The 144,179-nt window shown below is 41.4% G+C and overlaps 1 protein-coding gene and 1 long non-coding RNA gene across 3 annotated transcripts in view; one reads left to right on the forward strand and one right to left on the reverse strand.

Moving 5' to 3' along the window:
- Window positions 1-3,202: 3,202 nt before the first annotated feature.
- SLC22A23 (solute carrier family 22 member 23) lies at window positions 3,203-120,978 on the reverse strand. Of its 2 annotated transcripts, XM_020789843.3 has the most exons (10): window positions 119,842-120,978; window positions 79,310-79,413; window positions 75,087-75,241; window positions 27,321-27,489; window positions 23,876-24,003; window positions 18,360-18,462; window positions 16,734-16,966; window positions 14,159-14,191; window positions 12,826-12,949; window positions 3,203-6,554 (listed from the first exon to the last, which is right to left on the reverse strand). In XM_020789843.3, the coding sequence occupies exons 1-10, from the start codon at window positions 120,490-120,492 to the stop codon at window positions 6,194-6,196; spliced, it is 2,061 nt and encodes a 686-aa protein (XP_020645502.3). In that variant the 5' UTR covers window positions 120,493-120,978; the 3' UTR covers window positions 3,203-6,193. The 2 variants fall into 2 exon arrangements, with proteins under 2 accessions (XP_020645502.3, XP_072854672.2); XM_072998571.2 differs by lacking the exons at window positions 3,203-6,554; window positions 12,826-12,949; window positions 14,159-14,191; window positions 16,734-16,966; window positions 18,360-18,462 and adding an exon at window positions 21,262-21,880 and having other exon boundaries at window positions 119,842-120,640.
- Window positions 120,979-137,926: 16,948 nt separating this feature from the next.
- Window positions 137,927-144,179, forward strand: part of LOC144589202 (uncharacterized) — a 7,450-nt gene continuing 1,197 nt past the window's right edge. The window contains exons 1-2 of the long non-coding RNA XR_013545169.1: window positions 137,927-138,022; window positions 144,042-144,179. The exon at window positions 144,042-144,179 is cut by the window's right edge and continues 1,197 nt beyond it. This is a non-coding gene — a long non-coding RNA (uncharacterized LOC144589202). The remainder of the gene's footprint in view (window positions 138,023-144,041) is intronic.

The raw sequence follows: 144,179 nt of genomic DNA on the forward strand, positions 1-144,179 counted from the left end.
CACACAGTACATTGAAAAATGAGGTTTGTTTGACTCTTCTTTTAAAAAATCAAGTGTGAAAGATCTGCCACACTTCTTTCTGTCCCAGCTACAGATGTAACTTGAGATGACATTCAGAGTTCATTTTTTTTAATGGCACTTTTGAGTTTGGTGATTTTTCGTCTCGCTTTTGTTTGGCTTACAGAAGCTGGCAACATAAACAAAAAATACTTCATGTTAAGTCACGAAACAAATACCTCCAATTATTTAGAACACACAAAGAGGAACCCACTCCTGGAAGTACAAAAAAGTATCAGTCCCATCTTTATAGTGTTTTGGTGACATGATTTGATACAGAAAAACCTTGCTTCCTCTTTTGAAGTTGTCCTGATTTTTAACTCTCATGCTGTTACAGAAGTTTCTAAGGAAACATTTTCTACACTAAATGATTAATAATGCCAGAGAAACAGGTTGATCTTGGCTTACAGAAAACAAAGTTAGCAAAAATTTTTTTAAAAAAAATAGAAATTTGTGATCCTCCACATGATGTTGCAACTAGAACTGCCATGATCCTTCACTACTGACCATACTGGCAAGAATTCCAGTTGAGCAATATTTGGAGGGCCAGGTGTTCCACATCCCATGTCTGGGCAAATCGTAAATCACTGAATTCTTTCCCTACTGGGATGAACTTCAAGGGGGCGTGTATTTCCTTCTCTTAGAATAATGGTCTGGCTTGGTTCTACACCAGGGGTCTCAAACTGTGGCCCTCCAGATGTTCTTAGCCTACAGCTCCCAGAAGCCTTCAGCACCACCTCTGCTGGCCAGGATTTCTGGGAGTTGAAGTCCAAGAACATCTGGAGGGCCACAGTTTGAGACCCCTGTTCTACACCCATGTTTCCTACATTGTTTCCAAATAGTATATGCCATCTAGCAACATATCTAGCAATGAGCAAGAACTCAACTCATCCCCAATCTATTGTAGCCAGCGTTTTCAGTTGGTCCTCTAGTTGCACATTTAGAGGCTGAATTGGCATTTCATGGTTTTGGATGGTTTCTTGTGCAATACCAGGGGCTGACAGGAGTATATGATGAAGAGCTTGTAAAAGCTGCTTTCCTGGATTGCAATTCCCAGAATCCCTCAGCCCACAGGGTCACAGGCCAGGAGAGTTTGGAAGTTATCATCCAGAAAAAAATTGTTCCCAATTCCCAACACAACCACAAGGATGCAGATCCTTCCCTGTAGCTTTTCATATCAAGATACCCATGGCTGCAGCTTGGGATGAAGTGTCGTAACTGGTCTGTACTTTCCTCTAGTACTGAAGACTTGTTTATTGTTTAGTGCCAGTAACAAAAAAGGCACTACATTTCTGGTCAAAGCCAATTAACAGCCTGCCCTCAAGCAACCAACACTTTGTACCTGCAAGCCATGGCCACCTCTGCCAATATGGCTTTGGGTGTTATTGGGACCCTGATAAATACAAGAGGGGCTACTTACAAATACATACTGGCAGACCTGCCCCCCCTGAAGAGAGTGACCAATAGACGTTAATTCCTCAATGGGTAAAGGTTTTCTTTTGAGTAGCCCCTTTTTAGGTTAAAAAAAAAGTACCATCAAATAATTGAGGTAGGATTGATGAACTTTTGGCCATCAGGTTGTTTTGGGTTTCCTCAGTACCCAGAAGCTCTGGCCACCAAGATCAGTGATAATGAGATTTATAGTCCCAAACATCCAGAGGGCCAAAATTCCCCGTCCTTTATTACTTACAGTTTTTTTTTCAAAGTCAGCTAAAAGTATGGCTAAAAGGGATTGTTGCCTATGATTACACGTCTGTCTCCTTTTGCCATAAAGAGGCAAACAACACAACAAAAGAACAGCAGATCTTGGTTATCAAAGACAGTAACAAAATTAATAAGCACACATTAACTGTGCCTCTATTGCAGACCTGTGACGTACCCAAAGTTCTGAAGTTACTTTTGTTGGCCTACAATTCCTAGCTTCCCCAGACAGCTTTCCAAAGCTCAGAACATTCTGCATACTAGCAAAAACAAATAAACCTTAACACCCCCATCTTTGCCTCTTGTTTTTCTTGTTCAATGTTGCAAATGCACAATAAAAAACTCACTGCAAAGTGGGCTGCAAACAGGTCCTCTGTGATTCCTTGAGTGTGGGTTGGTCACATTTGATGCCCTTTGGCTAAGTGCCCAAACCATTTGTGTATCCAGGCAGAGGAGATGCCAGCTACACATACAGACTGCATGAGAGAGGTTAGACAGAAGATCCAATTCAGAAGTGGGCAACTATGGCCATCCATATGTTCAGCGATGGCTCCTAGCATCCTTCATCCCTGACCATGTTGGCCAGGGCTGATGAGAACTGCAGTCCAATGACATCTAGAATCTGGTCACAGATGCCAATCTAACCAAAGTAATTGACAGGCAAGGACCCATAGCAGATGCACCATGAAGCACCCAGGCCAACAAGCAAGCCTAGCAGGAAATGAAAATCTAAAAATGTCATAGCACTCTCCCTGTTCATGCAACAGAAGTGGCCATGGGAGACCCTACATCAAGATTATAACAACTCAAAACCCATTAATTTGAACACAGCCGAAAAGGCAGAGCTTGTGGCCTGTTGGCTATTCAAGAAACCTGGTTTTTCCCTCTGTCTGTGTGGGACTTCAGAACCAGGAATACTGGCAAATAAAGCTTTTATGGTGCATTTATCCTGCCTCAAAGGGGGTCCAGACGTTATTGCCCATTTGTAACTTTGTTCTGTCTTTTCCTTTTTTTTTCTTTACAAAGAAGGAAAAGATAACCTATCTGCAGAATGCCTTTTACTTGGTAGTACCAGGAGGGATTCTATCTGGAACAACTTGGAAAAGTTATTGTTTGGGATTGTGAAAGGTTTTCCAAGCTCTGATCTGGAAAGCGGTCAGGTATCTGGCAGACTATGAGACACAACTAGTCTTCAGAAGAGCAGCCAAGGACAGTTAGGCTTGATAATTTAGTCTTTGTCTTGTCTCATCACCAAAAGCTGCCTTGATCAGTTATGCAACCCACATTATTAGACACATTCTGAATATTTTGGCCTTTTAATCGCTTCAGCCAAAATACTGAGGGAATAGCTTCTGAAACCAGAGACCATCAGATGACCTGGGAACAAACTGTAAAATACCAATTCAAAAGCTGAGATTTCAGACCAAAATAAAACCAAAAGAACTGATTTCATAAAAATTGTATTTTTTAAAATAATCACCAAGTGCTCCTGTCACATTCTTTTTTAAACAGATTAATACAGTTCTCTCCCTATTGCATTTCATAGTTGTAAAGCTAAGGAGCATCACAATGGAACAGAAAATGAGAAAAGCAGAGCCGATGATCAAAATGAGCACAACAGGGTCTTTAAAAAGTGTTAAAAGGCAATAAACTTCATACGCTTCTGGGGGCAGGGATCAATATGACTGGAGCTATAAGAATATATGCACAGAGGTGGGAAATTAAAAAGCTTTTCCATAAACGGACTGCAAAAGTGCTGTGTGTTAACTCAGAGCATTTGCTTGTCAACAACCAATTCTCCCTCCCTCCCTCTTTAATGCTGTTCAAGGCCTCGCTCCATTTAGACAACAAGTCCATTTTACCCTTCATTTATTTTACCAAAAAACCTGTCATTCCTGCTAAGTCGCTTGTAACAAGCATATGCCTTTATATAAAAGGCAAAAGGTATCACACAATTTGGCACATGAATACTGCACAATTCAAAAGGCCTCCCCTAACCTCAATGCAAGTGTAAATAGTCCGGATGTTAAAGAAGAAAGGAGGCGAGGTGGCCATTTTGCTTGCTAGAGCCAGTTTCCTAGAGAGCATTAAGAAAGATGGGGCTCGCACTTTTTCACCCGGTCCCACTGAGGCACACCCAGCAGTGCCACTGTGGGGAGAAGACAACACAAGAATTTACCATGGAACAATCCGGTGTTTCTTTTTTTTTTCTGTCACAGAGCTTGAGAAACATTTCCCCCAATGTCTCATCCTCTGCATGAAGGTTAGCAGCTTTAAAACAACATATTCTTCTTCTCAAGTACATCAACTCTCTCGCCTCTTCCGCAGGCTCCTTTTGCGCCCTCTCCTCTCCCACAATTAGCTAGCCAGTACTGGTGGCTGAGCCTTTTTTTGCAACATGACAAGCTGCCATGGTTTTTAGGCTCAGGGCAGCCTGGCCAAGGAAGGGAAGAGAAACACAGATCTAGTCAACAGACAATATTCAGAGCAAAGAAGGAACGTGGCCGGAAGGGAAAGTGAAGGAACAATCTTTTCCCCCTTTGCCCATGAATGCAGGAGGGACACCAAACAAAGTGACTGTCAAATGGATGGCTCGACACATCACTGCACATTAGGCTGCGGCATTCACTTCTAACAATGGATGGACCACTGGGCAATCAATCACAAATGCATGATTTGAGCAGAATGGAGAAGGAAGGAGACAGTAAACGCTACGCAAAATTGCCACCAGTCCAGAACTTCCTTGCATGAAGCTGGCTCTGCATGGCTCTTGCCTAAGAAACCGTTATCCTTACATTTATTATGTATCCTTATGTTTGCGTAAGAATGAATTGCTGGCACCATTTATCACCAGCTCATAGAGGAAGAGAAAAGAAGAGATGTCCCATTTAATACAGAAGTAAGCCCTGTTGAATTTCAATGGATCGTACTTCCAGATGCATTTTGGATCAGGGTGGATCTTGTTTTCAACCGGGTCATCCTATGGGACTGGCTGATTTCATTTATGGGGGTGGGGTAAGCGAATGAGAAACCCTACAAGAGCACTTAGGATTTTATTTTGGTGCACTTATGGTGGCCATTTCTTCTTACATTTTCATGTTGAAGATAGCAGCCAGCTGATAATATGGCAACCTTGGCTGGCTTTTATTTATTTTTTTTTGTCTCGCATGGAGAGAACATCAGCCATTACTTATACATCCAAAGAACCCTTTTGATGGCTTACTCCTGTTTTCCCTCACTCCTCTTCCTCTAATCTGAAGCAGTAACCAATTAAGATGGCTTATTTACAAAGTTTATTTCTATTCTCCCATTAGACTCAAACAGCCTTGGGGAGTGTGAGTGCACTCCTGAACCACTGCTGGGATAGACAGAAATTCAACCTGGCTGCTTCGGAAATAAGCATTTAAGGAGTCCTAGACTCTTCTAGCTGTCATTTTCCACTCCCAACCTGGAGATGTTCTCTTGAAAAAAACCTAGCTAATCATTTCAAAGCTTCCTGATAGATTAAAACCCACTAATAGTAGAGCCTTATTATCTGGCCATATTTCTTTTGAAATTACTTATTATTATTAATAAACATTCTCAAGACATTCTCTAGAATTCATCCCCAACATTCTCTAAAGAGACATATTTCTCATTCAAATCTATATTCCTGATCTCCATTAAAAAACAATTAGTCTGCTTATGTAGTGGTTTGTTTTCACCTTTAAACAGCAAGTCATATATGGATTCCTCTACTTTTAAAATTTAGAAAAGTGTTTTTTGTTTGTTAAAAATACACCTAGGCTCACAAGCCAAACTCTACTTCTGCTACCTAGAATCCTGCTGGACTTTTAAGTCAGATCAAATGTATACAAACTAATACAGTAGATAAATCTTGGGGTGGGGTGGGAGCAGGAAAGATCAAGAGTCAGATGATCTGGAAAGATTGGGGGGGGGGGAAGAGACTGGATCTAAAAATTAGTAGTCAATGAATTCATTGTCACAGCAAGAGATACTTCATCCCTTCAACAAAAACATAAGAGACGAGAAAAAACAAAACAATAAACAAAGTGAAACCCCAGGATTTTCTATCTTGGAATGGCTGCTCTTCTGGAAAACAACATAATTTCATGTTCATGGTCAACCAGAGGAAAAAGAGAATAAAGTGCTTAATGGAAACAAAGACCAAAAAAAAAATCATCAAAATAAATAGAAACATTTCATGGCTGGAAGAAAATGTTCTGATGGGTGTTTATCTCTAGCCAGTTTGCTCTGAAGATGCATCTTCCCCCAATAATCATTTCCAAAGCAATTGGTACCCCAATCAATGATTCCTACAAGAAGTGGCTTTAGCAGCAGAGTCCAATTCCCCATGGGCCACCACCTCTTCTTGCACAGGTCTGTAAACTTCCTGCAGAAAGTGCTCCTGCACCTCAGTGCCCCTTCCTGCGGGTTACATTGCCTTCATCCCATTGGCAGTCACACTCTCTGTCGCCCCATCATTCACGGCAGCTGCTGAGTCATGGAGGCCAGAGTAATCCTTGAGTTCGGAATTCGTCAGCAGCAGGGGTTGCTCCCCCTTCTTGTGGGGCAGGAGGGGCTGCCGGGTGTAATGTTCCCCATCTGGAATGTTCTCAGGCAGGTTCTGGTTTTTGCTCTCCGGCAAGAGAAGGATGCAGATGATACAAATGAGGGTGCAACAGGCAAAGATCACGTGATGGAGGAAGTAGCCTTTCTGGTTGTGGAGCTCCATGATGGGTGCTGTTAGCATCCCAAAGCCGGCGCTCGCCTGGACAAGGCCAAGCCCTCCGCCCCTGAGAGGAAATAAGCACATCCTTAATAACCATCAAAATCAATTCATTCTGCGTGTAATCAGTAATATAATGGTACAATGTACAGAACAGAGTCAAAGGGGCAGCGGCAGGCAGGATACTGTCCTCCACAATGACATCCTCCTCTGATATGTATTACTTATATGCTATTCTTCTAATGCAAAGAAGTATGACAATGGAACCAATTACCTCACAAAGTGATGAATGGTTCAGTGCAGGAGGCATTTAAGAGAAAATTAGACAGCCATCCGTCAGATCTGCTTTGATTTGGATTCCTGCGCTAAGCAGGGAGTTGGACTCCATGGCCTTCCAATTCCATCATTCTATGATTCTAAGAAAAGCAGATTTCAGAAGGAGTCCATTTTAGTGGAAAAGTTAATTTTGGGGGCCACAATTCCCAGAACATCACAACTGTGTGAGGGATCTGAAAACTGTACTCCCAAAAATAACTTTTCCATGCTCCAGTTTAGATTATTTAGACCTTAATTTGTCTTGTCTTTTTTATCCTTTTGTCAATATCTAAAGACCTGCTTCCTAGACCAGGCTTTTAAAAACTGAAGTTGAGTTTTTGCTTTTTTAGTCTCTTTTTAAAGTTTTAAAATGCTTTTTGATTACTATTATACAATTAATTACTTGCTTTTTAACTATTATCATATGTTTGATTGTTTTTTAACCTTGTAATTTATGGTGCTTTTTAGTATTGACTTATTTTAATCATTGTGGGCTGTCTTGAATACCCTTACTAGGAGAAAGGCAGCCTAGAAATGAAATGAACAAAGAAATAAATATCCTATTCAGAGTTATAACCTGCTCATCAAAATGGACCAAATGATATCCATATTTTATACACAAATGGAAAGAAATCAGAAGAATAAAGCACCCACAGAAATCCAAATAGTTGTATATTATGAACAGATGAAAATTACTTATATACCCCAGTCCCAGCTAGTATAGTAAGCAGAGAGAAGTTTCTTGACTCAGAGTGTTATGCTTAAGAGTCTGCTTCAAGAAGCACTCATTCACAGAATATTATTCATTCATTCATTCAAAACATTTTTACTCTGCCTTTCTCCTTAAAAGGAACTCAAGGATGCTATTGCATGATAGTGTCTATTGCATGATAGTGTCAGTCATTTAAAAGAGGAAAACATTTGCTAGAATAGCTCATGCAAGTACTGAGCACAAGTAACTGCTAATCTATAAAAATACAACAACAGCTCTGATGATAATGATATGGCCTACCTGTCTCTTTCAATAGTAAATCTTTGTGGATTTACTAATACTGATTAGAGACGTTAACTTGTGAAATAATTTTGTGTTGCCACTAAGGGGCAGGCTTCCCTCAGATTTATTTAGTGGACACAGTCAAGCTACATAACCATTTAACAATAGTACAGGACTACAAATGTTGGGGTGGTGGGAAATCTAAAGTAATGGTTTATATACCATCATTTGTCCTTTCTATCATTTTGGATTTTGCTTCTTTTAACAAATCCTGAGCAAGCATCCAATTAAAAACATCATTAGCTGATCATCTGTACAGCAGTTTCAGTTCGTTAACTAAAATTCTGCAGATACACAATGGAAGAGGTATTTCAAGAAAACCACCATTGGAGCTCAGATGAGATCTACTTAGGTTGCAAAAGGCCATGATGTAAAAGAGGCAGATTGTGAGAGAAGCAAAGCTTCAGGACGGCACTCTTTGGTTATTACTCTGGGACTGTCTTTTTGCTATATTTAATATTTCTTATTCACTCCCTCGCCCACATAACAAGCCAGCAGTTTAAGTGAAATTTGTTACCCAAAGCAACTAACTGATCATGTGACAACTCCCCCCCCCCCAAAAAAGCACAGGACAGTTTTTGTTCATTGCTGTTACTCTTCTGCAGGTTTACAAAGTGGGTTTACAAGCCATTGCCAACAAAAGTCCGAATAGTCAAAGCTATGGTTTTTCCTGTCGTGATGTATGGAAGTGAGAGCTGGACCATAAAGAAAGCAGACCGCCGAAGAATTGATGCCTTTGAATTGTGGTGCTGGAGGAGGCTCTTGAGAATCCCCTGGACTGCAAGGAGAACAAACCTATCCATTCTGAACGAAATCAATCCTGAGTGCTCACTGGAAGGACAGATCCTGAAGCTGAGGCTCCAGTACTTTGGCCATCTAATGAGAAGAAAAGACTCCCTGGAAAAGACCCTGATGTTGGGAAAGTGTGATGGCAAGAGGAGAAGGGGACGACCGAGGATGAGATGGCTGGACAGTGTCTGCGAAGCAACCAACATGAACCTGACACAACTCCGGGAGGCAGTAGAAGACAGGAGGGCCTGGCGTGCTCTGGTCCATGGGGTCACGAAGAGTCGGACACGACTAAACGACTAAACACACACACGGCTTGCAAATGGTTCAGAAATGCACAAGGCCAACTTCTTAGCCAGTTGGTGAATGTCCCTCAACTCTACTCTTTCTTCAACTCTTCCACAGCTACCTCGATGTGGAAAAAAAAAGAATCCCTTTCTGTTCTTCAGAGGTGAACACACTCATTTGCTCACTTGTTCCGTCAATTACTGCAGGAGGATTAGGAGTTTCAGTTTGTTGAAGTGTATGGAAACAGCTTGATAATGAACTCCTTGGCATAAGGCATTAGAATTCACTGATGCCTAGGCACTTGGCAGCATGAGATCAGAGGAGGTGGCCAGAACGAAGAGATCAGCATGCTAAAGATCCCAACAAGCTGTTTTATATCAAAAGCTTCCTCTCAACAGCTCCCATACATGTTGCTGTCTGAGCACTGAATCTGTATCAATCTGGACTCGTTATCAATCAGACTTTGCCTTGTGTCAAAGTGCATGTAAATACCAAATAATACTCCTGATTGCTTTTTATATTTTTTTGTACTTATTTGCTGTTGCTTTGATTCCATCGTCATACTGCTCTAACAATTAGGGCATTTTTCCTGATATTCAGCCCAAATCTTGCTTGCTGTTAATTGAGAATATTATTACATGTCTTACTCTTTGAGATGATCAAGGATCCTGCCCCTCCTTTGTATGACTATCTTTCAAGTATTTGAAAACTGCCATTGCATCTTCTCTCAGTTTCCTTTTCTCAAGACTAAGCATGCCAAGTTTTTCCAGTCTTTCCTCACATAGCTCAGTTTCCAGTCCCCGACCATCCTTGTTGTCCTCCTCTGAATTTGTTCCAGTATGGCTGCATCCTTCTTAAAGTGTGACGTCCAGAACTAACCAGTGCCAAATAGAAGAACTAGTACTTCACGGGATTTGAAGACTATATACCTCTGTAGCCTAAAATAGCATTTTTCTTTTTTTGCAGCCACATCCCCACTGCTGGCTCATTTTCAGCTTACGATCTACAACAATTTCATGATCCTTCTTGCATGTAGTATTGCTAAGTATCTGTTGAGATTTTGATATGAAAATGTATTAAATATTAATGTTGTATAGTTAAATGTAAAATGACTGATTTTACCTGAGTCACTGTACTGATTCTATTCAGGTGTGGGCATCAAGGATTAAGACTTAATGTTGTACAGCTGTGGTACATGATGAAACTTTGTGTAACAGAAAATGAAGTTATGTGTTTTCTGATTGGTCACAGAACTGTATATAAGTCATGTGTAAAATGAACGTCTTTATCTGCTGTAAGTCAGATCACTGTTTCTTATGGTGTGTGTTGCTTCATGTCATGTTATGCTGCCAGAGGAATGTCCGTTCTCTATCTATATATGTAAATAGACTACGTTGTTGGTTTTACTCTCTCAGTGTTATAGTGTCATAAGCATCTCTGCTAACCAATATCTCCTTACTCTGTTGATATTACGAGAATACACGTTATAATCAAAATTCTCAACAATATCCTCCATCTTATAACGGACTTTGTTTTGAAAGACTGAATGCTGGTAGGTTTTAAAATAATTTCACCTCAGCTTCTGACATTCTTAAATGTATGACTAATTTTATGCCTCAACCTTAACCTTATCACTTTGGAACATCTTCCTAAAGAAAACTGATATAGACTGTATGTGATTTTCAAAGCATGTTTCTGTTTAGACATTTTGTGGATGAATTTGCCATAATAAATTGAATTCAAAGGAAACTAATTTTAGATTTTAATATCTTTTGTTTGCTGACTTTATGGTTTTTATACATCCATTTAGCTTTACTGTTCCTATTTTATTTTTATAGTTTTCATAATATGCTGGCCAGATAGTATCTGATTATAAAGGAGTAATGTGGAAAAATCTATAAATAAATAAATGTTGGCCCGATTCTACTGTTTATATATACTAACTTAAGTTCAATGGCACAAATCACAAGAGTGAATTGCTGCTGGTTAAGGAGTCACCATTTGTATTCTGCATTGTGTGCCAAGACACAGCAATTTACTGCTACGGTTTATGCTGCTGCAATTATGCTGGGATACATAAGCATCAGGATTCTGGCCAACAATAAGTAAAGACAATGAAGTATTAGCTTAGCTCCCTACCTTTTGAAACAGCAACAGCAACCAATTAGCAGCTCCATGTAGCTGCTGCGAGGAGGACACTGAACACTTTCTGTCTCTCCACAGAGTACAGTATTTAACTCATTTTTCTGCAACCTGATGCTCCCTCAAATGCTGATTTAAATTGACTTCTAGTCAGGGCACTTAATAGGGAAGAAGAATTAAAACAGTTTTTCCACAGGACATCATTCTCTGATGTTCAAAGCAGTTGCATGGAACTGTTACAGGGGGTGAAAGACTTGAAGGGTTGAAGCTCTGGAACCTTTGGGTCAGCAAGGATTATTACAGCCTCTGCCATCTCCTTCCTCACCTAAACTTCCCTGTTCCCTCTCCATTTTGCCACAATCATAGTTGCTTGAGGAGAGCTACTTCAGTGGGCAAGGAACAAGGCCTGAGGCAAAAGATGAGATAGTGGCCCCTTTGCCATTCTATGTCTAGACCAGTGGTTCCCAATCTTAGGTCCCCATATGTTCGTGGACTACAGCTCCCAGAAATCATGTCAACATAGCTAGTGGTGAAGGTTTCTGGGAATTTTAGTCCAAGAACATCTAAGGAACCCAAGGTTGGGAACCACTGGTGTAGACAATGATTGTACTAGCCACGGAACCCTTTCATTTAACATTCCTGATACAACGATGTCTTCCACCAAACCTGGGGGTAGCAGGCCAGCTGAGGACAGACATGAAAAGTTGGGCCAGGAGGGAAAGGTTGGAATTCTCTGGAGAAACTGCTAGAACGTTGCCACAGCCTCTACTGCTACAGGCAGTTGCTTTACTCTGCCTAGCTGGACCAGCTCTGACCATGAAAGCCCAGTGAGCTTTATGAAAAAGCTGTTCACGATGGAAATCAAAACTGCTGGAACTAGTTTGTTGACTCTGAGATGGACCCTTTGTCCCCTGTGCTGCGAAGAAGAAAAAATCTTGAACGGGTAGCTCTATGCTGTCTCTCTGTTTCTCCTTTTCATGTACTCCCAGCTCTCTTTAACCAAAGTCTTAACATGCATACAAACAAACTTTTCCAAACTCTGTTAAACATTGATGTAGAGATCTCCTTAAGAAAGGACGCATAGTTACGACTCCTCAAAAATAGCCAACTGGATTGGATAAGAAGAACTTATCCAGATGAGGTTTAAATCTTCACTCAAATGCTGAGTCCACCTGACTGACTTTGGGCTGTCAACACTACTCAGAGTAACACAGTCCTCCAGCAGTGCTGAGGTAAATCTGGAAGTGCAGGCACTCCTCGTAACAGGTCCCACAGCTACACCTAGAAGGAAAGTCCAAAAAAGGCCAGCAGCTATGGTGACTCATAGCTATATATATTTTCTGAAGCAAAGAGATCTTGATTACCTATTCATGACCAAGCCAACCTTTTGCATTACAACTGGAACAGCTTGCAATAGCACAACCCCATTGGGATGTAGTGCCGGGGGCGGGGGCTACCCACCTCCATACAAACAAAAGGAGAGGGGTAGTGGGAGAGATACACATTTTCCTCCCATGTTGTAAGTCCTGATAAAAATCATGTCTATTCATCCAAGCATTATTGCCCCCCCCCCGATGGAAGCAACCTTTGGTGCCAATCACTTGATCAACATATTATCTAATTTGGCCCAAAGTGGCCATCCCCAAAACTAGTTGATGACCAGAGTTTTCTAGTACCATTGGATCGCTTTGCATGGAAATATGAGACTTCAGAACGCTTTGCTCCCCAGGGTGGGCGTTCATTGCCATACCTTATTACTGTTGGTGTGATTTCTGCACAGAAGAAAACACTCAGGCTTCCAACTGCGTGTGATGAAAACATACCCACGATGGAGAATGCAGTGGAGAATTTGTCCTTTACGGTCTCACTCATACCTATTAATGACATACAAAGAAATTGTTCATTTCCACTGTACTACTAACTTTTTATACAACTATGACCCAAATTCTATCAGTTATGCTTGTAGGCATAACACAATTTATAGAAATTTCAATCGATGAACTGCTGACTTGGTGAACTGCTGCAAGTTAAGGAATCAGCAGAAGCATCTGCTGTTGCATGACTTACACCTATGCTAACTTGTTAACTTCTCTTACACTGACCTTTTGTACTATAAATATGGAATAGTGAAAAAGAAGAAAAAAGGCAAAACTACTTGTATGACTCAATGCATAGAGGTAGGTATAGTACAAGTCATGTTTTTGTTAATTGCAGTAGCACATATGCCTAGAACTAAATACTAGGCATACTGAGGAAAAGCACCATCTAGAAAATGTTGTTTTTGTTGGAAGGCTCCCAGTTGATCTTACTTCATTTTACAGTTTTCATTGAAAGAGGGCTAGGGGAATGAAGCTTCCCCTTCTAGTGCAGAGCACCACACACACATGCAACAGTAGCTAAACTACTAGAAAACCAAGATTTATGTCATACTATTTGGTCAGTGTGACATTTTCATTTTTTACTGACAGAATGGCTCTTTCCAGACCATTTGAAAGCAAGCTCAGGTGTGAGTGTGAAATTAGATATATTGTTTAAAATAAAAGTCAGCTGTAAACATTCTGTCACACTCTACTGTGATCAAAAAAAAATTGGAATCCCTGGCATGATGTTGCAGATGAAGGGGGAGGGGCTATGCAGCTAGAATCAGGATTGATTCTCAATGCTGGGATTATCAGGAGCCAGAGAAATGTTGCCTTCCCATTCCAGGGGCAAACTCAGTTCATCCATCGACTTCCGTTCCATCCAGTAAACAGAAGCTATCCATTTCTTTGTGGTAAAGAGAAAAGCTGCCCTTGGGAAGAGTGTTACACGGAGGTCAAAACCTGTCTCCTACTCTTCATTCTGGGTGGTCCTTCCTTCACTGGTGGAATCTTTGACGGCAGAGGCCATCAGTCATAGAGAGATCTGACAATGGGATAAGGGTTACGGGTGAACATTCTTCCTTAAGAGAATCACTGTACTTAAGAGTGGACAGCTCTCACACTGCACTGAAAACAAAGTCAAACAAATCATGTGGGTCATTAAGAACAAACCAAACCAATAAATATGTTTAACATTTTTAAAAAAGGATCTGAACACCATACCTGAGTCTGTAAGTTGACTGTATTTTCCTATCACTGGATGTATCACCGTTAAGTGGATTAAACCATTTTTTTAAAAAGAGGGGGGGAGACAATAAAGCAATAGATGAGAAAACACAAACATGACAATTAAATGGCAATATAAACAAGTTAATATTATGTCACTTTCCTCAATCTGATGCCCTGCACATATGCCAGATTACAAGCCACCTAGCAAGGTCATTGGTCACTGACGGGACTGGTGGGGTTGTAGATACCGCCCACCGGAGCTTATCGGTTTAGAAGATAATGTAGTTCCTTTACTGAAGCAACACATTTCCTCTTAAAATACAGCAACAGAGTAAAAAAAAAACATTTTCTTTCCACCCAACTGCCTGACAGGATATGCAATTGTGCGTCCGATTCCCAATGGAAGGACTTTTTTTTTAAAAGAAAAGATCAGTTGCACACTAGCAAAGGATTCCAGACCTACGTAGAATCAGGGCAGGAGCTAGACAAAGGCCTTCATATTCATAATGACCCTTTTAAAAAGTGCTTCACCATTAGCTGAAAAAATAGGAGAAAGTTTATTTGAAAGCAAGATCTTGAGACCTAAAAAACCCCTCTTGCACTGCTCAGCTTTCTTTGCCAAACCTCCAAATGGAGAGTGACTGAAAGATTTTTTCACAAATCAGAAACTCTTAACTTTTTTTTCCTTGAAAGAATCTTTAATGTTCCCACTTAAATGCTTGCTTGACCCAAGTCTCAAGACTCACAACCTTCTGACTGCCATAAAGAGAATCACCTCCATGTCTCTCTTTCTATTTTTGAAGACCTGATTCATTTCTGTATAATTTCGATGCAGTCAACAGCCCACCTCATCAGCAGACAGAATACTTTTACAGAACTCTTAAGATTCTACAGAATTTAGCTCGCACCTTCTCCTAGCTATCATCAGCCTCACTTAGCCTGGGCAGTTAGGAGGAATGATGTGAACTGTTCCTCAGCAACATCTGGAAGGCCAGAGGTTACTCACTCCTGTGCTACATGGAGTTCATATTAAGTTACATCTTCATGAAGCAGGAAACTACCCTAGAAGGTTCTAATGTAAGGAGGAACAATAAATCAGGATTGATTGATCATGGTCTGCTGATAGGTTGCTGCTGCTGGATTTTCTTTTAGCTTTGGTAAAGATATTGGGTCTGTCCTTGCTCTCTGGGGACTGAATTCCAATTATCATGAATGCTTTAACAGTTCAATCTGTGCCAGAATGTGCAAAACGTAAGTTTTTGGGCTCCTCTCTTTTTGCAGTCTAAAAAAACTCTGATTTTGATATGCTTTTCTCTGTATAATTTCCATCAGAAGTGATGGGATCTCTCTTCAGGAGAGTTCTACCTGCAAGGGTGGAAGAAAGTTTTATCGGGCAAAATAATTTCTTCTGTGCAAAAGCTACCATACTCAACCAAAGAGCACTTCCCCATTATCTCAGCTGTCTGTCTGCAGGGATTCCAATGTGTTCAAGATTTCCTCAACCTTGCCCTCTCTAGAAGGCCAAGATATTTAAAGAGTACTAGGTGGGGGACAGCTTCTTGAAAGCATTGGAATTCTGCCCCACTTTTGCAGTTTTAAAAAAAATCAGTTTTAGGGAGATTCAAGTTCTCATGCTATTTTATGGATTCCAAGTTGCACAGTTCAGACTCGGAAACAGACGGCCTTGAATCAAAGGGGGGGGGGGGAGTTCTAATAAGCAGTGTGCAATATAGCTAATCAAAACTGACACACAGCAGGACTGTCTGATTGCAATTTGCTCTTTTGCTCAGAAAGCCTGGCCCTCACCAGATGTTGCCATTAAAGATGTGATCAGAGGAAGCAGCTACAGAGATTGGGAGCATTTGAAGTGAAACATTCATTTTGCCCTAACAAGGTCCAGTCTGTACAGTCTCCAGCAATACAGAGTCCTGAATTTTTTTTAACCCCTTTCTTATAAATTTAGTGGCAAAAGTCTCTCCAAGACTGTCTAATTCTGATCCTGTGGCTACTTTTCCTCAGCAGTACTGTTAGTGAATAATCAGAGCTTCAAAGTTGACAAGGATACTCCATACAATTGGTAGGAAGTATGTGACAAATGGTTGCTTCATATTAAGGCAGAGAGGTACACAATCAGCCACCATGAAGTGGGCAGGGATAGGTTTAAAATCTATACTGTGCAGAAGAGCAAATCATGACCTTTCCAATGTTGCTGGCCTGTAACTCACGCCAGCCCTAGTCATCACAGCCAGTCACAAGAGAGAATGAGATCTTCAGCTGAATAACACCTGGAGGACTAGATATTGTCCACTCCTAGTGCACACCAAATGTAAGGAAGAAAAGAACCAAGGGCCTACATCTACTTAAGATTTGCCTTCTCCCTACCCTGTATGCCCCTCCTTTTAGACTGTCCAGACTCCACAGCAGTGGGCCAACGCTATTAGTATCTCATGGCTCCATAAGACCATCAGCAGCTATGACCAGCTGTGGACCTGAAACTGTGCAAATCAATTTATTGATGTTCAATAAATAGTATGTACACACAAGGCAGTGGTTTAATTTACACACTCACAGTTGAGAAGGCCTAGTTGCAAAAGCGAAGCCAAAGCTGTGAGGATCATGAAGAGCAGCAATCCCCCTCTTCGCCCGAGGAACCCAACCACTGGGCACATGGCCAGGCAGGAGGCCAGAGTAATCCCGGCCATGGTATAGTAATCCGCATAGAAATTGTTTGTGAGTGACATCTTGTCTTCATGGCCCATCATGCTCTTGGCAAAGCAGTGGTGGATCCCAAAGCCAGTGAGCCTGAGGGAGGCAGAACATGAAGAAGTAATGCAGGAGCAAAAGTGTCGGACTAGTCTCCCCGCGGCTTACCCTTACAACTAGAAGAGAAGCAAAGGCACGAACTGCACAATGGTGTCTTTTGCCCACTGGCTCTGGGTACGAGGAGCAGATCTGGGGTGGAAGAGGTGGGTGCAGTCTACCCATTATCAGAGCCAGCACTATATTAAATGCAACTAAGGTTATAAAATCTTCTGTGATGAACATCTAAGCTATTATGTGGCCTCTACATTTCATGCCTATTAAGTGATCTCTCACACACAATTGCTTAATTTGCATAATTTATTCTACTCCTGTGAAGTTTGAGGAAAAGCAGGGAACTAAGTAGGAAACTGAAAGCATGCTCCAGACCGTAAGATATCCTAATGAGCATTCTTATCATCATTATTTTACTGGATAGCATCTTCATCTTTTAAAGACAATCTTCTAAGGTATACTGTAGGTTTTTAACCTGTGGTCTGTGGATCCCTGGGGGGGGGCATGAGGTCCTCACAGGAGGTCTGTGAGGGAAAATATTCACAGAAACCACGCTGCAAATCTTCCAAATGTTGTGCGGTAAGTGATGTGTCCTCCTCGGACAACTTGATGACCGCAGCACCAAGAGCCAGCTGGGCACAGAATGGTCCATTCTGTGTGTGAAATTTCTCTCTGTCTGATGATAACCTCTCGAGCAAGCAGAGTCCCTCACTGTTTTTAATGGGTCAATCTTTGTCTTGTGTAACTGCAAGCTCCAGATCCCCAAGCAGCTGCAAATTTCTCATGCTCCACATTTACCAACAGGATTCTTCTGTATATCATTTATTATTGATTTTACATAGTGCTTTTATGGTTTTGCTCGCATAGCTTTTTAAAGGTTACTTCAGAGTGCTTGATAAGGGCTGACAACATTCATTATCAGATTAACATAACACTACATGTTACGCAGAGGCAGCGGCAGGCAGGTGAATGATTTGCCTAACTCTTGCCTCCAAAACCATTTTCCCCAGCTGGGGTTTCTCACCCATGTTTCCACCACAAACATTGGCTGGAAAATTAGAGAAAGCTTTGGGGAATGGGATGGCAAAAGTGAGTGACAGAGGAAAGGTTAAAGTACCCTGTCTTTTTAATCCACTGTGAATCACACCTTTACAATGGAGGAGCAGCAGGAGGCGGTATCTCGATTTATCTTGTGAGGGGAGTCTTTTGATCCATTTTGAGTTCAAGTCTGATTCAGATTCATTTCCTACTATTCACTTAAGATCCTATCAAAGACACTGGCTTCCAGCTGCTGAAATAAAATATAAATCATTCCCCATGTTCTCACTGTCTTTAGACAGATATGAATAATATACCAGGGCTGGAGCATGGTAGTACTTACGAATTGACACAGAGCACAACAATGTTTTTCCACAGGTTCCTGGTTCCCACCACTTTCACAATGCAAACCTTCTTCGGCCTCCTGGCAAGTTCTTTCTCCAGCTCTGAAACAAAAGCCACATTTTATTTCTTCAAAAGACATTAATTTTAGAATGACACCAAGCAAACCAGCAGCAATATAGATGCTTGGATCAGAGTTCTCTAACCTTTTCCTTCAAGGTTCCATAAAACACTGAACTCTGCATGAATTGTGAGTTTGCCTCGTGGCGCAGTGGTTAAACCGCTGTACTGCAGCCAAAACTGTGCTCACGACCCGGGGTTCAATCCCAGGTAGCCGGTTCAAGGTTGACTCAGCCTTCTGTCCTTTTGAAGTTGGTAAAATGAGTACCCAGCTGGCTTGCGGGGGGGGGGGGCAATGTGTAGCCTGCATAATTAACTTGTAAACCGTCCAGAGAGTGCTTGAAGTGCTATGGGGTGGTATATAAGCAGCATGCTTTGCTTTTGCTATTACAGATGCCTGTGGTGCGGGGTACAAAGAGGAGTGTGATACCTCTCTCTGAATTTTAATCCCACATATGCACTCTTACTTGACTTGAATCCTGTGCCTGCTTTCCCTGTCCAACTCCTCATACATTCACACATAGCTTGACATAACAGTTTCTTTTATCTCAGAGAGCTACACAGCCTTAAAAATTTCTGCATAGTAATTTGCTTGGTTGCTTTCAGTGAATAGGAATTGTGTTCAGGAACCCATGTGCATTAGACAGATGGTATTTTTTCTTAATTTTATGATACAGGTGAGAAAGCTCCAGTAGCCAATATTTTGAATCCAAGACCACCCACTGAATCCACCAGGTCCCCCGTGAAGCCACTCACTTCCAGTTTCCCCTTGTTTGGAATGCCGGGGGCAAAACAAGGAACAGGGAGTCTGCACCTTTTTTTTTTTAATGGCGGTTCCAGAGCAGACACTCAAAATGTTTGCCCCTGGCAAAATAAAAATTAAAATTAAAAAAAGATCATCTTGGCAGCTGGGGCCAACTGTTTTCAAAAATGTTGCTGGAGGCTACATGTGGCCTGAGACCGAAAAATTCCCATCCTATCTTTAAGGCGTTCAGAATGGGAGAGGAAGCAGTCTAGTGACATTTCTGATGACACTGTTTAGTGCTTAGGACTAATGAGACTTGCAATACAAGTGTATCCAGAGGCTTGCAAGTTTCCCACCTTTGAGGAAAGATTTTGTTGCTTTGCTCCACATAGCAACCTTTCTTCCTAAGGATGTGACAATTAATTTTTCCCCCAGTGATTTTTACACTATCACCTCACACACATTCTGTGTGGTCACAGGGACACTTTTAGCACGTTTGAACACTTTAAACCTACCTATCGCTCCTTGTTGTCATTAAGGAAGGCATTAGCCCCAAAGGACAACCACCTTGAAATGCCAAATATTTTGGGGCTGCCCCTTCTACTCAGCCCCCAGACACAGCCTCCTTGACCCAAGGTGGTATCTTTTATTATTCAAGTGTATAGTGAAAGGGTATTTTCTGTTTTAATAAATCACTTTGTTCCTACTGGTAACATCTAGTTTTTTGTGACATGGGTGTATTCTTACCTGCACTTTGTTTTACTTCTCCTTAGTTACACACACAACAAATACTAAGAGTTTGCTTTAAACAAACAAAAATGATTTTACGAGGCTGCACAGATAACTGGCACACAGAGACAGGTAGGATCTAAGATAGTAAAATGTGAATATGTTCTTTCTGTAATTCAAGATCAAAACAGCTCCTTCACAGCCTCTCTAGCTTTTTAATACATACCCTCTAGGCTCTCTAGACAGATGTTTCCCAATAAACTCTAGTACAAACAACTTCTCCTGACTGACTCTAAAACAGACTGCCCCCCTTTCTGCTCTAACCAACTTTACTCTTAAAAAAAGGTTCACACAATAGACTCCTCCCCACTACTTTCCAATCACATGCACCCCAGCATAATATACAGGCATTCCGAACTGTTCACTTACAAATCTGGTATACTTATAGGTACATGTGTACACGGAGGCTTAAGAAAAGGCAGAGCCACCACACATCCATCCATCCATCCATCCATCCATCCATCCATCCATCCATCCATCCATCCATCCATCCATCCATCCATCCATCCATCCATCCATCCATCCATCCATCTTTTTGTCCTGCCTTTCTCCTTGGAAGTAAGGCTGGAGACATGTTGGTGGGGAAAATGACGTGACTGTTTCAAAGCCCCCTACCCAAGCTTGGGAAAGCCTTCTTCTGGATTACAGTTTTCAGAATCTCGTCGCCACTGTGGCCTGAGAGGTAGTGTCTGAAAAAGTAAGGTTTTCAACCACCTCTCCTTTACCAATTTAAAAAAAGGGTGAAAAGAAATACAGAAAGGGATACCATTTTATTCCAAGAGATGTTTTGTGCAGAGACTGTAAGTAATCACCCCATGAACTGTGCTAACATACTTCTGCATAATCTCATGCCTTTTACATAATTCTAAACTAATTCGTGTGCAAGAATTTCCCCCACTAGCCTCCTTTGACTGAAACAAATTGCAGAGGGGCTTGAACACTCCTCCCAAAAACATGGTTTTCTCTTTAAGCTTTAAAATTCCCGTGAAGAGCTCTGTGCATCTTGAAGGCTCTTATATTGCATCATGAATACTGGATGGTCCTTCCCCCCCCTTTTTTTTTAAAGACTGTGTTGTCATGTCACAGTGAATATAACTAATACTTGATCTTTGGCAAAATGTGGAAACATGAGCTATTCTTAAATGCAAAACTAGTTAACTTCAACCCCAAAGACCCCACAAACACAGGAAATGCCATTGACATTTTCCCTCAGAGTGATATGAAGAAAAGTCCAGAAAGGAAAAAGATGTTATACTCATCATCTCACAAACTTTATTATAGGCTTTCCTTTACACCACAGGGACTAATGTTTGTAGCCATTCCAATTCAATGACACAGCAGGAAAAACTTTCAAACAGATAAACCATAACATTCAAAGGGAGAGAACAAGCCTCAAATTACACAGTATCTTACAAGCAACTTAGGCAGCACAAGCCACATATGCAGCATATCTGGTCCCCCCCCCCCAATATTACCATAAAATTACAGGGAAAAGAGAGGTAATGTTAATTGTGACTAGTAAACTTTCCTGTATCCTTCAAAATTCTCCTTAGATTCTGTAGGGAGAATTAATATAAAAACTTGCCTGCAGGGGAGGGAAGATATGGTGACAAATATATCAAGCTACAGCATATACTCAAACCTAGCTCTATGAAACAATGGCAGACTTCAGGGCATAATAGTATCACTAGGATCCTCTTTTGCGCTGTCTATCTGTTCTACTATCTGTGCTGCTGTTCTGATGACACTGACATCCATTCCTTTGTGATGGAACTCAAGGCAGAGCATATGGCTTCCCAAGTAGTCTCTGGCCCATCATGCAGAGTCAAGACTATTTAGCATCACCAAGACTGCTTCCTCCTGAGAGACTAAATATAGAGTTGTGTATTACTGTATCATCAACATGGGCCAGCAAAATGGAAACACAGGATTGTTGTTTTATCACCCATATTTGTAAATTTACAGTGTTTTATATGCTCAAGCTTTTACAGTATTAGTATTATTCACCTTATATAGAGCACTTTTAATATGTTATGTGCTTCAGTGTGTCTGTACTGTATATTAAAAGGCCAATTGGACATTATTCCATTTTTAAGACACTAAGAATTGATTATATTCTAGCTACACCCATCAAATGTTCTTCGGGAGGTATTCCTATAAAACCCCAGGCTTAAAATAGCTTTTGTGTATACCCACTTCACAAAGATGCACCGATCTTAGTGTGGCTTATTCTTTAAAATAGTACATCAAAGTAACTAACAGAAAGCTTAGATCCTCGTTTTTAATGTAGCATTTTCTGTCCTCTTATGCTGCTTAGATCGTGGAGGGGAAACACAGCTAAAGACTATACCTCTGAACAACTCCAACTCAGCTTGGCTACTGGTAATGCTGCCTTCATAATTTTGGGAAACGTAGTCCTTTAAAGTAATTTCCCCAAGCACAGGGAAAAAATATTTGTTTGTTTTTTCTGTGTTGAATTGTGTATTTTTTTAGACTTTTTTTTTTTTAACCTAAGGGCCATATCTTGTTGACTGCTCATTCTATTCCACTTGCAGTGTTTCAGCACCCAATAAATACATGCTTCGTAAAAGTTGTTTTTACACTGCTATCATTTTCTCAGTATTTCCAGCCTACCCTCACAAACCTGTGGATGGTCTGCTTTTTGGGGGTGGGGGCGGAGGGAGTTAGGAACAACCTAGCTTTGTAAAATCCAGCAGGCAAAGGATTTCTGTAGTCCTTATGTTGCTATAAACAAGTACACCATGCACAAGTTAAGCTGAAGTGGATGCCAGAATCAGATAACTACAATACTGTACAACAGATACGGAGGGAGAACAGATGGTGAAGAGGAGAATCCCTGCAAATGTTACAGAAATATAGCTGGAAAGCCAGCTTGTTTAAAAGGGGTGTCTCCTCTGAGCCCTCCCCTGGGCATTCCTCTCTGTGTACAGAAGGTATCAGTGAAGTTAAAAAATTCCCCACAGACATTCCACCCTTCTCACCAATTAGCGTTGGAGGGCCAAGCCACACAAGTCCCAGCAGTCCCACATGATACATTTACTGCACCTCTCCAGATTACAGATGGGCGTTTTAAAGAACCTTCCAGGTGCAAAATTGGCATACCAGAGAGAAGGCTCCCATCCATCATTTACCCGGACACAGGGTTTTCATATAAAATTGTATTTGCCATTGGGGTGTGCCGTTAGCTTTTTTAGACTCCAACTCCCAGAACTTTCCAGGAATTCTCCAGGCAGAATTCTAGGTATTCCTGCTTACAAACTCATACCTGCAGACACCTTCATGTCAGTCACCTGCACAAAACCTGAGGCCTTTTTCTCTAGGCCTTATTTCCTGCTGCAATCCCTCCTGAGAGACAGCCGCTGCAATGTTGGTTCTTGGGCATGATGGTTCTTCTCAAGATGGCCTCTATTGAGCACAAAGAGTGAAGAGACTACCACCTTCCTTATGGCAGCTTCCTCTCAGGAAGCAATGCAGTAGGAAAAGAAGGCCCAGAAGAAAGCCTAGAAGCATATTTTAGCAGAATCAGATGAAGTGTGAGGCAGTACGGATGAGTGTTCAGTCTTGCAGGTGGAAGTAAACATATATAGCTTTCTTAAATCAACTATTATTCACTTCTACATTCCAAGGAAACTCAGAAGCACAATTCCCTTCCTATATTTGTTGTGTGGATATCCTAAACATAAATGGCAGACTAGCCTACATGTCCAACGAAATTATGAGTGAAGAAACTGTCATCTTCAAAGAAACAGCAACCGACGGAATTGATCTGAAAAATTATGCAGTACTTCTGTTATTTTTAATAGTCTGGATATCTCATCTCATCTACAGTTATGAACACTCACCGGGCATTACTCCTTTGATATCACATTCTGTGTTTGCTCTGTTCCTGCGGGTTAAGTGAAGAATGAGTTTTTTTGCAGCTTTAAACTGTTGGGTGGCCATCAGCCACCGAAGGGATTCTGGAAAAAAACTTTGAAGAGAAAGGAAGCATTAGTGGAGGTTTGGTTCCAAAGAGTCTATTTATTAAAGTTTCAGCTACCACAAGAACAATGCTGAGGTGTATGTTTTCTTCAGCAATGTACTCCATGGAGTTTGCTACACTTTGTTTTAAGCCAAGGGTGGACAACATGTGACCGTCCAGATGCCAGTGGACTAAAACACCCATCAAGCTTAGCCAGCACGGCCAATGATGAAAGATGATGGGAGTTGTAGTCTAACAAAATCTGGAGGGCCACAGGTTAACCACCCTTGCTTTCAGTGAAGGAGCCAGTTTTACTTCATGGACCAATCACATTCCTGTTTTGAGCCACATGCCAGATATCAAGACAGCAGGCAGAAAGCACCTTAAGGAAGCACACTGAGGTTGCTACTCACTTCTGGCAGAGCTTACACAAGCTACATTTTAAATTAGAACTCCCAGAATCCCCCAGCCAGCAGGCTGGCTTGACTCTGACTTGACTTGACTCTGATTGAGGATCTTGAGCTGCAGTCCCTAGAAGTGGCCAAGGGCAGTTTGGCTTGCTGCCCCTTCAAGCTGTTCACTATTTGGAAAGGATTACTTTGCTGCTGCTTGTTTCCTGTGACAGACTTAGATTGATTTAGCCTTCTTTTGCCAGGCCTTAGTATAAATAATGCTGTGCATGACTTCAACCTCCTACTCCCCTGATTAATTGCTGATGGTTTGGGAGATGTCAAAGGGCTGGAAGAGAGGTCAAACTTTAACCACAGAGTAAATCTCACATCCCTAGGTTAGGTCAGTTTCAGGTACAGTGGTGCCTCGCATAACGTTTGCTTCGTTTAACGTTTTTTTCGCTTAACGTTTATTTTTTCAGAGTCAGATTGTGCTTCGTATAACGTTTTTCCCTATGGGCGATTTTCACATAGCGATTTTGGGACCATGCTTCGCTTAACGTTTTTTTTTTAGGTCCCCTGCTTCACTTAACGATGTTCATTTTTTCAATTACAAAAGTGTCTTAACATGTTGAAAAACGGTTTTAAATGCTTGGAATAGTTAGTGCACCTTCTAAAATGTGTGCATACTTAATTTGGCGTTGATCTGACTTTTCGTTAATTTTTTGTGAATTTTTTTCTCCCCCATAGGAAACAATGGAGCTGTCAGATTTTGACAGCTGTCAAAAGTTGGGGGGGAAAAATTCAGCATAAATTAACGAAAAGTCAGATCAAAGCCAAATTAACTTTTGCATCCGTTTTAGAGGGTGCAGAAGCTAATCCAAGCATTTAAAACCATTTTTGACCCTTTTATGACACACTTAAATTTGCAAAAATTGACTTCGCAAAGCCATTGAAATGTATTGAGTCAGCTTCAATACATTCCAATGGAGGAAACATTGTATCGTTTAACAATGTTTCCTATGGGTTTTTTCGCTTAAGGATGCCAATCCGTGCCTACTGGAATGGATTAACCGGTTTCCAATGCATTCCTATGGGAAATGGTGTTTCGCATAAAGTTTTTTTCGCATAAGGTTTTTTTTTTTGAACCAATTAAAAACGTTATGCGAGGCACCACTGTACATAGACAGATACATGTTCATTTCTAGAACAAATAAGGTTGGGCAAATTTGCTTCCATCACAGGTAGCGGCTTATCTGCAAAACATGACTGGCGTGCCTTTTGTGAATTGGAGAAAACAGAGATGGAAGTATTCCAGAGAAACTTCCTTTAATGGAAACTCATGAAACTTGATTTCAGTTTGAGTGGGTAGATCCATGCTACAAACAAAATTGTTGAGTATGCATTCTATTAAAACAGTTGTATATGTTTGAGGAATGCGCCTGAATCGGGGATGCTTTTGAACATAAACCATGTAAATTAATTCTAACCCTTTCTTCGCCTCCCAGTTATTTGCTGATAATTGACATGGAAAGTCAAGAAAGCAATGTGTTCTTTCAACGTTGTTATCAGCAACAGCTTCAAGGCATGGCAACATACCAAGTAAATAGAGAAGAAGGGAGCACCAACCTGACAGAAACAATAGACAGAAACAGAACACGCAGCAATGCAGCGCTGTGTGTGTGTGTGTATGTGTGTGTGTGTGTGCGTGCGTGCGTGCGTGCGTGCGTGCGTGCGCTCGCTCGCGGGGAGTACTGGCTAGGGACAGAACTGTGTTTGCATTTGCAGGTTTGTAACTATGGATGGCTGTGGGTTTACTGTTTTTTTTCTTATGAGAACATTTAGCATGAGCTAGCCTAAAAAATCTTCATTTTGTTTCTAGGGTACACTTTTATTTTCTGAGAAGCTCAACATAGACAGTTGCACAGACCTCGTAACTATCACCAGCAGAAGCAGATTTTATTGACTTACACCAGAAATAAGAGAACACTGATGGGGTGGTAGTGAGTGTGGTGGAGAATGAAGAGAAATTTGTACATATATATTGAACGAAAAGACTTGGTAATGGTGGGGAATAAGTGCAACGGGCCCAGCAGCAGATACTGCATTGCTAAAATGTCCAGCCACTTTTGTATCCACACACCCCACAAATTTAAGACAACAGCAATTATGTAATGCAGGCCTGCTGTCTCTTTCTGACCAAAAAAGGTTAATCACTGACTGATTAGTTGCAGATATGAGTATATCTAATTATACAAACATGCACTCATTTGTAAAACCAGCCAAGTGGCAAACTAAAGCCACCAACATGCTTGGCATAGCTTATTTTTCACCAGTTCAATTGTTATGAATCTTGGGAACTGTAGATGTGGAGCTGCTGAGATCCCTAGATTCCCTCATACCTAGGAGAAAGAATGATCAAAAAAATAGTGTGCAGATATGCCTGGGCTTTGTTTAAGAAAACGTTTGTAAACTTTATCACACGGGTCCTCTGGAGTTTATGTCAACCTTTCGTTGTTATAATTTTATTTAACTAAAAGAGTGGTGGGGAGAATATAAAGTTTACAATTCAGGTAGAATCTCAGAGGACTTCAGGAGCCAAACTACATGTTAGGTTGGCAAAGCACTGGGATAAGCCCCGCTTTTTTTGAGATAACTAGAACTGCAAGGAATAGGGGAGCCACTGACAGGAGGAGGATGCTTAACTCTTCCTGTGCCTGCCAATTCCTCTCCACACTCCAAGTATGTCCCCCTCCCCAGTTCAGGTAGGGGAAGGATTTAGCCTCCCCTCCTGTCCACACTAAAAATAGAAGTGAGGGAGAAATTAGGTTGACCTAACTGAGGGAACTCCATGTCTCCTTTGTAATGTAGCATGGCTCTCGCCCTCCGTCCCTGTTAGTAAACAGTTCTAAGAATAGAAAACATGCAGATACTTACAACCAGTACAGTAACATCAGCAGGAAAGGGCAGATGATGACAGCCTGGAGAATTTGCCAGTCCCGGCAGAGAGCAGCTAAACCCGGCATGAGGAATTGTCCTGCCATTGCCACAAAGCTGGCCACCATTGTTATCATAAAACGGTGACTTGGAGGGCACAGCTCAATACCTGAAATATTAAAGAGAGGCCATATAAAATGATGAAAGATAAAGGAGAGGAAGTGTCACTCCCTTTGGAACTACTGCTGCTCACAGTCACAGATGTTAGGATTCAGCAGGAAGTATTCCAAACTAGAATTGCAATTTTTAGAAGAAATCTTCCATTCTTTCTCTTACTGAAGGTCTTCTAAAGCAGAAGTGCATGAATGGTGCCCCTTCAGCTTCTCCTTGTGTGGCTATAAGTTGTTAAGTTCCCATCTATTTTGCTCATCACCCAGAGAAACTGGTTTTCTCTGCATTGCTCCTGCACTGGAAAGGCAACCGCAGATCTTGCATGGCAGCTGTGTATAGTTCAAAACCTTGTTTGCTTACAATGAGCACCACTGCAACTCAGCCTTAGCTGCATTTGAACCTGGAGGTGTTCAGACAAAATATTTGTTTGTCTGTTTATTTGTTTATTTAACTTATATGCTGCCCACACTACCCAAAGGTCTCTGGACGGCTTACAACAATTAAAATACAATAAAAAGATAAGATAATTAAAATACAGTACAATTAAAATATATACCCTAAAAATATATGATTGCATGGTCAGCTCTGCTGCCAGCAAGGGCCAAAGAGGAAACACCATATTGTCCATTCTGTTTATTACAGTCACACAAATAAACATGCCTATGGAAAAAGATTACTCACACATGCCAAAATGCACAACCCCCATGTTTGTCTAAAACAAAGAAATACAAGACAGAGGGAAGAAATCACATATCATTAATCAAGGAATTTGCCCCTTAGGAACTGCATCTACTGCAAACATTATTGAGCAAGTGACAAAATTTGGTTTAGCTTTTAATGGCAGGCAACAGTACAACTGTGGTTGACAAAAGCAGTCATATATGTGATAAGGTTTGTTGAGGGACTACTGCTATTTACAGTGGGAGCATGCTTATATAATTGTACATTTCTGATGTCTACCAAAATTGGTATTGATTGCTATGGATCACTCCTGCCAGTGTGGTGCAATGGTTGGGTTTTGGACTGCAATGTGAAACAACCGGGTTCAAGTCTTCAATGAAATTCACTGGCTGAAATCCTGTTGCTTAGCACAGTAAGTGGCACTAGAGCAGGTCCACTAAATTAATGGGGATTTGTGAGTCCACTCCTCCATAAGTCCCATTGATTAAATAGACCTCTTCTAATGTCAGTGTTGATGCTGACATACAAAGCCCTAAATGGTTTGGTACCCTGATACCTATTGGAGCATCTCTCCCAAAGAACTGCTGCCTGTGTTACCCATTCCTCTCAAGTCTTGCTGCTATTGATATCTACACCAAAGGAGGCCTGGAAGGGGTTAACTAGTAATCAGTGGTGGCTCCATCTTTGTGGAACTCACTCTCATCAAAGGTTCGCCATATGCGCTCCTTTGTCATATCTGAGAAATTGCCCAGAAGTGAGAAGAAAAACTGATCTAGCTGGAAGGACCAGAAAAAGTTCCGTCTTTGAGCAGATGTCCCTGTCATCACTACCCTGAAGTGGTGACACTGTATTCTGAAAGGTATACTAGGGTATTCCAAGTGAATTATCACAACATTCCATGGGTTGAAAGACAAATTCTTCTGTCTGGTCCCACCCTCTGATATTGCCTATGGTACAGGGTGGATGAACAGGGGAAGGTCAACTTTGGGAATCCAGCTGTATCCTTACCCCATGCAAAGAAACTGCTGCCTCTGACATCCTGTCTAGGCAAGTCTGCATAAAAATATCCTGTAGCACACCCATTTGGGGTTAGTTCCTCACAATGAGCATGGGCTATAACAGTGGCACAGATAGCAAGTCATTTATAACACAGGTAGGAAATCTCTTCCAGCCCAGAAGGCAAAACTGAATTTCAGAAAACCAGGGTGGGTGGTGGGCTTACATTTCTGCATTGGGTCATGCCGAAAACAAAACCACAGGGCCAAAACCAGCATAGTTTAGCTTAAAGCTCTTACTGCCAGGAACCAAGTCTTTAGAGAGAAATTTCTGGCTTTTAAAATGATTTTTTTAAAAATGAGGAAACCAGTAAATGATGGCATCAAGGCGATTGGGGAACCTCAGAGGGGCACAACATGATCCCGGGAGGGCCAGATTCAGCCCCAGGAGTAAAGTTCTGATTTGTACAGTGTGTTTTCAAGAGTTCAAAGAGCTTCAGAGTATATTATCTAAAAAACACCCTTAAACCATCTTTGCAAGGTAGTCCAGTATTATTTTCCATTACGGGAGTGGCCGAGGTTGATAAGAGAATGGTTTGAGAAAGGGCACTTGCTTTTTTTCATGAAAGAGCTGAGATCTGAAAGAGAGGCTTCCCATCTCACACTTTGAACTGCTACTGAACGCTGCCCTCCCCAACAGGAGCAGCCACAGAGCCTGACACCAAAAAGGAGAGCAATATGGGTGGGCTTACTTTTAAGAAAAATTAGTGGGATCAACTATGCCTTCTGTGAATGCCACCATTTTGCACCAAGCAGTGACAACACACTAGGCACAGAACTGGAAAACAGAGAAACCTTTGTTAATTATTTATTTTGTGAAGGATAGGGCACCTGATCAAAATCTTGTAGGGCATCTCTTCTGCTTCATTATGACTCCTTACACCACTCAGCCTAAGCTAAGTTACATGAAGTTCCCAGTTTACTTACTGAGGAAAAGAAGGAATGCCCGCTAAGCTGCTGGTTTGCTCTGGTCAAGCACAGACCAGTCTCCCACTCTTATCCCCTGCTCATGTAAAGGCTCTAGCACAATACAGAAGTATAATACTTGAGCCCAGGTTTCAGATTAATTCAGCTGAGGAGCATGTGCATACGTGTGTGTATGTGTGTGTGTACGTTTGTGTGTGCATGCGCACGCACACACACTTTAAGAGGGAATAGGAGAAAAGCAGCAGGTATGAAATGAAAGAATCTTACTATTTATTTATTTATTTATTTATTTGATTTCTACCCCACCCCCCAGACAGCGTCTACTCAGGGCGGCTTACAAATATCATAAAATATCATAAAAACCATAAAAACATCATAACATTAAACAATTGAATCAATAATATGGTATATTCAAGATGGGGAATGATAGAAAACAAGAAGATAGGATTCAAGAATTGAGAAATGAATTTACAAACTTGCCTAAAAATTGGGCAGTGCAATGTACGAAGCACACTTATACAGACAGCCAAGATGCAGTCCCTGCAGTCATTAAGTTGGACATTAAGACATGACTGACTAACAGGCAGCCTTGAACCTGGAAAATTTATCTTTTGGGGCTACAGCTTGCACACACATATGCTCTCACACATGGCATGGTTGCTGGTTATGCTGCAAGCATTTTGGAAAGCATAGTAAAAAGAAAAAGAAAAAAAGGAATGTTTTCCAGCTCTGCATTCATCAGCGCTAAAAATGAGTGGGAGCCTCCTACAAGAACATCATCAGTACAAGGAATCGCCTCAAGGTGAGAAGAAGCCCTGTCTGACAACAGTGAAGGGGCCTGTTATCATGTGACAAGGAGGACATCATTAAATTGTTGATGCATTCTTCAGGGCAACGGGAGGGAAATCTTAAAATAAGAGGCCTTCTGGTTCAGAAATGAGACTACGATTCCCCTTCCTTCAGGACTGCATTTTATTTATATGACTTAAACCAACAACTCACTGCAGATCACTTTCATCTGTGGAACATGTTGCAACAGCAACTGAAAATCTGTTTCTCTAACAACCCGTGTCAAGGACAAAGTATAATAGTGGCTTCTAGGATGCTGGGAGCAGGCAGGTCTGCTAGGATTGCTGTTACATGCAAAGCAAAATAATAATAACAATAATGAATTGCAAAAGGCGTGAAAAAGAAATCAATTTTGCACTAAGAATGGCCAGGCAGCAACCATGCTAGATCCTGAGAAGTAATTGTAAGATAATTACAGTAAAAACCCTCCCAGAATTGATCAGTATGTCATCATAGGCCAGTATCATATTGAGCGCTGGCTAAATGGAAAGTCCCACCAGCTCAGTAACACAGTTTTCTGTCACTTGCTTTAATTGTTGCTGCAACACTAGTGGTGACCTCCATGAAAAAAAAACTGCCCTTTTCTTGTGCAATGAACACACTTGCACAAGTGACTTGATTCCACACCAGTACAGTGGCGGAACTTTCCACTCAGTGGATGCTCAGCAAGATACTGGCCACAGGGATGTTAATGTCTCATTGCAATTTCCCCTTCTGTATTCCATTTCTAACTACTCTTTCCGTTTTGCAATAGTACCTGTTATTTTTAGCAGTGCACACACGCCTCATAAATTATTCAATGCTCCTTAATCGGATCCTCCTGGAATTGGTCCATTGTAAGGCAAAATAACCTCAGAGCTCTCAGTTAAGCAGGCCTTTGGCACAACTCAAAAGATGGTACTATCATTCCTACTTACGCCAGCAAAAGAAAACTTGTGTGGATATATAGGAGCTTCTGAAGACACGTTTAAGAAACCCTAAAGGCAGCATTATAAATGAGAGATTTTTGAATTTTGAACCAAAAAGGCCAGCTCTTTGAACAGAACCTTTGCAGCTTGAATGCTCAGCAATGAAATGAAAAACTTTGTACGAGCCAGTGAGTCCTGACAGTTCATCTCCCAGTCTAATTCTTTCTATAAAAATTCTAAGTTTCTCACCAAATTACAAAGCCCAGAATTTTGTAGGATTGACTATGACACTTAAGCTGGCACCAGACTGCTATAATTATGTAACATAGTCTGCCAATCTGTTCACACCCTAACTTCAACACTGATCACTTGACTTCTACTGCCCCTGCACACATAGATTAGCTGGCATGTAAACACTCTCATTTCTCCTTCTCTTAGCCAAAGAGGCATACCAGACATGCAAAAATTGGGGTGGGGGTGGTGGGGAGTGCAGCGTAACAATCTGACTTTCCTCTTATCTGTTCCTGCTTTCATTCCACTGCACACCATCACAACATGAAGTTACAAAATTAAAAATAGAAACATTCCAATGTAAGACCATCACAATATTCACAAGCAGCTCAAAGAAAACAAGTTAAAACAAAAGGCTGTCAGCTACTCCGGTTGTACCAAAGTCTTGGCCACCTTCCTGAACTTACAAGGGCAGAGCTAATCTGTCTTCCCAAAGTGGCCATTTGGTGTAACTCACACCATTCTAAGCAGGGCTGTGGAGAGATTTTATTCAGGAGAATGTATGTACAAGGCTCCCTGCTCCTCTCTCCAGGTAGACCTCAATCATCTGCTGATTCTATCCCTTGCTTGGTCACTGAGAGCGTATCTACACTACACAGTTACAGCAGTCGATACCACTGTCAACTGTCATGGCTCCCTCCTATAGAATCCTGGGTCTGGTAGATTGCTGAGATGACTTCAGATTCTCTGCTGTAGCTCTGGAGATCGCACTACAGCCTTCCAGCTGTACCTTGGCAATTCCAAGAACCTCAGCAAACGACAAATCCCAAGATTCGTGGGATGCATCCAGAGAACCCGCATTTGCTGGTTGTGCAGTGCAGATGGCCGCATAAAAAAGAAAGGTGCTGCACCGTTTAAGTCCCTGGTGTGCCTCTGCATGAAATATTCATGTTGGAGGGACATGATTGTGTATTCATTTAGATATACATAAAAACTCATGGATATATTTTAAAAATGCATATCTGAAATTGTTCTACCTATGAAATATCTTTGCAAGGAATTCTACACAAATTACTAGTCCTTAGCATTTAAAAAAACCTGTCCATCTGCCCACTGTATCTGGAAAAGCTGTGTCACAACTTCTGCAATGTTTGCTTGACTGGCTGCAAGAAGATAATTACATACCTATTCCTGAAAACACACAAGCACACAAACAGAAATCCTTTTCCAGAAATTATCAACATGCAGTTTTGCTTTTTGGTTTAGTTATAAGGGTGTGTGTGTGTGTGAACAGCATTACGGCATCAAATTCAACAAATTAAATTTAGTAATCAAAATCACTGAAGAAGCAGAAGACAACTAGTTGAGGAATCTGTGTGGCAGTTTTATTTCCTCAGCAATAAATGCCATTGCCTATTAATCTTCTGCATACTTCAATTACTGCTCCACAGAAATGCGCACAACAATAAAAGCAAAATGGACAGCTAGCTAGCTATGAAATCAGAATGTGGTGTGCTGGCAGTGTCATGCCCGGTAGCAGTGGGGGTGAAGCAGAAGCCACTTCCTCAGAAAGCAAGGCAATACACTTCTCCCTTGAATTGCACAGGTTGGAGCAGCATGATTTTGGTTATACACTGAGTTTTTTTTCAATCAATCAATCAATCACACAAACAAACATTCAGCAAATAAATATTCAAAAAATACTGTCCCACTATTTGTCTCATTGACTATGCAAAAGCCTTTGACAGTGTGGACCACAGCAAACTTCAAGTCCCATGCTATGGTGGGTGCCATACCTCTGCAGCACCTCTGCTGTAGGCTATCATATATATATGTGAATAGCAGTAAACGTAATATTACAAATAACGTCCCTTCTTTAACTGATTAGTAATAAATGAGAAATTTTTTTTGAAAGTGTTCAATGGCATGTTTCCAAAAGGGAAAACAAAGCCATTTCTGATAGCCTGATGGTAAGGTTTCAAGTGCCAACTAAGAACCTCTGATTAAGGCACTTGTAAACTTCTACTTCAGCATTACTCTATTTATTAAGACATTATGTCTCAGCTGCAAAAGTTAATACATGCCAGGATAACTGAATGTGGTCAGCTGCTTAGAGGAACTACTAAATATGCAAAGTGATGAAATGAGACCACACATTTGATTGCCTTTTGGGTGCAATGATTTCTTGGGAAGATCTCAGAATGATGTTAGAACAGACACGTTACTGTAAGGCAAGAAAACCTGAACATTGAGATCCTGACAACGTAGCTACTGTCTGCCATTTTCCATGTGCACATATCTTTGCTTGCCACAGTGAAATTGTGTCAAGAGGGAACAATATGGTGAAGGCTAAAATGGCACAACAACACATAGCTATGGTGAGCGATTTGCGCACTAAGAGCCTTAGTAAGGAGATTGGAGCAGAAGGATTGAGGCAAGCAACATCCCAGGTCTTGGTGGACAAAAGGTTGATCATGCAAGCTCCCAGCCCACCCAGGAAGCTTTGTTTCCAGTAGGCCCATGAACCAGATTGGGTGTGTAGGGTCAAAGCCTGTGAATATTTTACTTCTAAGAGGAAGAGCCAAACTACAGGTCTGGTGGCTTGCCACATTGGTAGCTATATGGCATGCCAAGGGCTCCTGCCTGTAGTTCCAGAGACTCCAGACAGCCTACTGATGAGCCGCAGGAAGGCTGAACAGTGGAGTACGTGCTACTTTTTTTCTTAAATAACTAGGGTATAGATTTCCCCTCCCCCTCAAAGGGCCGTGCTAGCTGGAGGAATGATTGGTGTTGTCATGCAAAAAAAGGGAAAAGAAATAAAAAGAGAAAGAGGAATCTTCCGATCTCTGAAATATGTAAAAACACTGGTTACCTGTTTGCTTCCGTACCAGCTTCAAGGTGATGGTGCTAACCTATAAGGACCTAGATAGCTGGCAGAGTGCCTCCTTCCAATTAGATCTGCCCATCTGGTAAGATTGTTGGAGGCAGGGCAGCTGAGAGGTCCGACCCCAAGAGAGGCCCGAAAAATGACTACCAGAAGCCGGGCCTTCTTGGTGGCCACCCCACAACTATGGAACCGTCTTGCATCCGAAATCTGTCTGGCCTCCTCGTTGGGAACCTTTAAAAAGCTATTAAAAACCTGGCTATTCAGACAGGCCATCTCGGATTTTATAACAAGCTACAATAGTACCTTAATACTTAAACATCCAACTTAACGACATATTTTTATTTTATTTTTTTACTCTATTTTATCTTCATTTTATGATGCTTCACAGTGTTCCTTCTTGTTATTCATTGTGCATTTCTTATATTTTGTTTGGTAGCTGTTCTATATCTTGTTATTCTGTCATTGTTGTTGTTTATATTGTTGTAAACCCCCGAGAGTGGCCTTGGCTGCCAAATGGGCAGTATAAAAATCAAATAAATCAAATAAACAAATCAAATTAAAAAGCCACTAAAAATAACATGGTAAATTCATACATTTCCACGGCTGCAGCTTTTCTTTCCTACTGAGTTACCATACTTTTAACTTTATAAGCCAACACATGAATAATCTCTTTGGCCACACACATATATTTCTCTTCACGCAAGCCACAGTTATTCCCAGAAATTTCTAATTATTGATAGTTTGTGATTCCTCCAAATTCTTCTAATTTCAACAAAGGTAAGGATCAAACCGACTTAAAATGCTAGTCCAGAAACTGACAAAGTGTGTTGCCTGTGGGACCCATATACCTCCCAGATGCTTAAGCACCCTTGACTGCCTCCAGTTTAAAAAATAAAAATTAGACTCCCTCCTTTTTTGCTCAAAAAGTCACTTTGTACCCTTTAGGGTGTACAGAGGCATACTGACATGTTTGAGGCCTCTTAGCACCCGTGGCCCCTCACACACCCTAAACTTTAAAAATTGACACTTAAGGAAAAGGATACTCCCCCCCCCATTCAATAAAATAAAATAAACCAAAAATATCTGGCAGACATGTGGAAGTCAGACCTCCAAATTGTCTACTCTCTGAATTCTTAGGTTTTGTTTCTGTTTGAATATGTTTTATAAGAAAATTGTATTGGAACTACTGATGTTTTAAATTTTATTTTTATTGCTATGTTTTAAGCTTTAAGGGACTTGGCGGAATTTGTGACTGAAAAAGAGCGCTGCATACACAAATACACCTGTGTGTGTGTGTGTGTGTATACATACACATACAAGCATGTCAATATGTATATGCATATGCGTATATGTTTATAGAGAACAGTTCTTCATGAGAACAGGACATACACAGGAAATACCTTGGTCTTCTGTTTTGTTTTATGAAGATCTTGTTTATTCATCCAATAATCCCAAGTCACAAACTCTTTAGATTCGGTCTCTGATTTGTTTATGTCTCCAGTGTTGACTGGAAGGAAGTTGAAATCAATCATGATACTTAGTGTCTTGACTGTTCTTTGTTTTGTCTACACAAAACTAGCTGTGGAAAGTTCAGCAGAGCCATTTTCTTGGGAATACAGATCACAGCTCAGAAAGGATACATTAAAAATCAATTTGTTACCACTAATTTGTTATAAAATTCCAAGAGTGATTTTAAAATTTGCTATTTTAGTTTCTAAAGATTAACAATGTTGTTTTTTGAGCAACAATCTCAGAGTTTCTCATTATTTTATTACATTGCTGGCCATTTTCCATGATAGTAAACGATACTATTAATTTAAGAAAGTAATTGATTAATTAATTAATGGATTAATGGTATAGTTCTCAGTGGGCTGGCAAACTTTTGCCTGGACTGAAACCACATAAGGCTTTAGGGCTGAAACACACACGACTGAAAGCTTGTTTTTCTTGCTTTCACTTAAGCCTAACCTTTCACCTAACATCTCTATATAGTTTTGGTTTTTTACTCACATGCTAAAATGATTACAATAGTTTTGAATATCTCAAATGGTGTGGGGGGCAGATGCTTGCTGCTGCTAGTGAAAAAAGTGATTTGATTTGCCCCTGCTTGAGTGGTTACACAGATTATTGACATTGCTGGAGTACCCCCTCCGATAGTTTCCTCTTTCCCTGTTTTGGTGCAAATTTGATATCAGCCCATTTTCTTTTTACCAGCTGTCTTAATATGAACTATTAATTAATTTTTCACATCATTATACTTTTGTAATCTTCAACCTACTGAAGTAAGTTCTTCCTATTTAAATCTTTGAAATGTTTTACATGAATTGCAATGTCATGACGTACTACATTATAATGTACAAATGTATCATGACTGATGCTGTATTTATATGTTATTGTGAACCACTTAAGAGTGCAGCACATTATGGAAAATCGAGTATACAAATAATTGTAACAATAATAGTAGTTGTAATAGTAGCATCAGTAATAATGCGAACAACAACACTGAATAATGTAAAGACAATATGTAGACCTGAGAAATAAAATTTAAACCATCTTTCACACATCAAAATGGAAAGCACAAATTATATTGCTGTTCTTACATGGCATCAAGTCACCTCTGACTTATGGCATCCCTATGAGTGAGCAATCTCCAAAATGTCCTGTCCTCAACAGCTCTGTAAACCCAAGCCTGTGATTTCTATTAGGGAGTCAATCCATCTCATGTTTGGTCTTCCTGTTTTCCTGCTGTCTTCCTCCTTTCCCAGCATTATTGTCTTTTCTAGAGAATCTTGACTTCTCATGATGCACCCAATGTATGGAAGCATCAGTTTAATCACTTTTGCCTCCTGAGACAGTTCAGGGTTGATTTGCTCTAAGACCCAATTGTTTGTCTTTCTGGTAGCCTAGGACACTGGTTCTTAACCTTGGGTTACTCAGGAGTTTTGGACTGCAACTCCCAGAAGCCTTCACCACCAGCTGTCCTGACTGGGGTTTCTGGGAGTTGCAGTTCAAAAGCATCCGAGTAACAAAGGTTAAGAACCACTGGTCTAGGATATCTGCAGAACTTTCCTCCAGCATCATATTTCAAATGAATCATTTTTTTTTCCGGTCAGCTTCCTTTACTATCCAGTACAAGAGTGTGGAAGATCTTGGTCTTGGTCTCCAGTGACATATCCTTACACTTGATTATCTTTTCTAATTTTTTCATTGCTGCTGTTTCAAGTTTCAGTCTCCTGATTTCTTCACTGCAATTTCCATTTGGATTGATGGTTAATCCAAGGTGTAAAAAACTTTCACTATTTCAATTTCTTCATTGTCAACATTAAACTTGTTTAGTTTTTTGTAGTCATTTTTTTTCTTCATTGTGTTCCACTGCAGTCCTGCACTGACAGTTTTCTTTTTCCACTTTCACTAAAAGCAATTTCAAGTTATTGTTGCTTTCTGCAGTAAGATGGTGTCATCTGCATATCTTAGATTACTGATGTTTCTTCCACCAATTTTCACTCCTCCATCATCTGAACCTAGTCAGGCTTTCTCTGTTCTGCATAAGACTGAACAAGAAAGGGATAAAATGCACCCTTTTCTGGCACCCTGGCCTGTTGGAAACCATTATGTCTCTCCATATTCTGTCCTATTGGTAGCATCTTGTCCACAATATAAGTTATGCATCACAACACTCAAGTGCTGAGGCACACCCATTTCTTTCAGAACGGTGCTTTATTTCTCTTGACTACACAGTCAAAGGCTTTGCTGTAGTCTATAAAGCACAGACTAATCTTCTTCTGAAATTCATCATTATTTATTATTTCCAGTAACCAGTGGAAATAGATCACAAGAGGTAGTTGGAACACTGATTGAACTATTTCAAGACACAGTCACAAAATCTGTCAAAACTCTAAAAAGAGTATGCCAACAAATATGAAAAACAAAACAATGGCTCACAGACTGGAAACATCTAATATAGTCTAGTCCCCAAGAAAGTGCAGTAACCATAGGACCATTGCATTCATTTCTTGTGCAAGCAAAGTGTTGCAATAAAGGCTTTTGCTTACATGGAGTGAAAAATGCCTGATGTTCAAGCTGGGTTCTGAAAAGGAAGTGACACTCGAGAGCACATGACAAATACCCACTGGTTACTGGAGCACAAACTATTGGTACCATCAAAGATGTCACAAGAGGACAAAGGCAGTAAAACTAGAAATATGTACTCTAGCAACTTACAGGAGCCAGCTCTGAAGACATCTATGGAAAGTGACTCTGTCTTTCAGACAGGGACACCTTGTCGTGTGTGTGTGTGTGTGTGTGTGTGTGTGTGTGTGTGTGTGTGTGTGTGTGTGTGTGTGTGTGTGTGTGTGTGTGAGAGAGAGAGAGAGAGAGAGAGAGAGAGAGAGAGAAGGCAACTAACTAAGTGATGCTTCATCACCCATCCTCTCTTCTTCCCACACACACCTCTCATTGGAATGTCTCCACCACTCCCCCTTTCATCTATTACCTTCTTAATGAGGTGTAGGTGTTGCCTCCATAAGATATTTGCCCCGAGGGACTGCAAAGCACAGTGGGTGCATTCCTTATTCCAGAGTCACCTTTTCCAAGAGTTGCCGCTTCAAGAAGAAATAGATTATTTGTCTCTGTCATACCCACCTCCCTCTGACTAACTGCTTTAAACTGAGGGGCAGAATCAGATGTTCTAGATAGTGACTGACTGGAAGAGGATACTCTTGGAGCTAATTGTGTGTGAAAATCACAGCAAGAATATGCTTGCTTTGCTTCGCATTGGTCCTTAGGTCTTAAGCACAAGATTCTTTTGAAGATGGTCTCAGTCACTGCTCTCTGACACCGACAAGCTTCCAACTCTAAATACAGGCTGTCTATCAAGTCTATTTCTCCTGAGTGGTTTCCATTACAACAGCATGGGATAAACAAGTCAGAGTTCTCCTTGTGGAGATGAACTGATTCTGTGGGCCACTCTGTTCTCTCTGTCCCGATGGATACCAGCTCTACAGAATAGTAAACATACTCCTCATCCTCATCAACTCAGTGATTCCATCAACTCAGATTTAGAACTTGGGAAAGTTACCATACCCTGTAGGCATGCTGGCTGCAGGATTCTTGGAGTTTCAGTTTAAATTTCTCATCCCTGACCTCAATCCCTAATGTATATATGCCTAGAATTCAGGGCGGCTGACTTCCAAGCAACCAAGTACTGAATCAAGTCTTAACTGCAAGGGTGCAGTTTTATCAAACTATCACTCGTGTATGTTTGTGTGTGTGTGTGTGTGTGTGAGAGAGAGAGAGAGAGAGAGGGAGAGAGAGAGACTTGATGCAAGTCTATCTCAAGCACTCAAGAGTGGAGGTGGGAAACTGTATTTGTAGATCAGGTAATTAAGGGATCTACATCAGAAAAACGTACTGTCTCCACAAATAGAGATGTGATGTTCCATGCATATTAATCAAGCACAATGAGAAACAAAGCCATCTGGTTTACTCTCTAGCTTGCCTTTCTACTCTAAATGCATTTCAATTTTGATTTCTTATCACATCTATACAGAATTCCTCCTCTTCCTCAACTACCTTGAAGAAATGGTCAAGCAAAAGTTACCGTTGAGCATTCATTTAGGTTTTCAAGCTATAACACAGAATCTTCTACAGTAATAGCATAGAACTTCTTTCAGTTTAAGAGGCACATTCAGTTCCAGAGTTTTCAGGGTCACCACTCCTATGTTTGCTGGAGTCAGATATAAATCAGCAGGACTAAAAATACAAGCATATTTGAGCTTAAACATCTTAATGCCAAAATCAGATCTTTGGAGAGGCATTGTAACCTTATACAAATAATGCACTCTGAGGAATGGTGTCTTTACAAGGAATGCTACCACCACTGGTATGGTTCCATAAGAATAACAATTCAGAATACATCTATTCAGAAATGCAGCCTCTACTACATATATAAACTCAGGGTGTCCAATCCTATAACGTACAGCTAGAATTTGTATTTATACTTCTATAAATCTGCTGAACAGGTAAAACACAAGATGAACGCAAACAAGTTCAAAGTACTGAAAAATGAGTAATGCATAATTATTTAATATGGCATAAAGATAAACAAAAATAAATATGTACTGTGCCAAAACTGGAATAATAATTATTATATAGAAAAAACATCCTAAGCAGAATTCATGGGCAGAATCATGCAATTATACAATGGGAATCTAGATAGTATCCCATGTCATATTTAGTCTTTTTCAGATGCATAACTCCCCACTCTCGAAGGCAGGACACTTACAACTTTTCGAGCCTGTAATGTATATTACTAGGCCTAGTAACCCAATAACACATTCCTCTTTATAGAACAAGAAGGCTAATCATGAAAAGAGGAGCATAAGAAAGTCGCCTGCAATCATATAAAGAAATATTACCTTCAGAAATGTACTCTTCTTAGTTCCATGATAGGAAAACAACCCTGCCCTTCTGAGGAAGCCTAGAACAGGGACCTTAGAAGGGCCAGATTCAAGAGTCGGGAGCTGAGGTTCTGCACCCCTTAAAGGAATGACCATGGCATAAAGATGGCTTGCCCCCCCCCCCAGCTCCCACCTGTTTGTAAGATATACTGCAGCTGGAAAAACAGCATATACAGAAGAAAAAGGCACCAAGATTAAATGATATCTAGATGTGAGTTGCTATAAGATAAGCTACCCCAGCCTGATAGGACTGCAACTCCCACCACGTCTAATCAGCATACCTACAGTGTGGTGGCAGCCGCAGTCCAGCACATTTGGAGGCTATCAGATACGGGGAAACTGCTTTAAGACATATAAAAGACAATGACTGAAGCCTTATCAAAGAAAACTGCCCTGGTGCTGGTGGTGTTCCATAATCATTTTCATTGCAAACACCCTGAGATGGCAGGTGTCAATTTACATGCCTTTCACACCATCTGGTACAATTTACACTTAACCTCTCATTGAGACTCTATTCCTGTACACATGCTAAATCAAAAGAGGAATGAGGTGCTCAGCTTACAGTCAACTCTCAAATTCCTAGCAACAGAAGTAAGAGCAGCAGAAATAAGAATCATCAAAAGATATCATTCAACAGCCGCCCTAGGTTCTATTTTCGGTCCATTATTGTAATTGCTGATAAACAACATTAATTTCCAATTCTTTTCCCCTTTAAAAAAAGGCGCAAAAATGCCAGCAAGTAAATAGAATTTACTACCAAATAATAAACGTAGCTAGGATTGAAGCCTGACACATGCTATAGATATTGATGCAAACATTTAACAAGAGTTATGTATGTTGTTTGTGCATACCACACAAGATTCTCCAAACGCCATAAAAACTACATAACTTCTGAAGAAGGTAGATATAAACTTTTTAATATCTTTTTATTTGAAATACAAACAACAAGCAAGATGAGATGGTCCACATTTGGTAATATTTTAAAGAGAAAAGCCGTAGCTTATAGATGCCATGCAGGCACTCTATGTAACTGATGCAATGACCATTTATTTTGTAATTTGGTATTTCAGCCTGACTGCAAAGTATCTCAAGATGCTTCTACCTGGGAATATAAATGTATAAAATAAGAAATGGAAGAGCATTAGGAATAAAACTAAGAACCTGCCCTGCAACTGAATGCTGCTCATTGCCTTAACGCTGACCTCTACGTGACTGGATATTATCTACCTGAGCAGCACAGAAAGAGATGAGACCAGACAAGGGCTATAATCCTGTTGAGTTATTTTGTTCGTGCACTGTGCATTGGCTCCACTGAAAACTTCAACAAGTTTTTCAGCAGAAACACTAGTCATAATGGCCGTTTTCTCTCATCTTTAACTCCATAACTGATATTCAACAGAACTACATGGGTGGAGTGTTAAGGGCCAGCCTTGTGCAGCAAGTTCGCTGGATAAGCGAAGCTGAGAAGAAGAGAAATCTGACATCTTATTGTTATTCCTTTTTTGGCCATTCTTTGAGCTAGAAGATTCCTACTGGCCTACTGGTAAAGGTAAGGGTAACAGTTCCCCTTGACATTTAGTCCAGTCACGTCCGACTCTAGGGTGCGGTGCTCATCCCCGTCTCCAAGCCATAGAGCCAGCGTTTGTCCGAAGACAATTTCTGTGGTCATGTGGCTAGTGCGACTAGACACGGAGTACTGTTACCTTCCCACTGTGGTGGTACCTATTTATCTACCGTACTTGCATTTGCATGCTTTTGAACTGCTAGGTTGACAGGAGCTGGGACGAGCAACGGGAGTTCACTCCGTCATGTGGATTCAATCTTGCGACTGCTGGTCTTCTGACCTTGCAGTGCAGAGACTTCTGCGGTTTAACCAACAGTGCCACCATGAATTATGCCATCCCTGATTTATTCAAAGACAAATTGCTACTGGGTGGGATAGCTAGGAGGGCTCTGTCTACAAAACTGTGAGCATCGAGATGAATCCAGCTCTTACCCCAACAGTAGTAGAACCATAAGTCAATTAGACTTATGTACGTTATATGCTGTCAAGTTGGAATTAGAAGCCCTAAGGGAGCTTCCAAAGTAAATGAGACATTTAACAAGTAGTTTTACCTGTTCAACACCCCCAGTGAACTTCCATGGCTAAGCTGGGATTTGAACCCAGGCCTCCTGAGTCCTAGTCCGTCACTCTATTCACTACACCATACTGAGTATTCCAAGTGTTGACTTAATAAACATTGATTAATTCAATGGGTCTACTTCAGTTTCAGCCCATAATATTCTCAGGAATATAAACACATCTAGGACAAGTACAACTGCAACTTGAATGGTTTCTTAGACTTCTATCATAAGCAATGTCAACTTAGTGGGACTGATGGTTTATTCTCTCTCATCTGATCCATCACACCAATCCCAGACAAGCCCTGGAGACATGGTTACAATATCAAGCTCGGATGAAAAGGGAAGATATGGACAACAAGTTATTGATGTAGCGTTGAAAGTTTTACTCTGTATTTTCGGACAGCCGCCTTCAGAGATTCCATATACTGTACATGTTAACTAGTATTGAAAAACAGAACAGATGGCTCCAGAAAATAAGTGACAGCACCATTTAACAGCAAAGTTTCAACTGCAGCTCACATATGAAAGTACCAATGCAACCAGCCCCCTAAAACAAGCAAATGTGGGACAAGATGAGAACGGATCAAACAGGGGCAGACATTCCAACAGAAAACTTCCAGATATTTATGACTCCTTATCAAGAGCCAGTATTGAAACTCCAAAGAAAATCACTCAGGGATCAACCAGAATAATTGTAACACTGATCAATGCATAGTAAATCTTAAAGTAAATACCTGCTAAATACTCAGGAGATCTCCCCATTACCACATATACTACCAATAGTGAGCATATACTGAGATATATCATCTTCTAAAATCTCCTTTACTATCTCAAGGAGAGGGCAAAGGCCAAAGCAACCACATAAGTTGATTTGCATCATTTTAACCAATCAAAAACCAACTAGAATTACACTTCTGGTGGCCAAGGAGAGGCTAGAAGAAGCATAAAGTGTATTTTCATGTTGCCTTGAATATTGTTTGGGTTCCTGTGTGCCCTGGTTGATGTATGACCTTGTTATTTCCATCATACACATGCATAAACACACGGAGAAAGAGAGAGAGACAGATACCATACGTACTCCATATACATTTTAGAGATGAGACTTTTGCCTTTAGAGATGAGATTTTCAAGTTTCTTGGAAACATCTTGAATCTGAATCATTTGGTTTAATAAACAAGAGTAAACTGAAATTTTTGAATTAATTTGGATTTTGTTGTTCAATTACCTTTTTTTTTTTTTTAATGACATATGTAAAATCACCTCACCCATTTCTGAGGCCAGCCAGCATCCTCTCTTGCACCTTAAGGTGTGGTCTGAGCAGAAATGGCAACAGTCTGCCATGATGACTGACGATGACAAAGAAGAATGGATGATGATGGTGGTGGAGGAGGAGAGTGCTATTCTACGTGGGTTTGATGATAATGATGATTTCTACTTCTCATCTATATTATTTTCTCCTGCTGCTCCTGCTGAAGATAGTGATGTGGCGATGAATGTGAATTTTAAAATACTGTCAGAAGCTGAATAGGTCTGACAATGATTGATTTTTTTCTTTCTTGTGTAATGTTGTTGTCTGCTTTTGGAATAGATAATTGTATGTTGTCTTGCTCCTGCTCTTTTTGGAATAGATTTAAGAGTTTGATAGAACTTTATTTGGTCTAGTGCCAGAAGCATGAATGAATGGAAAACCAAGCAAAGAAACCCAGAAGATCTCTCTCCTTCTGTGTTTAGTGAAAGGATCTGCACCTTAATGACCCAGAAACAAGCAAAGCACCCCCTGAAAGAATCCAAAATGAATGAAACCCAAAAGTTTCTCAATACACATCCCTAATGCATTCACCCATTAAGCAAAGTGCAACACTTATTCCATAGATTAGGAATCTCTTATCTGGCCCTTGCTAATGACCAGCTACAACCTTTGTTGGAATTGTGTTGAAAACTGAATCACCTGCCAAACCAATCCTGAATTCTGTTGTTCTCTAAGATCTGAAGAGCCTTTCATTATGCTAACTAATGCAAAAGCCTAATGGTGCCGTATAAACTTACACAATAAAGGTGTTGCTAGTTTGGTAGGGCTCTACATTTGTTAGGGTTAGTAATTAATCCATGTATTCACAACAGTTCACATATCTGTACTTCTTTATATTTAACCTTTACAGAAAACTATAAAGCTATATCACACTAACAATTATGAGGAAGTCACTCATTCCCACCAGCCTCTTCCCCCCTCCCCCACAGCCAAAATGTTTATTATTTACATGTTTGTTGTGCATGTGAATGTTTGGAATACATTAGACAATGATGCAAACATAACAATTTTTGGACTGCTTTTCTCAGAACTGCCCCAGCCAAACAAGTTCCCAAGAGGTCATTTTTCTAAATTATGCATATATGTGGTTATTACTATGTGCAACATGGTTATTATTGTGGAGAAAAAGGAGGAGATGACATTAAATTGAAAGAAGACAAGAATCTAAAATACAGAAAAGCTAGAAAACTGCTGGTTTAATCACAAAAACTGGGACTGACAGAATTAAAGAAGTGAAGCAGGAGAACAATGGAGGGAAAGGCCTCAAGCTCTGGGCTGATGTTTTCCAACTGACTGGCCCCTGAGAAACAACGAACTTTGGCTTCATTGATTAATGACTGATTCATTAATTCATTTGTTCATTTTTATACCACCCATCTGAACAGCAGTCACTCTGGCAGTTCACAACATAATAAAACATAAATACAATATAATAAAGTGCTCCAAATTAAACAACAACGATTTAATAACACTGAACCCTCAGTGTTCATATCATTTTCTTGGTGAAATGGGAGTTTTGGCTAGGAAAATCTGATGTTTCCATGGGTCCAACAAGTTAACTAAGTTTTAATTATGTAAGCAGTGTTTAAACTGCTAGAGAAAATAAGTCTAGACCCCATTCAGAATGGCAACTCCCCCAGCACTTTGCATGTTTATTAATATTGCATTAAGAACCACTTATGTACTGGAAGGGAAGCCCCTATAAATAATATATGGCACCTCATGAAGGCTGAATGGCATATCAGTTGGACTATATTTCATATTCTCCTGTGAATACTGTCTGTGGAAAAAAGGAAGCCAAGACAAGGGTAAAATATCCCTCAAAATCTCAGGATGGGGAGAGGATGTCCCCACGTTTCTGTATCTCCCTCGCCATTAGAAACTTTCCCCAAAAAGTTCATCAGCAACTGCTTTTACTTCCCTTTAATTGCCTCTTGCCATAATCCCAAATGATTAGCAATTTGCCTGATGAAAGTAATTCTCCCATACTACTGATTACCAAAACCTGATTATATGATAACATTTCAGAGTAAAAGCACTGTTACCTGGACCCAATCTGGCCTGGTTTTATAAACAATGCCAGTTAATGAATCTGGTACGGCTATTTGATGGCAATGCAAAGCAAATTAAGAGCAAAGGCAAGAAGCAATTGCCCTCACTCTGAATGAGCGACTGCTAGGAAATGAGCCAGATCACAAGCACTTTTAATTTGTTAGAAGACATGGGTGGAGAAAATACAAGTACTTCCCTTTCCCATTGGCTATATGAAAAATAATTAGTCTTTGTCTAGATGCCTTTGTCAAGCCTATAAACAGGCAACAGAAGAAGAAAAACCAAACACAAGCATAAATCAAGTCAAGATTTGTTTCACAGGCCCTTGGCTGCTACCCAGCTTGCTTGAAGGACAGTGTTTGCTCTCGATTAGTGAGAAACTTGGGGGAAAAGAAGTGTGGGAAACTGTTCATTTGTTTACTCAATTAAAGCTTTGTATTTATTCATTCATTTTAGATTCAAAGACTCTGCCATCCCTGACTCACACTAAGATGGGGGGGAGGGAACGGGACAACCCTGAAATTATGTAAATTTTTTTAGGACAGGATATGATTTCTTTTCCTTTTTATTGCAGCAACAGAGTTTCAAGTGCAACATTGTTGAAATTCTGTTCCTTAATGTCTAGCAGTGTAAAGGCATGGGGACACTCCAATTCAAACAGGCTGGAACACACTCAGCTCTTGCTGTCATTCTAGCCTTTGCTCAATTGGTGAGGGAGAGAAGGCACACAACCTTCTCACCTTTTTTGCAGACATGATGGAGAAGAGGAAGTTTCTACTGTACTGTAAGTGAGAAAACCAAACAAAGGCTTATAGACTCTTGAAAACAGACTACCCTAGAGAAACCTTTCTTAACTTGTCCTCCTGCAGATGGATGAAATGGCAGCTCCCACCTTCCCTCCCCAAAGCCAAAGGGCATGCTGGCTAGGGACACGGGAGGTGTAATGTTAGCACATCTGGATAGCTTTGAATCATGAAAGCTTTGAATCATTAGCCCTAAGCTAATGGTGCTCAACCTTGGGTAACCCAGGTGTTCTTGGACTGTAACTCCCAGAAATTCCAGCCAGAACAGCTGGTGGTGAAGGCTTCTGGGAATTGCAGTTCAAGAACACCCAGGTTACCCAAGGTTGGGAACCACTGCCCTATGCTATCTAAATACAAATTCTATGAAAATGTTGAAACTGATTTCCTGATTACAGATACCAAATCTATCTCATGGGCAGGAAAAGAGTCATAATTCTCTTCCACATTTCAATTTACATATGTTTATCTGAAATTGCCCACTAGCTGATGCTAAGCTTAGTCAGCTAACATTAAAAATACAACAAACGACTTTTAAAAATCATATGCTGGTGTTTTGGGTACAAGAAGACAGATTATGACTAGGCCAGCCACTATGTTTTTTTTTAAGTCATCCCATTATAAATGGATTGTAACAAATTGTAGTCAAACATCCTGTACATAGGCCATCAAAAGAGGAAAGTATTTATTGGTTCAAATGATAGCCAGCATAAAATTAAACAAAAGAAATGATAAAGATATGGATGCTAGGAGTACATCAAATTGGCCATATGATTTTGAGGCAAATTAAGGACTAACAACCTCTGTTTGAAACATGGTTTCATAGGCTGCAGTCCACTTCCTCTAATGGATGCTGCATTGTCTTGGAAGATTATACTATACCGGCTTGGTTAGGTAGATACTGTATTTTTCCGTGTATAAGACACCCCCCCCCCACTTTTCTTACCCAAAATTAAGAAATCTAAGTGGGGCTTAGCAAGTATAGGGGAAAGAGATCAAAGTGCTGCAGGATGGCTTTGATCCCTGCTTTCTCCCTTCGTGCTAAGCCCCGCATGGCTTAGCAAAAGGAGGGGGAAGGGATCAAAGCAATTCCATGACAGCACAATTATTTTGATCTCTTCCCCCCTTATACAGTCACAAGATTGCTTTTATTCTTTTCCCCTTCCTTTTGTTAAGCCCCATGGGACTTAGCAAGCAGAGGGGAAAGCAGGGATCAAAGGGATCCTGCAGGATCGCTTTGATCCCTGCTTTCCTTTTGCTAAGGCTTAGCAAGTGGAGGGGAAAGCAGGGATCAAAGCCCTGCAGGAACAATTTGATCCCTGCTTTCCCCTCCACTTGTTTTTGCATTCTCCTCAGCTTACTTCTGTGTATAAGATGACCCTCAATTTTTAGTCTAAAAAATTTAGACACAAGTATAGTCTTATATATGGAAAAACACAGTAAATGGCCATGGGACATAATCAGTGGAGTAAGATGCAAATGACACAAAAGTTGAACACATAATTCCATGGTCCCAAATATAACTGTATTAACCTAGCAGTGATCGACCATAGATGTAACCTCTAGTTCCAATCCTAAGCACACTTACTAGGGCCCTAATGAGTTTAATGAGACTAAACATCTGAGCAATGTTGGTTTGGGGAAATCAGCTCCTACATATGTTCCATTGATTCAAGGGGCCTACTCTAGCTGTGACTTACTATACTAAGCAACCAGATTTGACCCATTGAGTATGCACTGGTCAGCTATGTCAATGCATGAAGAAGAAATCTGTATCTGACTGGAATGCAATTCAGAACACTGAAGGGCTCCTACACAGGTGATTAAACCCATGAATTCTCTGTACCATAATGGATAATAAACAACTCTTAACACAAGTTATGGAAATGGCAAGGTAAAAATATTTGAATGCAACATTTATTATGAAAAGATTATTTTCATTTTGGTGGCCCAACAAGGGTTGTCTGATCCTTGTTGTTCAAAAAAAAAAGGAATGAAAAGTGACTACTCTAGTCATTTTAAAAGAACAAGAAAGCAACAGAGGAAACTGCTTTATACCAAGTCAGATCACTGACTCCTCCAGGCCAGTTCTGCCAACTCTGACTGGCTCTCTAGGGTTTGAGGTGGAACTCTCTCCTGGCCCTGCAAGGAGAACCCCAAGTACTCCTTGTTCCCCTTTTGAAGACCATGTTTAGTTACTGAAACCAGACAAGATAGGGCATATTCTGGTTGGCATGGTGACAGTTCCAAAATGAAGAGTTTCTTTTTGAAACTGTAACAGCAACTAACTACTTTGGGGGCCTATTTGGACCTTGAAATAGTAACAGTAACTCACTGCTCTCAAAAAGTAGTTTTGTGAGCTCTGTTCTCCTGTTGGCAATACATAAGTCGTGACTTTGCAAACACCTATGTAGCGCAGGCCCTGAATGAGAGTGAAATGACACACATCTGAGGCAGATCACATTCTGCTGTCCTTTAGCATACACTGGTGAAATAAGAAGCGTATTACTTGAGAATGGTTGGCATCCCCTCTATGGAAAATGGCTCACGTGCACCTAAGCCACTCAAAGTTATGAGCTAATTAACATTCTGCGGTCTTTCCCAGCAACTGGAGACCTATTTTTAGATCACCCCAAGCCATCACACAGGAAACACCAGATAGTACTCCTTTTAAGCTGGCTTCCCTTTTAATATTTTGATAAATAATTTAGGTCAGTTCAGAAACACCTTTGTCTCTTTCAGATATTATTTCCATGTTGGGGGAGGGGGAGAGAATTTGCTTATGGAAATTTAATCTAAACCTCGGATGCACAATTTTTGGCACATTTTAAGTCCAGCCTTCCCCACTAGATGTCCTCTTCCCCTCTGGGTGTTTTCCCTTTTCACTGCTGATTTCTTACCATTTTCATACACACTGCCCTTTCTACACCAATAGTAGGGGAAAGGAAAGAGCAACCTGTATCAGGATGTTTGGGTGAGGGAACTAAAAGCTTGTTCTTCATTCCCTCCCTTAGAAACCCTCAGATAGATTGGCTCCCACCCCCATGCCACGAAAAATCTCTCCATGCACTTCCGAGGAAGGAAGGAAGATGACACAAAGAAAGGTGGGAGCCTATGAGCCCCCAAGCCTGTACCCTGTTCAGGAAGACCACCTTCAATTTAAAAAAAAATTATATATCTCTAAACAATGCTTTAAACTCAGGTGCTTCCCACCTGCCCCCACTTCTTTCCCAAGTTAAATTATAAAAATGTGAGGTAAATGTTGATTTTAAGTGGAAGAGTTTGGCGCTAAATGCCGATTTTAGCATATAACATTTTGAAGGTATATACCTAATATATGTCAGCATATTTTGTTCCACCAGCAGGGTTTATGTGGTGTTCCCCGTCACCATTTTGGTAGTAGTTGCATTCGTTTGTCTTGCTTTTAGTTTGTGTCATCACATATATCAGTTCTTTAAGGCATTTGCTGGGCATGACCAGATGACATCCCTGAGGACATCCATAGAGAGATGGTGTGCAAGTGAACCCTACCCTTTTTGCCTCCCTTTCTGCTTGCCCTCGTAAGGACTACGACTGCAATGTAATTTGTACACTATATTTTCAAAGCATTTTCCTCCTAATTTAGAGCTGTAGCTAACAGCTATAGCATAAACTGATATAGTACCAGTTCAAATGCTTACTATGTCTTGTTGGTTCAGCACTACTGGAGTGGCCTTTTAGGCCAGATGGGCGGGGTAATTAATCAAATAAATAAAATAAAATAAAATAAAATACTTATAAAATTTATAAAATAAATAACATAAAAAAGAGGGGGGGATTTGAATGCAGGCAAAAGGGGTGGGTAAGAGGTTGATGATAATGGAAGAGAAGAGTGAGCAGAGCTCTGTGATGTGTAGGTACTTTAAATGCACCTTCCTGGAATAATTACATGTTTCTATGTGAACGGTCATAGCAGTTTAAATGCCAGGGTGCATTAGAGAGGTTGTGTGAATCTAGAACAAACATCTGTGTGGTCACACCCTCAGCAGAATTCTTTAATATGTAACATCCACTGTACTTCCTTAACAGGATTCTATCCGTAATTATTAGTGTCAGTACCAATAATATTACAGCTGACATAAGCAGGAGGAAATCTCAGAAGCCCCATTGTTGTTCAATAATCAGAATCTCATTTCTGGGACTCGTGAAGATAATGCCTCTCCTTTGTTTCGGGTTATCTCTTGTTTTGATAAAATGAGTCTGTGAGTTAAAATGAAGTTTTTATAGCCAAAAAACAAATTCCTTGGAGATTTCCAGAGATGCAGTTATCTTTTTTTTCCTTGGGAAAATAGGGTTTTTTGTTTTGTTTTTACTGATGAGGACTCTTGGGGGAAGGGGATTCTAGAAAGTTCAAGAACCTACTGGACTGCACAGTTCTCAACCTGATTTCAAAAGCTAGTTGATAAAATACATAGATACATTTTTGAGTGCAGAGTAAAATGTGTCTCCTCTTTTATTATTTTTTTTTGGGGGGGGGAGTTACCCTTCAGTTCAGAACTCAGATAAATTAGTTATTTGAATTCCTTAGCTAGCAATACAAATGACTGCAAAGATCTGGGAATGGTAGTCGAAACCAGCATTTCCCCCAGGCTCTGCTTCAGTCAGAAAATACTGGGATACACATCTACTCAACACATTAACTGATTAAGAGTTCAGATGACTGTTTGTTCCTTTGACTCTCTGTTTGTTTTTAAGAAGCCTGGCGATGACTCAGGAAGGAATAAAAAAGTTGTTGAAGTGAACCAGGAATGCAAGCTGAGTGGCCTGCTAAACATGAACCAAGACAGTGCTCAGAGTAGTGCCAATCTATCACAGATACCCTACAGCACTCTGCAACAAGTTGGCTTGGTCTACCCTTAGCTGTTCTCTTTTAAACTTTGTATTAATGCACATACTAGATGACAGTCCAGAATTTGGAATGGTGTTTATTGATTCCTCAGCACATGCCATTCCTTCAGAAATGTAAAAAACTCCACCATAACCACTTCTCAGCATGTACAATATAAAGGACAGAGTCCTAGATCCAGGAAACCTGGGTTCAAATTCGCACTCAGCCATGGAAACTCACTGGGAGGTGGCAATGGTAAACCACTCCTCAAACATCTCACAAACACAAAAACCCTAATCAGTTTCCCATAATTCAGAAGCAAATTAACAGCACATAACAACAATAATGCATACAGGGGGTCAAGTTCTTACACCATACTATACATTTAGATTTGTTACCACTTTGACCTCTCCTTCAACATCCCTGGAAAGAAAAGCTGAATTACATGTTTTTAGTGGTACAACAATAAAAAGAAAGAATAAGAAGCAAAGTCTTAATCTACAAGCAGCCCAAGCTTGAACAACCTTTAATCCTTCCCTTCCTTGAAAAAAACCAGCAACACATTTGTTTGTTACCAATGGCTACAATTAGAAGTAGAACTATCCAAGACTCATAGAACCTGAAGCTTGAAAAAGGCTAAATATATCCTTGCCTCAAACTCAGACAAAAAAAGGCATCAGTCTGACAACTGATATAGCTACTAGTCATAATAGATATACATATCATCTAGTAACAAATGCAGTATGCTTCTGAATGCCAGTTGCTGGGGCAACACAAGTCACACTCACATCCTGCTCATGCACTTCCCACAGACTGGCCACTATGGGAAGCAGCTATTGGAAGAGGTAAGCCTTTGGTCTGAACCAGCATGGATTTTCTTACATTTTTACAGGCAGGCAAACTTGCCAACAACAAGAAGAAACAGAAGACCTAGAGGCTCCAAAGACTCACAAGTGGGAACCCAGCTGAGGTTTGGGCTCAAGTATGTGTGGAGGCTAAAAGTGCATCAAGACAGCTCGGCCCCTGAGGTATGTAAAAAACTTCATTTTGGAAATTCCCCCCCACCCCTACACTGCACCAAAATGTGAAAAGGACTAGAGGCTGTGTATGCATGGTGCTTTTACAATGCCAAGGAATACTAATTTCTTACTGGGAACAAAGTGGGCAAGGAATTGGCTTCAAAGCATACAAAACAAGTCAGGTTTGCCCTATCAGTTTTCAGCATCACAGTAACATTCTGAGGAATGAACTGCCCACCTAAACTATAAAAGCTCAGAGGAAAATGTCCAGGATCCTGTTCTGACCTTTTACCCTCAGCCTCGTATAGGCCTTAGCGACAGCTTTGGTTACAGGCAGAGAGACAGGGAAAACAAATACCCATTTTACCTCTTAAGCCAGTGGCTAGCAGATGTTGGTAACTGCAAAATCTATTAGATCTAGCCATCAGTAGCTAATGGTAAGTTCTGGAAATAGTTGCATTATGGAGTTGACCACCTTATTCTACAGTACTGAGGAATTCTGAGTGAAATGTGAGATTAACATGGATTGCCATCTTTATCTTGCCAGTCTGGGGAGACCTCTCACTGCCTCTCTGTTCAAAGAGACCCTTCTAATCTCAGATACAGTGGGGTCTCGACTTAAGAACTTAATCCATATTGGAAGGTGGTTCTCAAGTCGAAAAGTTCTTAAGTCGAATCTGCATTTCCCATAGGAATGCATTGAAAACCATTTAATCCGTATCTGCTCTTTTCTGTCCATAGAAACTAATGGGAAGCTGTTATTCTGCCTTCTGCCACTAGAGGGGGATATTTTCTTTCTTTTTTCCCCTTAGGTTCAGGGAAGGCAGGGAACACTAAAGGCAGCACTTTAGAACTCTTTTTTAAAAAAGAAGAAGCCAATTTTAAATAATGTTTTAAAGCATGTTGTGCTGATTTTTTCAGCACAAAGGCGCTCAGGCAGGCTTTTTAGGTGCTGAGCAAGCCTCCGGAAGCCTGCTCAGAGCCAGCCAATCAGCTGTTAGGCAGGGAGAGGAGCAGGGAAAACCACAAAATGGCTGCCAGGCTCTTTCTGGGTGTCGGCTTTTAGCTCTTTCCTGCTCTTTTTCCTGTGGTTTGGGGGCTACCAAGGCCTGGTAAGTGACTTTATTTAACAGCACAGTATTTATTTTTAAGTTTCTGACCCTTTTCCCCCCTCCAGAAGCCTCTAAGGGGAGGGAGGGGGGACTTTTTTCCCTGTTCGTAACTCAAGGGAAGTTCACATGTCGAGTCCTTACTTTCCTTATAGGGCAGGTTCGTAACTCGAATTGTTCGCAAGTCGGGTCGTTCGTAAGTTGAGACCCCACTGTATAAGGACTGCAGTGGTACTCATGTAACAAGGAAGCATGGAGAAGAGTGGAGAAGGAGGGGGGATTTCTATCTTTTTTTCTCACCATTTTCTTTTCCCTTTGTAAAAAGTGTTCAATATATCTTCAGTTGCTGGAGTTGATATAACTCATGCCAATGTTATGTATTTATAGAGCAATATAATGTATTATCTACGGACAAGCATATTTATTTCCTTTCCATACCCTTGTAAAGTAGTCAAGGAGATTTCCATCATCTCAAAGTAACGTGTCAACACATAATATGCTATGTGGCATCAGTCCACATGTGGAGAGGATGCCTTGATCCTATCTGTAGCTCCAACTAACATAGTGTAGGTTCAGGAGAATGTGTCTTCCACACATTACATGGGATGTAGGTACACCTTTGCACACAGAAGGTGGAAATCTACAATGATAACCTACAAGAATGATGTAGACTCCAGCTTTTAATAACTGTCCCAGAACTGGTGCTAATCAAAGGCAGAAATAACTGTCTTTCAGTAAATGTACCTGAATTATGAGATGTTTTATTTCAATGGTTCCCAACCTTGGGTCCCCAGATGTTGTTGGACTAAAACTCCTAGAAGCCTCCACCACTAGCTGTGCTGGCTAGGAGTTCTGAGAGCTGCAGGTCAGCAACATCTGGGGTCCCAAGGTTGGCAACCACAGTTTTATTTATGAAGCTAACTAATATTCTGCTCCTCTACTATAAATTAGTTACAAAGGCATATAACCTATCCAAAGAAACATACCACAAAACAATCAACAAAACAACAGTGATGCAAAATCCAAACAAGACACAGCATGATACAAACTTAAAAATCATGTCAACATGAAAAATTCCTAGACTAATAAACAGATGACCTAAACTAAACTGCCTTTACCATTTGGCAAATAAACTAAAAGTATTGGTGGAAGAGTGAACTTCCCGCATAAGAGAATTTCACCAAGTGAGATATGGACAACAGGAAATGTCTTCTCACATGTCCTAACTAACCTAGAATCAGCCCGCTGTGATGCAATTAAAGTCTTTCCATGCTTTTGAGATAATAAGCTACATTTTAAATTTTGCTTGAAAACATATTAGTAACTAATACAACTATTATAGAAGAAGGACAAGCTGGATATACATATAAGTATCTATTCACTCAGAATTCCAGCCTGTTCTGGATGAAATAGCATCCCCTTGGAAAGTCAAAATCCACAGGTTAATAGTTCACCTTGATCTCGCCTTGATCGTGGATAACGCAACAACACCTATTTCACAGTGACTTTTTGCCCTACCTACACTGTTGTAACAAATGCACCCAATTCAAGGAAGCTAATCTCTAGCCATAGTGTCACATGCCATGGTTACAATAAACTTGAGTTGCATCAACCCCAGGTCTATGAACAGAGTTTCCAAGCTTTGGTTGGTCCAAATACAACTGTGAGGCCTGCAGGAACACTGTTGCTTCACTGTATTATTGCCATTTTAGAACAGCTATTAAATTTTGTCTGGATTAAGCTTCAATTTTTTTAGTCCTCGTCAACCCATCAGTACCACCTCCAAGCACTGGTACAGGCTGCAAACAATTTCAGTGGAACTGGAATGAAAGCACAAGAATCATGTGTCTCCACATACCAACAACATACACCAAATCTGCAGAAGAGCCTTGCCAGTGATTTCAAGTATACGTTAACTAGCACAAAAGACAAAAAAAGCGGTAGCCACAATTTGTCATTTTGTTGGATTAGAAATTCAGATCACCCAACATTACCATCTCATAGTTACCTCTCAGGAAACATGGTGTTGAGCACAGGTTCTTAACCTTGGGTTACTCAGGAGTTTTGGACTGCAACTCCCAGAAGCCTTTACCACCAACTGTGCTGGCTGGGGTTTCTGGGAGTTGCAGTTCAAAAACATCCGAGTAACAAAGGTTAAGAACCACTGGTGTTGAGCACAGAATACTAGCCCAAAATCCATCTCTGCCAGGCAGTGCAGAAGAATAGCATGGTAGGCATTAATAGGTGCTGAGATGTCTAGCATACAGCTTCTAACTGCTTCCCCACATAGGTCAACCGGGGGAAGAAAAACTCTCTATCCTGAAAAAGCGTGAAGAGAGTCTGAACCCTAGACAATCTGCTTTCTTCTGGAGCCTTTGAAGCAGGGATGCCACAAGACATATGAGCACTTTTGCCAAGGTTGGAACATCTAATATTGGTGCCCTGAAATGACTTAACGTTAAGAGGCTTAAAAAGCCCATTTTTATCAGTGCTCTCACCACAGCCATCTTACGTTAGAAATATTGCCAACAAAAATGATCCATTAAATTTCTAATTTACTAGATTAAAACTTCAAATATCAATTAAAACATTAATCATCTCAGTGTCAGTCTCTCATTAACCTGAAAAAAATGTCCCCAGAAAATAGGGAGAACACAAGAGACAAAATTCACTACATATTCTGAAAGGAATGCCAGGATTGTTGTTTGTGTCTCTCTGTGTGTGTTTGGTTCATTTTCAGTAGTTTCAAATAGATCTCCCACCAGTTTTGGAACATCTTCAGCTCCACTTGTGCCTCTGCCAAAAAACGGGTGAAAAATAACCATTGATCCATCACATTTTTATTAAATAATTGGTGCCAAACAAATGAACTTGGCAGAAGCAGCTTTGCTAATAACAGTGTCTCCATTCAAACAACTGTTTTTGACGAATTATCACCAAATTGTTTCTAGGATACCATGTTCTGCAACAAAATGAGAAATCTTTATGGGAAAAGACTGTGTTTGGAGCTATCCAATCTGTAGGTGCCATATCATTTGTAGTTCTTCTTCACAGTAGTCTAAACTGTGGAGGAGGTGGATCTACGGGGAATCTAGCGGAGCGTATAATACTGCAGGGATGGATGAGGTAATACTATCATTTGAACATGACTGTCCTTTGAATATGTCAAGCTGATACGCAGTATGTCAAAAAAGCAATGTTATTCTAACTTAACTTCTTAAATTTAATAGGCCTGAAGCCATGGGGGTTTGAGCCATAATATATTTGTTAGTCTTTAAGATACCCAAGCCTCTTTGTCATTATCCTATTTGAAATTACGAGCTTTCAATAAGTTCATCCAGAAATTGCTCTTAATGACTAGGGCCCAGGGGAGGGGGAGGGAGAGAGAGCAATGACCATTACAGGACTCTTACCTAGGTAACTGAAGATAATATTCATTGAATTTAAATCTGTTTCCATTCAATGTGGATAAAAGACAACTGCACAGTTCTGTTGACTGAAATGTTCTGAGGACAAAGCCACAGCAATTCAAATAACCAGCAAGTTGTTGAAAATAAGAAATTAGAACAGACCTAAACAAATGGTGCCCCAACTGGAGCCTGCCACATGCTTGCTAACCTCTGGAGCAACAACAATTTAAGGGTTGTCAACCACCTGCCAGGCAGTTAACACATGACGAGTCAACTGCCTTCAGCTTGACAGATCACCAGCTGAACAGGCATGGTTGGAACAAAATAAAGCTTTTTAATTGCAATGGGATTGTCACAGGATATGACTCTTGAACTAGGGCTCCAGGGCTCTATGCAATTCAGTTAACTTCCAAAGAAGTATTTAGTTATTTGATACTAATTGAACATGGACCATCACTTTAAACCAAATATCTCAGTGACTGACAAGCTATTCCAAAATCTATTTATGTATTTGCACACATAGCTACATATGCATAAGTGAGGGCCGGTGCTGAAGATAGTAATGTTAAGCACAGGGCTGAGCTAGGATTTCCTACATCTCTTTCCCCGCCGCTCCTATATCAGAATTGACTATGTTTCCCATTATTTTAGGATCACTGAAATAAACCCATCAATACTTTTCCTTCAAAAAGAGGAACACAGCAATTATATTAGGACCATCATGTGATGCAGTCATATGATGGTCCCATTCTGTATAGCAGACTTGCATAAAGTGTCTTCCCCACCTATTTCGAGGGGATGGGAATCACAGTTCAATAGATTTGGAAGGTATCTGACTGTTTTTGTTTAACAACAACACCCTCCTGGAAGGAGATTGGGGGTGCATGTATTTTAAGACCATGCATGGCCATACTCCTGCCAACCTAGCAGTTCGAAAGCATGTAAATGTCAGTAGATAAATAGATACCACCACGGTGGGAAGGTAATGGCATTCTGTGTCTAGCCGCGCTAGCCACGTGACCACGGAAACTGTCTTCGGACAAACACTGGCTCTATGGCTTGGAAACGGGGATGAGCACTGCGCCCCAGAGTCGGACACGACTGGACTAAATGTCAAGGGGAACCTTTACCTTTATGGCCATATTCCTCCAGAATGCCTGTACTTCTCTTCTATATTAGATAGATAAAAGCTGCCTGCAGAAATGCACTCAAACCCCAGATTTGCAGTTCAGAGTAAAACTCAACATGATATTGGGTTAGCATCCAGCCTTTCCTCCCCTTTCCTCTCTCTGTCCTCTGCAATCATCAGCACTGCTGAAAAATCTATTCCAGAGCTTTCTTGGCCCACTGAAGCAGGTATTAAGGGCATATGGGAACACAGGAGGAGGCACAGCCCTCTCCTGTTTCCACAAGCAGCAAGAGGTTCTAACAGTTAAAGCAAACTGTTGGATACTGGCCTTAGTTTTGGATACATCCAAGAACAAGCCTTTATGCCTTACTCTGTTTTTTTGTCCCCAGTTCAAGTTCCCATCAAAATCTGACCCCTTATTACCTGAAAATTCAAAATAGTACCTCCTGCTTAACATGGAACAAACTGACCACCCAGTACTCCTGCTTCAACTTCAACTACTCTGTTTACTTCACACAGGACCACATTTAGTGCATCTGAATTTCTTTGGATTTATCAGCCATGACTATTGTGCTTGGCATGTTAACACAGAACAAATGTTAATACAGCACAGCAGTATTTGCATTGTAAAAGTCTTTAACTGCTTTGCAGCACAATTCAGTCTGAAAGGCCAAATTACTTTTATATAGGACTCAACCTGACAGAGGTCAAACCAGCTTTCATGGAAAAATTAAAAGCAGCATAGCTTTGGGGTATTTCAAAACACAGACAAACTGTCTGAACACACAATAAAAACACTGCCTGCCCTACATTACTGAAAGCCTTACTTCCAAATGTTTGATTGCTAGGTCTGTTGGCTATCTTACACAAAAATGTTTTGTGACGGCCCCAGGAAGGATCAAGACAGCTATACACTGTTAGCAAATTTCATACAAAGCCAGTTGGAAAAGCAGTTCTGGAAAGTATAAAAGTCACTTCATGTTACTCCACAGTGCACTAGCCATTATCTGAAGCAGGAGTAAGCAATGGATGGGGAACCTTTAGACCAGTGGTTCTTAACCTTGGGTTACTCAGGTGTTTTTGGACTGCAACTCCCAGAAGCCTTCACCACCAGCTGTGCTGACTGGGGTTTCTGGGAGTTGCAGTTCAAAAACACCTGAGTAACCCAAGGTTAAGCACCACTGCTTTAGACCTCCAGAAGCTGCTGAACTCCCATCAGCCCGGCTAGCACGGCTAATGACCAGACTGACAGAAATGGTGGTCAACTATCTAGATGAGTTCTCTATTATTGTTCCATAAACTAAGTAGTTTCCAGAAACTAAGTAGTTTGAGAGGGTAAAGCCAGAGTGGACATCTGCTGCTCCCCAAATATTGGTTAAACAGCATCTTCCAGCTTCCCACACTACCAGTTACACTGACTAGAGTTGCAGTCCCCCCCCCCCCAAAAAAGTGGGAGAGCCACTGTTGATTCTAAAGCAATGCAGCTGTATCAGTTTTAAAAAGGGTCACAAAAACAGGGGAGGGGAGGAGGAAGCCCATTTGGGGTTCTATTTGCCATAATGGAAGTCTGGAGCTCATCTCAAAGAGCACCATGCATTTCAAACAGTCTAACAACCCAGACTTCCTTCTCCACAAATGCATTACGCTGCAAATAAGATGAGCATTTTTATACACCTATTAACTAAATTCAGTAACTTTAGTTTTCTGCATACCATTATACAAACTGGAGTCAAGAGAGTGGCATTTCCTACATACAGTCCTCCACTTAATGTGCTTCAAGATCTCATTCATCTGAGGCTCATAAAAACAAAACAACAACAAAATATTGGGTCCTAAAAAGACATGGGGGTGTGATTTTGGAGAGGGGGGAGACGATGACACTTTCTTGAGTTCCCCAACCAACATCAGACCTGTTGTTTGAGCAACTGTGGGAAATGTAGTCCCAAGGGTCCTTTGCTCCTAACTCTGCTCCTAATAAATAAACCCAACTGAAGCCACACTTTAAACTTTTGACCAACACAGTGTTCCTTTAGAGCTGTAATGCTAAACTGCTGGTTTATGTTTGCCTTCCTGAAAGTACAGCAACTGTCAGATCCCTGGACTCAAATGTTTTATTCCCAAGGACAGAGTATTTACTGGTATCCGCTCACTGCAGGCTTCTATTTATTTTCAGCCTAGTCTCCTTAAATGCGGTGAATAACAGCTTACCATGTGTCAAATCTGGGCTTCAGCCAGCAAAGTAATGGAGAGTGGGTCACATTCATTCTCTAATAAAGCTCAAACACCAAACTGGGGATAATGGGGCAGCCATCAAGTCCCGGGTTATAAACTTCTGGTTTTGAGAACTCAAGTGTGTTAAACAAAACAAATGATGTATTTAAAGCCCCATCACTCCTTTTTATGAGCAGCTATTCAAACATTTGCTTTTCACTCACAAAACTGCACCATGTGGCAGTTACTCTGCAGAAAGTTCACCGGAGGCTCAGGCCAAACTTACCATCTCACAAAAAAGATGCGTTTTCAAACTTCCTGTCTGAGCCGCTACAATTTTGACAAACCGCATAATCAAAGAAGGAACTTGACAGGAAAAGCAGGGGTGCAGAGATATCCAAAGAAAGACAGCACCTCTGATGTCACTGAATGTCTAAACCGGCCAGCTGGAGATGGCCAGTTAACAACATTAACAACACATTAGCAACACAGAAGGCCCAATGCCGTCCATCTCAAATACAATGTTCTCAATGCCCATAGGGGCAACAGGCCTGCATGGCTTGATTACAATGTTTTTAGGATTATTTGGCATTTAACTGGCAAACTGCAGTGCTGTTCTGCTGAATTTGCGATTACTGAGAAGGAATAATACCTTTAGAAAGAAAAGCCTTACTGTTTATTATTAAGAGAAACTGATCCATGGACAATCATAAGTTCAAAAAAAGGTGATTAAATATTGAATCCCCTAGAGCTTCTATGTTTGCAAAGTCTGCAGGAAGTCACCATGCAGAGTCCAGGTGTTGCTCTGTCCTTCTAGAAAGGAACAGGAAGTGATCTCAGAGAGGGGGGAAAATAAGAGACAGCCTACAAGTAGCAATCTATACACACTGTAGATCTAACCAAGACAAAGGGAGGAAATACTTAAGCTATTTTCCTGTCTATCCACAACCAATCCTCAGTACAAACCACTTGCTACATGTAACAGTGCTTCATTCCAACAGATGTTAAACCTGTCAATTATTATTTTCCAAACTGATCAGTATATAGATTTGGATTTGAAATCTCTCAGCCAAACAACCACAATCTCTGATGAAATAGATACACGGGTTTTCACACTCATCGTGTATGATTCCTTCTCACTTAATGGAAGCTGCCATTTCTACAGTGAGACATTCAACAATTTCTGAACAGAGGTCATCTCACTTGTCTCATGTATCAGTACCGCTGGGCAGAGAAGCTTGTGCCTACATTTCCAAATGGCATTTCTCACGAAGTGAGTGTTTGTCTTGTAACCATTCACACATAAGACACTCACTCAGACCTCACAGCGAGAGCAGGCTTTAATGCGCATGAAAACAGCCACAAAAGGGAATACAGTACACTGATGTAGAACATAACAGTGTATACCATCATGCCATACTACAGTTCCCAAAACACATTTTGTTAATTGACACACTTGTCAATTTAGAAACAAGAAGCTGTCAACATCATGAAAAAAAATTCATTGAAGCTTTACTGAGGAATTCTTAACTTGACAAGCAAATTGGAATTTCCATGAGAATAGAGTCATATACTCATCCCTTGTCATGCCTAAATCAGGGCTTGCTGCTTTAAATAGGATTTTGCCAATGTTCACTTTTGCTGAAATGGGGTCTCTGTGATTCTCAGATCTGGGTAAGACTGGCCTGTCAACCCTAAGAATTTCTAAGAATTTCACCAGGCCAATCTAAAGGAAGGAGAAGATATAGCTAGTTTAAAAAAAATACTTTGGTGATTTATGTTCTGATCCAGCTAAATGGGACAGAGAACTAAGTCAGATCAATGAGATCTACCACAATCAACTTCTGCTTTCAAAAGGCTGCCTCACATCTTACTGGAAAAGCAGAAGTGCGGGCTTTCGCAGTAAGATGTGGGAAGTAGGATATAGGAGAAGTGCTTCTTCTATACCTCTCAAAAAACCCTGGATCACTTCATGAACTCCATTAATACTTTGCAACCAATTTGAAACATGCAAGGTCACCTTTCACTGCTAAGGAAACTGGGGGTTAAGAAAGGTTAGTCACATCCTTCTTGAATTTCTTCAGCCATCAATCAGCTTGACAGCTCCTAGGAACATGCGGCTATGAGTCTTTTCCACTGGGATAACAGGCCACCATCAACAGCTTAAGATACACAAACCAGTATCATATTTCAGATATTTTTGGAAGTATATCTTACTACCTTCAGTTTATGGCATACACCCAGTTTCTTAACCAGAAGGCCCATGAAGATAGAGACGACTGCAAAGGGAGGACAGGAGAACTTTTATTACTATGATGTGGAGCACTCCTGATGGAATTTCTTGCATCACTTCATCTCCTTAACCTTGATTCATTCCTGCTTTGTTTACCACCTAATATAAGGATGGGCATCATGAAATCTATGAACCACATATGGTCCACAAGGCCATTTTTGCAGGTGCACCCACCTCCACTAGAGCTGCCAGGTCTCAAAGCACTATTTTCTGGAGTCTCAAGGAATTGCTAAGGTTCTCCAGGTTTCTATTTAGGAACAGAAATCTCAGGGCAAGCAGCAATGGAAGAAGAAAGAGTTTGGTTTTGCTGTGCAAGGTAACATTTACGGGCACTCCCAGCTTATGTGAGGGCTCACTGGCTCAGAGGGAAGGTTTGTCAGCTACGCGCATAATATTTATTGAGAAAGGAGCACAGAAAATCCACATTATCTGTCTCATTCTGCCAGGTATAGACAAATGAAGATTATATTTCACAAATGTTACACAAGTTCCTGTTCCCTATGACATCACAACGGCCCTTCATAGTCCTAGTTCTTAGCCCCACAATCTCAGGGAATGGAAATCTGTTGAGCCAGCAGTCCTACTTCTTGTCATTTTTCATTTTCTTTCTTTCTTTCTTTCTTTCTTTCTTTCTTTCTTTCTTTCTTTCTTTCTTTCTTTCTTTCTTTCTTTCTTTCTTTCTTTCTTTTTGCAAGAAAGGTGTTGAAAGATTCCAGGAACAGCTATTTGTTTTTTTAAGCAGAGCACTGCTTCCTCTCAAACTTTTAAAACATTAAAACACATACACACATACAAACAATTTTTATCAAACTATGTGGACTTCTGGACACTTCTGCTTTTGCTTTCTCCAAGGATTGTTTGGGCTTCTTTTTCTTTTCTTTTCTTTTTTTAACTTTGGTGTATTAACTGATCTCTATTCTTTATCTTTTAAATTATTTCATTTTGGCAACGATAATATAAGTGTAAAAACTATGTTGTTTTAATGATTTTATGATGTTTTTTATCATGTGTGTAAGCCGCCCCGAGTAGACTTTGTCTAGAGGGGCAGGGTAAAAATCTAATAAAAGTAAAGTAAAATAAAAGTTTCTGCAGCCCCCACTCCTGTAGTTGGAAAATTGACCCTCAGATACTGACTACCTTGATGTAGCCTGGTGAACTCTGAGCACTCTTCTCTGACCTTTTCGTTGGCTTGGAAAGGAAATTTTCCTAATGTGGATTTTGGAAATTGAAACTCAAGAATTCTGAGCTAGGAATTTTTTCAGAGCATCAGAACTAAACTGAGGTCTCCAGCATTCAAAAGCAGAGCTCTGAATGCTGCACTGAGGAAATCTCTGAGCAGCCCTGGAACAGGGATTTCCAGTCTAACGTTTCTTAGAAAGATGGTTTGAGGGCTCAGAGTCCCAGGAGGCCACTCAGAATTCTCTTAAGCCCGATGGTCTTCTGGGAGGTTTGTGAAATTCACAGCTGCATCTCCACCTCAGAAGCCTGATGTGAAGCCAAAAGCTGCATTTGAACGTATACAAAGACAGATTTCAACAGATACACCTGTAAATGCTGCTCTGTATTCAACCCAAATCATTACCCTTCAGAAGGGCTCAAACCCAATGTCACATTCCCTGATTCCCGAGTGATAAGGTTTCCCCATAACAAAATCTGCCCTGCCTTCCTCAAAAATACAAGCATGTTAAGCTTTCAGCAGATCCATTAAGATCCACTACATTTTTTGCAATTCAATAGGAATCATTGAAATCTACAGCTAATCCATTCAGACTGGTGGCCTCTGCATGATTATCTCCAGAACATGCATTGGCTCACATGTTATATATGAACAGGGCCATTCACAGGTGCTGCAGTTTTAACGGAGAATCATAGCAGCACTTTTTGCAGACTGGTTCAGTTTTGCAAATGATAGCAAGGCAGCATCCACAAAGGACTGTGACAAGGATCAAGTATTTGGCATTATCAGGGAAGAAAGAATAATAATGCAGACCTTCCCCTATTGTGATTAGGACTTTTCCTACAGTTATTTTAATTAGCTCCCTCTTACCCATGCATGAATATCAGAGTGTGAGAACGTACATAGTACAGATGGGGAAATCTGCCCTTTTGACTTTCTCCCATTCATAAATTTAGATTTTTAAAGTCTCAGGTTTTTCATTTTCTGGATATGAAGACATTTACAGATATCTATAAATGTTTTTTAAAAAAACCAAAAGAGAAACAAAATTCCGCCCCATCTACTCTGGCCAAATTGTATCTGTACAGATATTCTCAGCATGGAAAGAACCATCTTTAACTTCCTTGCCATACAAGTATTAAAGATGAAAAACTCCCCTCTTCCCCTGCAAAACAGGTGGTGACCCTAACTTAGCACTAAGATGGTTGAATGCACGGGGATTCAAATCTCACCTTTTAAGAATTACATGTTCAACACCTGGGGTCTAGGTGACAAATCTGTCAGTTTTGGTTTCCCCCACATTCCTATTTTTAAAGTATCATATTCTTCCATCCCAAATTCAAGAGATTTTAAAATGTTCGGTTAATTCCCATAATTAACTGAATTGAAACAAAATTCTCATTCTTCCATGATTTACACATACACATGTACAGTCTTCTGATCTGTAGGCCACACTTATGTTCATTTCCAAATGGCCTGGGAGACTCTGACAGTAGCTGGACAGCCTGTCATTTAGAAAGCCACAGAAGCAAGATTCCGACTTATTAGGAGAAAATGGGGAAACCATAATTCTTCTCTAGATCTACACAGAAACTCATCCTGGTTGGCATATAAAATATTCAATCTACTCATTCAAGATACTCCTATTCCATCACTCTAGTCAACTGATCCACAAGGAGCATAACAATATAAAATTCTCATGAAATGATCATATCGACTGCTAATTATGGCAGAGCAAGTATGGTAATAGGATCAAGCCTGCAATCGAATGACTGTTTCTTGGAGTAAGCCCCACTGAGCACAATGGTACATACTTCTCACTAAGAAATTTTTATTTACTGTTCATGTAAGTAATTCTTATTTAATAAAGGAAGGAAGTAAACATTCAGAGAATTGCATTGTATGTGAAAAACTTATTACTGACCACAACACTCTGGCACAAAACTTCTGATAAAGTCTCCAAGAGAAATGATGTAGTGCTTCCTGTGGAATTCAGAGATTTATGTACACGGCTCAGTTCTGAGCGCCTAATCTTGAGAACTGACAGGACACTCAAGATGGAAATGAGACATCATTCTGAATTCATCACCAAGATGCTTTAACTGCAAATTATGCCAAATTTATGAGAATATTGTTAATCGTTTGTTCTGTTACATATAGAGAAATACATATTGGGAATTTCAAAAGTCATTTCAAAAGTCAGTTCCTATAAGGATGTCCTGAAAGGAAGACATATCGCAAGCAGCAAAAACAGTGCCTATTTGCAGAGGATTGCTGGTTTTGATAAGCTTTCCCCTGTAATCTCCTGTTTTTATTTCACTTTACAGACTGGAATTATGAGGTTATTATGGTCTTCACAAAAAATCCTGATCTTCAAACATATTTCTCCATCTTTACATTAAGTTCTAGCCATGCACACAAATACCACTGGTACCTGGAGCTGAATATTTAAGAACAGCCATCTCCAAGCTGGTACCATTCAGATGTTTTGGGCTATGATTCTCAACACTCTGCATAGTACTGATGATCCAAAACATCCAGAAGGCACCAGCTTGCAGAAGGCTGGTTTCCAAGAAAGAAAATAATTGATTTGTTTAGATTTGGTCTGTCTGACACTACAGTGACAGGCCAAGATTCATCCCCCCCCCTCTTTCCACTGACAAACAAGACAGAGATCATTGGAATGAGGTAACAGGTTCTGGCTCTTTTCCCCTGCATTCACTTTAATTTGGTTTACTGGAGAAGTTGCTATCAGGAGGATACCATCTGTCATTTGCCTGATGAGGAGTCCTGGCAGGAAGGTCTGCCTGCTGGCAGCTAAGCCACACAGAGGAATGATGTCTATCAACTTAACTAATCAAGCAGAATCTGGGCTAAGAAGTAAAGTGAATTAGGTACATGTTGACTTTCTTTTGTTTTCTGCTAAAGTCTATAAAAAAATGGAAGAACATCCATTTTGGCATGGGGTAGCCAACTCTAGACTCACTACTATCATACCATCATTTACATATACTTGCAGTATAATGCTGGCTGCTTCAGTTGTGGTCACTTTTCTAATACTCTGTAGCACAAACTTTTTCACCCACTCATACTTCCATCAATTCGCATTTGCAAAACTTGGGAAAGGGTTTGTTTGTTTGTTTGTTTGGACAATAAGTCCTTGAATCCTTGAAGCCATGCTGGTTGGGGGATTTTGGGACTCATAGTTGAAAAAAGTAACTTTCCTAAGCACTGCTAGTTTGCCATTTGGGGCTCGTTTGCTATTTCGTTGCCCTTTTGCCCAGTCAGCAAATTCACTCAGCCAGCTTTGTTTCTCTTCTTCCTATAGAAACACTGCTACCCAAGAGACTCAGTCTGGGGCAGAGGTCGTTTGTGAAAACCAAATGGAAACCTTGACTTTCACTCTAGATTGAATGCTAGCACTGTACACATGAGGTCAGCGTTTGTAATGTTTGCAGGTTTGGTTTGTACTAACCATCAGTGCAAAATACGGAGAATGGTAATTGACTTTTCATACTACCAGGGATATTGAACTGTATCTCTGTCTTCCTCCCACTGTGTTCTAGCCACACCAGCATAACAGCTGCTGCAGTAGAAAAATGGGATGCTGCAAGTCATCAGGGTCACCATTTGAAGGCAGGGAAATCAAAAGAAAGAAATCAACCCTTAAAGAAATTAATTATTCCATGTTAAGTGCTTTTTCATGTCCGTCAGCACCACACAACTGATCCTCCAAAATGACAACAAACAAGAACTTGATGTTCACTTTAGATTGGAAGTATTTAATTAGAAGAAATATTGCACTGCTAAAACAATAATTCCGAGAAAAGGTTCCATCCAATATCAATTTAAAGCATTTATGTCTTAATATAATAGTGCTATTAGTTATGTGGCACCATGTCACAACTGACTTATAGTGACCCTAATGGCGCTTTCAAGGTAAGTGAGATTTTTAGGGAGTGATTTTTCCAGTTCCACTCCCCCAGTTAGTTTCCATGGCCAAGTGGGGATTCGTACTCTGTTCTCCAGAAACCTAGCCTATTACACTATCCACTATACCACACTGAGTACCTACTATTTTATTTATTTATTTGATTTATTTGATTTATACCCTGCCCATCTGGTCTAAAAGACCACTCTAGGCAGCTATAGAACTAGTGCTATAGAACTCTTTTAAATAAAACACAACAAATTCTATTTCAGAAGTTTAAAAAAAAACATAGCTGGAAAAGCACTTTGGCACAAGTGAAATGTTTAAGTTAATAAATAAAAATGTGTTGACAAATCCATACATGCCACAAAAATTATAGTGGGTGTGAATGGACCTGTTATGTACTCATTTGCCCAAAGTGTCACTGCCCACATCAAAACAAAGCACACAAGAACAGTAGCAAAGGCACCTACACCTGCCATGGTTATGCCAGTCCTCCTTTATTCTCCAAAAAGCCAAACTCCCTGTAAAATACCAACAAGACGAAGATGATTCCACACTAAATACTTAGGCATAAACCCAATTATTAATCCCAACAGTAGACTTGCTGAATCAAGGGGACTTTGGTGAGACAAAATGTTATGTAAATTTGATTTATGCCGTAGTTCCACTCTGTTTGGGACTAGTAACTGGATTTGTGGCTTTGCCTAGATGTTAATCTGCCTCTGACCTCCACCCCTGGCAGCCAACTGTGATTCCTGCAACTGAAGAGACAGCACTCACTGATACGTGCAGCCAATGGTCAGTCAGGGCAAAAATTGTCAAAGTAAAAAAAAAGGTTATTTATAGCCATCCATGTATGTCGACATAGACACACATATATAGATAGGCAGGACAAGATGCGGGTACAGGTATGAGAAGACCTGCTTCCTGTCTATCAGGACCTGAAGGAGAGCAGCAGTGTAGATTCATTTATAAACATTGTTTTGCACCATTTTCGATGCTCACTTTTTCCACCGAGTTTACTTGTTGGTACTTATGGCCATTTTCCAAGGCATGCTCCATTACTCTACAAGACACGATTCCAAATGGCAGGCAAACCTGATAGTACTTTAAATTGTCAGGTATGTTTATATAACCATAGCAGCAATTTCCTTGTTTTTCAAATATGAAGGTCAAGAATCTCTATCTAAACACATGGACATGCACCACTTAAGCAATATTTTTGGGGAGTATATAAACCTCTGTCCACCACCACTACAGTCCCTCATGCCATACATATCCCATGAGCCATGAAAAAATGGTTTTAATTCTGAAACTACTTTCACATGTGCTGCATTTCTGAAAAACACCCACCTTTGTTATTTTGTTTAACAAGCAGTGTCAGATACAAGGATATAATTCTGTGGATTAGTCACCAAACAGATTCTACAGTTTATCCACATTTGGTTTTTTTCCCTCACATTAGACTGATTGCCCGGGTGCCGATGGAAATGTAAGGTTCTTCTCATGTGGGGCCACGGCATAGATGCAATCATGTACACGTGCAAGCATGCACAGGTGGAAAGCATACCTGTAGAGACTCTGAATGCATGTAAAATTATCTCAATTTCTTTGAATAAACACGGAAGCAGTGACAGGACAGCGGTAAGACTGGACTATCACTGTCATGTTTTAAAGTCAGAAATACATAATTTTTTCCCACATCCATCCCTTTGTACTGACAAGAATACAGGCATCTTACACAATCTGTCTCTTTACCCCCACTACTTTGTAAGGAACAGGAAGTGGATAGGCAGAGCATTCATGAGCAGCTAATGCAAAGCTAGCTCTCCACTTTCCAATCCAGTTGAAATCCTGCTCTGCAGAGTGTGTAGCATAATGAGAAATCCCCTACAGAAATGGAAAAAGATGCTTTCTTGTCTTAGCATTTTTCCCCCTTCACTGCATTTCAAAGCAAAGAAATGCCAGTTTCCTTGCACCAAAGGGCACAGAGACCTTCTGTGAGAAAATCTATTTTCAGAGCCTAGTCATGTGCCTAGTCCAACCTATGCTTCTGCGTTTTCCAGGATAATTTTTGGTTTAGCTGCCCATGAAATTGCCAAAAAGCTTGCATTGGTGGGCAAACTGGTGCCACTGCTTATCTGTTGCTGTGCACTAGGTAAAGGTCATTATAAGGATGGAGACACCGCATTTTAACTGGGCAGGCATTAAAGCTCACAGGAGCATCCCCATGAAAAACAGAAAGCTCTTTCTACTTACATAGATTTATATTTTTGCATCTTTCCTCTAGCAGTTACTGCTATGCCCCCAGACATTAGAGAAACAGTGAAGGAGAGGTGAAAGAGAACCTCCATTTTCTGATAACAAGGGTGGGAAACAGAGGCCTCCGGATTTATTTTTATAGCATACAACATTTATCATTGCTAGCTTGCATAGCCAAAGATGAGAGATTATGGCAGCTGCAGTCCAAAAACATCTGAATGACCATAGTTGCCTATCCCTGTTTTACAGGAAGTATATGCTGCAGAGTGATTGTTCAGCAGTGAGGGGCAGGCAACTGCATGTAATTAGATGCATTCTTCTTGATTAGGCTTTCAGCAGCTGAACCTTGATTCAAGGACTTGCACAATGAAGGGAGGGGGGTGTTTGTCAGTTCTAAGGCTGACTGTTCAAAGGATCATCAGGAGAACTCTTGGCTCTAATTCCCCTGGAGTATTTTCTCAGTCTTTGTGGACACTGTTGGGATCCCCCTGCATAGGAAACACTACCATCCGATAAAGGAATTTAATGGAAACAATGGTACCAGTATATTACACACTGGAATTGCCCTACAACTGGTTCCAGCAATGTCGCAGGAGTTGGCAGAACGACACATGCTGCCTTCGGGACTCCAGCTCCGGATTTTGCCTCGAGGTTAACTCCTGAAGCCTTTTCCATGAGTGGATATAGCCACCCGGGCTTCATGCTCTGGAGAGGACACTCCTTGATTCAGAGCATGTTACCATAGTCTCTCAAGACTGAAGGATGCCTATGATGATTGCCCTACAAGTCCTGGTAAGAGAACAGGAAGAAATCTCATCTTTATACAGCAGTGCAAATCCCAAGCACAACAGTGGGGCAACAGGCAGGGCACAGTGTCACCCAGTAGGGTTTTCACAAGCATGGGTCAGCAAAATGTGGAAAATCTGCACTGGGTTCCTCTGTTCTATATAGTACAGAACTGGACTTCCACTGGGGATGGGGCCTTGGGACAGAATTCTGGGAGATGCAGCCAAAACCAGAAGTTTACAGAGCAGCTTTCATTACCTACACATAAGCTCCTGCCATCATTATTCACCTTTCAAAAAGGGAACTTCCCCAGTGCTGCCTCGGAGTAGCAAAGCTGCATGGGTGTCACAAGAATTCATGGGATGCGTAGTTCTTTGAGAGGCACCCTCTCTGCAGTGTAATGGGCAGCAAAGCTACTATATGAATCTTGCAACTCCTCTGGAGCCTTGCCACTCCCAGGCAGCAGCTAGCTGGGGGAATTCTGGGAGTGGCAGTCCAAAAAATCCCAAAGTCTCATCCTTAGCATGCATGAATGCACATTTGTGCAATGGCGGTGTTAGACATGGGTGTGCATGTTTCCCTCTTCTTGCTAGGCAATGGTACATTAAAAACCATGTGTATTTTGTAAACATTTCCCACATTAATTAAAGGACATTTTTCAATGTTACACACTTTAGCCATTTGCAATTTAATATGTGTGCAATTAACTTCTCTATTACATACTAGAAGCCTCAGAAATATGCATATTTTCAATGTCTCTGTCAAGTCTCTGTCCCATAGTCAATTCTTTGACTCACTTTTTAAACAATTAGTAAAACTGAGTTCAAAGGTGATTAAAAAGTGAGCGCCAGTGTGTAGCAGATAGTTAGACTAGGACTGATTTCAAATCCTCACTCAGCCATGCAAACTCACTGAGGCTGGGTGAGAATGGTAAACTACTCCTTGAACATTTCATATACTTTAGAACCTTATTAAGGTTGTTCTGAGTCAAAAGCAACTTCTTGGCATGTAACATCAAGCAGTTATAGGATTGTAGATGGAGATGGGTGAAATCCAAAATATCATGGCATCAATGGCAACTTGGTGAACTTTTGGTGGGGGCTTCATAAACAATTAAAGGGGGAGGGAATGAAAACAAATCTCAAACCCAAAACAGCAATCCTCTACCTATAGATACTGAGGAGTGCAAATTGGATGAGAGGTAACAGTTTGGTTAGCACAGATTAGCAATGTGCCATTCAAGACTGTGACATTTCTACATACTCTGTGTGGCCATATAGTACATGAAGGGATAAATAATTGCCAAGCTATAGCAAATACTGTCCAGCTATAGCAAATACTCCAAACTGTCATTCAAAACTATGACAGTTTTATTTAATTATTCTTTGGATTTTTGCCTGATATATTTTCACTGTTAGGGATGGAAAGAGGTGTTTCTTGGATATTTCCCCCTCATGAGCTGAAATTGCAAGAGTGGTTTGGCATAACATGAGCCTTGACTTGGTAGGGGAAGGGGCACCCTGCATGCTGCTCGGCCTTACCCACTGTCTTGAGCAAGCTGTGCCATTTCCCCAAACCTTTCATGGCCTCCTACAGCTTACATGTTACAGCCTGCGTGATTTAACACAACATGTTTCTCATACTTCGGCACAAACCCCCAAACACTTCAGAACTGCGCTGCAAGACATTTTCCATGACTTCGCATATAAGTTGACAGTTCTTTGGACCTCAGCCATTATGACCTTTAAGGTTATATAATACTTTCCGAGCTGAATGTTTAGGTGTAAGTGCTGAGAAACTCATCCTCTAACACAAGGTTTTTTGAAGAAAATATTCTGAAGTTAGTTATCTGCAAATTCTAAAGAGAGGACAGGTATCTAGAGAGAATTGGGGGTGGGGAAAATTTTGAGGGATGGATACATGGCAGAAAAAAATTATTACCTGATTTCTGTGCTGTTTCAAGTATGGGTTAAAACAGGAATGGCATACAGGGAATTAAGATTGCTATCTAGAAATGAAAAACAATAGACCTGAATTCACGTTGGCACTCCCAAAGAACTCTGGAATTTCCTTTCTAGAAAGGAAATTCCTGAGCCTACTGTCTTGTGACCATCCAGTCTTGGGTGTTTAAGTCTGGCATCAATCTGGTAATTACTAAATAATTATTTGATGGGGCACAACTGAGGGAAGAGTCAAGTTTATTTTTTTTTAACTGTCTTGCACTCTGTTCTGGGCAGACAGTTAGGATATAAATTTAATAAATGAGTATCCCAGTACAGTACTCTCTTCCCAGCATCACACAATAGCAGCACAGTAGACCAGTGGTTCCCAGCCTTGTGTCCCCAGATGTTCTTGGTCTACAACAACCTGAAATTCTGGCCAGCACAGCTAGTGGTGGAGACTTCTGGGAGTTTTAGTCCACAAAAACATGGGGACACAAGTTTGGGAAGGTTGACTGTCAGTTGGTGTCACTCTACTACTCCAGAACTGATTTTGGAGTAGTAGAGTGGCTGCAAAGGAGAGGAGAACAAGAGGAAATTCTACTGTGCAAGGTGACATCCAGTTTCAGATAACACCCTGTGTGTGAATCCAATCTGTTATGTTTTGGAGTAGCAGTCAGTGAAAGAGTAGTTTAGAGGATTTTCACAGAATATTATAGTCCATGGAATATACTTCCCTCTCAACATGCATTAGCCCTGCCAACTCAAATAAAGCGTCCATGTTCCTGGAGGTAAAGAATCATGTCATTCAAAAAGGACCCGACTAGCTGGTCTTGGAAATCAAGAGTTGGACTAAGGTGTCTCTTCACTCTGCTCTTAGCAGAGCTCTTCTTATGTTCACACAGAGATGCAGTGATTTGAAAAAGGAAAGACTGCATCACTCCCACTTCTCTCTCAGACTGTAATAATGCAAAAGCAGCACAGACATGTTTGACGAGTTTGTCAACAACTGGCACAATAATGTAACAAAACATAGACAGAATTAACTGGTGTGATATTCTCTTTTCTGGTTGGGCACAGCCATTTGGAAAAAAACATCTACAACCATCTGCGGCAGAGTAAAGGAGTAAGCTTTTAATGTTCCTTGTCTAAAATGTATCATGAAGGCAATACTCACGCAGTGCATACAGTGAAAGGATTATTCCAGCCAGGCAAAAACCTTCAAAAAACCTGAGTGTGCTGAACATTGTCACATTCACTGAGAGGGCCACAGTCAGTCCAAAGATCAAAATGAACAACACAGAGAACAGCAGCACCGGCCGGCGGCCAACCCTGTAGAAAGCAGAGAGGAAGAAAGCCAAACATGTCTTATTCCAGACTCAACAAAACGGTTTGCATATTTGACATTCCCTGTTACCTTTCAAACAATGTTGACTGTTAACCACAGCAGAGGTTCAAAACCACCAATATACATGCCGCTATGGGGACACAGATGTATGTCTTTTAGGTGAGATGTCAGGTATTCACAACATAAAATGATGAAATTGTTTCTTTATTTCTGTTTTAGCCCTAAAACTAAAGGACAAATACCACTTGTAAATTTTAATTACTTTTGTGTTTTGTAGCTTACCACAACATGGCTATTAATACTCAACAATATCAGCCCAATTGTCAAATATTAATAACAATTGTGTGTTTGAATTTGCTCTCAACGATACTACTGCATTTTTATCTCCATAATGTTTGCATATAGCCTTTTTCCTGAAAATAAGACCTAACCTGAAAATAAGCCCTAATATGATTTTTCAGGATGCTTGTAATATAAGCCCTACCCCCCCCCAAAAAAGGAAAAAAAAATTAAGCCCCAGTAAAGTGAAAACCCACCATCCACTATTGTGCAGCATTGTGCAGCAACCAGAAGAAGATGACATGACTGTAAAATAAAACATTCTCTGAAAATAAGCCCTAATGTGTTTTTGGAGTAAAAATTAATAGAAGACCCTGTCTTATTTTCAGGGAAACACAGTATGATATGTATAATAACAGAAAGCATGTCAAACATACTGATTCTCCTTCCTGAAAATAGTGAAGCTTTCCCCCCCTTCTATCATGGTGGGAGTCAATTTCTTGATGGGTGGGATATTTACTACGAAAGATTGGGAATCACTGTGGCACAGAATCTTATGGAAGCACTGTGGTGAGAGTTTGCTGACTTTTTAAAAGGCATTTAACAGCTTCAGATATATGTGGTGCCTAAACGGTAGAGGGAGAGGCCCAAAGGGAATATTACCAGGGAACGGCATTACACAACTGGGACACCACCAATAAGAAATCATGTGTTGCCACACATCACATCTCAGATGGGAGGGGCACCAAGAACTGGCCCACCTCTGACAATCTTAAAAACCATGCAAGCTCATGTTGCAGGATCTACTCCTTTAGAAACCTGCAAATGGGAGGGATCCAATTGCACTCTCCCACTGGCAGAACTGCTTCTAGCAACAAAATCATCTTGGCCTATGCACGTGCAAAAGCTGCTCCAGAGAGGTGGGGGATCTCTCCACAACAGACTGAGTGTTGGTGGAGAATTTCAGGGAAGAAAGAGAAGGAGGTTGGGAGGAAAGAGATTGATTTTGAGAGTAATGCAGTGGTTCCCAAGCTTGGGTTGCAATTCCCAGAAAGCCCAACCAGCACAACCAGTGATGAAGGCTTCTTGGAATACAGTCCAGGAACACTTGGGTTACCCAAGGCTGGGAAGCACTGCTCTAACGCAACACTGGATTCTACCCTTTAGTTCTGAGGAGAACAGGGTTTTACTCATTTGTCCCCAGTAAAGAGCGAGATACCAGCTTCTCATGAAGCCTGCTTTTTAAGATGAGGTGCAATAAACTTCCTCAGTGTATGGAAGAGTTTGGCACACACAAAATAATTCCCTAGGTTTAATAGGATGGGAATATGCATAGCTGAAAAGCAGTGGCCATTGTCCAATTGTGCACAGGTTATGAAATAAAGGATGCATCTGGTTGTGCAATCGATCATGTAAGGGAAAGCACACCACAGGGGGAAAAACTACTATGTGATTGCTCCTGTGTGTATGGATTTCTGCAAAGATATCCTGACCTTACTTTATTATATTTGGTCATATTCTAAGGACTCTAGTTGGCTTATAATTATTTCACCAATATGCCAATGAAAAGGCTGCATAGATGAAAACTGTTTGAAAATTAAGTACCTACCCTTGATTTATTATTTGTTTTCTTATTATCTTCTTTCTCCCATAATGCATATAGTGAAATAAAAAAGGATTACTCTGAACAGCCCACAGATTGCCTCGTTCATTCTTTTTAACCTGCCACCTCCGCTAATATGCTCTCCAAATCTATGCTTTTATTTCGCCTTCGTTCTCCATTTTCCCCTCCGCCAATTCTCTGACCACAAACAAAAGGACAAGATGTAAAGGGAATTACAAAGAAGTCAGGTCCCATGAGCTACATATACACTTAGGCACACCCAAGTAATTATTATCTGGCTCTTAAATAGCCTGCTGTGCGAGGAGGCCACCTCCAGCTGGCCAAGCAGAAGGCAGGTGGGGATAGCGTTTATAACAGCTGCGCCACAGACTGGAGCCATTATCTTGGTAAGATCAAAGCCCTACCATTTAATCTAGTCTCAAGTACCTAACGTGTTTAATAAACCACAGTTTCCATCGCCACTGGTTACCAAGCAACAGGAAGATGCTCCTATCAGGACTCTGTGATTTCGCTCTCCGTAATTCATTCTGCTTAAATGTAATCAAAATCACAGAAACAGATTTATTTTTCTACACGTTTACGAAGATTAAATATATATATAATCCTTGTAAACAACGTTTTGGATGGTGCTAACCGGTGGCAAAGATTAGAACTGTGCAACCTGGCTGCCTTTTATTCTCCACAGAAGCAGACCTATAGAGAAGATATTTTTCAGTACCACCAAATTGCAACCCTCCCCCAACGCACAAACCCACTAGCAAGATTCAAACTACCGTATTTTTCGCTCCATAAGACACACCTTTCCATAAGACGCACCAATTTTTTAGGAGAAGAAAACAGGAAAATATAATCTGTTTTCTTCGCTCCATAAGACGCACAGACTTTCCACCCCCCTGTTTTGTGGGGGAAAAGTGCGTCTTATGGTGCAAAAAATACGGTATATCTGAGACATTTTTTTTAACCATCAGAGACTGATCGTTATTCATGTTACAGATTATGAAACATGGCCAGTTAGATATATCAATGTTCTTAAACACATTTCTGCACATGTATGTATGTATGTATGTATGTATGTATGTATGTATGTATGTATGTATGTATGTATGTATGTATGTATGTATGTATGTATGTATGTATGTATGTATGTATGTATGTATGTATGTATGTATGTATGTATGTATGTATGTATGTATGTATGTATGTTTTTATTTATTTAATAGATTTATATACTGCCCATCTAGAACGTGTCTACTCTGGGTGGTTTACATATAATATAAAAATAAACTAAGATAAAATCCAGATTACTCCAAGATGGGAAAGGAAAAAAGAAAGGGGGGGGGGAGAAAAGAAAAGAAGAAGAGAGAAAAGAAAAAGAAGAAAAGGGGAAATAGGCTAGGTAATGGCCGTAGGAAAGGCCTGCCTGTATAGCCATATCTTTTGCTGAATCAGAAGATGTGTGTCACAATGAGCTTTAAACAGAAGATAATGGCTGCACTGTTTTTCAAAAGCCAGTACATGTGAATGAGGATCTCTGTAAGCATTTTGAATAATTAACCAACTAAAATTGGATGGGAATACAAGAAAGAAATTTCTGGAGCTGTGTGCAAAGATTCAGTTATTTTTTAAAAAAATTATTATTGTACAAAACAAAATCTTTCTTCATCACTGTTCAGATTTGTCAACAGTTTGTACGTCAACCTAGTCTTTTCTTATTAGTGAGGGACTCCGTGACTGGGATGGAATAAATCTTTATATGCCTATAATGGAATTATTTAAGTAACATACTTGAATTCCTCCTAACCTCCTCTTTTTAATGTTACACACTAGAAGAAAGCCCGGTGGCTTTTTCTACCTCCATTCTGAAGCTCCTATCAGGTTTACAATATTGCACTGTTGGCCAGCCTTAGCGCAAGTACATCAACCTAAGCCATCCATGCCATCGCAAACACTTTCTTTAAAAATTCAGAATTATTTTATTTTGCACATTATCATCTGTCAGTGCTTCTGTAATGTATGAAAGTGTCATTTCTCCACAGAAGAAGTCACTTAGTAAAAGTGATAAAGGAGAACTTTTAAGTTGAAAGCAATCTCGCAACAGTTTTAAGCAGACTTACTATTAGCCATTTGAGACGGCTGAATTCCTACTTACCAGTCAGCTATACATCCTGTTATTAAGTAGCCAAAGATTAATCCCACAAGCAGAGAAAATTTTGCAATGTGGACTTTCCAAGCAGAATCACAGACAAGATCCCACTAGAAAAAAAAGGAAGAGAACACATTTTAGAAAAGTGCACCATTATTCAGAAAATGGCTGGAACAGAATTCAAGACAAGGAACTTATGACCCTTTGGACACTAGCCTCCAGTTCTCATCATCCTCCACCATTCGTTATGCTGACGAGGGTCAGTGCTGGATTTATGCACAAGCTAGGTAAGCTACAGTTTCTAGCCCCACTCAATGAGGAGCCTCTAAAACACATAAACACCCAACTACCCCATGCATCACTGTTAGAATAATTGTAATATAATGAATGTTAGATGCCCTATATTGAGTCAGATCATTGGTCCACCTAGTCCAGAAATATCAATTCTGATTGGCAAAGTCTTTCCAAGATTACAGACAGGATTCTTTCCTTGTCTGACCTAGTATTTCTGATGGTTTTCCATCCACATACCAACCAGGCCCAACCCTACTTAGCTTCTGAAATCAGGCAACATAAGGCAGGTTCAGGGTGATATCACAGTATTATTACTATGGGGTCTCTTAAATTTGACATAGTTCAGGACTTCAGCTCATTTAATTCAGCCTTGGCAAGCATTAATAAACATTGCAGACCAATATCATCTGGAAAGCCAGGCACTTCCCATACCAGACATTCTGCAGCATACTTGACCTATCATAGCTGAAGCTCTTTGTGGCTTTACTGTACCACACTGATGATTAATGAGTGCCAAGTGTTTACATTTTCCCCAACCCCATCCTGTAAGTTTATAAGAACACAGAGGTAGCCTGGCTACTGAAGCCATGAATCTCCTACATCTTATTGCTGAAGCTCAATAATGATGGTCACCCACTCCTGCTTGCCCTTCAGCATCTACCATTTTGAGATACACTTCCTCTGCTCATGGATGGGCCACTTATATGCCCAGAACATATGGCCATCCAGTATATTTATGTCTTAGGAGGTTGTCTAACCATGACCACCACAACTCCTTGTACAAAGTGGTCACCATCGTAACACATTGCACCTATTATTAGGGATAGAAAAAGAATTTTGGATTCATCAGGACTGATTTTGCTTTGTTTGTTTTACAAATCTGTCAGATTCATGGACTGTGATATTAACAAAAGAGCCCGTGTATCCATCAGTTTAGCATCCTCAGGAGGAAACAAAATAATCAGAGTATTTTCCCTCTACATCACACAAAAGAAAATTTACACAAATATTTTTAAACAATGAGAAAATGCACAGAAAATGCATACATTAAGAAAAATACATTTCAAATTGTTACATTAGTAACATGAGCACTAAAATATGCATGAAACTCCCACATGGGAACGTCCTTCCACAAGGAAATTACCATAAGAAGTCTCACACCTGATAACAGAAGATCAACAGGTTAAGAATACTGCTGGATTCTGAGAAATACAACAAAAACAGAACCAACAGATTTTCAGATTCCAGGAACTAGTTCTACATTATGTGAAAATTATCCCCTTTTCCATGTCCTCATCATGAGGCCTCGAATGTTCATGATCAATACCAACCATCTTTATTGGTTACCCACTTTTAATACCACAAAAGAAAAATATATATCTCTACCCATTCTCTTCAGTGCTATCTGTTTAGAAAATATTTATGTCTGTAATAACTATCATACCTGTCTAGGACTGCCTGGTCAACAGCAAATACCAGGGTCCGGGCCTTGTGAAAGCACAGAGATGGGGACTGCGTAATAAAGGATCATAAGTTGCAAAGCTGAGGCTCCACTCTCTGTGGCTCCAAGTGGACATACCCACCAGCTCTTTCTCCAGTGCCCTCCCTTCCTCTAGGCTTTATAAGACACAATGCACAGGCACAACCCACACAGAAACGTCTTCATGCTGAGCCAATAAACCCTGATACCGGCTGGAAATGAGCAGAGAGACATGTCCATCCCACAAAAAACAAACTTCTCCTTCCTCCAGCTTTACTTGTGCTGAGACTTATCTCCCTTCCTGGATAAGCACAGCACGTCCCTGAGACTCCTGCCAGCACACCTAGACCTGGCAACCCTGTGCCTGTCCCCTTCCCCCCCCCCCAAAAAAAACCACCTTATGCATCTGTTAGCTTTTTTTTTTTCATTTGATCCTTTCAGCTACCCTTTAATAATACATATAATTCAGAGGCAGCTTTCTGGCAGTTTCAAAGTGACATGAGCGCTTAAGTTGCAGATAAATATCTAAAACTCTTAAATATCTGTATAATATCTGCATACTATTTCTGTACCACTGCTGTATCATCATTTCTGTGGGGCAAACATTTGAAATGAAGGCCCGGCTAGGCCATATGCAATCCTCCATTTAGAGATGTTAAGATGTACTTTCAGCCTTTAGACAGATTGTACATACACACAATCACAAGCTGGCCCCATAAAATGCCATCTGTGGTCGTCCCCAATGACTCCTGTTCATCTCGTAGTTAACAAGAAGAATCCCACCCTAACATTTTGACTAGGGCTGTTGACGACTTAAGGCTTTCTACAGCTAATCGAATATCCACAATCTTGAGAGGATATATCTTAGACTAAATGTTTAGCACCTGACTAATAAATCTAACACTGCATTCAAGCAAATTATTTGGATCAATATTGCTATTCCTGAATTTAAAAATCAAACACATATAACAAATGAGCTGATTGGTAAACAAGCCTGATTAGTCACGCAATATCTTCAAGAGAGGCTGTGTTGACTGTAAGACAAAAGTCCACAATCCATGTTGTGGTGTCACACAAAAAGGCACACAATCCTCTGTGCAGGCTTTTGCAGTAAAAAAAAAAATCTCAGCAGTCTGGACGTTACCTGAAAGGGAGTGGGAGGAGCCCACAACCCTAGAACCATGTAATATGTATGTTGTCAAAAGATATAAAGAAGATAATGCAAAGATTGTAATAGGACATAACAGAGATTAAATTTCATCCTGAAAACCCCTAAGAAAAGCCACAGAAAGGCATAAACAATATACTTTGTATGTGCATATTTGAGATTTGGACTACAACTCTCAGAATTGCCCAGGGATCAAGGCTGCCTGCAAGAATTCTGTTAGTTGTAGTCTAAACAAACACACAGAGCCTTACCAACTCACCTGAGGGGAGTGCTTTGAATTCCCATTTTGAAACAAGTCCCTGGGTTTTCAAGATGGTGTTGTGATTTCATAGTCCTTAAGCTTCCCCCATACTTTAGATAAAGGTAAAGGTTCCCCTTGACATTTAATCCAGTTGTGTCTGACTCTAGGGAGCAGTGCTCATTCCTGTTTCCAAGCTGTAGGGCCAGCGTGGTCACGTGGCCAGCGTGACTAGATACAGAATGCCGTTACCTTCCCACCATGGTGGTACCTATTTATCTACTCACATTTTTACATGCTTTCGAACAGCTAGGTTAGCAGGAGCTGGAACAAGCAACGGGAGCTCACTCCGTTGCGTGGATTCAATCTTACTACGGCTGGTCTTCTGACTTTGCAGCACAGAGGCTTCTGCGGTTTAACCTGCAGTGCCACCACGTCCCTAATACTTTAGGCAACCTCATATTCCATGAAGAGATTTCTTGTCTCATAAGTATGCACAGAGAATGTTCTGTCTGTTTAGTTGGTCTAATAAAAGTATCAGCCGGCTGGACTGCTCAGCACGTTTGGTATCCGGCTGCAGATCCAGAGGTTGGGGACTTCGATTCCCCACTGTGCATCCCAGAACGGTCAACCTGTCTGTCCTTGGGCAAGCTGCACAGTCCGAGGGTGCCCCCAGAAGAAGGGAATGGTAAACCAGTCTTTACCCTACAAAACCCTGAAAAGGGTCACCATAAGTCAGAAGTGATTTGACGGCACACAATTACGAATTAGTACAGGTTCATAAACAACACAGAGTTCATACACAACTCACAACATAGAGTTTAAGCCTACCAAGAAATTTACACCTGTACAGCAAACCTGGGTGACCTTTCCCTTCCCATGGTACTGGATTTCTAAAGCAACTGGAGACCTACTAGTGCAGCACACTCCTGTTTTAAAGTGAAATACAGTCACTCAGCTGGACTGCTGAAAATACTCAAATATACATGAGAAAAAGATGTGGTGGGATATCCATGGCACAACTGATCAAATGGTATGTTATTCTACTTCATGGCACCCTAAATGCATTCATATACTTTGGGGTGCTAAGCAGGGTCAGAACTGATTGGGACCTCCAGGTATTTCAGAAAAGAATCTTGCCATGAACCCCGCTGCTGGTTACAGCTAGCAATCATGAGCTAAGAAGACCAGTGGATTCAGTAAAAGGTTCCTGCGTGGTTACGTACTCCTCCAACAGAATCTTCATTCCTCCTGAGTGAAAATGGACAAAAATCATATGGAAGATTAATTGAACAAATCCTGCACAATAGCATTACCTACTTGGTAGTCAACTACAGCTCTTTATCATAGACCTGATAATTGCAAAAATATTCAGTTTAAAAGCACATTTTGTGTCCAGCTGCATGTGGAGGAGAGGGTGTCTGGAACCATTCTATAAAATATTTTCATCAGAATATCACAGAATCTGAGAGAGCTCTTTGAACATTTAGTGTGGTTTTTTTTTTAAAAAAAAAAATCAAAACCCAGTGAAAATTCTGCTCCGTTATCCAAGCCTGCTCACCAAGCTGTTTCAAGGCCTATTGTGAGAGAGGAAACGAGCAGAACAGAACACAGTCTCAGGGTGCCTGTCCCGTTGCTGCCTTCAACCAGTTGAGCTAACATTTCCCAGGCAGACACGCTAGCCAGCAGGCGTGCAGAAACCATAGCTGCTGCATCACAAGGCATGGCGGTTAAACCACACTGACAGAATTCCTCCAGATTTTCTCCACAAAAACTCTTTTGATGGCAAACACAATCTGACCACAAGGTTCAGAACATGGACGTTTGTGAATGGCATGAGATTTTGCTTTCTACATTCACAAGCTTAGAAGGAGGGTGGGGGGAAGCGGGATGTCATGTGAATTGGAATTTCCCTTTTGCCAATTTGCTGACATATTCCTCTGGGTTATATTAAGACACTTTTCTACTGTAGCATTTACACTTAAACTGTGTAATCACCATGCAATTAACTAGGCAGCAGACATACAAGAGGCATGTATCTATAGTGCAGATGTTCAGTACCACACTAATCCATCTTAAGAAATTCTGGGATTCGTAGTTTGGAGGAAGATAGGATCTTCTGCTTGAGAGAGCCCTAATGCTTCTTCAGCAGAAGAAGTCCTGTGACCGTGCTCGCTAAGGGGTTCTGGGAGTTGCAGTCCCCTTAAGTAACTTTTCCAAGCTTTGGCACTGGGACCCTGAAGATCTTCTTGCAATCTTGAGGGACACAAGGACTCATATAGAGATCAGCATTCACTGCATGACTGACAACTCAATCAAAATGCTTGCTCTGCTAGGTCATCAGTGCCTCTGATGGGATATGCTGCCTATAGAGATGTCAGCACAACACTGCAAACATGATATTGTATTCATATCAGCACCCAAGGCAAGTGTACTAGTGCTGAATGAAGATTTCAAAAGTCAGCAAGCTATGTTCTTTAATAATGGCAACACATGGCAATATCTCCCTTCCTGAGCAGAAGATAACTTCCAGTTTTAAAGCCCTAAACTACAACTCTGAAATACTGGCTCTTTGCACTTGCATTTGTTTAAATGTGTTTTTCTCTGTACCACTAATGGTTGAAATAAGCCATCCAAGACTCAAAAGGCTTAATCGAAGAAAAACACTTTTATAAGGCAGCTTGAAAAGGTTGTGGTCTGATTAAAATAAGCCTTGCAGAACCTGAACTGGGTTGTCAATACAGAAGTACTTATAAGATCTCGGGGTGGTGAAGATAAAGCCTGCTAGCTCCAAGTTGCTAGGCAGCTGCTTAAAATCCAGACCTTTAAAGCAGACCTTTAAACCATCCTAGGCCCATTTAACATAGTAATTATGTGCAAAAGATTCTACAGATCAAAAAGCCAAAACACACAAAAAAGGTGCCTATAGCAGCCGCTTGGTGTGATCACTGCTATAGCTGTCAGTGGCTTCATGCTCTTTTTCAAAAAGGGGAGAATCGCTACCACTTTCTAAAGTCCAGCAGTATCTTGATTCTTCCACAGCAGACTTACTTCTGACATTTGCTGTTTTTCTGCTTCTTCTGAGTCATAACTGGGTATAGATTTACCTACTGGCCCCTAAACGCATTGAAAACAAGTACCGTAGCTATTTTCTTCCAGAGCTACTAGGATCAAAACCACATCCATTCTGCCCGCATATGCACCTTCTCAGTTCCCCTGACATTACTTTGGCCAAGGAAACATATCCGCCAGTGGTTATGGGGAAGTCTCAATGAGCTGTTATGTTAACTATTTTCCACTGTAATTGCTCTGTTAAATTGATGCTCATGCTACAATTACATTAGCATGTATGCTCACATATGCATCTCTTTCAGAAGAATGTTGTTGCCACCTAGATTTCCACTGGGACAAGAAGCATGGAGGAAATGCTGCATTGTTTGAAATGCATTTAACACAAAACTATCAAATCAATCTTTTATTGATTTGATAGTTTTGTGTTAATTGCATTTCAGTCTTTACATTTTTAATCTTGGGGTTTGAATTTCATTTACACTTGCGCTCCAAAACATTTTTTCCAGTGTTCTCTTTTAAGAGAGGAAAAATATAGGGGTGGGGGCAAAATCATACTGTGAATTCCATCTCTATTATATTAAGAGTGTGTTTAAGCTACACAATTTGGTATCATTTGAACTGCCATGGCTCCGTTTTATGGAAACCTGAGATCAGTAATTTGTTGAGGCAATTACTGCTAGAGAACTACAATTCAAGGAAGTACACTAGAGTTCATCTTCACCAACTACCTCCCCAAACTACAGATCTTACGGTTGCCTAGGACGAAGGCATTGCCACTGAAGGGCTATCAAACTGCTATAAATAAGTAGCATAGAGACACTTAGTTTTCAGAATGATTTAGTATTACTTACTTCCTTGCTTGAAGAAATCTACTGTATTCGAAGAGCAGAAGTCCTGTCCACTTTTGCAATTCACCAACTAACTGGCACCAAAACATGGAGATGGACGAGTGCATCCTATTCCACATCATCCCTGTTGTTCTTTTCATACAGATTCAGACTCCTCTGCTTGCCCAGATTCACCTCAAGGTTTCTGCCACACTCTCACTCAAACATCATTGTTGCTATTGTTCCTATTTTTTTTACTGAATTAACACTTCTCACCCCTGAAAAAAAAGCATTGACCTCTCATGAACTGAAAGGAAGGCCAAAAAGAAAGAAGAGTGGACTTCTAAGCACCAACCATCCCAACATACAAAATCTTCTACACTGACTTGCATCTGCTAAGCGGTGCACCCTCAGTTTCCTGGAATACCCAAACCACTCCACCAACCAGTGCTAAGCCTGTCAGCCAAACAAGGACTGTGAATATAAAGACCATAGAGAAGAGATATAAAAGCAAGGAGCTTGGATCTAAGAAAATATAGCTAATCTAATGGCCAAAGCCATCCAAATTCCCAGCAGACCACCAAGAAAACAAACAAGAAAGAACTGATAACTGATTTTCTCACGAATCCAACCCCAGGTCAAAGTCTCTCCCCCCCCCCCCCCAAGAAGGCTCTTGAAAACCTCCAAGCCAAATCCTAGTGGCATGTAGGGTGGGTTGAGGGGAGAGAACAACATACAGAGCATGACATTCCCCCAGTTTTTGCACCCTTTCATGCAAACCATAGTCCCAAATTTCCAGCCTACAACTAATCCTATAATGAAGGCTCTGACTTCCACTGTCAAAACAAGTGTGAAATACCCTGATACACTGTCTTGAAAAGAGCCAGTTACCATTCTCACTGCTACGTGGTTGCTTATTTCCCTTAAGGCTATTCTACTGAATAATTTGAAACGTAAAGCTATGCAGCAGGGTGCTCCTTCTCCTCCTGCGTTTTTATAAACATGAAAAAATTATGACCAGGCGCTGTTTCGTGCCCCATCGTTTCAAATCATGCACTACTACCTACTCAAGATATAGGTGAATAGTCCCATTTCAATTAAAAGATCCCTACATTTCTGTTGTGTCCAGAGGATCCCTAAATGAAACAAAGCTTGATGTTGTAACATGTTGTCAAACTGATTCCAACTTATGGAGACCTTATAAATTAATGACCTACAAAAGCAACTCTTACTAGTAGTCTTGCTCAGGTCCTGTTAACTAAAGGCTGTGGTTGTTGTGCGTTTTTCGGGCTCTTTGGCCGTGTTCTGGAGGTTGTTATTCCTAATGTTTCGCCAAAGGCTGTGGCTTCCTTTGTTCCTTCCATCTTTCCTGGCATTATTGTCGTTTCCAGTTAAATTTTACCTTCTCATGATGAGTCCAAGATACTATAGCCTTAGTTCAGTCATTTTAGCTTCTACTGATAATTCAGGCTTGTTTGGATCCAGCATTAGTTTATTTGTCTTTGTGACTGTCCATAGCAGTCATAAAGCTCTCCTCCAATACCATATTTTAAATAAGCCAAGCTTTTTTCCTATCACCTTTCTTCACTGACTACCTTCCACATCTGTTCACAGCAATTAGGAATATCATAGTACTGTACAGTATATAGATTCTATTGGTCTTGATCTCCAGAAGCACATATTTACACATGAGGATTTTTTGTAGTCCCTTTATATGTATCTGCCTTCCAAGTCTCCATTTCTTCTGACTCCTTGGCCACAGATTCCATTTGGACTGATAATTGAATCAAGATATAGAATAGTTTTAATAATTTTGGTTTCTTTGTATTCAACAATAAAGTTAAATAATCTTACTGTAGTCATGATTTTGTTTCTTTAATGTTCAATGGCAACCTAGCCTTTTTATTTCCTTTTTAACTTTCATCAGTAGTTATTTCAAGATATTGGAATTTTCTGTCAGTAATATGGTGCCATCTACATATCTTAGATTACTGAAGTTTCTTCCACTGATTTTCACCTCTCTTTCTGTGATTGGGTCCTTTCTCTGTGGGGGACGGACCAAGGGATTCGGCGGGAATAACTGCAGGAGTCGATGTAACGGTCAAAAACGGGTTTGTTTTATTGGCTTTCTCATCAAGCAACTCAGGACCAAACGGGTCCGGCAACTCTTCATTTGTTAACAAATTATATTTCTTGGGCTTTACCCCAGGCATTACATCTTTGGTTTTCACTATTTCTTCCCCCCAAAACGAGCGATTGCGTTCTGACTCGCGGCCGACGCAGTCAGAACTGAGCAGGAAGTCCTGCAGCAAGGATGGACCACTACAGATCCCTCCAGCCTGGGTAGGAAAGGGCTGGCTCCACCAAGGGTTTCTCTGTCCATCATTGGGCGAGAAGCCGAACCCACTCCCGGTCTCCATCCCCTTGAGAACTCACAGGCTTCAACTTTGTTCAGTTCTTTCGGTAGAGGCAACAGACCATCTTCCTTCATTAGGTTCGGGAAATTCTTTACTAGTGTCGCAATCTTCTCTCTCTCTACTCCTGTCTCCCTTGTCTGCGTACTCTTCTCTTCCTTTCCCCCTTCTAACTCTTTCTCTCCCCTCTCTTCCTTTATAACCTCGTCCCATCTCCAGTCTCCTGACTCCTCCCCCCAGTCTTTTGTCCTCTCCGCTAGAAACACCTCTATCGCTCTATTAGTACCCCCCTCTTCATCGTCCAGTTTGATTAATTCACCCACAGCGCATCCCTCACTTTCTTCTTCTTTAGATGTCCGTGAGGACGGCTCACTTTCCTTCCTTTGCTCACACGTTCATTTGAATCTAATGTAGATTTTAATATTATATTTTCTGCTTATAGTCTGAACTATTAGGAAGACACCTTTGTCTGATACAGTGGGGTCTTGACTTGAGAACTTAATCCGTATTGGAAGGCAGTTCTCAAGTCAAAATGTTCTCAAGTCAAATCTGCATTTCCCATAGGAATGCATTGAAAACCATTTGATCCGTATCTGCTCTTTTCCATCCATAGAAACTAATGGGAAGCTGCTATTCTGCCTTCGACCACTAGAGGGGGATATTTTGTTTCTTTTTTTCTTAGGTCAAGAAAGGTTCAGGGAAGGCAGGGAAAATACAGTCCACGCAGTACAGTACCAGGCAGTCTGAAGACTGTCTCCCAATCCACTCTCTAAACGCTGGGAGGAGTGAGGAAGCAGACAGGCACCCTTTTCACTGGCCAATAGTTAACTAAAAGTTCAAATTTTGCACTTTCCCTGCCTCCCACGTGGTTTTTTTTCAGTTCTTAAGTCAAATCTAAGTACTTAAGTCAAGTCAATATTTTCCTATGAGAGTGGTTCTTAAGTCAAAATGTTCTTAACTCGAGCCGTTCTTAAGTCAAGACCCCACTGTACCTTTTGTGGTGGAGAACAATTCTGTTTTTCCACATTCCATCCTAACAGTAGCTCTTTATGCAGAGTATAGGTGATGTATCACGACAATTAAATGTTGTGGCAATGGTCTGTAGCTTTTCATGATCCAGATAGTCAAAGTTCTAAAACCCCCAAACTGATTTTATTCTCAAAAAGTGCTGGGCTGTGTTGCCAAGATAGTCCAATTCCCAAAAGAATGGCTGTTAGTGCCCATGGATAAAGCAAATCAGTTAAGCATAAGCAATTCATCACTTTAAATTTCAGGGGGCAGACAGAAGCAGACCAGCACTACAATCCAGGTCATAATCCATTCTCAGGAGTCCAGGCAAGGCAAAGTCTGGCACAAGCAAGAAGTTGCTAATGAGCTGCTCTCTCACAAACTAAGTGACAGTGCTCAAAGAATTTAGTTCTCAGCATGCCTCTCCTAGGTGTCCGGTTGTTTCTAATCATTTCAGAAAGAATCCATTAATGCTGCTGCCCATTAGCTGATCTTCCAGCATTTCTCCCTCTGCCCCACTGCAACTATCACCTCTCTTCTGCTGATGTGACCATTAATTCATGAAGAAGGCGGATGCATCTTAATCTGTTTCACAGGTTCGACCTGCCTGATCCTGCAAAAACTTGTAAAACCTCTTGATAGCATTGCTGTCAGCTCCAACCCCCCTCCTTCCCATGCTAAGGTGTGCATCCATCTAACTGTATTTGCTTGTATCCTCCAAGGCTCGCTTGACTGCCTAAGAGGAGGAGGGAAACAGTTTTTATTAAGCACATAAAGGTCTCTTCGGCTCCATTTTGAACCCCCAAGTTTCTTTTGGAGTACCTAGCAATGGCTTATAGAGGCGGCTGCTAGGTCTGATCTACCCCTAAGGAGAATCATAGAACTGAAATGTATCTCATGGTCATCTACCATAGCCTCAAATTCATACAGGAAATCCATCACCACAGCATCCCTGATAGATGCCCACCCAGCCTATACAGTATTTATAAAATTCCAATGAAGAAGAGAAGGCCATCTTCCAAGGCAGTCAAAATTGGCTTTCAGAATCTATATGATAGAGAGTAGCATCTCCTTGCTCCTGAGCTACAAAGAACAGAGCATTGCACAACTAAAGCCAGTCACAAACCACAAACACACAAGGAGTCAGCTTACACAGAGGAGTTTGTTTGGGAAGCAAGCGTGGGGAATCAGCTGTAACAGAATCTGATTATCATCAATGTGCTTGATTCTTAAGAAAATATTAATTGAAGCATGATTCTGTTGCAATCAGGTTACATATTAAAATCCAGGGAGAAGAATGTAAAAAGGCAGGGATTCCATGAAGGTACGAGAGCTGAGGGTGACTGGCTAGCTCAGTTATCTGGCTGTGGAGCCAGAAGTTGGGAGTTTGATTCCCCACTGTGCCTCTCGTGAGTAGAGGCAGCCAGCGTGGCTTTGGGGAAACTGCACAGTCCCAGGGCACTCCCAGAAGAAGGGAACGGTAAACGACTTCTGAGTATTCTATACCTGGAAAACCCTGAAAAGGATAATCTTAAATCACAATTGACTTGATGGCACCTGATGATGTTGATGAAGATGAAGATGACGACAAACAGAATTGAATTCTTTCCATCTCCTATGCACACACAACCAATAATTAAAACTAGCATATTTCAAAACTCTAAACATGGGCTTTCATATGACATAGTTACTGTTACATACAGCACTGATGTTACCTGTCTGTCATGGGTTTGGAGGGAAAGTTCCATCCTATGGGGAGTGGAAGGCGGGACATCAGGAGGAGGGGCTGTACTGTATAAATATGTGAAGCGTGTGTGGAGAGTTTAGGAGACGCTGAGAGACACTGGGGTGTGACGAAGCAGCAGCTGGGAAGAAGAAGCTGTTGTGGGAGTCTGTGTGTCAGACAGGGTACTTCTGTGTGTCAGAGTACCAACCTGATAGGTTCAGGTGTCTGTTGGTTAGCCAGAACTGATAGGTTCAGGGTCTGTGCTTCAAGTTAAGGGTTCTGGGTGAACCAAACTGTATGCTTGTATGAGTGAGAATAAGCCACGTTACTTTATCCTATTCACCTGATTGTTTTATTTACCCTGTGTGTATTTAAAATAAACCTTATTCTTTTTATTGTTTAAAAATCCATCCCTGGTCTGTGTGACTTCTTAAAGGGAATGGTTGGTGGCAGCTTAATGAAAGTGTGGCAGATCCCAGTAGGTCTGGGTTTGTCACATTGATTGGTGGCAGCGGTGGGATACGACTGGTCCAGTTGTCCAGCGGTCCAGCAAAGCCTTGGCAAGTGTGCCCAGAGCAAGGGGGGTCTAGTCAGGGACAGTCTGAGGCGCGTAGGTAATCTTCTAGGTGTACCTCACGGGGAGGTGCGCTAGTAGAAGAACGTGCCAACTGGGGAGACTTAGATTAAGGTGCTCTGAGGCAGCCTAGTTTTGGCGGGAAAAAGCTGAGGCAAAACTGCGTAGTAACAGCGAGCTAGCTTGCCAGCTGAGAGGCCCAGCAGAGGGGGGTAGGCTCTGACTCGATACTGTTGCAATTTAAGTGCTGAGGAACAGCAGCAATCTCTAGGGAGAGCTGGTTCTGAGGCAAGAAGGAAAAAAGTGGTCGTTTTATTTTGAGGCTTGACTTTTTAAAGCCGCCTGTTCTGAGGGGGGATTATGCCCTTGACTCGAAGCAAGATAGCAGACATGAGTGAAGTGAAAGACCCCCAGATTGACCAAGGTTCTGAGGATGAATTTGGCTCAGTGCAAGGTGACAGCACAGGAGAGCAAGACCCAGAACTCAGAAAAATACTCATAGCCCAACAGCATGAACTGAGGGTGAGGGAAATGGAGGAAAGGGAAAGAGAGAAACAGCGGCAATTTGAATTAGAGAGAGAGAGAATGGCGTTTGAATTAAAGAGATTGGAACTGATGAACCAGAACAATAATAATAATAGGGATTCTGAGGGGGGCCAACTGTCTAAGGCTGACCTGAAGAAATTCCCTGTGTACCACAAGGGAGATTGTCCCGAGGTGTTCTTTTCCTTAGTGGAAAGAGCGTTTGTGGACTTCTCAGTGAGGGAAACTGAGAAGATGACCATCATGCGGTCTTTAATCAGTGGTAGCCTGGCTGAGGTTTATGCCGAGATGCCTGAGGAACGGATGAAAGATTTCGCAGAGTTTAAAAAACTGGTGTTTGCAAGACATGGGATAAATGCAGAGCAGCTGAGACAAAGGTTCAGGTCCCTCACCAAAAAGCCAGAACAGACTTTTACCCAAGTGGGGGCCCAATTGGTGAGGCTGCTTGAGAAATGGCTGTCGCAGGAGGGAACAGAGACCTATGAACAGCTTAAAGACTTGATAGCCCTGGAACAGTTCTATTCAGTCCTGCATGGGGAATTGAAATTCCAGGTGAGGGAAAGGAAACCGAAATCTGTGGCAGCAGCCGCAGAGATCGCGGATTTTATCTCCCAAATAAGAAAGCCCTTGGGTGAGGGGAAATCTGTAGGTAAACCCAAAGAAACCTACAGCAAGTACTCTCAGGGACCAGGGAAAAACCAGCAAGGGGGAGGGGCCCATGGTGAAGGGAAGCCCTCAGACATGAAACCAAGACCTCAGATTTTGGAGGGAAAACCAAAACAAGATGAGAGAGAATCAAAATACACCAGAAAATGCTATTTCTGTCAGGGAAAGGGTCATCTAATCTCAGAATGTGAGAAATTAAAGCAGCTAAAAGGAATGGTGCCTCAGAATGCTAGTGGGACCAAGCCAAAAGCTGTGTTCTGTGTCCAGAAAGAGCAAGGCTCAGTGTCACTGAGGGAGCCTGTTGCCATGGCTACTCAGTCTGGAACAGCTACCTATGCTGATCAGGCTGAGGAAAATGGTCCTCTTATAGAGGTAAAGCGCTGCTTGCTGGTGAAAACAGATTCTCAATTGTTTGAGACAGCCGGGGTGGACGTGGGAATACTTGACCGTCAGTATAGGGGGCTGCGGGACACTTGTTCCCAGGTAACCCTGTGCCATCCAGATATTATTCCCAGGGAGTTTATAATCCCAAATGAGAGCATAAAGGTGGCAGGGATTGAGGGGCAGGTAATCTCTCTGCCAGTAGCAGAGGTACCTGTCCACTTTCAAGGCTGGAGGGGAGATTGGCGGCTAGCGATTTTATCGACTCTGCCAGCAGCCGTGCTCGTGGGAAATGACCTGGCTGAACATGTGAAACGGGTGCTAGTGATTACACGCTCACAAGCCACCACGGGGACAGTTCAGGGGGGTAATGATAAGCCAGAGACGGAAGCAGAGGGGAGTTCAGAAGCTGTGGTGGAAACCTTAACCACAGACAGCAGATTTGGACAGGAGCAAAAGGCAGACGCCACTCTCCAAAAGTGTTTTGAACAGGTGACTGACGCCCAGCTAACACCTGAAACCCCAGTGAGATTTCTGGAGAAAAAGGGGATTTTATATAGAGAAACCCTGAGGAATATCTCAAAAGGGGGAGATGGGATCAGAAGTCAGCTGGTGGTACCTGAAAAGTATCGCCCCATGATCTTACAAAGGGGTCACTCTGACATGTTTGCTGCACACTTAGGGGTGAAAGGGCCCCTTGATTTGATCAAACAAATTTGGGAGCAGGTCACCCAGGATGACCCACAAGACGTTGTGACTTACATAGACACCTTGATGAATGACCTAAAGAGAAATCTAGAGCTGGCAGCAGAAAACCTGCAAGCTCAGAAGGTCAGACAGAAAACATGGTATGACCACAAAGCTAGAGAGAGGCACTTTGACCCAGGGGAGGAAGTGCTTTGGCTTAGGCCCTGCAGAGAGAATAAACTGCAGCTCAAATGGGCAGGACCATATAGGGTCATCTCCAAGATGTCAGACCTGAACTACCTAATAGAGCAGGAGGAGAACCAAGCAAGGAGGGTGGTTCATGTGAATGCCCTAAAACCCTACTACAGAGGGGAACAGAGGGTTTTATTCGCGATAAAAGCAGCTGAGAGGGAGGAAGCTGAATTACCCTTCTGGGAGGGTAGAGGAGAAGTAAAATACAACCCAGAGGAGGTAAAGATCAGTCCTGCACTCACCCAAGACCAGCAGCAAGAACTAAAAATGCTGCTTAGTAAATATCAACAGGTGTTTTCCAACAAGCCGGGGATAGTGAAGGGAGTGATGCATCGGATCCACACAGGGGATGCACCCCCGCAGGCAGTATCCCCATACCGAGTAACGGGACCCTATAGGGACAAGGTGCGGAAGGAGCTGGACGAAATGCTGAGGGAGAACATAATCGTCCCCTCGTCTAGTCCTTGGTCCTCTCCGATAGTCCTTGTGGACAAGCCTGATGGGAGCATTAGGTTTTGTGTTGATTACAGGAAATTAAACCGTGTAACCACTCCTGATGCCTACCCAATGCCCAAGCTAGACAACCTGATTGAAACCATAGGGGGTTGTCGGTTCATCTCATCATTGGACCTGGTAAAGGGATATTGGCAATTAAGAATTGATCCCAGGGATCAAGAAAAGACTGCCTTTTGCAGCCCTTTTGGTCTCTATGAGTTTCGAGTCCTGAGCTTTGGTCTCAGAAATGCACCAGCCACATTCCAAAGGCTGATGGACCAGACCTTGGCAGGGCTCAGTGACTTTACAGTGGCCTACATTGACGACATAGGGATCTTCAGTAATACCTGGGAAGATCACCTGATACACCTGGAGTTAGTGCTGCAGAGGTTAAGTGCAGCAGGGCTAACAGTAAAGGCCAGCAAGTGTCAGCTGGGTAGCCCAGAAATAAAATACTTGGGTCACATGGTAGGGGGAGGAATGATAAAACCCCTGGAGGCCAAAATAGAAGCTGTTCGTGATTGGCCTAGACCCAACACCAAGAAAAAAGTCAAATCATTTCTTGGGTTGGTGGGCTACTACAGAAAGTTCATCCCGAGGTTTAGCGAGATTGCGGCTCCGCTGACCGATCTGACGAGGAAGAAGGCTGATGACCGCATCCCGTGGACCAGCGACTGTGAGGCGGCGTTCCAGAGGTTGAAGGAGGCGTTAATCAACTATCCTGTCCTGCGTGCTCCAGACTTCGACCGGGAGTTCATCATCTACACCGATGCGTCTAACAGCGGGGTAGGAGCAGTTCTGTGCCAGGAGGATGAGAATGGTGACCAGCATCCAGTGTCCTACCTGAGTAGGAAACTTCAAAAAGGTGAGAGACATTTGGCAACCGTGGAGAAGGAGTGTTTGGCCATAGTCTACGCGATCCAGAAGGCCAAGCCTTACATCTGGGGAAGACATTTTATTCTGTGTACTGACCATTCACCATTGCAATGGTTAAAGACAATGAAAACCCACAATAGCAAACTTATGAGGTGGGCTTTAAACCTACAGGACTATGACTTTGAAGTGAAGGTGGTCAGAGGGTCAGTGAACTGTGTTGCTGACGCCTTATCAAGAAGACCTGAAGAATGAAGACGGCGAAAGAAACATGGACTATGTGTATATAATGAGGACAAAAAGTTAAATGTACCTGGTTTTTTTTGAATTTGGTTTGTATGAATAAAGGTAAATTGATGTAATGTATAAGGTAAATGTTTAAATGCCTATTTGCTATGCTTAACTTAGAATGTAAGTATGAGTAAGTATTATATGGTATGTATAACTGTTGTTGTATGTTTTATTCAGGTTGTTTTTTGGTGAAAAGCACGTTAGCTTTCCCCCTACAAAACAACTTATAAAGAGGGGAGGTGTTACATACAGCACTGATGTTACCTGTCTGTCATGGGTTTGGAGGGAAAGTTCCATCCTATGGGGAGTGGAAGGCGGGACATCAGGAGGAGGGGCTGTACTGTATAAATATGTGAAGCGTGTGTGGAGAGTTTAGGAGACGCTGAGAGACACTGGGGTGTGACGAAGCAGCAGCTGGGAAGAAGAAGCTGTTGTGGGAGTCTGTGTGTCAGACAGGGTACTTCTGTGTGTCAGAGTACCAACCTGATAGGTTCAGGTGTCTGTTGGTTAGCCAGAACTGATAGGTTCAGGGTCTGTGCTTCAAGTTAAGGGTTCTGGGTGAACCAAACTGTATGCTTGTATGAGTGAGAATAAGCCACGTTACTTTATCCTATTCACCTGATTGTTTTATTTACCCTGTGTGTATTTAAAATAAACCTTATTCTTTTTATTGTTTAAAAATCCATCCCTGGTCTGTGTGACTTCTTAAAGGGAATGGTTGGTGGCAGCTTAATGAAAGTGTGGCAGATCCCAGTAGGTCTGGGTTTGTCACAGTTACTACTGGATATAAACAGGCGAGACGGAAGTTCAAGAAATTTGTCTTCCCAATTCATTTGTTTACTTAGCACAGCAGAGAAATGTGCAGACTAATTTAATGAAATAACCTGTTCCGCTGGCATTCTGTCAGCCCTAATAACATTAGGTCCTGCTACAGTTCATAAAAGGGGCGCTGATGGAGTTTCCCCCTTGGCCACAAGCTCCAGCCTTGAAATGCCACACAGAGCCAATTTTCAAGTACATTCTGAGAATTTAATTGACACTGGGGCAATGAGCACAATCCTTCAACAGGACTTTGGCATGATGGTCAGTCACAGCCATTTGCAGAGCAATCAGACTGCTTCCAGGTTCCATGTCCAATCTGTTGGTTTTGCTCCTTTGCTTTGAAATATAAAGACGTGTGAATAGAGAGGTTTCAAAAGCATGGCTGATCTCAGCCTCTTCAATCAGACAAGGAGGCCAAATTGTGGGGATTTGTCATCTCATTCTTCCTTAGCCTGCCACTTTGCACAAGACTGATTTGTTTTCTTGAAGGCTTTCACGGCCGGGATTCAATGGTTGTTGTAGGTTTTCAGGCTGTTTGGCCGTGTTCTGGAGGTTTTTCTTCCTAACGTTTCGCCAGTCTCTGTGGCCAGCATTTTGCGAGGACAGGAGTTAGAACTCTGTCTGTGTTGTGGTCTAGTGTGTGGGATAGTTGAATATTCATAGCTGTGGGATCAGCTTTTTGTCCTTTTCAGGAGATTCGGTGATTATGGTGATCAGGGTGTTTTTTGTTACGGGTGTTGTGATGGCGGGGGAGATGATCTGTCATCCCACAGCTACAAATAGTCAGCTATCCCACACGCTATACCAGGACACAGAGTTCTAATTCCTGTCCTCTCAAGATGCTGGCCACAGAGACTGGCAAAACATTAGGAAGAAAAATTTCCAGAACACGGCCAAACAGCCCAAAAAACTTACAACACCACTGACTTGTTTCTTCCATCTCTCCTGAATTAAGATGGCATGCATAACTCTCACCTCTACTTCCACAACAGTCCTGCTAGACAGCTCATTTAAGAAGACAGCAACTGATCAAGGTCACACAGAAAGCTTTATGGCTCTGTGGGGATTTTACCCTAGATCTTCTTGGTCCCATGCTTCAAACATAATACTATGGAAAAGTCAGTGCAGCATTTGGGCAGGCATCATTGTGCATCGTCCCCATGTAACGTATTGCTGGCATATTCTGCAGGTTATTTCAGTTTCTTGCCTCTGTATTGGAACCTAAATTCTCTGCCTGAAGTGCCTCATGTAACATCCACCACACAGTTGGTTTTAGAGAGTGGGTGCAAAGAAAGAACAAAAGTTCTAAGAAGCATTGCAGAATCAAAAAGGGAGCAAGAAAAAGGTTTGAGCAATAATTTAATGGCTACTGTTCAATGAGTAACACAGAAGGCAAGCCAGAGAGACCCACATCTACCCTGCAAAAGTGTCTGTTAGGGTGGCCACTTGCACATTGCCCAAAAGGACAAAAGATGACGTGGATTTGCATAAAATGGCTTGTACTCACATGCTCACATGCAAAACTAGAAACAACATTTTTATTTTAAGCAGAATTACAGTACACCTCACTTGAGTGGAGAAGATTGAGACCAGGCGCCACAAGTCTCTGCTGCTCCGGTTCTAACTGCAAATGGGTAATGCCCAAGTCTCTAATCTCCTTCCTTTTGGGTTCTGTATTTAAATCTGGCAGCCCTCCAAATAGAGGACACCTTCAAACAGAGAGCTGTCCTCTGACAAACAGAAATGTCTGACCCTCCTTGTGATATCGAAATGGAGGTGGCAATGCATGGGAACTGAAATAGGAAGAAGGAGATAAAAAGCCATCCTGCAGATTTTAAAAGTCAAAGCATGGAAATTAAAAAATATGAAGTCAAATCCTGCACCATCATGACAGTCCAGGAAACCGACTTCATTCTTTTATAAAGATTGTCAACATACCCCAGGTCACGTCAAGCACATTTATGTTTATACAACCCTGAAAACTGTTGACTAAAATACTTTGTTGTTGTTTAGTTGTTAAGTCGTGTCCGACTCTTCGTGACCCCATGGACCAGAGCATGCCAGGCCCTCTTGTTTTCCACTGCCTCCTGGAGTTGGGTCAAGTTCATGTAGGTAGCTTCGATGACACTGTCCAACCATCTCGTCCTCTGTCGTCCCCTTCTCCTCTTGCCTTCACTCTTTCCCAGCATCAGGGTCTTTTCCAGGAAGTCTTCTCTTCTCATGAGATGGCCAAAGTATTGGAGCCTCAGCTTCAGGATCTGTCCTTCCAGTGAGCTCTCAGGGTCGATTTCCTTCAAAATGTACAGATTTGTTCTCTTTACAGTCCACGGGACTCTCAAGAGTCTCCTCCAGCACCACAATTCAAAAGCATCAATTCTTCAGCGGTCAGCCTTCTTTATGGTCCAGCTCTCACTTCCATACAACACTACTGGAAAAACCATAGCTTTGACTATGCAGACTTTTGTTGGCAAGATGATGTCTCTGCTTTTTAAGATGCTTTCTATGTTTGTAACTGCTTTCCTCCCAAGAAGCTGGCATCTTTTAATTTTGTGGCTGTTGTCACCATCTGCAGTGATCAGGGAGCCCAAGAAAGTAAAATCTGTCACTGCCTCCATATCTTCCCCTTCGATTTGCCAGGAGGTGATAGGACCAGTGGCCATGAATGAAATACTAGTCCTCCGTATTTTTATAGTACTCTTTTAATGTACCCTGTTTCCCTGAAAATAAGCCCTAGTACGATTTTTCAGGATGTTTGTAATATAAGCCCTAACCCAAAAATAAGCCCCAGTTAAATGAAACCCCACCCTCCACCATTGTGCAGCAACCAGAAGAAGATAACATGACTGTAAAATAAAACATCCCCTAAAAATAAGCCCTAATGAGTTTTTTGGAGCAAAAATTAATATAAGACCCTGTCTTATTTTCAGGGAAACACGGTACTGGTTTCTCTTTTACTTATTTAGATTGTCAACTCTTCCCTGTGCATTTTAATTTATTTCATTTATTCAGTTATTTAGAATGGCTCTCAGACCACCATCCAGAATAACATCTGTAAATTGGCTTCTGTAAATGTTCTTTATAAACCTATGACAAAAAAATTTTTAAATTAGAGAAATAAGGCTATGTGGAATATAGTTAATATATTGATGTGGTATAAAGTATAGAGAAATAATTCTCAACCTTGGGTCCACAGACGTTCTTGGACTGCCATCTCCAGAAACCTTCACCACTAGCTGTGCTGACAAGGGTTTCTGAGAGTTGCAGTCCAAGAACGTCTGAGGAAACAAAGGCTAAGAACCATTGGTATAGAATGACAGAGTAGGACTCGGGAGGCCCAGATTCCAATACCCCTTCAGCCATGGAAATTCACTGGGCGGTGTAATTGGTAAAGCCATTCTTTAAATATCTCACATCTTGAAAGCCCTATTAGGGTCACTATAAGTCAGTTTCAACTTGATGGTACATAACGGCAGCCTGAACACAAAGCAGTTGTCAGGGCTATTTTTCAACAAGGTCTCCATGCATCAAAATGCCTAGAATAAATGGTAATGAGCACAAGAGGGCATCTTGTAGACCATCTGCTGTCATGGCTGTTGTCAACATTCAGGCTGCCCTTTGCTCTGTAAAGTCTGGAATCCTTTTCTTTGCCGGCATTCAGTCATGACATTGTGCAGCAGTACCAGGCCATTTCCTGGCATTTTGAATCATGGATACAGAAGCACAATATCCCACATTCATAAAATGGAGAGGTTTTGTTTGAAGAACAGAATTCCTAGCACCATCACAGACAATACTGAACAGGTGCTTGTGGCCTTCATGCAACCCACAGTCCTCATGGCTCTCAAAATCTTGCCAGTTGTATAATTTATGAGACAAGTATTTTGGTTGGGGGATGGGAGGACTCCACAGAATATGATTGTTTTTTCTTCACTCCTGTCCCCTGGGATCTAAAGTAACATTCTTTCTAATGCTGCAGAAATGTGATACAGTGGTGCCTCGCTTAACGGCGATAATCCATTCCAGGAAAATCGCCGTTAAGCGAAAACATCATAAAACAGGGGAAAAGCCCCATCGAAACACAATGAAACCCCTTCAATGCGTTCCAATGGGGTCAAAACTCACCGTCCAGCGAAGATTCTCCATAGGGCAGCCGTTTTCGCTGCCTGCCTTGCAAGGATTACACCCCAGAAAACAGCGGGGAGCCATTTTGTTTACCCAGCAGCCATTTTGAAATTGCCAATCAGCTGTTTTAAAATCATCGTTTTGTGAAGAATCGGTTCCCGAAGCAGGGAACAAATCATCACGAAGCGAAAAAAACCATTTAGACCATCGTTTTAATCGTCATAAAAGATCATCATAATGCGGTTTCGTCGTAATGCGGGGCAATCGTAAAGTGAGGCACCACTGTATCTCCAAAAGAGACATCCGGTAACTTATGCAAAATGACAGGCCCATCAGCAGTAAGCAAGGATCATACCACCCAAAAAAAGAAAGAGAAAAGCACACATCAATCCTCCAAAAGGTAAGCTGTCATAAGGGTAAAAGGATCTGCTGAAGACAAAAGAGCCACATCGGCTTCAGCATTTTCTAAATTTGGATTCTTTTTATGAACATTTTGGAAGTCACAAATTGCTACCTCGCCTAAAAACCTTCATACAAAAATGAAAGCGGAAACAGGAAAGGTTATAAGAGAGATAATTGGAGCACGGCAATCCACTGCACTTAAAATATCGTACTGACAATCTGACCCCATTAAGGGTAGAGGGCATGCTTGATTGTTAAATTACATCTAAATTAAATGATTTCTAAGCATTTGCCTGAGCAAGAGCACATTCCAGTACAAGAAATTACAAAAATAGTGATCTTGGCATCCCAACAGACAAACATTCTTAGTGCAACAGTGGGAGGCACAGAATTAAAGGAGAGAGAAAAACCCATAACACAATTTTTTTCCCAGATAAAATCACGCAAACAAATCATCAGCGATCTGCTGCCCATTCTTGGCGACAATACTTCCTGTCTATAGACCTTTGCACAATAGGTGTAGTTGCCCATCAGAAAATCACACAATGTATCAGAGTTATCCACTAACAACAGACCACATAGCAAATATACAGAAACCGGAATCAGATAATCCAAGTCCCAGATACGAAGAGTCCCCATATCTACCATGAGGTTACAGGACCAAATATCCATAATAACGAGGGATCATTCACTTGCTAGTCTTCCAGTGTGATACATGTCATCATTTATAAGCATCATTTATATCCCACATTCTACATCAGACATGAGAAATGTAATACTGTATTTAAGCAAAAAGAATTCACTTTCCCAGCACATTCTGTTATTGAGCTTGAGCTGGCCATTTGTGAATAAAGAAACTTCAAAAATAAGTTTGATGGAAACAGCTGAAGCACAATTAATGAAGAGATCTGACTCTTTCCCTCCTGTGATTGGAACAAGGGATACAAGTTTTTTTCACTGTTGGTTTAGTAACAGCACCAATGAAAAGTTTTGTTTGTTGTTCTTAAATACCCACCAAGGGGAAAGATATTTGGGTTATCTGACATCTGACAAAATCATCCTGCTCCACAAAAGCTCGCAGACTGTATGTTGATTTTTTAAGTGGTCTATGAAGGTATTACCTACTTGTGTGTAGGGTGGGTAAAGATCAATGATGCACAATAAATTTAGTAGTCCTTGGAAGTGGCACAAGATTCTTTGTTGAGTGTATAGGGACCTCTCCCTCATTGTAATATACAGCTGAACATAAATCTATCTTACTGTCTGGGCTTCACCTCGGGATTTCAAAGAACAGAGAAGTTTAAAATCTCTTATAGCTCAATCCTGTTCAGAATAAGATTAAATCCCAGGTTAATTGTGCCTAGGAGCCTTAATTTCCCTTCAATTTTAGCCCAGCTTTGATACTCAGGTAGAATGAGGCAGAATAAAAATATAACAACAGACAACACAGTAGCCCAGACTCCTCCACATTTCCATAATTCTCAACACGCAGAGGGCAATTTTCCAAAAAGGAGCACATATTCTACATGAGGGATCTTGCCACATAATTCTGGAAACTGAGTTTTCCAATGTTTTGTAGCTGTATACAGAACTTCCAGAAGTGGAGGAGGCTCATTGTTAAGGCATAAAGCAATGAATTTGGAAGGCATGCATATTGGAAGGATCTATGATGTCCACTGAAACTAGTTATATGCTATATGTTATAGTCTAGGTAGTCCTAAGTATACATTATAGTCTGGTAGGGGACTGTTCTCAATGTAGAAACCAGTGGACTTGCTTTGAGAAAAACAAATAGGTGTCCTTAGGGACATAATTAGAATAAGGGCTAAACCTGCTTCCCTGGTGACTCCGCTTACTGAACACATTTTCCCAGAGATGAGTTTGCATGCCTAGAAAATAGTAAATCCCTGGTGTACAACTGCTACTTGGATGAAAACAATCTTGCTTAGATTGATATCTCTCTCTCTCTCTCTCTGCACCTCAGCTGCAATCCTCTAAGGTTTCCTACAGATCGCCATATAGGGGCTTGCCCCATGCAGAGTTTATTTACCTATAGAACACAACTCAGTTCATCTCGATTTTGGGCCTAGTCAATATGACCATATCTCCATTGCTCAAGATGTGAGCATTGTTGCTCAAGCACCAGGAAGGGTTCTTAGCAGGCTTAGGGAAAGGCCAAGAGCTGCAGAAGCAGATCATATTTAGGGGAGAATGGGTGGTGATGGCTTCAACCAGTGATGAAGGCTGGCCTCACTTAGTCCTAAGCATGCTGATGGTTGGGGGTAGATGCAAAAGGGGGTGCGGCTAGAATAGCAGAATTGGAATTCTGAACATTGAGCACTCCAAACTGCAACATTGCACAGCAAACAAGTGTGCCTTTAAAAAATTATTTTATTCCCTCCCTCCCCCCATTTACGGTCATGGAGCAGCTTATTATTCTAAGTAAGCTCCAGACTTCATCCAAGGAGTTTTCTACATAGATTTCATTTCTGTATTATAAACTGTATATATTCCCCCCCTTCCCTATACACTGTTACCAGAGCTTGGAAATATTACTTTTTTAGACTACATGCCCCAGAATCTTGCTAATCAGCATGGCCAATCATAAATGTTTTGTGCCCATCTGAGCTTCACTGTTGACATTCACCCACTGAATTCCATTCCATTTTTATGCCACCTTTTTCCCAGTAAAAGGCAGCTCTCAAATTATTAAAAGCCACATTAATTAAAAACATGTGTTTTTTAATTAAAAACATGTGTAGCAAGAAGACCAGACCAATGTTGATTTCCTACTGTGTGATAATCTGGGTTTATCTTTGAGCTTTTCTACACAGGCTCAATTGGAGTGGGTTGGATCAGGCTAAATAGGGTTGCTTAAGGTTGGGTGTAGGTCCGGGACGCCATTTGGTGTGATCCTTGCATCCAGACGGCATACTGTATATACATCAAGTGACCTCATTTGGTCCAACTTGTTTAAGAAACCAAAGACAAAAATCTCTATTCATCATAGAATCATAGAATAGTGAAGTTGGATGGAGTTTATAAAGCCTTAAATCCAACTCTCTGCTCAATGTAGGAATACAAATCAAAGGATATCCTTGCCCCCTTCTGTCTCCTACCACTTCCAGGATGAAGATTCCCCCACCTCAAAAAATTCTCTTAGTGTTGTGGTGCATCAGTGCTACCCTACATTGGTTAAAAAAATAATTGTTTTTTTACTTCCTTCCTCTTCTTCATGAAGGAACAGAGAAAGTAAGCTTTTAATTTCCCAGTTTCCCCATATCATTAAGCAGTTAAGATGCCTGTTTAAACCATTAATAATATGGGGACAATGAAACCAGCTAGAAAATTCAGGGATTGGAGAGATTAGTAACTACTGTATATCAATTCTGGTAAATCCTGTTAAGTTGTTCTTTTTTGTCTGTTTTGTTATATTTTTAATCTAGTATAATTATATAAGTGGATGTAAAAGAACCCTCTCACTCTCTGAAATTTTACCCTTCCCCTACCCATGTCTACTCCCCAGCCCCTCAGCTCCCCACCCCTAATTCTATCCCTACTGAAAATGAATAAAAATTATATATATAAAGAAAACAGCTAGGAAATTAAAGAAAGTTGCTCACTTTGGTGATTGCATGTGATCTTACCTGCTCCCCCACCCACAAGAGAAGCCTTTGACTAAGACCCAAAAAGATGTGAGTAGGAATGCTCAAGGGACAGGCTAGTTCACTCCAGCAATTGCATCATCTGATTGCTGGGAAAAGGAGCCAATCAGCCCATTCCTGCAGTGAAAAAAATAGTAGAACAAATGGCTGTCTTTACCTTATTAAACCACATATCTTACAAAACAGGTTCCAGGGAATCTCCTTAGAAGGTTCCTTGGTAAGATGGTCCTCAGTGACAGTTGTTACTTCCTGAACAGAAGCTGGTTTGCCACTATTACGCTATCTCCCTGGTGTGGAGCCCAAGGAAAGGACTGAATAAATTCCACCATGCAAGGTTATGATGATACAGGTATATATTAGATTTGGTCACTACCACCCATGAACTGAAAAGACTACTGAACACACTCGGGAATTTTCTGAACCAGGCACATGGGTTAATGGACAGACAAATCCACAGCAGTGTCATTAGGATAGGACTTTGGTGTGTAAAATCAGGGATCCATTCAACAGAATACAGCCATACTGGTTTGCCACATTTTGAAGTGAATGAAAATAACGCTTCATCAGAAATGTGTATTTAGGGGAAGGGAATACAGCTATTAAGTCCAGAGTCTAAAACTGCTTAATGGCACTCCTGGAAATCCATGTGAAAAGTTTAGAAACCACATCACACGTATTGTTGTTCCACTGTTGTTAATTTAAAAGTACATTTGGGGTGGATAATGGAATGAAATGAAGGAAACATTCAAATAAATGTAGTCCAGGCTGGGCTGTAAATTGGTTTAATTCCCAGAACTCTGACTTAACTAAGTTGCTTCTTGATCCATTAGAATGTATGCTATGCAAAACATGATAACATCCATATTTTTACTCTGGGTAATGAGCAATTGCCCCTATAAGACTATGTGCCAAAGCTGTAAGCACTCTTGAGATAAAATGAATGTTTATTAATTTTTTCCACTGTCAGTAGGATTTAAATGAACTGAAAGTCATAAAAATAAATATCAGGGAGAATTCAGTAATGAGCCCATGTCTTCAGATTTGTGTATTTTGTTCTGTAACAACTCATTTGTGCTGTAAAACCTACAAACTACATAGGGAGTTAATCATTTTTGTACCTTTTAAAAAATAATATATAATATATAATTTCAAATGCAGCAAAACACAGAATTATTACCCCTCCTGATCATTAACCCTTTGCTTCATTTATATTTATTTCTACTTCAGAAACAAGTAAATTCTAGTTTTAAATAATTGGATTCTGCTGCTCTGAAATTATCTAAAACCTATAGTTCATTCAAAGATATCACATTGAAGTGGAGAGGCACCCCTTCATTTGTGCAGTAGAGAATATAACAGGGAGGTAAAAAATGTCCAAAATTAATTACTGTCAGATATTTCTTTACAACATCTCATGCTTTCAGTGACAGGAACTTTTCTGAACATGCATGTTTGTCTACCCAGAACTAACCAATCATTCCTTACAGCTTTTGAAATTAAAAGAGATCCCCATCTCTCTAGTAAGTGCTGCATCCCTCTCTTTCATTGGTTGGTGGCAGTTGTTTGTTGCTGTTGATCTGTTCAGTTGGTTGCTAGTATGAACGAGAAGCGGGTGGACTCTGGGGAACGTGTAGCGATTCTCCTCTGTGGATCTCTGTACTTCTAGTGTGTAACAAAAAAGAATTTTATCAGAAATTCATAAGCTCTGCAACAATTACTGCTCATTAGATGGTTACATTTATATCCGACCCTTCCTCCAGTGAATTCAAGGAGGATACAGCCCTCTTTCTCCTCACTTTATACTCACAAAAACTCAGTGTGAGGCAGGATATGCTGAGAGAAAAAGAAACTGGCCCAAAGTCATCCAGTGTGTTTTATGACCGAGTAGTGATTTGAACTCAGAACATCATAGTTCTGGTCTATAACTCTAGCCCAGTGGTTCCCAACTTTGGGACCATAGATGTTCTTGGACTAAAGTTCCCAGAAGCCTTCACTACTAGCTGTGCTGGCCAGGATTTCTGGGAATTGAAGTCCAAAAATATCTGGGGCCCCAAGGTTGCGAATAGTACTACTCTAGCCCATATGAAAGTTATCTTCCACGCTCACCCTCAGTTTCTTAGAATCCAAATCCACCAGTCAGGAAATGTGTCACTCTATCATCTGTGAAACCTCCAGTCTGTTGCTGGAACCAAACATTCTGACAGCTAGGCAAAGCCGTTTAGCAAGAAATATCATTTTTGTGCCCAGTTCCAACTTCTACTTTCCACCAACACCACAAAGTAAGGATTACTTTTCTCTCAAACATGATATGCTTCAAAATCCCACACAGCACTTAATCTGATTAAGAATATTGGCTCTGTGCACCTTTGGCACCATTGTTGGGATTTAGGCCAATAACTCACAACACCGCTACAAGGAACTCCACTGCCATTCATTTGAACACATCAGGCAAGTGGTCTGGGGCCATGGAAAGGAAGCTCATGCTGCAGCTCCTCCACAGGCCAGCCCGAGCCCCAAGAGAATCAAGTTGTCATTGCCACTAGTAGAGGGAAGAGCTAGAGAATATCGCCCCATCAGCTCTGCAGCAGCTTCTATGCCAACAGAGTAACCAGTGCTTGGAAACAGCATATAACAAATGGCAGCATTACTGGGAAAACATTAGAGTTCCTTTCTGTGCCCAGTCAATTAACTTGTCGTGCTGGTAATTATTTTGAGGGATGGTGGCCTATTTTTGCATATCTTATACAAGGTGGTTGGTGTGGCAGGAAGGATATCAGTTTTTTTGCTTCAAAGCAACCATCCTGTTCAAAGGAATATTGGACCCTCTCTGTTGCTGTGTTGCCACTCAGCTTCTCTGGCATTAACTTATCCTAGAATGGAGGAGTGATAAAGCAAGCCGTGCATCCTGCCTGGTGACTAAGCAAGATGGAAACGCAGTTCACTTGTCACTCCCCTGTTGTGAGATAAATTAGTTCAGGACTGGACAAGGGCAGCCGCAGCTAAGAGGACTGTCTGCTCCTGCAACAGGGATCCTGTTTTCACACTTTAAAAAAAAAATAGAGAATGCAAGCTGCCTTGCAGAAAGTAAAGTTAAGCAGAAGCATACCTCTCTATGAAAATAATGATCAACAAAATAAACAACATAACTAATATAGTAACAAATTAGGAACATTGCTCCAGTTAGGCTAATGATTATCAATGTATTCTTTTTGTATGGCAATGATTAAAAAGGAACTCTTCTTTTTTAAAAAAAGATTCTAGGCTTGAAGAACACATGTTATAGCAAACAGTACTATTCAGACCTGACTGTAAATATCCTAACAGCACATCAAAATTGAAAATGAACACTGAAAAAAGAATTGCAGCAGAAAAAAAATTTATTAGCTAAAAACCCAACATCATGGATGTGATGATGTCCAGTTTCCAGTAGGAGAAGAACATAAAGCAGAGAAGAGGAAAAGTCTCCTAAATTAAGCCCCACTGAATTTACTTTTGGGTAGGTGTTCGTGCTTAACTTCCTTCTTTCATTCAACATCCAAAAGGTGTGTTGGATTACATATCCCATCTGTCAGCCAGCCCATATGATCCCAGATCTGATATCCAACACATCTGGAGGGCACGGACAGAGGTAAATGGGGATTATAGCCTGGGTTTGTTAGATTTGGCTTCTGAGGGAATCTATTGGGTTATATTTTCTGTACGTCTTTATTTCTTTCCTGATGTAGAAATAACATTGCTTCATTCCTATACAGTGGATACAAATTAGCAACAAAAACCTATAATAATCCTGCAAAGCCAGGTAATAGCAACAAAAAGAATGTGCTCTCAAATTGATTCTAACCTATATTGAATCATTTTAGGATTGTCTAGATACAGAGTACAGTGGGGTCTTGACTTAAGAACGGCTTGAGTTAAGAACATTTTGACTTAAGAACCACTCTCATAGGAAAATATTGACTTGACTTACATACTTAGATTTGAGTTAAGAACTGAAAAAAACCACGTGGGAGGCAGGGAAAGTGCAAAATTTGAACTTCAGTTAACTGTTGGCCAGTGAAAAGGGTGCCTGTCTGCTTCCTCACTCCTCCCAGCATTTAGAGAGTAGATTGGGAGACAGTCTTCAGACTGCCTGGTACTGTACTGCCTGGACTGTATTTTCCCTGCCTTCCCTGAACCTTTCTTGACCTAAGGAAAAAAGAAACAAAATATCCCCCTCTAGTGGTCGAAGGCGGAATAGCAGCTTCCCATTAGTTTCTATGGACCGAAAAGAGCAGATACGGATCAAATGGTTTTCAATGCATTCCTATGGGAAATGCAGATTTGACCTGAGAACTTTTTGACTTGAGAACTGCCTTCCAATACGGATTAAGTTCTCAAGTCAAGACCCCACTGTACTCAGATGGGGTTTACCGTTTCCTTCTTCTGTTAGTGCCCTGGGATCATGCAGCTTGCCCAAAGCCACACAGGTGACTCTTCCCCTACAAGGCCCAGCGGGCAGTCAAGTTCCTGAGCTATCCAGCCAGCTAGCACCCATGAATGCCAGTGGCCTGCCAAGAGTTTTGGCAACTGGAAACATTTTTAACTGAGCAACCTATACCTTCAATGACCCATTAGCACTTTATAGCAGTTAAAAAGAAAGTGCTGAGGAACAGGATTTGAGAAACGATGATGCTAAATACAAAATGTTTCTTTCAAGAAATACAGAGTGGCAAATCTAGAATAAGAAATTTACAAAAACATGGTACTTCAATGCTCAAAGTTATGGTCCATGTTGAGACACCGGGCCAACCCTGTGATTAAATAAACCAACTGACAGCTTTGAATTACAGTGCCAGCTCTTCTTCAGTGAATTTTTCTGAGTTGCACAAAGTCACTTGTGTTCCACAAATCATCATCTTTAAACCCTAATTACTGTAGGTGGCAGCTTAATTTGAGGAATGCCGTAACCCCAGAACCTGTTCTGATGGACAGAGATGAGCCTCAAATAAAGGAGCCACAGCAAAGCAAGTAATATATCTGCTGACTGAGTCACCTCAGTCATATCCAGGACCAGAAGAGCAGCAAAGTGCATGATTAGAGGGCATATCCCAGGCCATCATTCTCCCTACAGGACAGCCTCCCTTCAACTGGAGAGAGAGCCGATGAGGGATGGCAGAACTTGCAGTCCAAAATATCTGGAGGAACTCAAGATGGAGAAAGGCGGCTGAAGTTATTAGCAACACACAGAATAATCTTATAGCAAAGTAAGTTTTTGGTAATCTATGCCAGCATTGGCCAGTTTGGTGGGCCACATCTCTCCCAGTCTTCCACCTCACTGTCCATTAGAGTCAGAGTAAAACAAACAAACCGGAATTGTATTAAATCCCATATATTTCTCTAAGCAGAGACCCATTGTTTCTCCATTGGGGTTTGTTCCCATGCAAAGAGCAAGGTTAAGGGAATGGAAGTCTCTACAGAGAGAGAGACTCAATGCAAAATTCCTTTAAAACTACTAAAGCAGGAAAAGACAGAGATAAGAAACTTTATTGGCATAAACTTCATCAGCTCCATTGTTCACTACTGAAACCAAGTCTATGAGATTCTGCATTAGCCCTCTACTGCTGAAATCCACTACTATAGCAGACTAATGTAACTATTACAAAGGTAAATAATAACATCCCAGCCTTCTAAATAGGCTGTTGTAACTTAAGCTAGAGCAGGAGAGAAAAGCCAGTGGCAGATACTCTGCTTGCGTAAACACAGAGGTTTAAACCGAATGTATTAATCTGCTTATCTGCTAGACTTTAAGACAGTTATATTTTTTAGCTATTCATTTCTGAAGATATACTCCATAGATGTATTACATCCTCAAAATTTCATTTATTCGTTTACTGGAACTGTTGTATTTCAATCTTAAGACTACTATGTGTGCTGCATATATATTTTTAGAGAAGTTATTACATTTAATCCTGCTTGCGTATTCAGTAAAAAGAAGAAAAAGAGTAATTCTTCTGAATAGTTTATAGGCTTCTTCAGCAAAGTATTTAAAGGGTATCCAGAAGGAGAAAGTTATTTGTGCAGAATAAACCTTCTAGTTCCCTCTGCATACAACACTTAAATAGGGATTTTTAGCTGAAACAGATTTCCCAGGCTGAACAGTCAAAATGTGTTATAAATTATAGTGCTCTGAGGGCTTAGTACACAATCTTCTAGTGACTTGACATATTCACTCTCTTCAGGAATAATGACTGCATCTGCAGAAGAGAATGGACAATTCCTATAGTGATGGAGGCACAGAAACTTCTGGAGAATAGCTATTGGATGGAAGTGGTAGGTGAAGGTGACATTGGTGAAGGTTCTTTTACAGACAATGGCAGCAACACTCAAGCTAACTTTTGTTAGTACTGCGTGGAAGGCAATGGTGAACTACTGCTGACCCTTTCTTATCTTGAAAAATTAAAGGGATGAGACAGTCCAAAATAAAACAAGAGATAGTGCTGGAAGACGAGACTTCCAGGTTGCAAAGCACTCGATCAGCTGCAGGGAAGGAGCAAAGGATAAGTACAAATAGCACTGCTGATAATGATGCAGTTAGATTAAATCTGAAAGGACATCTGAACTGCACAGAAGTGAAATGAAAATCCAGTGCTGCATACAGTGGGGTCTCTACTTAAGAACTTAATCCGTATTGGAAGGTGGTTCTCAAGTTGAAAAGTTCTTATGTTGAATCTGCATTTCCCATAGGAATGCATTGAAAACCATTTAATCCGTATCTGCTCTTTTCCGTCCATAGAAACTACAGTGGAACCTCTACTTAAGAACTTAATCCGTTTTGGAATGGTGTTCTTAAGTTGAAACGTTCTTAAGTTGAAGCAAAATTTCCCATAGGAATGGACTGAAAACCAATTAATCTGTTCTGGCTGTTATGTAGAAGTGCGTTCGTACATTGAAGCATTAGTTCCCATAGGAACTAATGCAAAGCTGGTTAATACGTACTCTACCACTAGGGGGAGAATTTTTTTAAAAACCTAAGATGACCTAAGGTTAAAAAAAGAGCAGGAAAGGTTTTTTTCCCTGTTCTTATCTTGGATTTCTGTTCTCAAGTAGAAGCAAAATTTAGCAAATGGAGCTGTTCTTAAGTTGGATTGTTCTTAAGTAGGGACGTTCTTAAGTAAGAGACCCCACTGTATCACATACAATTGTAACACGGAACCTAAGAAATATGAACCAAAGGAAACTAAAAACCATAAAGCAAGAAATACTGTAGAATATTTAAACATTGCTCTGCTTGTTATCAATGGAATATTTTCAGTTAGACAACTGCAAGGTATTCTACTCTGGAAACAACAAACCCAGAAGAAACAGAGTGGCTCTAATACTAGGGCAAGATGTAATACAGGCAGCGAGGAGATATAATGCAAGTTCTGACCAAATAATTTCAAACAGGTTCCTGGGAAAATTAATCAATGTAACCATCATCTGAGTCTATGCTTCAACTACAGCTGCTGAAGACAATGAAATTGAAAGCTTCTATGCCAAACATTATTTATTTATTTATTTATTTATTTATTTATTTATTTATTTATTTATTTATTTATTTATTTACTTACTTACTTACTTACTTACTTACTTACTTACTTACTTACTTACTTACTTACTTACTTACTTACTTATTTATTTATTTATTTATTTATTTATTTATTTACTGGATTTTTACCCCGCCCCTCTAGACCATGTCTACTCGGGGCAGCTTACATAGATAAAACAGAACAATATATAAAATATAAAAATTATAAAATTAGAATTACAATTAAACAAATAATTTGAAGAAGATTACCAAGATGGCATAGCATAAAAGGGGTGAAAAATAAGAAAGACTTAATTGGCTGGAGGGAAGGCCTGCTTGAATAGCCAAGTTTTTAGCTGGCTTTTAAAAACACCCAGCGAATTTCTGTTGGTAGGGTGTTCCACAGCTGAGGGGCCACTGCCAAGAAGGCCCGATTTCGTGTTTTTTCCTTCCGGGCCTCCCTCGGCATCAGATCCTTCAGCTGTCCCTGCTGGCTATATCGGGTGATTCAGGTAGATCTGGGTGGGAGAAGGCGATCTGCCAAATATTGAGGTCCCAAACCATTTAGGGCTTTATACGTGATCATTAACACTTTGAAGTCAACATGAAAACGGATGGGCAACCAGTGCAAAGCAGCCAGAGTGGGGGAGATATGTTAGTGTTTTCTCACCTCACTAAGAAGCCTGGCTGCTGCATTCTGGAGCATATGAAGTTTCTGAGTCAGCCTCAAAGGCAGCCCCACTAATGGGAGTGGGCTGTAGATAGGATTGATCCCCTTTTCTTTACTTTCTGGTGAAAACTGCACCATCCTTTGCATTAAAAAAAATCAAGGTTCTAATAAAGGTCTAGTGCCAGGGCTAAAGAACAGTTTTCAAAATCTGCTGAAAGATAACTATGTTAAACTAACATCATTATCTGAATAAATAATAACTGTATGCCACCAAGTCAATTCTGACTTATGCTGATCAACTTTGTGACATGCAATTGTTGTTGTTGGAGGGGAGAGAAAGTAAGAGCATAAACTTCCAGTTTCCTCTTAATTTCTGAACAGTACTAAAGAGATCATGAGTGTTGCATGTAAATAGGGGTATCATAGCATTTGGACATATGTGGCTGCCATCTTTCCAGGATGCACTCCCTTTCATTTTTAAGGAAGTCATGATGGATTCTCCTCACACAGACACAAAGGAAAAAGCAGACAGGATTTTCAATAATTGCCACTACCCAACGTGGGTGGCAAGAAAAGCACATGTGTTGTCACTTGGTTACTGCATACTTACCTTGTAGCACAGTTAATCCAAGCACATAGTTCCTAGAAGGAATGGATTTTTGTTGAGCTTTGGTGGTCTGGGATTAAAAGAATTACAATCATGATGCAACAGTTTCATTTTACATTGCAGCTGTTTACTAGAGTAACATGGGAAAGGTATATCAGGCTAAAACAAAATAAAAATAAAACAAGACGGAAGCATTGTGGTATCTTAAAAATTAACTGCTATATTTTAATGTGAGCTTTGGTGGACAAGTCCACTTCCTCAGACACAGCAGTGGAAAAAGTAGTTAAAAGAAAAGTGCCTCCAGCTCATTGTTAGGGTGTCACAGCCATCCACAAAAGCAATATGTTGTTACTAATTAACAAAGACAAGAGAGGAAGCAGGAGGAATGGTGCAGTGTAGCTCCAGCCTTCACAGTAATGGCCCAGAATAAAAAAGGAACCATGAACTAGGAAGTCAGTGTTCATGAAGGGAGCAGGAATGGAGAGGGAAGAAAATGGCCGCACAGACACTTTTCCTAGCTTCCTGAAACCTCACCCTACAGCGCTAGTAAGGAGCGGAGTCCAAGGTTCAACACTTTATTGCAATATTTAACAATGAGTGTGGGAGGTTGTAGGGAGAACAAGGTTTCTAAAAAACAGAAAGAGGGAAAGTTATAATTTTCCTTTTCCTCTTTCTAAAAATATTTCATAACATCAACTTTCTGACCCTGCTCTTATCCCGCATACTATCTCCCCCACCATCACCGAGGGCATCAAGCAAACTCATTCCTCATCACCTGCTCCCTCCAAACGATACCTCCCTCTTTCTTAACCACTTGTACCATTTAAAATCATTCTGCACAGGTCTTTGCTGGATTGCTATTTATTTATTTTCTTTTAAGAATCTTGTAATCTGCAAACAAACTAACCCTGACCTAGTTGGGGAGCCCTCTTAGCATACAGGATATACTACAGATTTTGAAGAGCTGGCTGTGCTAGTCTGCTTCATTATACGTAATAAAAATTAAAACAAATGTATTGTGATGTTTTAAAGATTTACTTCAGTATATGATTCCTTGGTTTCAATCTAAGCACATATATACTGACAAGCGTACATTGGGGATACGGGAACCTATAGAATTACACAAGACTATACTGATCAAAATTAGGAAAGCTTAAAAAATTGCATTCTGAATAATGGATAGAATTTTTAATAATGGTACTCTGGTATAGGAGTACAAAACCTGAAGAAAATCCACAATTCCTTTAAAGTATATGAAAGATAACGAAAGTAAAAAGTGTAGTTAAAAAAACTGACAATGCCCACAACTGATTGATGGCCATCATTTTCCACACCCAATGTCAAGGGTAACTCATAGTATGGAGTGAATACATTGAAGACCTATCTGAAGACGGCAGGTAAGCAAAGTCCATTATACCAGGTGTGAATACTGGACTAGAACTACAGAAATTTAAAATCCAGAATGCAATAAAGCAAACAAAAATGCCAAAGCTCTTGGACTGAATAATATTTATACAGAAATAGTAAAGTAACAGAAGATAATGACTTACACGTTTAGTGAAGATTTCAATCAAATCTACAGAAGAGGAATCATTCCTGAAATGTGGTTGTGATCACCCTTTATTACACCAATCACAAAGGAAAATGCCCAGGTTTGCAGTTACTACTGCACATTTAATTTAATGAGCTATTTCCTTAAGGTTTTCTTAAAGATTTTACAGGAAACACAAAGTTGGGGCAGAAGGCATACACTTCAGATTCAAAGGAAGATTTTTTAACAAGGGAAGCATTATTCTGTATATTATTTGGATTTGAGGAGAGAAGTCATTACATGAATGTGGGTATGCATACTTGCTTTACTGACTACACAAAAGCTTTGACACAGCCCCGTGAGCAAGCTGATACGACTGCTGAGAAACAAAGGAACTGATATGAGAAATAGTTATGTAGCTGGCTGGGTTACTCAGTAAGCCAGAGGTTGAGGGTTCAATTCACTACTGTGCATCCCAGGAGAAGATCCAGCCTGTGTGGCCTTGGGCCAGCTGCACAGTCCCAAGGTGCCCTCAGAAGAAGGGAATGGTAACCCACTTCTGGGAACTCTTTATCTAGAAACCCCCCAAAAAGTCACCATAGTCAGAATTGACTTGACCGCACATGATGATTATTAATTGACAACCTGTACTGGCAACAAAAAGCTCCAGAGAGAAATGAAGACTAGAAGACAAAGAGGTTCAAACTGAAGTACAAGGGTGTATACACTTTCAACTGCTTTTCAATACATTTTAAGAGTTAATACTTGCTGATCAAATTACGATTATTGTTAAGGAAGAGACATCAACAGTATCTGATATGAAAACAACACAGTTACTGACTGACATTTATGCAGTCTGTATAGGTTACTCGGTCATGCCTGTGAAGTAATAAACATGATCTAAAATGGATGTTAAGAAGATGAAGTTCATGGCAATCAGTAAAATGAAAGGAGCCCAAGAAAAGCAGTTAGAAATCCAGAATAAAGATGTGAAGCATATTGACAAATAAAAAGACCTTGGAATCTGGCTGAACGAACAGCTGGGAGTATAGCCATGTAACAAAAGTCAAAATAGAGAACTCTCAGAGTTGCTTCCTTATTATGAATACAATACAGAATGCAAGCTGAAATTTGGTTTTGAGAATATGCATTGCACAATAATATATCTTCTCAGTTCTCCTGTAGGATATGGAATCATGGACTCTAAACCAGTTTGCTATATGAAGAAGTACTAGAAGCACTATGATGACAAAAAAGTCATTTAAAACACAAAACGTGGAAAGCTAGCATACTAGTCAAGTCATGACCAATTTACAGGAACTCTGATGGGGCTTTCAAGGTAAGTGAAATATTTAAAGAAAGATTTTATCAGTTCTAATTCCCAACAAGTGAGTGGGTGGGGATTCAAACTTGGTCTCCAGAATCTTAGTCCTTCACTTTCTCCACAGCACCACATTGCACTGCACTTGGGTAGAGAATACCAGCCAGAAACAAAATTTATACATCTTTACAACTGTTTGTCCAAGGCAAAATACTGAGAAAAGAAGGAAAAGAATTTATTGGCTGAAGAACTCTGGAGCCTGACTTGGATACAACATCCCATCATTGTTTGCAGCTGCAACATTCAAGGTCAAAATAACTATATCAAACTCTGATAGAAGAGGTAGAAAAAGTAGCAGTACCCATTTCACCAAGAACATAGCACAAAGGTTGATAAAGATAAACGGAATGAAAAGACAAAGATCTGCAGATTCAGTAATCTAAGTACTGTATGTATTTCATTCCACCTTTTCACTAGCATAAAGTGGTTTTGCTATTGTGCAAAACTTGTTTAACTGCTGGCAAGAGGGGGGACAAACAAAACATGGTGCACATATCAGAGGAAGCATTCCCCCCCACTCATTCCAAATATCTTAACAGATATTGTCCTGGTTCATACATAAAGCTAAGCCAAAAAGAACTCAGACTTCCATTTTTAACAACAGTTTCTTGCAGGGTGGATAAAAATCAATGATTTATTTTTAAATATATATCAATTTAAATCAGAATTTAAATAACGATTTAAATTTTTTAAAAAAATGATTGTTTTACAGTATTTAAATAATCAAAAATCCATTTTTAAAAATGTAAATCATGATTTAAATCAATTTGATTTGAGTCAAATCTACCTTGGTTCTTGCTATTTTCAAACCAGAAACTGTTATTAATGCTATGTCCTGGTGACACAAGCCAAGGATTTGCCTTGTTTCACTAAACTGTAGTCAATGCAAACTACAGATTCAGCCATAAGATGAAACCAAGGTTAACTGAAAACAGAAATGAAGCTTCCAGTCCCCTTCTATTGGCCAAACCAGAGAAAAAGATGGGCTGGAGCAGCAAATGAGCCCAAAACATTGCGTGTATGATGCTAAACTATAGCTTTATAGGTCTTATTCTACTTGTACGAAAAAACATATAATATTCTTAATGATCACCCTGATATACATGACAAACAGTTTGAAAATATTTGGATCAGCAAACAACCTGTATTTGAGTATATTTCCCCTTGTTCTCAATAGACACCAAGTTGTCTTGCAATCTGCAGCCCATCTGCTTCCAAGTTAACTCAGGCTGAACACAATGGGGACAACTCCTTGATAGCTTTGTGCTTAGCATTGCAGCTTTAAATAATAATCGTGTGTTATCAAGCCAGTTCTGACTTATGGTGCAGCTTTAAGTGTGCAAAGGTGTTACAGTGTCCCTTGTGTTTAAGGTCATCTTGTGATGTCTTGCCTCCTACTGACCAATATCCGAGTCACATGATGAGTATGTTCTACTTGCAATGGGCACACCATGCCTTGGAGCGGCACACAGGTAGGGCAACAGTTTCTGCTCCTAATTAAGAAATGCACACACTGAAAACCACACCTAGAACAAATAGATTTCAACTGATTACAGATACTGTTTCACAGCAGCATAGGATAGAAAACTGTAGCAAGTGTACGTTTTAACACAGACGCAAACATTCATCTAGCCCAGGTCATGTGCTGTTGATCAGGCATAGAAAGGACTAAACCAGTGACCTGCAACCTCTTGAGTTCAAATCTGAAAACTGGATCACCAGGTGGTGTGCGAAAACCGATGCTGATATTTATGGTCTGGAAACCTGCCAAGAACTCTGCTATGATAGAAAAAAAACAGGCTGCTATCTTCAGTGGGCAGATCAGAGGACACTCCTGGGATGTCCTCCATAAACAGATCACTTTTTGAAAGGAAAACTATTCTACTTCACAGAATACAGCTTAACACCACTTCCCGGGGTCATACAAACACCTTTATTTGGGTTCCACATAAAAATGCTATGGATCTAATCTACCAACATTGTTAGCATTTTTGCACACAGTGTCCATGAAAGACTTAATCTTGCACACAAGGAAATGAGCTGCACTGAGATAAGAGAACCCCGCATACACTCAGAGGTACTTACTTTCCTGTTATTCCACCACACAGTCCAAGGCCCAAAGTTAATTTAGAGGCAGGGAAGCCACCATCACACCTTTCTCTAGGACCACAGTCTGTCCAAGTAACACACCATGAACCCCAAACACCACACAACTGCCCAAGAAGCATGAACACCAGAGCTAACATGGCCATGAATTTGAACTGCATGCTTGGCGTGCTATGAAAAGGCTGCATCCCGGGCTCTTACAAAGCCTTGCTTCCTTCACCACCACCGCCTTGTGACTGTCGGGTCAGGCAAAGGGCCTCTTTTTTTGCTGCCAATATCTATCCTCAGGGTACCTGCAGAGGGATTCAGGTATCAAGCCCTTGGCAACACGGCTTAAGCTCTTCCTAATGGAGGCGAAGGAGAGGGGCCCAAAACCTGATGACCTCCCCAAGTCCTCTGCTGCTCTCCAGCCTAAGCTCTGCCACGCCTGACACTCCCCTTGGCAGAGCAAGGCAACGCGCTTGGCACGCGGAAAGAGCCCAGGTCCAATCCCAGGGAAGGATCGCAGGGTGCGGGGCTGGGAAATCCCTTTGTGCTCTTTCTCTCTCTCTCTCTCTCTCTCTCACACACACACACACACACACACACACACACACACACACACACTCCTGAGCCCGTTGCGGATCCCCGCCGTCAATACAGCTCTGGAAAGGCAGATCCCCCTCTCCTGAGGTGCACGAAGGGAGAGACACTTTACCTTGCTCACGATATTCTGTCGAAGGCCGGCGGTGATGCGGTGGTACCTCTCGCGACAGTCGCAATAGCTCTGGTTCTTTGCCTCCGGCGTGGGCAGTTCGGGGGCTGCCAGCATGCCCCTGCTATAGCTGCTACTGCCGCCGCCGCCGCCGACGGTGTGGTTGCCACCCGGGTTGTAAGTGGGGCCGGTGGCGAGTCCCCTGGCCGGCAAAGGAGGGTGCCCTCCGGTCCAGTTGCCCTGCCCATCCGTACCCTTGCACCACGAGAGCGGCTGGACCAAGAGGAAGCTGTCCGAGAACTGGCTGAAGCCGATGAAAAGGGCCGGGATCCAGGTGAGGAGGATGAGGGTTTTCTGGTGCCCGCCGCCCAGACCCCCCAGAAGAGGGAGCACCGAGCCATCGTAATCCAGGAGCACAGGGCTGCACGACCCCGAGGGAGCAGGCGGCGGCGGCGGTGGCGGCGAGGCGGCCACCGGCAAGCTCTGGATCTCCGCCGCCAGAACCCCGGCAGGAAGGGCGGCATCGGCGTTGGCAGCGGCCGCAGCAGCAGCCGCCGGGTCCGCCTCTCCGGCAGGCAGCGAGCCGTTCTCCTCGGGGAGGGGCCGGCTGCCTCCTCCCTCGCCACCTTCCTCGCCGCGCCGGTCTATCGCCATCCGGCAGGAGGAGGTGGAGGCAAGCCAGCGAGCCTCACATAGAGGGGACCCGGGGAGGCGGCGCGGGCGGACAGCGGCGACCCGATCCGACCCGAGCTTCGACGAGCCTGTCGCCACGCAAGGACGGGTTGGGGCAGATCGGAGGAGGCTCTCCTCGCGGGATTCTCCGCCGGCCGCAACCACATAGGTGGAGATCTCTTTACGCGCAGAGACCCCGCGGGGAGACGACGGCCAGGGTCTCCTGCCTTCGCTTCCCCTCGGCTTCAAGGCGCGCCCTTCTTCCCTCGCCGCTTGCTTCTCCTTCAAAATCTTCCTCCCTCTCCTCTGTTCGCCACACGCTCTCCCCTTTCCCCGGCTCCGTTCGGCTCCTGCCCGGCAGCCACCCCCCGAAACTGCGGCGATTCCCGGGAGCCTAAAAGGTCTCCCGCTGGCTACCGGGGTTCCGGCGTGGGTGCCGAGGAGAGAAAAGATCCAGCGACGATCGGCTTACTCCTCGCTGTCTCTCCCCGCCGGCAGTCCGGGTGGCCGCACATCGGGTTGGCCCCGGGAGCGGCACCCCCGCCCCACCCCCGCTCGCCAACCAGGATCCGGGCGTCGAAAGGAACCGCATTCACGGCCGCCCAAGCCGAAACCGGATCGCGTCGGCCCGCAGGGGCGGCCCTGGCGGCCCGGCGCCTTTCGTTTTTCTTCCCCGGCCGCTGCAGCTCGGCTTTCCGCAGAGGAAGGCTTCCCTTCCCAGGAGAAGGAGAGGGGGGGTGGGGAGGCTTGGCGGCCGCAGCTCGCCTCCGTCGCCTTCTCCCGCCGATTCCTCCGCTGCCTCCGCTTTGCTCTCAACCTGCAAGCCCAACCCCCGGACCGTCAGCCGCCCCCGCCCCCTCTCCCGCCGCCTCCTCCTCTCCCTCCTCTCCCTGAGGTAAAGGTAACAACGGCCGCCGCAGCCCCAACACCTGCTCCTCCTCCTCCTCCTGCTGGCGTTGTTCTACTAAACCTAAGCTGCCGCTAGGCTCCCCCTGCAGGGAGCGACCGGAACGCCCCCCCACTGACTCCCGTCCCCCCCTCCCGTCCTCAAAAAAGCTCTCCAGCGCGCCAACCTCTTGGATGACTAGCGCCACTGCTACTCCACAAGAGGCGCCCCCTCCCACGAGTCTCGCGAAGCTTTGGGGCGAGTGGCAGCAGGTGGCGGGAAAGGGGAGGTATCTTTCATGACCCGCAGCAGGGGGAAGTGTGGGTCGTAACGTCATGGTAAGCACGCCCCCCCTTTGCGGGTTTACTCGCAAGTAAATCCCGCTGCGGTATAGTCTCAAGAGGACACGACAAAGGCCAGTATCCCAGAGCAAAGATCCAAGCACCTTTAAGAATAAGAGATGTGTGTGTGACCTTAGCGTGTGTTTTCTCAAATGCGTGGAGTATAAATAATTTCAGAACTGCGGCAACACAGAAAGAGTGGGGGACGTGTGCGTGTGTGTGTGTGTGTGTGTGTGTGTGTGTGTGTGTGCGTGTGTATGTGTGTGTGTGTAGTTACGTCGTCTAAAAGGGCATGGTGAGTGGATTGCAACGCACTAACATGCTGTAGTACACCTGCTTTTAAGCTGTCACAGTATACAGTACTTTGTCCTTTTCGGGTAAAGGAGTACAGTATGGAGAGGAAGTACTGTATTCTGAAACGAATGGTTGTTGTGGGTTTTTAGGGCTCTTCCTGAGTTTCTTCAGTCCCTGTGGCTGGCATCTTCAGAGGACAGAAGTAGGAACTCTGTCCGTGAGCCTGTCCTCTGAAGATGCCGACCACCAGAGACTGGCGAAACATCAGGAAGAACAACCTTCAGAACACGGCCAAAGAGCCTGAAAAACCCACAGCAACCATCAGATCCTGGTAGTGGAAAGCCTTCGCGAATACATATTCTGAAACTCTTAGGTGAGAGGGTGATGGATCATGGGCAGCCTTTCAGTAGAGGCCTTGATTTTCAAAGACTTTCCTACCATTCCTGTACACTATGCGTGCTTACTCACTGTGCCCACTGAGTTTGGTGGGGGCAGATTCTCGGGCAAACATGTAGATGAACCATACAATAGAATTACGAGGACCAAAGGAGGAGGGTGCTTTCTCTGAAATTTCGGAGTATAACACCTTTTCATTCCATCCATGAGGTGATATTAACTAGAATTTTACACATGTATTCTCAAGTAAGTTGCGCTGCTTATCATCTTCACTTGCTTTGAAAGCAGAATACCTCGCAAATCATAGGGAGTTTCATTTCTGAGACATTGCTGGGGATTGTTGTTGTTGTTGTTGTTGTTAGGGGAGGCTTCCTTGGTTGGGAGCCATAACAGCGAAAAGGTCAGGCTAAACAAGAACTGCTGGATAGCTCGGTGGTTTAGGCATCAGCAGTTGGGAGTTCAATTCCCCAGTGTGCCTCCTTGAGAGGGGCTGGACTCAGTGATCCATAGGAGCTCTTCTAGCTCTGCAGTTCAAAGGTTGCTTGTTTATTTATTTATTTATTTATTTATTTATTTATTTATTTATTTATTTATTTATTATTATTATTATTATTATTATTATTATTATTATTATTATTATTATTATTATTATTATTATTATTATTATTATTATTATTATTATTATTATTATTATTATTATTATTATTATTATTATGTGTTTCCTATTATTAGCACATTTATCCTCTTAATGGTATAGAATTGCAATTTAAGTCTGTAGTTACCTCTTGGTGGCCAATCACAAAACAAACAAGGTAATCTGAAAGATACAGAGATGACAACAACAACAAAGGAGCAGCACATACTAGAACAGATTTTTTTTAAAAAAAAACCCTAATATTGAAGCACCACTTCTTCATACCATCTAAATGTACTTCTCGTTTGACCCTAAACCTGCCATCCTGTACACCAGGGGTCCCCAAACTTTTCACTGTGAGTGCCACATAATATATTTTCGAGGGCCAAAGGAACGCGTGTACACACACATACACCTGCCTACACATGCCCACACCCACACCCACGCACACACATGCATGCACGCATGCACGGGCTGGATAAAAAGGCAAGATGGGCCGGATGTGGCCCGCGGGCCATACTTTGGAGACTCCTGCTCTACATGGTGAAAAGGGAGCAAATTCTACTGGATTTAACATGGCTTGATTCAGAGTATACATGTATGCCTTTGAAATATACACTAAATGAAACTACTTTGAATGACTGTGGGCAATAGAAGTGCAGTGCCAAATCAACTCATCAGTCAAAATAATAGCTAAAATGTCTTTTTGATATATTAAAAGAACTGTTTCACTTAATGAAAACAATAAAGATTCTTTTGGCTCTTAAAGACTAACAAAATTAACCTTAACATGAGTTTTTGTGACCCATGTTAAGAAAAATGTGTTCATCGTTAAGATGCCACACAACAGACTGACCTCAGCCATCCCTCTGGAATGTCTCACTCAAAGAGGCAGTGACTTTTTAAAAAGTTATTTTTAAATACACAACAAAAAGAATAGGCAACAGGAGAGTTCCCAGATAGCAGGGCTGCTAATGCTGCCCAAGGACATTGCACAGCAGTTCCTTGTTTCTTCATGAAGGATTCCCCCACCCCCAATTTTTGGAGGGAGCAGCTGGAGAATCTGAGACCCCCATGAAAATCTGTGAATGAGACAATGTTGTGTGTGTACATTCAAATGCTGCATGCATCCCTGGTGGGCAACCTTGAATGCCTTTCCCCCTACAAACCAGGGCTAGCCCTAGACATTTTGCTTCCTGAGGTAAAGGACAAAATGGCGTCCTCTTATGTGTGTTCAGTCGTTTAGTCGTGCCCGACTCTTCGTGACCCCATGGACCAGAGCACGCCAGGCCCTCCTATCTTCCACCGCCTCCCGGAGTTGTGTCAAATTCATGTTGGTTGCTTCGATGACACTGTCCAACCATCTCATCCTCGGTCGTCCCCTTCTCCTCTTGCCTTCACACTTTCCCAACATCAAAGTCTTTTCCAAGGAGTCTTCTCTTCTCATGAGATGGCCAAAGTACTGGAGCCTCAGCTTCAGGATCTGTCCTTCCAGTGAGCACACAGGGTTGATTTCCTTTAGAATTGATAGGTTTGTTCTCCTTCAGTCTCCAGGGGACTCTCAAGAGTCTCCTCCAGCACCACAATTCAAAGGCATCAATTCTTCAGCGGTCAGCTTTCTTTATGGTCCAGCTCTCACTTCCATACAACACTACAGGAAAAACCATAGCTTTGACTATTCGGACTTTTGTTGGCAAGGTGATGTCTCTGCTTTTTAAGATGCTGTCAAGGTTTGTCATTGCTTTCCTCCCAAGAAGCAGGCGTCTTTTAATTTCAGGGCTGCTGTCTCCATCTGCAGTGATCATGGAGCCCAAGAAAGTAAAATCTGTCACTGCCTCCATATCTTCCCCTTCTATTTCCCAGGAGGTGATGGGACCAGTGGCCATGATCTTAGTTTTTTTGATGTTGAGTTTCAGAACGTTTTTTGCACTCTCGTCTTTCACCCTCATTACAAGGTTCTTTAGTTCCTCCTCACTTTCCGCCATCAGAGTGGTATCATCTGCATATCGGAGGTTGTTGATATTTCTTCCTGCAATCTTAATTCCAGCTTCGGATTCCTCCAGTCCAGCCTTCCGCATGATGTATTCTGCGTATAAGTTAAATAAGCAGGGTGACAATATACAGCCTTGTCGTACTCCTTTCCCAATTTTGAACCAATCCGTTGTTCCATATCCAGTTCTAACTGTTGCTTCCTGTCCCACATATAGGTTACTCAGGAGATGGATAAGGTGGTCAGGCACGCCCATTTCTTTTAGGATTTGCCATAGTTTGCTGTGGTCCATGCAGTCAAAGGCTTTTGCATAGTCAATGAAGCAGAAGTAGATGTTTTTCTGGAACTCTCTGGCTTTCTCCATAATCCAGCGCATGTTGGCAATTTGGTCTTGAGTTCCTCTGCCCCTTCGGAATCCCGCTTGTACTTCTGGGAGTTCTCGGTCCACATACTGCTGAAGCCTACCTTGTATGATTTTGAGCATAACCTTGCTGGCGTGTGAGATGAGTGCAATTGTCCGGTAGTTGGAGCATTCTTTGGCACTGCCTTTCTTTGGTATTGGGATGTAGACTGATCTTTTCCAGTCCTCTGGCCACTGTTGAGTTTTCCAAACTTGTTGGCATATTGAATGTAGCACCTTAACAGCATCATCCTTTACGATTTTAAATAGTTCAACTGGAATGCCATCACCTCCACTGGCCTTGTTGTTAGCCAGGCTTTCTAAGGCCCACTTGACCTCACTCTCCAGCATGTCTGGCTCTAGGTCAGCAACTATATTGTCTGGGTTGTCCGAGATATCCAAAACTTTCTGATATAATTCCTCTGTGTATTCTTGCCACCTCTTCTTGATGTCTTCTGCTTCTGTGAGGTCCCTTCCATTTTTGTCTTTTATCATGTCCATCTTTGCACAAAATTTTCCTCTAATATCTCCAATTTTCCTGAACAGATCTCTAGTTTTTCCTTTTCTGTTATTTTCCTCTATTTCTTTGCATTGTTCATTTAAGAAGGCCCTCTTGTCTCTCCTTGCTATTCTTTGGAAGTCTGCATTCAATTTTCTGTAACTTTCCCTATCTCCCCTGCATTTTGTTTCCCTTCTCTTTTCTGCTATTTGTAAGGCCTCGTTGGACAGCCACTTTGCTTTCTTGCATTTCCTTTTCTTTGGGATGGTTTTTGTTGCTGCCTCCTGTACAATGTTATGAGCGTCTATCCAAAGTTCTTCAGGCACTCTGTCCACCAAATCTAGTTCCTTAAATCTGTTCTTCACTTCTACTGTGTATTCGCAAGGGATTTGGTTTAGATTATACCTGAGTGGCCCAGTGGTTTTTCCTACTCTCTTCAGTTTAAGCTTGAATTTTGCTATGAGAAGCTGATGATCAGAGCCACAATCAGCTCCAGGTCTTGTTTTTGCTGACTGTATAGAGCTTCTCCATCTTTGGCTGCAGAGAATATAGTCAATCTGATTTCGATGTTGCCCATCTGGTGATTTCCATGTGTAGAGTCGCCTCTTGTGTTGTTGGAAAAGGGTGTTTGTGATGACCAGCTTGTTCTCTTGACAAAACTCTATTAGCCTTTGCCCTGCTTCGTTTTGAACTCCAAGGCCAAACTTCCCTGTTGTTCCTTTTATCTCTTGACTCCCTACCTTAGCATTCCAGTCCCCCAGAATGAGAAGAACATCCTTCTTCGGTGTCAGTTCTAGAAGGGGTTGTAAATCTTCATAAAATTGTTGAATTTCAGTCTCCTCAGCAATGGAGGTTGGTGCATAAACTTGGATTATTGTGATGTTGAAAGGTCTGCCTTGGATACGTATTGACATCATTCTATCATTTTTGAGATTATATCCCATTACGGCTTTTCCCACTCTTTTGTTGACTATGAGGGCTACTCCATTCCTTCTATGGGATTCTTGCCCACAATAGTAGACATGATAATCATCTGAGTTGAAATCACCCATTCCCATCCATTTTAGTTCACTGATGCCCAGAATGTCGGCGTCCTCTTATCCATACAGAATACTACTGATGTGGTGGTTCAGTTTTACTTCCCCCCAATGATAGGGGCCAGGGGAACCTGTGTTGTTTCCTTCTGTAGATATTTTAAACGAAAGCTGAGGGCATGTTAATTGAGGATCATTTAGCTGTTATTTAACTATAAAATGTTTATCTTGGCAGCCGATTACATCAGTAGGCAAGTGTAATGTGTAGAGGACACAGTGTTAGACTCAGAATGGGAGATTGTTCTGATGATGCAATTGGAAAATATTGTATACCACCTGGGCGCTTTGGAGGAATAGTGGGTCATAGACAAACATAATAGAGAGATATGAGCAGCCTCAGATGTGACTCAGATAAGATGGGCCCTGTGCCTTATGTAGCCTTTAGAAAAATTTCCTCAGTCCAAAGTCTTAAGAGTATGTAAAAGCAGGGGTTATGGGTTTAAACTAAAGGGCCAAATGTGCTCAATGCCTTGCCACACAAAAACAGCACACAAAATACACTTCCATTGTTCTACTTCTGTGCATACCTTGCCCCATTTGGAAGAAGGAACTGTATTTCATGATTTCACTGTAGCAATAATTTAAACTAAACAGCTGTCGAAAATATGTTCTTAGTGCCTTGTGCTGCAACGCTGTGTACATTTACCTGGAGAAGATCCTACTGAATGTGATGGAACTTATTTTTGAATGGGTATTAGTAGGATTGCATCTAATCCTATTCCTTTGCACCAAGACCACTGTCAGTGCACATAAACTCTTAACTTTATGAGTGAAGATTAGTTCACAAAACCACACAGTATGGCTAAAGGTTTTTGTTGTGGCTGCCAAGCAGAGATGAGAGAAATGAAGAGTGAATAACGGAAAGGTCCAGAAGGGGTTATAAATGAAACAGGAGCTAAACAAGGTGATGTTTAGGTGATGAAGAGTATGGGAGTTACAACGAAAAAGAGACAGAGTAGACAGTTGGAGCATGGTAATTTGAGCAGAAGCCACTGGTAATGGTGCGGCTAAAAATACTGCAAATAAATGAATGAATGAATGAATGAATGAATGAATAAATAAATAAATAAATAAATAAATTTTAAAATCACTGAAGGCAATTAAAATGTGAGAATCTGATTGAAAACCCACATATCCCAGAATGAAAACACCACATATGAGTAACAGCACATTTTGCACAAGTTGCTGTCCTCTGAAGATGCCAACCACAGAGACTGGCGAAACGTTAGGAAGAACAACCTTCAGAACACGGCCAAAGAGCCCGAAAAACCCAGAACAGCCAACAGCACATTTGTTTATACAGATGGGGGTGTAGATTAAGGCTGCTTTCCTTAATTCTGGAGAATCTGAAAGTTTCTGCCACTTAAATGCCACTTTTGTAACATTACAGTGATCATAATAATGGTAGCATCCAACTCTGCTTTTTGTTCTTCTTTATGAATACCCAGACTGATTTTTCTTTCCACTAAGCAGTTTACTTCCAAGTATGCAGGCATAGAATTGTGCTGCACACTTTCACTGCCAGTTCAGCCCTGCCTATCACTACTCAGAAGTAAACCCCCACAGAATTCAGGGAAAATTTACTTCCAGGCAACTCAGTAGATGATTACAGCTTAAGGCTCTGCTTTGGAAAACGTACATCATTGCACCTTGCCCAGCTCCAGCTGAAAGTTAAGCAATAAACAGGTTAGGCCAGTTTTCAAAAATTCATGTTGTCATCACCTGTTCGTGAAGGCTGTCCTTTGTGACTGGCTGCTGTCCTGCCCCAGTCATTGAGTTAAAACAGGCTTTCCTGTTTCACAGCTGCAAGGAGGAGCACCGGTATTTCTTTCATACAGTACTCTGTTTTAACCTGAGCTAGTCCTTCCCCCAGCAGTGCCCTTTACCCTGTTTCCCTGAAAATAAGACCTATCCTGAAAATAAGCCCTAGTATGATTTTTCAGGATGCTTGTAATATAAGCTCTACCCCAAAAATAAGCCCCAGTTAAGTGAAACCGCACCCTCCACCATTGTGCAGCAACCAGAAGGTGACATGACTGTATCGGAATAAATGTAGACTGTTGTGCATGAAAAAAATAAAACATCCCCTAAAATAATGCTTTTTTTGAGCAAAAATTAATGCAAGACCCTGTCTTATTTTCAGGGAAACACGGTATACTCCTAAAGACTCCTTTGTTTTCTCCCCCCTCCCAAAATACACAAGGATCAGGACATGGTTAAATACTTTTTCCCAGCTGCTGTACCATTAACCGACTGTAACAGTTTGTATTTATTTTAGGAAGGATGTTGAAATTGATATTGTAATCTAACTATCAGTTTAAATGTGCTTTCAAGAGAGCTGCAACTTAAACACAAGTGTAACTGCATCGGGATATAGACAGTGATAGCATTGTGCTGGACGGCTTCTCTGTGTGTGGTTTAGATGTGTGTGCATTCGAAGTAAAAATTCATCTTTTACTCTCTTAATGATAAACTAGAAATTGTAATTCTACCTTCCCAACCCCATACCCTCCAGATGTGTTGGTCTATAACTTCCATATACCCAACACAGTGGGAGGGCACCAGCTTGCGGGAGCCTATTCCAACGTCTTCTCCTAACCCTTCACTCAGTGCCTCCCATCTTTGTCTCAGAGCAGGATTTGTCAACTATGTGTGCTATGCTCTTGGTATTTTACAAGCACTGCAGATTTAGGTCCCCATCTGTCTTTGCAGAGACAGCTCCCTTTAAGTACCTGTTCTACAGGAAGCATATTACATTGAAGGAAAACGTTTTGAACTGGTGGATTGACATGTTAACTGGCCCTTGTGCTGTTCTTGACTAGAGTGTGAAGTACAATATTTGTTCCCTGTAGGCTACAGCTTTGACTATAGTATTGTGTCTCAGTCTTGTGTTTGTTTTGTGAAGCGTTGCATAGACACAAGAAGGGATTGTGAAAAATGGAAGAAGAGTGAAATGATGATCTTGTTCTGTGTGTCTCTCCCCCCACCTTCACTCCATATACTTTTATTTTGTTTCTAAGCCTTATTCTACAAAACCAATGAAGAGTTTTGTGGCATGTTTAAGACTAACAAATGACATTTGGGATATGCTTTTGAGGGTTGCAGCCTACTCATAGTCTTGTTTTTGATGTTCCACAAGACACTTAGTTGCTTTTACTGACGTCCTGAACCTAGATGGACCTAGAACCAATTTAAGCCAAGGGATGGGGTATCAATTTTGCTTGGAGAGCCACTTGGCCTTGGATGTAATTTCTTGGTGTCTGCATATGAACTATAGACAGGGCCACCCATGCTCTCTCGTTCTGCTTGTCATTCCTCCTCACCCAGCCAGGCACCAGAGATCTGAAACACAGGCCTCTAAGAGGTAGCCTTCCTAGACTACAACTCCCAGAATTCCTCAGGCAGCAACAGCTAGCCACCATGGCCAGGCCAGGGTTTTATGGAAGGTATAGTCCAACAAAGTTACTTTTTCAAAGGTCTGACTTGAATCTGTAGTGGTGCTTTAAAAATTTAACTGAGGAGAGCATGCAGCCATAGGGCTGAGGATTACAAACACCATCTTAGTCTTTTGTTCAGGACCTATGCCAGTGCAAGGTAGAAACTGATTATATTGTGAGAAGATGGAGAAGATCATGACTACTTGCAATATAATAAGTTTCTACAATATAACTGCTTATATTGTAGAAACTGATTATCTTGCAAGTAGACATGATCTTCTCCATCTGATTCATTCTGTGAGTAATTTCATATTGGGTAGCTATCATTTTCTTCACCCTCCCATCATTAAAGTAAACAACGTACTAGCCCTCGTTATATACATAATACGTAAAGTACACGGATGCTTGGAAAGTGAGAGTCAAAGTTCACTCAGAACAGGTTATTATAAAGGAAATGGAATCAGTTTCCGTTTCATAGCAGGAAATCCTAAAATGCAGAACGGCTAAGGATTTTGGTACATTCTATTTTTAATTCTGCCTGCTATTTCATAAGACTGTCAGAGGAGGTTAAATTCAGGATACTCAGGTGCAGATGATTTCAGATAAATCTGTGGAAAAATATAATCGTCATCGTCAAGTGATGTCACATTAATTAATTGATTGATTGATTGATTGATTGATTGATTGATTGATTGATTGATTGATTGATTGATTGATTGATTTTATATGCCGCCCACTCTACCCAGAGGTCTCTGGGCGGCTTACAACAATTAAAATTCAATTAAGATACAATAAAAGATAAAATGATTAATTCTGACTTAGGATCACCCTTTTTAGATATTTCCAGGTGGAGAATACTCAGAAGTGATTTTACCATTCCCTTCTTTGGGGGTGGGGTTGCCCTGGGACTGTGCATCTTCCTCAAGGCCACATAGGCTGGCTGTACTCAGAGGAAGGACAGTGGGGAATCAAATTTTAACCTACTAAGCCACTAAGCTCTCCAGCCATGTGTGGAAAAATAGGACCAGCTTAAAAGCAAAGTAAAAGACTCCCATTCTAAAATGTATTTACAAATAAAAATCTTCCTTTTTTCCTCAGCAGAGGAGTTATTTCATGTTTTTTGGACTAGAACCCCCCTCCCAATTCTCCAGATAGTACCTCCCACAACTGGACTGAACTCCCAAAATTCTTCAAGAATTCCCCAGGCCGAATTCTGAGAGTTGCAATCCATTTCTGGAAGGGCCTACCTGGAGAATTTGGAGTTTCCAGTCCAAGAAACAGGAAAAAAGACACTTCTATTCCTCATCAGGAAATGTCTTGTTTTATCTCAAAGTCCAATGTGTATTTCGCTCAAACACAGAGATCCCCCATTTACCAGGCAGCCACTGATAAGTCATTGACCAATCATCAGTCCCTTTAATCTTAAATTCAAGCGGTGAGCACCAACAGCTTTGGACAAGAGGCAGCCAGGGTAAGTTATTTTCTGGGGCTACACCTTCCAAAATACCCCAGCCAGCAGGACCAAAAGCCTTACAGACTCAGGTGTTCTGGCATTTGTAGTTCAAAAAAGTAATATTTCCTACCTCTGTTAATAAACAAAAGGGAGGATTTGCATATTCAAAAATAACAACAGTAAGGAAATTTTTTTAAAGGTCACATTAGTATCCAGAGTCACTTGGAAGAGCAACTGTGTGCATGTGAGAGTGTGCAAAACAGGCAATTTGACAGAACAATTTTATTAAGAGAGAAGACAGACTGAAATTATATATACAATTATGTGTATGCATAAGTATATTGCAAGGTCTCACCCATTCTGAGCTATTAATCCAGGAATAAGGGAACCATTGCTTCAGATGTTATTGAAATCACATTCCCTTCTGCTCCAGCCTGCCTACCCAGTTGGGAGGAATCTTGAGAATTATGAGAATGCCTCGTACAGCCCAGCAACATCTGGAGAGTCTGGGTTTCCTATTTCTGGATTAATCAGGAAGTGAGGGATGGTCAACCTTTATCAACATCCTGTTTTGCATACAACAAAGCAGCCACATGATGGCCTTTTCAGTGCCAGCTCAAGACCCTGGCCAGATCAGCATATCTCTTTCAATCTTTTGTCAGTCAACCTTAACTACTCACCTGTGTTCTGGATTAGAATAGTTCTTCTTCGTGGCCTCTGTGAATCACACCCTGGGTGATCTGCGCCTGCGTGGAGCCTCATCGGAAAGTTCTAGAGCTTCTGTGGTAGCAAAAAACACATTAGAATAAGGCCCCTCCCCCTCGTATAAGTACCTTGGCACCAAGGCTCCCCTTTCAGTTACTTTCAACCGCCGCGTTGAGAGCCTCATAGTTCTGCTTCTGTGAGTAAAAGAGAAAGAGAATTTATTCTTGATTCCTTCCTGTTTAAAATCTTTTTTCCTTTTAACAATTAGAAATAGATCAAATTTATTATCTCAGAAATATTTTTTCTTTTTTTTTTACCTTGCTCGGCCTCTGGCCGGAGCAAACCCCCTCTTTCAGTCATCGCTTTCTCCCTCCAATTATTTTTCTCCTATTCATGGCCCCTTTGGGCCCATTTAAACAGTGTGGTCTGTGATAACAAAATACCACTCTTCGACGGCCATGCCAAGTGTCTCTTTTGCTTGGGAGAGTCACACCAGACGTCCTCCTGCCAGCATTGTAAGAACTTCAAGCATGGAGTTCTCTGTTCTCACCTATCAAGTCTTTGGAAACAATCCATTAAAACAACCAAAATGGTCCAACCTCCTTGTAAGGCCACCTCTCAAACCAAAGCAATGGAAAAGGATCATTCCTCTTGCTCAGCATTTCCAGCGTCTATATACTCCACTGCTTTGCCAAGTCATCAACAACCTCTGTTTCAACATCACCGAGACACAGGCTCTGATATCGATGATTGTCGATATCCATCCTGGTCCATGGACACTCATTCTGTCACCCAATAGAACCAAGCCATCAAACTCGACATCTCTATGACCCTGACCTTGACACCGACATTCAACCATATCAAACAATGTCCATGGACACTCAGATGACATCTCTTGATATCGAAAATCCTTGACACAGACAAATGCCCATGGACACGCTGCCTCCATCGACATCGGGTCACAAACGTCAATATTATTATGTTCAACCTGTCAACACAAAAATTGATCGACAATCCATCAACTCCTGACGCGACCCCGATTATTCCAATCATGGATCCAGACCTCAAATGGCATCAGTATTACTTACCTCACCAGAATCCGATCTTGTCGATGCTGACATCTCTCAATCTTTAAATCCACTTCAACAGAACCAGCCGATCATCTATACGACCTAATCTCTAAAGATACAACTACTCCAGTACACATATCAATGCTTCCATCTCTATTTAGCATTGCTCAACGATCCTGGACAAAACCAGCCTCTTCCCATATCATGTCTAAATGAATCAATAACCTTTATAGAGTTCATGACCCTGGAGTCTTATTTCTTCAAAAACAGCCAGCTCCAAACTCTATTTTTGTCGAAGCCTCACAGTCCAAATCTCAACATTGACAGACCCTCATACCACCAAATAAAGACAGTAGAAGGATCGACTCAATGGGGTGATGGCTTTATTCATCAGCAGCGTTCACCATGCATGTTGCTAACTACCAGGGAATCATGTGTGCATATAACTGTTTCCTTTGGGACAATATGTCAACCTTTGTTGAATCTTTACCAGAAGATAAAAAGGTACTCGCCCAAACCTGCCAACAAGAAGGCCTTTCTGTTGCCAAGCAACAGATGCTTTCTGCTAGGCACAAGGTAGACACCACAGCAAAGTCCATGGCCACTTCAGTAGCCTTAAGATGTTTCTCTTGGCTAAGGACAGCTGGCCTGGCTGAGGATGCCCGCACATGTATCGAAGACCTTCCATTTGATGGGGGAGGCCTCTTTAATGCTGAAACTGATTATATTTTGGAAAATGTGCAGAAGAAAAGATTGGCAGGTAGGCATTGGGGAGTTTATCCATCTTACCAACAACACCCCCAACAAAATCAGTGGAGACGACCATACAACTCTTGTCAAAAATTCCAATGTGATCCTCCAAAGCAAACATCTTATACATCCTGCTTCAGAAATCAAAGAAATAAACCCCATCAACAGTCCATTACTAGGCACAACAACCGCAAACCCAAACATCACATTTGACACTCCCATGACCGAGATCGCACACTACTCCACCCATTCTTCCCTCTGGAAACACCTACCTGTCTGGGAATCCATCACTACAGATGCCTGGGTACTGTCCATTATCCAAGATGGCTACCACATCCATTTTTCCAACTTCCTCCGGCAACACACGCCATCACTCCACCAACTCCACTGTCATAGATCTCAAAGATGCATACTTCCATATTTCCATACACCCTTCACACCGGAAATTACTTCAATTTCACAAGCCTACCAATTCAAAAGGCTTCCTTTTGGCCTTACAACAGCTTCAGGAGTATTCACCAAGTGCATGGCACCAGTAGCCGCTTACCTCAGACAACACAAAATTCTCATTTTTCCATATATCAACAATTGGCTCCTCATAGCTCATTCTCATCGCAAGGCCCAACAAGACATTCACTTCACCCTTACCCTCCTTTGCGATCTCATTCTTGCTGTCAATGAACAAAAATCAAATTTGAAACCTACAAAGGTTATTCATTATATAGGTGCATGCGTAGACTCCACACAAGCTCGCACCTTTCTCCCTCCAGACAAAAGAGAAAGTTTAATCACCTTACTTCAAGTTTTTACCCCTCATGCTATGGTACCCGCCTTAACTGTGCAACGTGTACTAGGTACCATGGCCTCTGTGACTTCAGTAATACAGCATGTATGTCTCAAGATGAGATCTCTTCAGTATTGGTTTCTTGCTCTCTTCAACCCGCTCACATACCCTCCTCACAGTCTTTTAATGGTCACACCAGAACTTGCTTCCCAACTTCAGTGGTGGCATTTTCCTCCCAACCTATCCGTCAGACGACCGTTTGACAACCACGATAACAAATACAGGTCAGCATCGACACCAGCCTTACAGGCTGGAAGCTCGCTGCAAATCCCTCAAAATCCACAGCAAGTGGTCTTCCAGAGAAAAATTGCTGCACATCAACAAATTGGAGCTATTGGCGGTTATAAAAGCTTGCAAAGCTTTCAGGAATCTCCTCACTGGCAAGATGGTACAAATTGCCTCCGACAATACCACGGCAATGTACTACGTTGTGAAACAAGGCGGCACCCACTTTCCAAGTCTCCTCTATTTAGCAGTCGACCTCTGGGAGTGGTGCCTAGCACATCATATCTGCCTCATGGCTTTACACATTGCCAGCCACGACAATGACTTAAAGGAAAGGAAAGCAAAGCGTGCTGCTTATATACCACCCCATAATGCTTCAAGCACTCTCTGGGTGGTTACAAGTTAATTATGCAGGCTATACATTATCCCCCCCGTGAGCTGGGTACTCATTTGACCGACCTTGGAAGGATAGAAGGCTGAGTCAACCTTGAGCCGGCTATCTGGGATTGAACCCCAGGTTGTGAGCACAGTTTTGGCTGCAGTACAGCGGTTTAACCACTGTGCCACAAGGCTCTTGGTGGACCTACATACTCAGCTGCACGAACTCTCAAGGTCACGAGTGGGAGTTAGACCAATCAGTTTTTCTTTACCTGTGCAAACAATGGGCAAACCAACTCTCGATCTCTTCGCTTCCCGTGTGAATCGGAAGTGCAAATGGTACTGCTCCCGAGCCTGCATTGCAAGCACTCGCAAGCAGATGCATTCATCGGCCAATGACCCAAGACCCTCATTTACCTTTTCTGCCGTTCTCTCTCCTCCACAAGGTTCACCTACAACAGGACAGACCCGATGCCATCGTCATAGCCCCTTGGTGGCCAAGACAACCCTCGTTTCCAGTCCTTCACAATCTCTCATCAGACATTCACCACCTCCCTCGCCTGCCCCACCTCCTCACGCAGAACAACGCCCAAGTACTCTACCCAGACTTGCCTGTTCTGCACCTGGCAGCATGGAGGATTCCGCCTTGCTAATGGACATTCTCCGTCAAGCAAAAAAGCCCTCCATTAGGAAGGCTTACCTGTATAAATGGAACAAATTCAAATCTTTCATGGAAGCTTCCTCATTGTCTTCCATCAACTCATCACTTGCTACTGTTCTATGTTTTTTGCTTCATCTTAAGTCTAGCGGTCTTTCCTTCTCTTCCTTGAGAGCTTACCTCTCCGCCATAGTTTCTTATCAGCCCCATAACTCTCCAGCAGCTGATTTCTTTGAGCACCCAACATTAAAACGTTTTCTTAAAGGTCTATCTCATTTCTACCCAGATACCTGTCCACCTTCCCTGCAATGGTAATTAACGCTGGTACTACAAGAACTTACTAAAGCTCCCTTAGAACCTTTAGCTTCAACTGATTTATGACTACTTACCTTTAAAACAGCTTTCCTCGTCGCCATCACCTCAGCTCGACGAGCTAGTGATTTAGCAGCCTTACCTTACGACTATCCTTATTTACAGTTTTTTCCAGACAAAGTGAAACTCTCCATGGATATTTCTTTCCTCCCCAAAGTCGTATCTCAATTCCATCTCTCTCAGCCATTTATCCTTCCTTCTTCTCATCACCGTCCACAACTCAAGAAAAAGATCCTCCATACTCTAGACATTAGGTGAGCCCTTGCCTTTTAACTCCAACATACCCAACCTTTCAGGCGTTCACCTCGATTTTTCATAAGTCACCAACCACCTACCAAAGGTAGTCAGGTGACATCTCAAATTATATCTAGATGGGTCACTTCAATCATTCACCTCACGTATCAGCTGGCACGCAAACCAGTCCTGAAGGTGATTCACCCTCACTCCACCAGAGCAGTGGCGACCTCTATGGCATTCCTGCGTGGTGTACCTCTTCCAGATGTTTGCACCTCTGCCACCTGGGCACAGCCATCCACTTTCATCTGACATTATAGACTTTATCTCTGGCAGAAGTCTCATGTGGCCTTTGGACATGTTGTTCTAGCCTCTACCTTGGCGTGATACCCTCCTCTGGGTAAGAAAGCTTTTTGGTCACCCAGGGTGTGATTCACAGAGGCCACTAAGAAGAACGACAGGTTACCTACCTGTAATTGTAGTTCTTCGAGTGAACCTCTGTGATTCACACATCCCGCCCGTCCTCCCCACTGTCACGCCATTCTGCTTAATATATTGGTGATTGACACAATTGAAAGGGGATCCCTGGAGCCAAGGTACTTATATGAGGGGCCTTATTCTAATGTGTTTTTTGCTACCACAGAAGCTCTAGAACTTTCCGATGAGGCTCCACGCAGGCACGGATCACCAGGGTGTGAATCACAGAGGTCCACTCGAAGAACTACAATTACAGCTAGGTAACCTGTTGTTCCTAATTCTCCCTCCCCTTTGCAGCTACATCAGACTACGTTTGTTGTTGTTGTGTGCTGTCAAATCAGAAGGAATTATAGCCACCCTAACAGAGCTTTCAAGGTAAGTGAGATATTTAAAGAGTGGTTTCACAAGTTCTAATTCACCAGTGGGTTTCCATGGCTGAGCAGGGATTCAAACCCAAGTCTCCAGAGTCCTAATCCCTCACTCTATCCGCTACACCACACTGGGTGCCTTGTGTTTTACTATTTAGCACCCACCTTCTCCTTTGTTATGGAGTCAGTATATAATATAGTATTTTTTTTACTATATATTGCAATATTATATACTGACTGCAAAGCAATGAGAAAGTGGGTGCTGTGTGGATGTCAATTCAGAAGACTTCCAATTTGAAATGGCATTTTTCTGATGTGTTAATCTGGCACTTGTTATTTTTCCCTAGCATTTTTGTTATTTAGTTGTTTGAAGGCTGTTCACCATTCTGGAATTGTGATCAACCGTCAGTATCAAAGTAGCCATATCAGCCAACTCTCCACTCTAAAACTGGTGCTGTTGAATGCCGATCAGCTTCAGGCTCATTTGGATGAAACAGATGCCCTAGATCCATTCCCATTGGGTTTCAGGCCACACCATGGTACACAAACGGCATTGGTCACCCTGTATGATGACCGACTGAGGGAAGATGACAGTGGTAAAACATCTCTGTTGGTCCTCCTCAATATCTCGGTGGCCTTTTATACCGTTGACCACAGTATCCTCCTGAGGAGGCTCTCCGAGTTGGGAATTGGTGGCCAGGCATTTGCCTGGCTCTGATCCTTCCTCGGGGACCGTCCTCAGAGAGTACAGCTTGGGGAGAGGGTATCGGCCCCATGGAGCCTCAAGTTGTGGGGTTCCGCAGGGTTCAATCATCTCCCCAGTACTGTTTAATATTTACATGAGCCCACTGGGTGGGATCATCAGGGGGTGTGGGGCATTGTGCCATCAGTATGCTGATGACACTCAGCTCTACATCTCCTTTTCTCCAACTGCAGTGGATGCCATTCTGTCCTTTCAGCACTGCTTGGAGTCTGTGCTGCAATGGATGCAGGAAAATGGGCTGAGGCTGAACCCGGACAATATGGAGGTCATGAGGGTGGGTGGCCCCACTGTCAGCAGTTTGGGAAACTCTCTCTCATTTAGGGAGGTGACTCTTATTGCAAGGAGTGAGGTTTGCAGCTTGGGGATCCATCTGGATCCGGCATTCACCATGGAAACTCAGGTGGTGGCGGTGGTCCGTACTGCCTTTCTTCATCTTTGGCGAATAGCCCAGCTGCGTCCCTATCTTGATGTTGGGGCACTCACCATCTTGATACATGCGCTTGTAATGCACTCTACATAGGGCTACCTTTGAGGTTGATGTGGAAACTCCAAATGGTGCAGAACACGGCGACCAGACTCCTTAGTGGAGTGAGAAAATATCGTCATATTTCTCCCACTCTGGCCTCTTTGCACTGGCTGCCCATTCGGTTCCACGTTGACTACAAAGTTTTAATGCTTACATATAAAGACTTAAATGGTCTTATTTTCAGGGAAACAGGGTACATTAAAAGAGTACTATAAAAATATGAAGGACTAGTATTTCAGTCACGCATTAGAATACAGTCTCTGTTATATCACTATAAATTATCTAATACCACTTCTGGAATTTACCAAATAGCATCATATCTAGAGGATTTGTTCAATAGAACAAAATATCTTACCAATATGAATGTCAAGTCTGATTAAACATATAAATCAAAAATAGAAAACAATTAGTCTGGAGCTCAGCACTCTCCAAGGCTTTCATCACAGTGAACAAAGTCTGCATAGGAAGAGCCAAAAGCTATGGGCCATAGTTCCATTGTACAACTACGTGCTCTGCACACAAAGTATCCCATGTTCAGTTCCTAGTATCTCCAGGAAGATCTGAAACCTCAATGAGTCGGTGTAGCCATTACTGTGCTAGATGGGCCAATGGTCTAAGACAACTTCTCATGCACTTTGGAACATCAAATGAGTTTCCTTGCTTTATTAGATACAACATTCATGTGTCTGTATATATGCTATTTTGTTCCATCCACTCCACTGAGAGTATAAAACGGGCAAGAAAGTGGCAACCCACCTGAATTCAGTAAACTTTGAGTTTGTTTGTTTGTTTTTGAAAAGTCTTCTCCTCAGTCCTTCCAATTTCTGAGGTGTATTTGGGTAGAATGCAAAATATATCTTTCTCAGCAGCTTTCCCCAGTTCTGAAATTTGCTTCTCAGAAATGCTCATGTAGCTCTTCCTTCATTATTCTTTCCCTTTCATGCAAAGATAATATTGTCTTTGATGATGTTGTTTTTAAAGCACTGAACAGAATGCACTAATTTTTAAAATGCTAATATAAGACAATGTATTAATTTCCAAAGTGGTAGCCACATTTGATTAGAAATATCTTATTTTTTTATATTTTTGTATTTTTGTATGTATGAATGAATAACTTTACTGTGGTATTAAACTACAGGAATACAACTAGCACAGTTACAGGATAATACCCTGGTAACATAAGTGAATACAGAGAATTCAAAATTCAAAGTTTAAAATTTAATTTAAAATTTGAATCGTCTAATTAACTCATTTTCTTAGTATGAAATTTAATCAAATATAAGCAGAATTTAGCTATTTGTTTAGCAATAAAAGAGTTTTCATAATTTAAAAGTCTTTCCAAACCCTCCTGGTTTGCATATGCTATTAATCTATCTAAACATGGCAGGATAAATCTCTCCCTATGTGGATGATGAAAGGGGCAATGGAAAAACATACAGTATGTACCATTGATTCTACCTCCCCTTGGGGGCATGGACAGTGTCTGTCCTCATAGGGAATCTTCTTATACTGTATCTCCCTTCAATAACTTTTGACGGGATAGCTGAGCAGCGAGCCAAAGTGAAAGCTCTCCTATAGACAGGATCTTCGAGCTCTGAAATACAGTATACCTAGCCATTTTCATGACATATCTGGCCTCAGTAGAGGCTCTATAAAGAGGAGATTGTGCTATATCATGTTGACAGTCTATACTTGGGTACATTTCTTCATAAAACAGATAAATTGGCTATTCTTCGAGGGCTATTTAATTGTTTGATTTTGATTTTTCATCTCTTCATCTATTGTCACATTTTAATTGTTTTATTTACTATTTCATCCCAGCTCTTAGGCATTTCAAGCACCACATGAAGAGACATCGAATATAAATTGAAATAAACTAATTACTTCATATAGAACACAGTAGTATGTTAGTTGTTGGAAATGAAAATGAAAAATAGAAAATTATTATTCTGGTCAACTCAACTCTTGACTATATGTGTTCAATTCATTGTGGTACCTAACTGTAGAGGAAAATCCAATACAGTACAAAGGAAGAGACAATAGCATACAATAAAACTAAGACAATGAGACATTTAATCGTAATCTACTAATAGATCTATAGGTTATTTGCAATAAATCAGTATGGATGTAATTAATACCAAATGCAACAGCAACAACAGCAAGACCGCCGTTGACAGTACTGTATGATAATAATCCTGCTTCTTGCCCAAAGCATTTGCCATCTGTGAAATACAAGTATTAGCTCCTTGTCTTTGGCTAGCTCTTTTATACAGTTCTGTTGGTCCCATTGGTTTTTTTTAATCAGAATCTCTGATTTATAGTAATTTGGATCTATACGATCTGAAGAGAAACCAGAGTACAATGGGACTGGATAAGGCAACTGCATTTGTCAAACAGAGGGTGTTTGACACAGAGTGACAAGGTGATACTGGTAGAGCCCCCAGTTTTCTCATTCCTCATATATTGTAGCTCCAGCTGCCTACCTCTGTGTCCTAGAGTTGCCAACCCCCTGCAGGGTCTTTTCCCTGGCTAGATGGCATGCTCTTCCTTCAGAGATTACCAATGGGAGGTATAAAAATATCCCTAATGCTAACAGAATTTGTCCTTGTGGTGACAGCATGGTAGAATCAACCACACACGTTATGTTACACTGCCAGTTCTATCATGAACCACATGTTAAGCTTATTTTCCCTCTGTTCAACCAATTTTCAGGCTGCCCTGAAACAGAAATCTCACACAAACTACATGTAGGCATTAATCCCCAGACTACACTTACTTGCGCAAAATTTCTCGCAGCTACATGCAAGATACATTTAATGGGTAATAATTTTAAACTACAGCTTTCCTCTTTCTCCTTTTTTTCCTCTGCATTAGTCTTGTGACTGCCTTATAAATTTGGTCTGCATTATGTTCATTGTCTTTTGCTGTGCTGTGCTATTATCTATGCATTCCTTTACTATTTCAGTTTGTCTGTTTTGCTTAATTATGTGAACAGCCCCAAGTAGCAGTCTAGAAGATCAATAAATAAAATAAAATAAATAATAATAATTGTAAATAAACTGGAGCTAAGTTCATTTTTGTGTGTATGATGTATGTTCATAGGGTGTGGTAGATTTCTTCTGCTGCCACCCCCCTTGTGCCAACTGTCTTGCACTTGTCCTAGATTAGAGGACCTGGTGTTCTAATAAAAACCAACACAGGTTAAAGGAATAATAATTCCTTGGTTGCTCAGATGAACATGTGAGAATGAGGTCAGGGTTTCTGTACCTTTAATAGTTGTGTGAAGGAGGCGATTTCAGCAGGTGTTGATTGTATTAAAAGCTGTGCCTACTGGATTTTCCTTTTTAAAAGCAACTATTAAAGGCACAGGAACTTTATCCTTGTTTTCTCCTGGTCATGCTACCTGTTACAATAGCTTCAGTGGCTGCCAGATTATTTCTAGGTCCAGTTCAAAATGCTGGTCCAGTTCAAAGCCCTATACCATTTGGATCCTAGCTGTCTGAAGGACCCTTTCCCACCTGAGGCTCCCTAGGTTTTAAAATATTTGAGAGAGGCTCTTCTCTTGGTGCCGCTGCCTCCATGGACACTTTTAGTGAGGACAGCTCTGCAGTTCTAAGATGATGAGAGAGGATGTTTTCAGTGGCTGATCTCATGCCATGCAATCCCCCAGGCTAGCCTTTTTCCTGCTGTTGTTGACAGGCTAGAAACTTTCTTTTTCAGGCAGGCTTTCCATATGAGACAAACTACTGGGCAAGGAGTTTTAATATGGGATGTGGTATGTTTCACAGCTTTACATTGTTTTTAAAATGGTAAAAAACAGTTTTTAAATTTGGTGGTTTTTTTTAATGTTACTATATGTTCGTTTGTTTTTACATATTGTAACCTAACCATGTCAGAGACATTCTGGATCTCTGTCATGGGAGAAAAGGAGTCATAGAAATGAAATAAATAATAAATCCCAGAAATCCAGAGTTGGCCAACCTTACAATAAAACATGAGAGAAAATACTTATGGTCTCCTTATAGGGCAGAAAATAAATATCTGAGAGCCTTCCATATTGAGAATTTGTTCATCTTTGCTTGTAAACATGATACTGGTACTGCCTCTCTGTGTCCACACCATGCAAGGCTGAAACTAGTATCAACAGAATCAAAATAGGGTAAAATGTTTCTAAAGTTTTTACACCACTGCCAGGGGAGTAGTGTATTTTTGTTCTACTTTGCTTAAATACAGTGATTCCCAGCCTTGGGCCCCCTGAAGTTCCTGGTCTAAGGTTCCCAGAAGCCTTCACCACTAGCTGTGCTGGCCAGGATTTCTGGGTGCTGCAGTTCAGCTGGGGGACCCAAGTTTGCGAACTAGTGCTCTACTGCAGAATGTGCTCAAACCAAATAATGCGTTGTTCTGTGGTGATCCTTTCACTTTGTGGTTGAATGTTACTTGATAGTCTTTCCTTATGGGTGTTTTCCTGCTGGTCAGTCTCCACCCCTCTGTGCCCTGTGGACAGGTAAAACAAGAAGGAAAATGAGGAGCCCATGAACTAGGTAGGCAGAGAGTAGGGCAACTGGGCAAAAGTGGGGAGCAGTCTGTGTTGAGAGTGAGATAGCAGGGAGCAGTTCCAGATGTATGTGGACTGGTGGTACTGGAATGAATCAGTGCATCTCAATACTGTACATCCAACAACAAACACCCTCGCCATGTGTGGACACCCAGACTGAAATGATCTATTGAAAATTACAGGGGGAAAAACCAGAGCAACACAGAACACTTGGAGACAACCACCACTGTGTGTGAGCTATGAGCCAAGAGGTAGACATTGGAACTGAACATCACCACTGAAAAACAGGTTGCCTAGAAAAGGGAGATGTGTATTTTCAT

Source organism: Pogona vitticeps, chromosome 4 (assembly GCF_051106095.1).
Source record: "Pogona vitticeps strain Pit_001003342236 chromosome 4, PviZW2.1, whole genome shotgun sequence".
Classification (NCBI taxonomy): domain Eukaryota; kingdom Metazoa; phylum Chordata; class Lepidosauria; order Squamata; family Agamidae; genus Pogona; species Pogona vitticeps.

Coding starts and splice junctions, on each gene's coding strand:
- SLC22A23 (XM_020789843.3), bottom strand. CDS start 120,492: ATGGCGATAGACCGGCGCGGCGAGGAAGGTGGCGAGGGAGGAGGCAGC. Junction 18,463..23,875: donor TATCAAAGGAGTAATGCCCG/GTGAGTGTTCAT, acceptor CTTTTGTTTCAG/AGCTGGAGAAAGAACTTGCC. Junction 6,555..12,825: donor ATCACACCAACAGTAATAAG/GTATGGCAATGA, acceptor ATTTCCTCTCAG/GGGCGGAGGGCTTGGCCTTG.